Source organism: Mobula hypostoma, chromosome 4 (assembly GCF_963921235.1).
Source record: "Mobula hypostoma chromosome 4, sMobHyp1.1, whole genome shotgun sequence".
In the NCBI taxonomy this organism is placed as follows: Eukaryota; Metazoa; Chordata; class Chondrichthyes; order Myliobatiformes; family Myliobatidae; genus Mobula; species Mobula hypostoma.
The window spans coordinates 195046421-195161672 of NC_086100.1; the positions used below are offsets into that span (position 1 = coordinate 195046421).

Sequence of the window (115252 nt, forward strand, 5' to 3'; positions counted from 1 at the left end):
ATGCAACGATATCCGACTGGCTTGCATTTAAACCCAAATCATCATCTGCCACACCAAATACAGCTATAAGCGGGCAAGGTCTCTGTGTCACCCCCAAAACCTCACTGATAATTTTAAAAACCAGTGCCCAATAGTCATCAAGCCGAGGGCATGACCAAAATGCATGTATTAAACCAGCCAGAGAGAAGGAACACCTGTCACAGCCAGCGTCTGTCCCAGGGTATATGTCTGCCAGTCTGGCTTTACTTAAATGTACCCTGTGTAAAACTTTGAATTGTATGAGCCCCAGTCTAGCACATGATGATGAGAAATGAACCCTATTCAATACTTTTGCCCAATATTCTTCCGCAAGGTCCATACCGAGGTCGTCCTCCCACCTACTCTTAGTTTTGTTTAGATCTTGAACTCCCAAAGACATCAGCTGAGAGTATAGTTCAGAAATCAGCCCCTTATTGTTAAAGCTAAGAGTGAATTTTTCCCATAACATAGCAGGTGGTAGAACAGGAAAAGGGGGAAATTTTTCCTTGACAAAGTGGCGAATCTGCAGGTATTTAAAAAAATGATTATGCGGAAGGCCATACTTACCGCGCAGGTTATCAAAACTATCAAATATGTTATCAGTATACAAATCCTTAATGCGCATAAGACCATTCAAACCCCATTGTCTAAAAGCTGAATCGAATGTGGAGGGAGGAAATAAATGGTTTTTATGAATGGGGCCCAAAACTGAAGCTGATATGAACTTATAGTGGCAGCGAAATTGATTAAAAATTTTGAGGGTAGAGAGCACGACCGGGTTAGATGTGAATTGAGAGGATTTCAATGGTAAGGAAGAATACACCAAAGCTGGGAGAGACGAGGAGTGGCAAGACCGTGACTCAAGCAGGCACCAGATTATATCTGGCCGGTGAAGCCAAAATAATACTTTTTGAATGTTCGATGCCCAGTAATAATGAATAAAGCTGGGAAGACCCATTCCACCTATGTCACGACCTCTTTGAAGAATGCGCTTATTAACCCTTGGGACCTTATTTTCCCAAATAAAGGAGGTTACAGCTTGATCAACTGATTTAAAAAATAACTTAGATAAGAAAACTGGCAAACACTGAAACAAATAGAGAAATCTAGGAAGTATAGTCATTTTCACTGACTGAATTCTCCCAGCTATAGTAAGGGGTAAACTGCGCCATCTCTCGAAATCAGCCTTCATTTGGCTAACCTGAGGCCTGTAGTTAGCTTCAAACAGAGATGTAAAAGAGCGAGTAATATGTATTCCTAGGTATACAAAACCATCTTGAGATAAAGGAAAGGGCAAGGATTCCTGTCGGATCTGTAGGGCCAAGTTATTAATGGGAAAGCATTTGCTTTTTTGAAAGTTCAGTTTATAGCCAGAGAAGGCTCCAAATTGACCTAATAATGACACAATAGCAGGACTACTACCTATAGGGTCGCTAACATAAAGTAAGAGGTCATCAGCATATAGGGAAACACGGTGTTCCATGTCCCCTCTTCTAACACCTTGAAATAATGTAGTTGACTTAATTGCAATAGAAAGAGGCTCAATTGCAATTGCAAAAAGAAGAGGGGACAGTGGGCAGCCTTGGCGAGTGCCACATTTTAATGGGAAATAGCCAGATCGAAAATAATTTGTCTGTATACACGCTGAAGGCGAGTGGTATAATAGCTTAACCCAAGCTATAAATATTCTGCCAAATCCAAATTTCTCCAAAACACTAAATAAGTATACCCATTCCACTCTACAGAGATTTTTAAAGCTGCAACATTTCAGTTCAATGCTTTGACTAAGCCTGCCATATACCTCCTTTATCACCTTATCAGCCTGTACAACAACTTTCAGGAACTGTGGACTTGGATCCCAAAATCACTTGGTATATCAATACTGTTAATGCTTTTGCCACTTTACATTTGATATCCCAAACTGTACCACCCTATACTTGACAAACTCCATCTACCCATGTCTGCAACTGATCTATATCCCACTGTATTCTTCGGCAATATTCTACACTGTCCACAACACTGGCAATTTTTGTATCATCTACAAACTTACTGACTGACCCCTCCTTGGATGGTGGTTTTCATCCAAGTCATTTATATCACAAACAGCTGAGGTTCCAGTATGGATCCCTGCAGAACATCATACATCATGGACCTCCAGCCAGAAAAAGTCCTGTCAACCACTACCCTCTATGGGCAAGCCAATTCTGGACCCAAAAGAAGTATAACAGAAGCAAGAACGTTAGAGGTATAACAGTGGGTATCTCTAAGGGGGAACTCTGACAAGTTGAGCAATGTAGATTTTGGGCTGCTAACAGGGTCAATGTCCATTTGATAAAGTAATGCACTCAGCTGCATCTCTCCCTACTAAACAGGAGAAAATATACAGATGCTGGAGATCCGAGCAACACACATAAAATGCTGGAGGAACTCAGCAGGCCAGGCAGCATCTATGGGAAAAAGTACAGTCAGCATTTTGTGTGTTGCCCTAACAAAGTTTACTTATCAGTTTTAAAGTAATAGTTTAATCAGATCCCCATTATATATTGTATATGTCCTGCTCAGCATTATTGTTATGTATATAAAATACAGTGAAGATCTTTGAAGAATAGGTGTTGTTGAACTGTTAATTGTTGGTCATTTCTATTGCTCCCTTGGAATGACTACCATATCTCTCTGTTTTATTAACTTTTAACCATAAAACCATTATCGGAATCAGAATCAGGTTTATTATCACCGGCATGTGACATGAAATTTGTTAACTTAGCAGTAGCAGTTCAATGCAATACATAATCTAGCAGAGAGAGAAAAAAAAAATAAAACATAATAATAAATAAGAAAATCGATTACATATATTGAATAGATTTTTAAAAATGTGCAAAAACAGAAATACTCTATATTAAATAAGATGAGGTAGTGTCCAAAGCTTCAATGTCCATTTAGGAATCGGATGGCAGAGGGGAAGAAGCTGTTCCTGAATCGCTGAGTGTGTGCCTTCAGGCTTCTGTATCTCACCATATTCCAGAACATCATTGACATATCGACCTACAATGCCTCTGACGTATGGAGTGAGCTGAATCCTACCTGGATGGCAAGCAAGAGGAACTGGAGGAGGTTCTTTTTGGAGGAGCTTGGAAAGGTCCTTGTGACTCCTTTTATGCAAAGGCGACATCACCTTCCCCGCACTGCAGCCTCAGCAGCACTGGTAAGGGCAGTGCAGCGACCTGAACCTGGCCCTGATCAACAAGTCCCACGAGAAGCCAACACAAGGGGACAGAAGAGAAGGAGATGCAACTTCTGCTCTGCAAAAAAGGACTGCAAAACAGGGACAACTTGCTGCAAGTGTGGGAAACACATATGCAAGGGCCACACACACAAGGTTTCCTACCACTGCTTTGAATGCGAAGACTAGTTTGCAAATAGCAATTTTTTTTTGTTTTGTTTGTTAGTTAAATGTCAGTTAGATTATGAGAACACTCAGTCCTCATTTATTGTCATTTAGAAATGTATACATGCATTAAGAAATGATACAATGTTCCTCCAGAGTGATATCACAGAAAACAGGACAAACCAAAGACCGACACTGACAGAACCACATAATTATAACATATATTTACAGCAGTGCAAAGCAATACCATAATTTGATAAAGAACAGATCATGGGCACAGTAAAAAAAAAGTCTCAAGTCCCGATCGACTCCCGAGTCCCCGATAGCAGGCTGCAAAAGGGAGAAACTTTCCCTGCCATAAACCTCCAGGCACCAACAACTTGCCGATGCAATGGAAGCACCCGACAACAGCCAACACTGAGTCCGTCCATCCGAAAACTTCGAGCCTCCGACCAGCCCCCCTGATACAGCCTCCCGAGCGCCATCCTCTGCCGAGTGCCTTTGACCTCGCCCTGGCCGCTGAAACAAGCAAAGCCGAGGAGTCGGGGCCTTCTGCTCCGGAGATTCCGGTTACCACACAGTAGCAGCGGCAGCGAAGCGGGCATTTCAGAAGTTTCTCCAGATGTTCCTCCGTACTCTCACGTCCTCTCCATCAAATCAGAATTGTGCATGGTACCCTACTTGACAGATTACAGATATCATTCACTGGAGAGGCCGCACACACTGCATCGCGCTGCCATCTTCTCCTCCTTTTTTTAATGTTAATGTTGAATTATTAATTAATAGTTATAATTAGATAGTAATTATGAGGATTTTCTTCATGATATCGCAGTGAGGACAGTGTTTGATGGTTGTAATGGTTATAAATGGTTATATAATAAACCCCACAGTTCCAGAATGTTCTTACCATTTTCAGTTTCAATAAAATATATTTAAATCATTATGGCTGTTATGTTTTCATGTCTTAGGTAAAATAGGGCATGATATTGTGTGATAGTAGTTGTTTTTTCTCCATAAACGAGTGGAGTAAAACCTAAAAAATACACTCTCCCTGCTCTCTGAAATATTAATTAAGGATTAATCACCCATTTATTAATGTCAGATAGGCTATTTATACATTCTAAATTGATCTGTCGTTCAAAAGTTGGTATAGACACTTGTTATGAGGGGATTCTTGGGCCGGGTCAAAATAGAATATGAACAGCATGTAAGGGTTAAGTGAGGGGAAGAATCTAAAGGTAGTTGATGACAATGTGAGGGGAACAAAAGGCTTGTTTGGTGGTTGGAACACCCTCGAAGGGCTGAAGGGCCTATTTATGTGATTTATCTATCTGATTGTTCTGTGGCTTTGTCTGTCAAATAGTTACTCATCTCTCTCTTGAACTTAACTTACAACTTTTCTTGGCATTGATTGCCGTTTAGATATTTCACATGTACTGTAACCGTTATTCAAATAACTTTGAAAACAGATTCCCTTAACTAAACCATGAATTACAATCTATCTTCTGGAGCACAAAACTCAGTATACCAGAAGTCAAAGCAAATGTAAAATACCCTCAAGCACTCAAAAGGTGCTTGACATGAAACAATGAGTTTCAATTCTGGTACTGCTTAACATAGCTCCATTTTATTCTGATTTTCTTTTTCAGTTTATGTTTATTTACTTCTTCAGTACAATTAGGAATAAGCAGCAACTCTTACCTTATCGATCGTCCTGTACCTAATAAAGTAGTCACAAGTATACATTTGTGGTCTTCTTGTACTGTAGCACATCCACTTCAAAGTTTGACGTGTTGTGTATTCAGTGATGGTTTTCTGCACATCACTGTAGAAATATAAGACCATAAGACATAGGAATGGAATTAGGCCATCTAGCCCATTGGGTCTGCTCCACCATTCAATCATGGCTGATCTTTTTTTCTATCTCCTCCTCAACCCCAGTTCCCGGTTTTCTCCCCATAACCTTTGATACCATGGCCAATCAAGAACCTATCAATCTCTGCTTTAAATACGCCCAACGACCGAGCCTTCACAGCTGCATGTGGCAACAAATATCACAAATTCACCACTCTCTGGCTAAAGAAATTTCTCCGCATCTCTGACTCGAAAGGGCGCCCCTCTATCCTAAAGCTATGCCCTCTTGTCCTAGACTCTCCCACTATGGGAAACATCTTTTCCACATCTACTCTGTCCAGGCCTTTCAACATTCAAAAGGTTTCAATGAGATCCCCCCCTCATCCTTCTGTATTCCAGTGAGTACAGACCCAGAGCCATCAAGCGTCAAATGTGATAATCCTGGAATCATCCTTGTGAACCTCCTCTAGACCCTCCAAATAATATGTTATTATTTGGTTGCGTGTCACCTTCCTGTCAGCTTGAACCAGTTTGGCCATTCTCCTCTGACCTCTCTGATTAACAAGGTATTTTCACCCACGGAACTACCGCTCACTGGATGTTTTTTTGTTTCTCGCACCATTCTCTATAAACTCTGGAGACTGTTGTGCGTGAAAATCCCAGGAGATCAGCAGTTTCTGAGATACTCAAACCACCCTGTCTGGCACCAACGATCGTTCCATGGTCAAAGTCATTTGGATCACATTTCTTCCCCATTCTGATGTTTGGTCTGAACAACAACTGAACCTCTTGACCATGTCTGCATGCTTTTATTCATTGAGTTGCTGCCACATGATTGGCTAATTAGATAGTACAGTATGAGCAGGTGTACAGGTGTACCTAATAAAGTGGCCACTGAGTGTAATTTCCATTCTGGTACAACAGCACCATTGGTATCCTTTTATTTGTTCAGAGGTTGAGGATTACCACCAGCATTTATTGAGAAGCCCTAATTGTCCCTGGTAGCAAAATGGGACAAACAATAAATGAACAACATATTGACAGGTCACGTAAAAATGATAAGTACCCTGAAGACGTTAGCTGTCAAAGTTTAAATGAAAAGTTATCAGTTGAAATGTTCCTTTCTATGCAAATAGTGAGCATCTCTATCCATTTCTGATATATAGTTATAAAAGCCTAAATGAACAAGATGAATTTTAATGGTTGTCTGGTAGTTCCATGGTTACTGTTACTGAGAATTTTTTTTCCTTTTAATTCCAGTTTTACTTAATTCCTTGAATTCAACTTCCCCAGTTGTCTTGGTGTGATTCAAACTCATGGCTCTGGCTCAAGCTCCATTAACAACCATTAATTTGATATTAATGTTGATCTGTGGCATTGTATCCATCTGGGATTTACTGCTGCTTTGTAAGAACTTGTTTTTGTTTGATGGAAATAATTCAGATTGTACATTTTAGCAATATTATTTTAAATGACTTTTCACTTTAATTTTCCCTTTCCTAAGTTTCATAATTTAATGCAGAAGTGTAACACAAGAATCTAGCTCAGTAAATAAAGGAGAAATTATTGTTGTGTGGAACATTTAGCTCATTATCACTAGATCATCTTGTTTTGTTTGTAATAGCCTTTAGCCTGAAAGATCTTGGTTTTTAGCCAGATTTTCCTCAAAGAGCTGTCAAATAAAATATTCAAAATCATTGTTATGCATTTGGTGTGTTGGAAAGCAATCCAATTAGTTAAAATTGGTGAGATACAGTTCCTCAGTTGCCTCATGAGTTTTGCTGTCTTTGTTATGTAAAATGATTGTTCTTGATAATTTGTTCTTCAACTCAATAACCATAAGGCCATAAGACATAGGAGCAGAATTAGGCCATTCAGCAAATCAAGACTGCTCTACCTTTCAAAGTTGGAAGTATATTTATTATTAATGTATATATATGTCACCATATTAAATCCTGAGATTTATTTTCTTGCGAGCAATCACAGTAAATTTAAGAAACACAATAGAATCAATGAAAGACTGCACCCAACAGGACAGACAACCAATGTGCAAAAGACAACGAACTGAGTGTCTCCAGCATTTTGTGTGTGTTGCTTGGATTTCCAGCATTGCAGATTTTTGTACAAATACAAAAAGAAAGAAAATAAAAAAGAAATAATAAATAAATAAATACACCCATACATACATACATACGCAAGCGATAAATATCAAAAACATGAGATGGAGTCCTTGAAAGTGTGTCCATAGGTTGTGGGAATAGTTCAGTGATGCAGCAAGTGAATTTGAGTGAAGTTACTCGCTCTGGTTCAATAGCCTGATGGTTAAGGGGTAGTAGCTGTTTCTGAATTTGGTGGTGTGGGTCCCAAGGCTCCTTCACCTTCTTCCAGCTGGCAGCAGTGAGAAGAAAGCATGGTCTGGATGGTGGGGATCCTTAATGATAGATTCTGTTTTCCTGTGACCGCTCCTTGCAGATGTGCTCAATGGTGGGGGATGGGCTTTACCCATGTTGGCCTGGGTTATATCCACTACTTTTTGTTGGCTTTTCCGTACAAAGGAATTGGTGTTTCCATACGAGGCCATGATGCAACCAACTGCACTGCACATCTATAGAAGTTTGTCAAAGTTTTAGATGCTAAGTTTTCACAAACTTCAAAGAAAAATAGAGGCGCTGCCATGCTTACATCATAACGGTGCTTATATGCTGCATCCAGAACAGATCCTCTAAAATGATAACGCCGAGGAACTGACCCTGTTTACCTCTGATCCCCTGATGAGGGCTGGCTCATGAACTTCCAGATTTCTCCTTCTGAAGTCAATAATCCCTTTCAACCTCATTCTCCTGTTGTCTCCCTGTAACCTTTGACACCCTGACTGATCAAGAACTTATCAACCTTCACTTTAAGTATAACCAATGACTTGGCCTCCATAGACATCTGTGGCAGTGAATTCCACAAATTCACCACCCTTTCAGCAATTGGTGTTTATTTAAGAGGTAAGAGACCAATTGGCATTCAGGTCAAATCAGTACACCAATCACTAATGTGTGGATACTGTGAGAAATAAGGAAGGTTTATTTGTCTTTCTCTTTTTCTTTTTCTCTTTTTTCTTTTAGAAGTTTTAAAAATTTTATTTCCATTTACTATTTTATTCATACCGAAAAAGAATAGAGCCTAATGATTGGGTTCAGTTGATTTCCGATCTTGGCAATCCATTTGCAAACGTTTCTTCACCATACAAGGAGACATCATCAGTGTGCTGTTAATTTGTGGTGTGTCCTCCGAATGCTTGGCCTTTATATCAATAGGATTGATCCTATTTATAAGCCGATGCGAGCAAAATTCCAGACCACAAATTAACAGTGAACTGATGATGTCTCCTCATATGGTGACGAAATGTTTGCAACTGGGTTGCCAGGATCAGAGAACAACTCAACCCTATCATTAACCACCCAAGCTACACATTTTCCGAGTTATTTTCGATTGAGCCTGACTTTACAGACTTGTTCCTGATGTCTGGCCGATACCTATCACTGGACCACCATCTATTTACACAAGAGATTCTGCAGATCCTGAAAATCTGAAAATGCTGGAAAAATTGAGCAAGTCGGACAGCATTTATGATAATGCATCATATATTAGGGTTAGGCATATATTGCAGTAGAGCCACATGGATTGAAAAATTCCTGTTTAGCTTACTACATTAAGAATTACTCTTTAAAAATAATTCATTGACATAAAGATGCTAATGAAAGCTGGTACAAATAGGTTCCACAACATATGAAGCAACACACACAAAATGCTGGAGGACTCACTTTCAAGGACACTACGACTTATAACATAGAACATAGAAATCTATAGTCTATTACAGGCCCTTCAGCCCACAATGTGGTGCCAACCATGTAACCTACTCTAGAAACTGCCTCGAGTTTCCCTACCGCAGAGCCCTCTAGTTTCTTAAGCTCCATGTATCTACCTAAGAATCTCTTAAAAGACTCTATTGTATCCGCCTCTACTACCATCACTGGCAGTGCATTCCATGCACACACCACTCTCTGTGAAAAACTTAACTTTGATATCCCCCTTGTACCTACTTCCAAGCACCTTAGAACTATGCCCTCTCATGTTAGCTATTTCAGTCATGGGAAAATGTGACTTTATAGCCTTGTTCCTGATGTCTGGCCAATACCTATCACTGGAGCACCATCTACTTACACAAGAGATTCTGCCGATTCTGGAAATCTGGAGCAGCACACACAAAATGCTGGAGAAACTGAGCAAGTCAGACAGCACTTATGATTAATGTGTCATATATTAGAGTTACACATATATTGCAGTAATGTAAAGTTGCAGCAAGTAAATTCACTTGGTCCATTTCTGACACTCCTCTCCCCTTTCTCGATCGTTGTCTCCACCCCGAAGACAAAATGCCTACTGACATCTTTTATAAACCTATTGATTCCCACGGGTATCTTGACTCTGCCTCTTCCTACTCTGTCTCCTGTACAACAGGTTATTAAGAAAGCAAACAGAATGTTGGCCTTCATTGCTAGAGGGATTGAATTCAAGAGCAGGGAGGTCATGCTGCAACTGTACAGGGTACTGGTGAGGCCGCACCTGGAGTACTGTGTGCAGTTCTGGTCTCCATACTTGAGGAAGGATATACTGACTTTGGAGGCAGTGCAGAGGAGGTTCACCAGGTTGATTCCAGGGATGAAGGAGTTAACCTATGAGGAGAGATTGAGTCGCCTGGGACTATACTCTCTGGAGTTCAGAAGAGTAAGAGGGGATCTTATAGAAACATACAAAATTTTGAAAGGGATAGATAAGGTAGAAGTAGGAAAGTTGTTTCCATTGGTAGGTGAGACTAGAGCTAGGAGACGTTGCCTCAAAATTCAGGTGAGAAGATTTAGGATGGAGATGAGGAGAAACTGTTTTTCCCAGAGAGTGGTGAATCTGTGGAATTCTCTGCCCAGGGAAGCTGTTGAGGCTTCTTCACTAAATATATTTAAGAAACAGATAGGTTTTTACATAGTAAGGGAATTAAGGGCTATGGGGAAAAGGCAGATAGATGGAGCTGAGTTTACAGACAGATCAGCTATGATCTTATTGAATGGCGGGGCAGGGTCAATGGGCAGGATGGCCTACTCCTGCTCCTATTTCTTATGTTCTTATGTAAAATGCTGTTCCCTTTTCTCAATTCCTTTGTTTCCACTGCATCTGTTCACAGAATGTCGCTTTCCATTCTAGGACATCAGAGATGTTCTCTTTCTTCAAAGAACAGAGTTTCCCTTCCTTTAGCATTGATACTGCCCTCACCTGCATTTCCTCCGTTTCCCAGCCATCTGCGCTCACCCCATCTTCCTGTCGCCTAAACGGGGATTGAGCTCCTCTTGTCCTCACCTACCAACCCATGAGTCTCTGTATCCAACACATCATTCTCCGCAACTTCCACCATCTTCAACGGGATCAAACACATCTTTATCTCCCACCACCCCTCGCCACTCTTCACTTCCAGCAGGGATTGCCTCCTTTGCGATTCCCTTGTCTATTCATCCCTCCCCACTAATCTCCCTCCTGGCACATATCTCAGCAATTACAGAAATGTTACACCTGCTCATTCAATTCCTCCCTTCTCTCCATTCAGGGCTCCAGGCAGTCCTTCCATGTGAGGTAATACTTCACCTGCGAATCTTTTGGGGTTTATTGGATCCAATGGTCCCAATGTGGCCTCCAGTACGTGGGTAAGATACAACGTAAATTGGGGACTGAATTATCGAGCGCCTCTGCTCCATCCACCAAAAGCAGAATTTCCTGTTGGCCAACCATCTTAATTCCTCTTTCTATTCCCATTCCAACATGTTAATCCATGCCCTCCTCTTTTGCCACGATGAAGCCACTCTCAGGGTTGAGGAGCAACACCTCATATTCTGTCTAGGTAGCCTCCAACCTGATGGCATAAACATGGATTTCTCCATCAGAATTTTTCCCTCCCCTTCCCTCTTTTTCTATTAATCACTCTGGCCTCTTACCTCATTTCCTCACCTGCCTATCACTTCCTCCAGGTTCCCTCCTTCTGCCCTTTCTCCCGTGGTCCACTCCCCTCTCCTGTCAGATTCCTTTTTCTCCAGCCCTTTTCCTTTCCCACCCACCTGGCATCACCTATCATAGCTAGCCCTCTTTTCCCTCCCCTACTTTTTTGTTTTGGTGTCTTTCCTGTAACTTTCCAGTCCTGAAGGAGGGTCTCAGCCTGAAACGCTGGCTGTTTATTCACGTCCATAGATGCTGCCTGTGTCACAAAGAGGGGTGGACCCAAATGCAAGACACATCTTGTGAGATTAACTTAATTGAGTTTATTGCTCAATACAAGGAGAGCAAAGCAGAAGCAGGAATAGCGTACTGGACAAGGACTCAGGCCTTGGACTAGGTTGGGACTAAGGGTCTGGGCTAGGACTCGAAATCACGGACCGCCAGGGCCAGGACTTGAGACTTGGAGCCGCCAGGGCCAGGACTTGAGACTTGGAGCCGCCAGGGCCAGGACTTGAGACTTGGAGCCGCCAGGGCCAGGACTTGAGACTTGGAGCCGCCAGGACCAGGACTTGAGACTTGGAGCCGCCAGGACCAGGACTTGAGACTTGGAGCCGCCAGGGCCAGGACTTGAGACTTGGAGCCACCAGGGCCAGGACTTGAGATTTGGAGCCGCCAGGACCAGGACTTGAGACTTGGAGCCGCCAGGACCAGGACTTGAGACTTGGAGCCGCCAGGGCCAGGACTTGAGACTTGGAGCCACCAGGGCCAGGACTTGAGATTTGGAGCCGCCAGGACCAGGACTTGAGACTTGGAGCCGCCAGGACCAGGACTTGAGACTTGGAGCCGCCAGGGCCAGGACTTGAGACTTGGAGCCACCAGGGCCAGGACTTGAGATTTGGAGCCGCCAGGACCAGGACTTGAGACTTGGAGCCACCAGGGCCAGGCTGCAGTGGATGTCGTATATTTGGATTTTCAGAAGGCCTTTGACAAGGTGCCACACATGAGGCTACTTAACAAAATAAGAGCCCATGGAATTACAGGAAAGTTACATACGTGGATAGAGCGTTGGCTGATTGGCAGGAAACAGAGAGTGGGAATAAAGGGATCCTACTCTGGTTGGCTGCCGGTTACCAGTGGTGTTCCACAGGGATCAGTGTTGGGGCCGCTCCTTTTTACATTGTACATCAACGATTTGGATTATGAAATAGATGGCTTTGTGGCTAAGTTTGCTGACGATACGAAGATAGGTGGAGGGGCCGGTAGTGCTGAGGAAACGGAGAGTCTGCAGAGAGACTTGGATAGATTGGAAGAATGGGCAGAGAAGTGGCAAATGAAGTACAATGTTGGAAAGTGTATGGTTATGCACTTTGGCAGAAAAAATAAACGGGCAGACTATTATTTAAATGGGGAAAGAATTCAAAGTTCTGAGATGCAACGGGACTTGGGAGTCCTCGTACAGGATTCCCTTAAAGTTAACCTCCAGGTTGAGTCAGTAGTGAAGAAGGCGAATGCAATGTTGGCATTCATTTCTAGAGGAATAGAGTATAGGAGCAGGGATGTGATGTTGAGGCTCTATAAGGCGCTGGTAAGACCTCACTTGGAGTACTGTGGGCAGTTTTGGTTTCCTTATTTAAGAAAGGATGTGCTGATGTTGGAGAGGGTACAGAGAAGATTTACTAGTATGATTCCGGGAATGAAAGCGTTAACATATGAGGAACGTTTGTCCGCTCTTGGACTGTATTCCTTGGAGTGTAGAAGAGTGAGGGGAGACCTCATAGAAACATTTCGAATGTTAAAAGGCATAGACAGAGTGGATGTGGCAAAATTGTTTCCCATGATGGGGGAGTCTGGTACGAGAGGGCATGACTTCAGGATTGAAGGGCGCCCTTTCAGAACAGAAATGCGAAGAAATTTTTTTAGTCAGAGGGTGGTGAATCTATGGAATTTGTTGCCACGGGCAGCAGTGGAGGCCAAGTCATTGGGTGTATTTAAGGCAGAGATTGATAGGTATCTGAGTAGCCAGGGCATCAAAGGTTATGGTGAGAAGGCGGGGCAGTGGGACTAAATAGGATAAAATGGATCAGCTCATGATAAAATGGCGGAGCAGACTCGATGGGCCGAATGGCCTACTTCTGCTCCTTTGTCTTATGGTCTTATGGACTTGAGACTTGGAGCCGCCAAGGCCAGGGCTTGAGACTTGGAGCCGCCGGAGTCAGGACTTGATACTTGAAGCCTCTGGAGCCAGGAACTCTTTTTATTCACGGGACAGACTCAGACACAGGACATAAAACATAGAGCCGGGAATCCTCCTTAGACACAGGATGAGTCGGGACTCTTCTTGACACGGGGTCAGGACCTTCAAGGGTACAGGGCCAGGACCCCTCTTAGACACATGACATGGATACGGAGACCACACAACAATGGACAGAACTATAACTGGGCTCAAGTACGCTCCAAGCAGCGGCGAGCACTTGACTCACCCCAGCAGGTTAACTTTGACTGTCCCATACTGACAAGGGAAGGTGGCTTGCTGACACTTGCTTCGGGAGGAGACTAAGCTTGCTCCAGCCAGATGACATTGGCTCGCAGTATCTACATTGACTTTGTTAATGCTCTCGCACCGAATGGCTGAAAGCCAGAGACTTATAAACTGCTGGTTCAGCCGAGAGTAAATTGCCTCCAATCACCAAGCCCGAGGGACACGGGAAAACAGGGAACCAAAGAGAAACAGGGAGTCAACGGTCTGGATCATAACGCAAACAAAGTCAATTTAAAGGGAACCCGACCAAGACAGCCTGATCCGCTGAATTCCTTCAGCATTTTGTACGTGTTGCTCCATATATCATGTTCTCAATATTATTTATTAATTATTATTATTATTATTTTTTTTTCTCAGCTTGAGCTGGTAAAACCTGAGGTACAAGCATAGCCAAGCACGCTTATTTGTCAATTACTAGGAAATTCTGGACTATTCTACTGACGTTCAGTATTGTGGCTTTCTGAAGATTTACATAGATATGTATGTTTAGCCTAAATTGTTTATTGCTATTGTGTAGTGCCTTTGGGATGACACCAGTTGTAGATATTACTATCAGGAATTTGTTATTATTTGTTCATGTTCCAAAATCTTTCAATTTTCTCTTTTAATTCACCATATTTCTGGTGTTTTTCACTTATTAATTTCTGTAAGTTATGTGTGTTTGGAATGGCTATATCTATTAAATAAGTTGTTCTTGCTTGTTTATCCTGTATTATTATATCAGGACGGTTATTATGGATTGAACTATCTTTTGAGGAATGATGTTTGCCACTTGATTGTGCGTGTGTAAGTAATCAGATTGTGTTAGACTGCTGCAGGATCCTGTAACAAGTTGGATTGCTTCTGGTTTTTCTCAGCATTTTCTACATTTATCATCTTGAATAGGGGAAGAAGTTGTTCCTGAATCGCCGAGTGTGTGCCTTCAGGCTCTGTACCTCCTACCTGATGGTAACAGTGAGAAAAGAGCATGCCCTGGCTGCTGGAGGTCCTTAATAATGGACGCTGCCTTTTAGAGACACCGCTCCTTGAAGATGTCCTCGGTACATTGTAGGCTAGTACCCAAGATGGATCTGACTAAATTTACAACACTCTGCAGCTTCTTTCGGTCCTGTGCAGTAGCCACCCACCACCCCCCGCCCCCATACCAGACAGTGATACAGCCTGTCAGAATGCTTTCTGTGGTACATATATAGAGGTTTTTGAGTATATTTATTGATATACCAAATCTCTTCAAACTCCTAATGAAGTATAGTTGCTGTCTTGCCTTCTTTATAACTGCACTGATATGTTGGGACCAGGTTAGGTCCTCAGAGATCTTGACACCCAGGAACTTGAAACTGCTCACTCTCTCCAGTTCTGATCCCTCTGAGGATTGGTATGTGTTCCTTCGTCTTACCCTTCATGAAGTCCACAATCAGCTCTTTTGTCTTATTGATGTTGAGTGCAAAGTTGTTGCTGTGACACCACTCCAGTAGTTGGCATATCTCACTCCTGTGTGCCCTCTCTTCTCCATCTGAGATTCTACCAACAATGGTTGTATCATCAGCAAATTTATAGATGGTATTTGAGCTATGTCTAGCCTCACAGTCATGGGTATAACGAGAGTAGAGCGGTGGGCTAAGCACATACCCCTGAGATGCACCAGTGTTGATCATCGGTGAGGAGGAGATATTATCACCAATCCGCACAGATTGTAGTCTTCCAGTTGGGAAGTCGAGGATCCAATTGCAGTGGGAGGTACAGAGGCTCAGGTACTGTAACTTCTCAATCAGGATTGTGGGAATGATGGTATTAAATGCTGAGCTATAGTCGATGAACAGCATCCTGACATAGGTGTTTGTATTGTCCAGGTGGTCTAAGGCCTTATGAAGAGCCATCGAGATTGCATCTGATGTTGACCTATTGTGGCGATAGGCAAATTGCAATTGCCCTTGCTGAGGTAGGAGTTCAGTCTAGCCATGACCAACTTCTCAAAGTATTTCATCACTGTCGATGTGAGTGCTACCGGGCGATAGTCATTAAGGCAGCCCACATTATTCTTCTTAGGCACTGATACAATTGCTGCCTTTTTGAAGCAAGTGGGAACTTCCTCCCGTAGCTGTGAAAGGTTGAAAATGTCCTTGAATACTCCCGCCAGTTGGTTTTCACAGATTTTCAGAGCCTTGCCAGGTACTCCATCGGGACCTTCCTTCTTGCGAGGGTTCACTCTCTTTAAAAACTGCCTAACATCGGTCTCTGAGACAGAGAATACAGGCTCATCGGGTACAGCAGGGATCTTTACAGCTGTAGTTATATTCTCTCTTTCAAAGCGGGTTTAGAAGGCGTTGAGTTCATCTGGTAGTGAAGCATCACTGCCATTCATGCTATTGAGTTTCGCTTTGTAGGAAGTAATGTCTTGCAAACCCTGCCAGAGTTGTACATCTGATGTCACCTCCAAGCTCATTTGAAATTGTCTCTTCACCTTGAAATAGCCCTCCACAAATCATACCTGGTTTTCTGGTATAGACCTGGGTCGCCAGACTTAAATGTCACAGATCTGGCCTTCAGCAGATGATACACCTCCTGGTTTATCCACGGCTTTTGGTTTGGGAATGTTCAGTAAGTCTTTGTAGGCACACACTCATCCACACAGATTTTAATGAAGCCAGTAACAACTGCAGCATGCTCATCCAGATTCAAAGACGAATTCCCAAATACAGTCCAGCCCACCGATTGAAAGCAGTCCTGTAATCGCTCCTGTGCTTCTCTTGTCCATATCTTCCTGGTCCTCAGTACTGGTGCTGCAGTCTTCAATCACTGCCTATACTCAGGGAATAGAAGTACAGCCAGGTGATCAGACTTCCTGAAATGAGGGCATGGAATAGCACAGTAGGTATTCTTGATGGTGGTGTAACAATGGTCCAGTGTGTTGTTTCCTCTGGTATTGCAAGTGATCTGTTGATGCTTAGTGATATTTTCAGGCTGGCCTGGTTAAAATCCCCCAAAATGATGGTGAAGGAGTTAGGGTGCACTGTTTCATGCATGTTGATCCCATTGCTTAGATCATCTAAAGCCTGATTGACGTTGGCCTGAGGTGGAATGTATACCACTACCAAAATGATCCCGGAAATCTCCTGTGGTAGGTAAAATGGATGGCACTTAACTGCTAGGTATTCCAGGGCTGGTGAGCAGAATTGAGACAGCACTGATAAATTTGTGCACCAAGACGAGTTGATCATGAGGCATATTCCTCCACCTCTGATTTTGAGAGACTCTATAGATCTATCCTGACGGTGTATAGTAAACCCGTCGATCTGAATTGCCGCATCCGACGAAGGAAAAAGAAATAAAGGGCACATGTGGTCCTGATGTCTCTCTGATTCAGCACCCTAGCTCTGAGATCATCGTTTTTATTCACCAGAGACTGCACCTTTGCAAGCAAGATAGTCGGTATTGGGAGTTTAAAACCCCATTGCCTTAAATGCACATGTATCCCTGACCTGCAGCCACGATTCCTGTATGGAATCCTACGAGGAACCTGTCCCCAGTCGGCATTGTTTCTGTCAGTTCTAAGCAGCAATAGGTTATTTAAATGCATTAAGACATCGTTGTTGACTGTACTGACCTTGGAAGCAGTTGAGCTTGTTAACTGTATCAGGCTGAAACGAGAATATTTTATCATATCCATTGAGAGTTCTGCTGCCACACGAGTCGCCTCGAGGCACCCCTCTACCATCTGTTTCCTAAACGGACATTGAACCTGTGAACACTACCTCACTTTTTAAATATACAATTATTTCTGTAATTATTTTTGCATGATTTTAATCTATTCACTATACGTATACTGTAAATGTATCAATCTATTTATTTATTTTCTTCTTCTATATTATGTATTGTATTGAACCGCTGCTGCTAAGTTAACAAATTTCACAACACATGCCAGTGATAATAAACCTGATTTTGTTTCTGATTCTGATTGAATTTGTTGGTCTTTTATTATGTATTTTTGATAATTTTTTGTGTTATTATTATTATTTGCTTTTCTTTTTTTGTATTTGCACAGCTTGATGTCTTTTGCACATTGGTTGTTTGTGTATCTTTGTCTGTAGTTGTTCATTGATTCTATTGTGTTTCTTTGTATCTTCTGTGAACACCTGCAAGAAAATGAATATCAGAGTAGTATATGGAAATGTATGCACTTTGATGATAAGTTTTCTTTGAACTTTGAACCTGACGGCATGAACTTTGATATCTCTGATTTCTCCTTACCTCCTTCTCTCTTTTTCAATTCCCCATTCTGACTCCACCCTCCTCTCCTATCAGATTCCTTCTTCTTCAGCCCTTTATCTTTTCTGCCTACCACCTCCCAGCTTCAAACTTCTTAACCCCCTACTCCATCCACTCGCCTTCCCCCTTACCTGGTCTCATTTATCACCTGCCAGCTATCACTCCTCTCCTTTCTCGACCTTCTTATTCTGGCTTCTTCCCCCTATTTTACCTGTCCTGATGAAGGGTCTCAGCCCAAAACATTGATTGTTTATTCCCCTCCACAGATGCTGCCTGACCTGCTAACTTTGTGTTTGTTACTGTTTTACGCTTTTTTTTTAGAATTTGGTCCAGAAGGAGCCTATTTGGCCTATTATGTCCATACCAAACAAAAAAAAAGGTTGAGCTAGTTAGGTTATTCCCATTTCCCAGCTCTCAATCCATAACTGTAGGCTACAGCTTTCTAAATGTTCACTTAGATGCATATTAAATATGATGAGTTTTTCTGCTTGCACTGCTTTTTCAAAAATGAGCTCCAGACCTCATTACCAGTTAGATTTTTATACACAATTTCCTATTATTCCACTACAAATTAAATTAATTTATGTTCCCTAAATATCATTCCATAAGACCATAAGATGTAAGAGCAGAATTAAACCATTCAGCCCATCAGGTCTGCTCAGCCATTCCATTATGGCTGATTTATTATCCCCCTCAACCCCATTCTCCTGCTTTTTCCCAATAACTTGATGCCCTGATTAACTCAGAACCTATCAACCTCTGCTTTAGATATACCCAATGATTTGATCTCCACAGCCATCTGTGGCAATTAATACTACAGATTCACCACCCTTTGGATGAAGAATTCCCTCTAGTAAGCAAAAAAAAAAAATTCTATTCACTCATCTGGTTTTCTTATAATCCTCAGTTAAATGTTATTTTAGTATTGCTGCCTCAGTAAGACAGCCAATTAATCAAGGATCTCACCCATTCTGAATATTCACTCTTCTCCACCCGCCAACTACTCTTCAGGCAGAAGATACAAAAGCTTGAAAACACCTACCATCAAGCTCAAGGACAGCTTCTATCCTGCTGTTAAAAGACTATTGAATGGACTTTTTCATGATAAGAAAGACTTTTGACCTCACAATCTCCATATCATGGCCTTGCAGCTTACTGTCTGCCTGCACTGCACTTGCTCTGTAACCAAAACATTTTATTCTGCATTCTGGTTTTGCTTTTCCCTTGTGCTACCTCAATGCCCTGATGTAATGAAGTGATCCATATGGGTGGCATGCAAAACAAAGTTTCTTACTCGATGCATAGGACAATAACAAACAAATTTATCAATTTCATTTTGTTGCTAAAAGCATATATCCTAGTCAGCCTTATTCTGTGAGAAATCCTAGTAATCAAAGAACCTAGTTATAATTAGATATTTTACAATAAGATAAATAGACCAAAATTCAGAGAGTAACAAAAATATTATCTTTCCATTCTTTGATTTAGGTTTTCAGCTTTTGGATTGTTGAAACTATAAATTTTCATTCCAATGAATTCAGAAAGGCTGATGTCAGAGAACAGGAATAATAAAGCCAACCCTGCCATCATGACAAGGCAACCATCTCGAATCCTTGTGGTGGACGTTACGCCTCCTTTCTGGTCAGACATTTGCTCCAATCTCTGTGAAGCCCTGGAAAATTTCTTTGCTTTGGCCTGCAGTTTGGGAGGGTTATGTCGCCTGCCTCTCTTCAGTCTTTACGTGGTTCACAATCAGCAGGAATGTCTTCTTCCTTTTGTGGTAGGTAAAAACAGCAAAACATAGACCGGGTCTCCATCTTTTCATTATAAGAAGTCACTTATCAAAATAAATAACTGTTTGAATTCAAGGTTCACAAGCCAACTCAATAGCAATAATGATTCTGCGAACACCTTGTGTCAGTTTATAAGCCAGATGATACTCAATTTTATTCAGTAGCTGCACAGGTTGATAGGGTGGTTAAGAAGGCATATGATAGGCTTGCCTTTATTAGTTAAGACAATGAATTCAAAAGTCAGGAAGTTATGTTGCAGCTTTATAAAACTCTAGTTAGACCATACCTGGAGTATTATATACAGTCTGGTCACCCCATTAAAGGAAGGATGTTGAGGCTTTACCAGCATGCTGCCTGCATTAGAGTGTCTGTGCTACAGTATAATGACAGCTTGGAAACATGGGTGGTTTTCTCTGGAGCAGCAGAGGCTAAGGGGAGATCTGATAGGGGTTTACAAGATTATGAGGGCCCTAGATAAAGTAGACAGAGACAGTATCTTTTTCCCAGGGTTGAAATGTCTAATACAGAGGGCATGCATTTAAGGTGAGAAGGGGATATTTCAAAGGAGATGCAAGAGACGAGCTTTTTCAGACAGAGAGCGATAGTTGCCTGGAATGTGCTGCCTGGGGTAGTGGTAGAGGTAGAAACACTAGAGACTTTTAAGAGTTGTTTAGATAGACATATGAATGTGAGGGAAATGGAAAGATATAGACATTGTGTAGACAGAAGAGATGAGTTTAGTTAGCCATATGATTACTAATTTAATTGGTCCAGCAGAACATTGTGGGGTGAAGGGGCTATTCTTGTGCTGTACTGTTCTGTGTTCTGCGGTATGTACTGCATGAAGCCCAAATTGTTCTGCAGCCAGAGTAAACCACACAAATTTGGCTGTTCTCCAATAAGAAAACAGGATTAAAATGTTGGGGTTTCAAAGACTGTTCAAGTTGGAATTTACTAAGGAATTTAACTGTTTTCTTTAGCTTTGAAAATTATCTTCTTTCAAGACTGAGAAATTTCTTGCATTGCAGATGAATGTGAAAGGTTACTTAGAGAAAATGCATTGTCATAGCTGTTCTGTAAGATTCAAAATAGCAAGAGTTATACATTACCAAAGTGGGCCCCTTGGCTCAACTCGGCCTTACTGATCAAGGTGTCTACATATAAGATCCATTTACTTATGTTGTTCTTATCAATTGTATATCATATCAGAATCAGGTTTATTATCACTGGCATGTGTCGTGAAATTTGTTAACTTAGCTGCAGTTCAATGCAATACATAATAGAGAAGGGAAAAAAGGATAATTTTACAGTATATGTATATTGGAGATTAAAAATAGTGCGAAAACAGAAATAATATATATTGAAAAAGTGAGGTAGTGTTCACAGGTTCAATGTCCATTTAGAATTGGATGGCAGAGGGATAGGAGCTGTTCCTGAACCACTGAGTGGGTGCCTTCAGGCTTCTGTACCTCCTACCTGATGGTAACAATGAGAAAAGGGCATGCCCTGGGTGCTGTGTGTCCTTAATAATGGACACTGCCTTTCTGAGACACTGCTCCTTGACGATGTCCTCGGTACTTTGTAGTCTAGTACCCAAGATGGAGCTGACTAAATTTTTGATCCTCTGCAGCTTCTTTCAGTCCTGTGCAGTAGCCCGCGCCCCCCCCATACCAGACAGTGATACAACCTGTCAGAGTGCTCTCCATGATACATCTATAGAAGTTTTGAGTGTCCATATCTCTCTAAATTTTTCCTATCCATGGACTAAAACCCAGTACCAACAGGCTCAGACAGCTTCTTTCACCAGGCCATCAGACTGATTAATTCACGCTGATACAATTGTATTTCTATGTTATATTGACTATCCTGTTGTGGGGAGGGGAGGGAGGGAACATTGACTCAGACCATGAGAGGCCTGCGTCGGGCATTTTCATGCCTTACAAGGTTCAGATTGGAAGTCTGTGTGGGGCGCCACTCCTGGCACAGACACTAGAGCAATGTGTGTTTAAGTGCCTTGCTCAAGGACACAAACACCCTGCCACAGCTGAGGCTTGAACTAGTGACCTTCAGATCACTAGACGAACTCCTTAACCACTTGGCTATGTGCCCAACACGTGTATCCTGTTGTACGTACTATTTATTATAAATTATTATAAATGACACATTGCACATTTATATGGAGATGTAACATAAAGATTTTTACTCCTCATGTATATGAAGAATGTAAGTAATAAAGTCAATTCAATTCAATTCAATTGTCCAAATGTCTTTGAACATAGCAATTGTACTTGTTTCTACCATTTCCTTTGGTATCTCACTTCAAATACCCACCACCCTCCTTATGAAAAACATGCTCTCTGATGCCATGTAAATCTTTCCCCCCTCACTTGTTCTGCACCCCCTCTGAAGCCTCCACATCCTTCCTTGAGTGTGGCAACCAGAACTGCAAACTGTACTCCAAATATGGCCAGAACAAAGTTCTATACAACTGTAACATGATTTCCCAATTTTTATATTCAATAACCAATTGACAAAGACAAGCATGCAATCTGAACTTTTTACCGTCCTATCTACCAGTGTTGCCACTTCCAGGGCTTACTCTCACCATCTCAGCAATAGCATTACCAGTACTCTGCCTGGTTTCTCATCTTGGTAAGTTCGGTCAAGTTCTTAGGAGTCATAAAAAATATAAAGAAATGAATAAGGACAATGGAGACATGTCCTGGTCAGTGACTTTGTATAACTTAGGGAACCAAGGTAGTGTAGTGGATAGCGCAATGCTATTATAGCTCTAGGCATTCCAGAGTTCGGAGTTCAATTCCAGCAGCGTATGTAAGGAGATTTTACATTCTCCCCGTGACCGTGTGGATTTCCTCAGGGTGGTCTGGTTTCTTCCCACATTCCAAAGATGAACTCCATGGATTATCACCTTGTCACGGTGGAGAGGCTTGTGTGGTCCTGAGATCCCGAGAGCGATGCCGTCTGGAGCAATGCCCCTGGTAGGGTCACCCATGGCGGTAAGGTCGAGGGTGAGGTCCCTGACAAAGAACAATTCAACCAAGACCTCAACAGTGGAACAGGCGGACGAAGTTACTTCGAACTCAACGGCTGTGAAGGCGGATGAAGGCTGCAACAAATCCATCAGCTCCAATCATCATGGAATCATTGCCATTGGAATCAGTTGGTTGATTTGTGAAGTATCATGTGCTTCTTGGAGTGCAACATCAAGTACACGTTAAACAAATACACGCACAGGCATCTTTGCTCTGTGGGCCACTTCTTCAAGTCTTTCTGCGATCGGGGAGGGCGACGGGAGCAGGCAATGTGATGGCTAGAAGTTCCTAGTCAAGAACCGGCACGAAAGCGGTGAATACTTGATTCAGTCGCTCAACTTTTGGACAGAAGCAGGAAAGTTGTTCAGCAGCAGTATTTACATCTGAGCAGCCCTATTTAGGATCCACTCTGCTCACCCTGAACTGGGAAGGGGCTAGAAAAGGTGCCCTAAAAATAGTCTGCTTCACCCCATCCTGTCTGGAAAGCCGCGTCCAGAGGGATCACCATCATGTGGTCGAAAAACATTGAGAAGTGAAACTATGAAATTTGGAACCTGGAATATGGATAACCCAAACTCAGGCCGACCAGAGAGGAGAACTGCCTTTGTTGCCCGGGAACTCCAAAAATTCAACTTTGACATTGTTGCTCTGAGTGAGACCTGCAGAGATGGAGAAGGGCAACTAAAGGAAGAGCAAGGTCAATACACCTTTTTCTGGAAAGGACTTGATCCTGAACAACCGAGGATCCATGGAGTAGGTTTTGCCATCCGAAACAGCCTACTTCAGAAGCTGACAGAGCAACCACTGGGAATCAACGAACGTCTCATGACTCTGCGAATCCAACTTGTCAAGAACCAGCAGACTACCATCATCAGCGCCTATGCTCCAACTTTGGATGCTGAAGATGAAGTAAAGATGAACTTCTACGCCCAACTTGACCACATCCTTTCCTCTGTTCCCAACAACGACAAGATCATTCTCTTGGGAGACCTCAATGCCAGAGTCGGGAAAGATCATAGACTCTGGACTGGAATAATAAGCAAGGAAGGAGTTGGCAAGGTCAACGCCAATGGAACACTCCTCCTCACCAAATGTGCTGAACACAACCTGGTGATTACAAACACCCTATTTTGCCAGAAAAACAGGCACAAAGTCTCCTGGCAGCATCCACGCTCCAAACACTGGCACCTCATCGACTCCATCATCGTATGATCTCGGGACCAACAAGATGTACTGATAAGAAGAGCTGTTACTGGTGCTGACGAGTGCTGGACAGACCATCGACTCATCTCGTCCACCATGAGAATGAAGACTCGGCCCAAAAGGAAACACCAAAATCAGAACACTATTAAGAAATTTAATGTTGACATCCTTCAAGACATCAGCCATGTACAGAAGTTCCAAAAAAATCTTCAAGAACAACTGCCTCAACAAATCCCACCATCTGTAGAAGAACACTGGAATCAATTGAAGAACGCTATCATCACATCCTGCAAAGAAACAATTGGGTTCAAGACGAAATAACATCAGGATTGGTTCGATGATAACGACAAACTACTCCAACAACTCATCGACGAAAAGAGAAAAGCTTTCATTACCTGACAGAATGACCAACAAACGGCTACCAAAAGGAAATGCTATCAGGAATGCAAGGCTGCAGTCCAAAAGAGCACCCAAAACCTGAAAAACCAATGGTGGAGGAAGAAAGCTCAGGAAATCCAACAACTAGCAGACGCCAACAACACTCGAGGCTTTTTCAATGCAATTAAAGCTATTTTTGGCCCAACCGCACACGGTCAAGCCCCTCTCTAAAGCAAAGGTGGTTCAACCATCCTGAAGAGCAATGCTGGCATCAATTCTAGATGGAGGGAGCACTTTGAAGATATTCTAAATCAAACTGTCTCATTTGACAGGAATGTGATTAACAACATTCTAAAACAGCCCGTTGACGACTTCCTAAGCAAAATACCGACACTTGAAGAAGTCAAGGAAGCCATCAAAACCTTGAAAAACAACAAGGCCGCTGGACTCGATGGAATACCAGCCAAGGACTACAAAATTGGAGGTAACCCGCTTCATCATCAACTGCATCAACTTCTCATCAAGATCTGGATAAATAAAGACGTACCAGCAGACTTTAGAGACTCAGCAATCGTTACCATCTACAAAAGGAAAGGCGATCAATCCGAATGCGGAAACTATCGTGGAATTTCCCTGTTAGCAACAGCAGGAAAGATCCACACCCGTATCATGAACAACTGGCTCAAGCCTTTAGCTGAGAAGATCCTTCCGGAGCCGGTTTTAGACCATCACATGGAGCAATCGACATGATCTTCACAATGCGAAAACCATGAGAAAAATGTCGTGAACAACTTCAACCTTTGTACACGGCATTCATCGACCTCACCAAAGCCTTTGACTCGGCATCAATGGAAATCCTATGGGATGTCCTATCCACTTATGGATGCCCTGAAAAGTACATTCGAATCCTGAGACTCCTCCACGATGGCATACTTGCCACAGTCATGGTCAGCAACAGTAACTGTGAGTCTTTTCAAGTTAGATGAGGAGTAAAACAGGGATGTGTGACTGCCCCAACTTTGTTCACCATCTTCATTGCGACAATCATCCACATTATCAAGGACAACCTACCCCCAGGAATTGAAACTGTCTACAGAACAGATGGCAGACTTTTCAATCTTGCCTGTCTCAAATCCAAAACGAAGACATCCATGAGTTCCCTCATTGAGTTCCAATATGCAGATGACACAGTGTTGCAGCTCTTTCAGAAAACCACCTGCAACAGATTCTGACTGCCTTCAACCGTGCATACATGAAACTTGGACTTACCATCAATTCCAAGAAGACTCAGATCATCTATCAACCGTCACCAATTGAGACAAATCAGATAGAACCATCAATTCAACTTGGCAAAACAACTCCGGAAAACGTGGACCACTTTCCGTATCTTGGAAGTCACCTCTCCTTCAATGTCGACCTTAATGACGAGATCCAACATCATCTTAAGTGCGCTGGAACAGCTTTTGGACGTCTCCGAACAAGAGTCTTTCATAATCGTGACATCTGAACAGACACCAAAATGTTAGTGTACAAAGCAGTGGTAATCCCAACACTCCTGTATGCATCAGAAACCTGGACAACATACCAACGACATCTGAAGGCACTTGAAAAGTTCCATCAACGCTGTCTTCAAAACATCCTAAATATCAGCTGGGAAGATAGAAGAACCAGCGTCAGTATGCTAAATGAAGCAAAAACAACAGGCATTGAAGCCTATGTCATCAAGAACCAACTAAGATGGAGCGGTCATGTGGTTCGGATGAAGGGCGAACATCTGCCAAGACAAATCTTCTACTCCTAGCTTAAAGAAGGCAAACGTCAAAGAGGCAGACAACAGAAGAGATTCAAAAACGTCTTAAAAACCAACATGAAGAAATGTAACATCGACATCAACAAGTGGGAAACCAATGCCAAGGACAGGAAACTCTGGCAAGCCATCATCCGAGAAGGAACAGCATCTTCTGAAGCCAACAGATGTGCAGAATTAGAAGAAAAGAGAAGAAAATGGAAAGAGAGGCAGCAACAACCAGAGCCCAATCTGCCATCTGGAACTACCTGTCCTGAATGCGGAAGAACTTTCAAAGCCAAGATTGGACTTATAAGCCACTTGAGAGCCCATAAGTAGATCAACAGAACGAAGACAATCATCCTCAACCTCGAGGGATAGCCACGACGATTAGGTTCATTGGTCATTGTAAATTGTCCTGTGATTAGGTTAGGGTTAAAAAGTTAGACTGGAAGGACATGTTCCATTCTGTATCTCTAAATAGACAAAAAAAGATCTTTAGAAACAAGATTGAATAATATTTGAAATTATGTTTTTCCTTCTCTGTAGCCAGTGAAAGGAAACTTTCCCAAGCTCCATTCATCTATCTCAGAACTGAGATCAATGCCAAAAGAGGGATGTTTGCGTGAAAAGCCAGGTTCATTAAAACAAGCTGTAGAAGATAGCCTTTTACAGTTTAAACAGTACATGAGGCATGTGACAACGGGAGGATCACTGAATAGCTGCTCTGTAGAGGTAAGAAAAATTCATTAAAATTATTTTGTAGCCTTCTCAACAGAATTAAAAATGTATATTTTTTATATATTTAAAAATGTCTCACATTTCTTAACAAAATATTATTTTTGGTGAAAAGAATTATAATTTTTTATAAATAGGAATTTAATTGCCATAAGTCCATAAGACATAGAAGAAGAATTATGCCAATTGGCCCATTGAATTTGCTCCACATTCCACCATGGGCGATTTATTATCTCTCTCAATCTCATTCTCCTGCCTTCTCCCTGTGACCTTTGACACCCTGATTAACCAAGAACCTATCAACCTCTGCTTTAAATATTCTCAATGACTTGGCCTCCACAGCCACCTGTGGCAATAAATTCCACAGATTTACCACTTTCTATCTATAGAAATTCCTTCACACCTCTGTTCTAAATGGGCTTCCCTCTATTCCAAGGCTATGCCATCTGGTCCTAGATTCCTGCACTATAGAAAACATCCTCTCCACATCCACTCTATCTAGCGCTTTCAACATTCAATGAGAATCCCCCCCATTCTTCTAAATTCCAGCAAGTACAGACGGAGAGCCGTCAAATGCTCCTTATACATTAAACCTTTCATTCCTGGAATCATTCTCGTGAACCTCAATACAATTCTCTCCAATGTCAGCACATCCTTTCTTAAAAGGGGCCCAAAAATGCTCACAATACTCCCAGGTGAGGCCTCACCAGTGCCTTATGACATCCTAGTGTTACATCCTTGCTTTTGTATTATAGTCCTCTCAAAAAGAATGTTTACACTACATTTGCCTTCCTCACCACTGACTCAACCTGCAAGTTAACCTTTAGGGAATCCTGTATGAGGATTACAAAGTCTCTTTGCACTTTGGATTTGTACTCTGGGACTGCGAGTGGATGGAGTAGATGTGGAGAGGATGTTTCCTATTTTGTGGGAATCTAGGGCCAGAGGGCACAACCTCAGAATAGAGGGATATCCATTTAGAATGGAGATGACTAGGAATTTCTTTAGCCAGAGTGTGGTATAAATCGTTAACATAGGCAGCTGTGGAGGCAAGTCATTGGGTATATTTAAGGCAGGAATTGATAGGGCATTGATTAGTCAGGCATGAAAAAGTTACAGGGAGAAGACAGGAGAATGGTGTTGAAAAGGAAGATGGATCAGTCATGATGAAATGAGCAGAATAGTGAAAACTTTGAAAAGAAAATTACAATACCAATAATTAGATAAAATGATTACTGAAAACCATCTGAAATACATAAGCTGTTAGAACTTGCTTAAGCCAAAAAAATTGTAAATGTCGACTAATTAATAATTCATTTTAATAATTCTAGTTTTTTTTTCCTTCACAGATTACAGTACTTACCAGCCAGCCTGGGAAGCAAGTGGTGAAGCAACTCGAGTCAGGTCTCAGTGAGACTGATTTAGTCAGTGTTAGGCGTTTACAGGTACTGCATATATCCAGGTGTGACACAATGGAATTGATGGACATGCCTTGCAGCACACAGTCAATCCTATCCGGTGAAGAAAACAACTCTGGTTTGTATTTGGAGTAAATGGAATTCATTTATTTAAGTTATGAACTGCTTTATTCATTGTTACTTGTATCCCTGAGTGATTGTTTAAAGAAATTCAGCAAACATTTGCAACCAAAATGGAAAACTTGCTGATCTGCATGGCTTAGTATTACACACATACCATCTGACAAGCTCAAAAATGTTCATGCTTTTTGAACCCACATTTCTGAGGGTAGATTTTAAATGTACAGCAGTAGAAAATAGGTGATTTGTAGCCATTTTTATTTCCTTCGTAGACTATTGTTACTGGTTGCTAGTTATTGCCCACTAGCTTTCAATATTACCCTAGAATGTTTTTGGTTTGTAAATCTGACTCCTTTTTTTAAACTTTCATAAAATAGTAACCTTTTATTTGATGGGCCTACTTTTGTCTCTTTCAGATTCTGGGAATGAATCTACTCACCCATTCCACTGATCTTTTTAAATGGAATTTTAAATAAATATGCCTTTTTCTTTTTTTTCAATATTTTTGTTTAATTTTTTTGGCATCCATGTGAACACGTTAGACTAGAAATTCATTTTTATCCAAGAGCATGCTGAGACCTCGTTGAAATTACTTGTTATTTCCATTGCTGTTTTGCATTTACTGAATTTCTGTTTGGGGTAGGAAGTGGATGTGGACAGTAATGTATCTGTGTAATGCTAGCCAACCAATTCCTCATAAAAGGAAACTAAGTTCTGGGTCCAACCATACAGTGCCTTTGAAAAGATGAATGTCTGAAAGTGTTACAGGCAGGGCGGCTACATTATCTGACCCTTTATTTCTGGTTTCCTTCCTAGTCCTGATGAAGGGTCTCAGCCCGAAACACCAACTGTTTATTTCTCTCCGTAGGTGCTCCCTGACCTGTTGAGTTCCTCCAACACTTTGTGAGTGTTGATCAAAATTTCCAGCATCAGCTGAATCTCTTGAGTTTACTTTTTTGTTGTTTCTCATGTTTTCTAATGACATAGAGTGAGGCAATTTGGCTCACTGGTCTATGCCAATTTCAGAGCAACGTAATCAGTCCTGTTTTCCATTTATTTCCCTATCATCTATTCTCTATCAACTACCTGTCATTTTCTCACCAAGGTGAAATCTGTAGTAACTATTTAACCTATGTGGGAGCGAACTAGAATAATCTGGGGAATACCAGATGGTTACAGGGAGAACATGCCAGTTCCATGCAAACAGGAGTTCAGTACTGAACTTGGATCTTTAGAGTTGTGAAGCACTATCACCAACTGTTGTGCCAGTGCTGAGAAAAAAAACTCTTACAAGCAGCAAAATGATCAAGATCAAATAATCTGTTTTCATGATTTTAGTTGAAGGATAAAAATTGATCAGTACACAGAGCATTGGACATTTTCCTCATATCACTTTAATGGGAACAATTCTCCTCGCTTACTGTGTCTAGACCGTTCATAATTTTAAACCACTGTCAAAATTCCTTGTGGTCTCCTCTGTTCCATGGAGAATCCCAGCTTCTGCAGTCAGATCTTGGATGTGAAATCACCCACCTAGATCCTCACTGCACTTTCTCTGCCTGCTGACTGTGTACTGACAGGAGCTAGATCTAGAGCTTCACAGATTTATTGTGACTTCCTTCTTTTCTTCAGCTATTTGGACAATGCCCAGGATTATAGATGTGTTTTTAACTGTTTTACATTCAAATATACAAACTAGGAGGAAGTAGGCCACTTGCACTCCAGAGCTTGCTCTGTCATTTAATAATTTTGTAACTCATCTGATTGCGACATCAAATCTGCATTCTGACCACGATCGCTTTTCACCATTTTCTCTATCAAGAACCTGACTACATCTCCCTTTAAAGTATTCAAAGACTCTGCTTCAACCACCCTTGACGATTTGGTTCTTTTGGACTTTGGTCTGCTAATCTATAGTCAGAGAGTACTAGCAAAACTTCTAATTAAACCTGCAAAGATGTCAAACCTTGAAGTGGATGGGCTACAGCAGCTGAAGACCATGAACATACACATAGTGACCACTTTATTAGGTAACTAATAAAGAACCACTGAGTGTATATAACAGCTTTTAGAGGTCAACGTTGAATTCAATAGTTTGGTTTATTATTACCACATGTACAAAGATACAGTGAAAAGCTTGTCTTACATACTGTTCCTACAGATCAAATGATTACACAGTGCATTGAGGTAGAGTAAAGTGTAAAAGTGACCAAAAAAGTGCAGTGCAGGTAAACGATAAAGTGCATAATCATAATAAGGTAGATTATGAGTTCAAGAGTCCATCTTATTGTACAGGACATTTGCTCAAGAGTCTAATAAGAGTGAGATAGGTAATTAGTCATTCCTGGTTGCTAGAAGCATTGAATAATAAAAAAGAATTATTATACAGAAGAAGGCCACTCAGCTCATCCTGCCCTCATTGGTCATGAACCTGACCTTTCTGCTCTTGATCCATAGCCCTGTAGGCCTTCAAGTATACATGGACTTTTTAGATATGATAACGTTTTCAGTCTTGTTCTAAAGAAAATAGGTCCTTCATGTTTATGCCTCCTATGGCACTCATAATTTAAGTTAAGTTTTCCCTCACCATCCTCTCTTCTATAGAACACAACCTCAGTCCATCAATGTTCACTTATGGCAATTTTTTCCTAGTCTTGGCAACACGCTGATAAATCTGCTCTACATGTTAGTGATCAAAGACACTCCTTTCCTATAAGTGATTGACCAGAATTTTGAACAAGATTCAATCTGTGGCCTAACAAGCACTGTACAAAATTTTACTATTACTTCCTTGCCCTATATGCTTTGACTAATAAAGAAAGCATGTCATGTATCTTTTCAACTGTCTTATCCATGTCTTGTTCTGTTATTTTTATGCATCTGTGGTTTACATAGGTTATATAGAACGTTACTGCACAGGAAGAGGCCCTTTGGTAAATGATGTCTGTGCCAAACATGATGCCGAATTAAACTGAATCTCTTCTGCCTGCACGGGGTCCATATCCTTCCATTCCCTGCATCACACTAACTACTCTGCACAGATCTACTTCCACCACAACTCCCAACAAACTGTTGCAGGCATCAACCACTGTGTAAAAAAATTTTCTTTACACGCCTTCAAACTTTCCCTCTCCCATCTTTAATGCACGTCTTTAGTATTTGACGTTTCTACCCTGGGGAAGATTCCAACTCTCAAGCGTATGGTGCCCATAATTTTATAAATTCTTATCAAGTCTCTCCTCAGCCTACCCTGTTCCAAAAAACACATCCTAAGTTTATTCAACTTTTCCTCATAGCTCATTTCCCTTAATCTAGACAGATTCCTGGGAAACTATTCTGCACCTTTCCAATCCTCCATATCTTTCCTGTAATGGACGACCAGAATTCCTTTATACCTGTCACTTATTGTTCTGTAGGACTGGTGAGAAAGGGGGAAGAAGCCTGAATAAGAATGTGGGGGGGGGGGTGGAAGAGGAAGAAATACAAGCTAGAAAGTGATAGGTGAAGCCATGTGAGTGGGGAGGTAGGTGAGTGAGAGAGGAGGTAAAGTGAGAAGCTGGGAGGTGATAGGTGGAAAAGGTAAAAGGCTGAAAAAGAAAGAATCTGATGAAGACAAAAGTAGACCATAGGAGAAAGGGTAGGAGGAGGGACATTAGACGAAGGTGATAGGCAGGTGAAGAGAAGAGAAGATGTGAGAGGGGTACCAGAATGGGGAATGGAAAAAGAGAGAAGGGGGAGGAGAGAGAAATTACTGAAAGTAAGAGGAATTATTGTTCATGCCATCAGGTTAAAGACTACAGTCTCTTTGACTTCACCCAATTTGAGTTGATTGGACCAACCCAACCCATGTTTCCCGTTGAATGATACTCTAGACACTTAATGAATTGTGATCATCACTGTTTTTTATATATTTCCCTTACTAATCGACGCCTTTGTTTCTGTGCAGAGTGCTCCATCCTGGGGACAGATATCGACCTGAGGACAATTGAGAATGATGCAGTCAGCTTGGATAGTTTCTTCAAGAGTTGGTTGCACAATCATGAAACAGACAAGGAACATCTCCATTTGTTGCTGACAAATACACGTCTTCCCAGTTCTACAGGAAAAAGTAATCATTATCACTTGGAAAAGAGCTAGTTTGTGGTATCTTGAGCACATTAAGATTAAAAGGGAGGAGGTTAAGATGTTTGAGCAGCATAGTCATAGTCATACTTTATTGATCCCGAGGGAAATTGGTTTTCGTTACAGTTGCACCAACCAAGAATAGAGTATAAATAAAGCAATATAAAACCATAAATAATGAAATAGTAATATATAAATACCAGGAAATAAGTCCAGGACCAGCCTATTGGCTCAGGGTGTCTGACCCTCCAAGGGAGGAGTTGTAAATTTTGATGGCCACAGGCAGGAATGACTTCCTATGATGCTCAGTGTTGCATCTCCGTGGAATGAGCCTCTGGCTGAATGTACTCCTGTGCCCAACCAGTACATTATGTAGTGGATGGGAGACATTGTCCAAGATGGCATGCAACTTGGACAGCATCCTCTTTTCAGACACCACCGTCAGAGAGTCCAGTTCCATCCCGACAACATCACTGGCCTTACGCATAAAGCTGCATAAAACCTCAGGGCTTAATGAGATATATCTCAGGCTGCAAACAGAGGCTAGAAATGAAATTGATGGGACCCTGTCAGACATACTTAAATCTTTGTTGGCATCAGGTGAGGTGCCAGATGATTCTTTATTTAAGAAGGGCAGCAGGGACACGCCAGCTAATTACGCCAATGGGCCTCATGTCAATGGGAAAATTATTAGAAAAATCCTTGAGGGTCAGGATTATTCTACACTTGGAAAAGCAGGGACTGATGAAGGATAGTCAGCAAGGACTTATTACTGGGAGATATCTGGCTTATTTGTTTGAGATTTTTGAACAGGTACCCGAATGATATGAACAGTGTAATTCATGTTGTTTACATCGATTTTAATAAAGCCTTCCATAAAGCCTACATGGAAGGCAAGTCCAATTAGCTAGTGCTCTTGGGATCCAGTGCAAGTTGATAAATTGGATCCAAAATTGTCTTGATTATATGAAAACAGAGCGATGGTGGAAGGTTGCTATTATGTTTGAAGTCTGTGAACAGCAGCGTACTTCAAGAAGCACTGTTGGGACCCTTGGTGTTTGTTATAAACATTAATGATTTCGATGTGAATTGAGCAAGTATGATTACTAAGTCTACAGATGACATGAAAACTGGTAGTGTTGATAGTGAGGTATCGGAATAGTAATAATCAACTAATGAATTGGCAATGGCAGATGGAATTTAATCCTGATAAGTGTGAGATGTGCACTGTATTTCAGAGTGAGTTGTGTATTTTGGAAGTGATCTAATAAGGATAGGACAGTTACCGTGAACATTGTGCCTTTAGGAATTATTGAGATATTGGTGTCCAATATCTCTGAAATTGACTGCATAGGTGGATGGAGTTGTGAGGAAAGCACATGGGATACTTGCCTTTAGCAGTCACCACAGAGAACATCAGCGTAGAGAGGTCTTGGGAGAACTTTATAAAGTATTTGGTCGGGTATAGCTGGAATATTGTGTGTCGTTCTAGTCAGCACATTGTAGGAAGGTGTTAATTATAATAGTGAAAGTGCAGAAGAGATTCACCAAGATCTTGCCTGTGATGAAATGTTTGAGGTATGTGGTAGACATAGGGTGGGTTTGTTTTCCTTGGAGCAAAGGAGGGAGACTGAGGGGTGACAAATTTATGAGAGGTATAGATCGTGAGAACTTTTTCCCTGTGAAGAGGTTTACAATGAGGAGTAAGAGGTTTAGGGTGGGCTGAGGAAGAATATTTTCACCAGGGTCTGGTTGTAGTCTGGAATGCCTTCAAAGGTAGTGGGAGGCAGATTCTCAGAGCATTTCAGGAGCATCTGGATGAACGCTTGAATCACCAAACCAAATCAAACAATGGACCAATTCTCACTCAGCACACAGAAGTTGCAGAAGAATTTTTCTAGAATTTACCTCAGCATCTCTAGGCAAGGGAGAGGAGATGTTGACAGGAATTGTTATTACTCCTAAACATTATCAGAGAAACCATAATTATGTAGTTGTCTTTAGAGGTGTTTTGTGTTAGATAGCATGTTGAACACACCCAAAATTGATGGTAACTATTTGGGTTTGGTTCATGAATTTCATTTAGTTGAGAAGATCATGGATCTGTATTCAGACATAAGTCAAGGACATAAAAGGATGAAATGAAGATGAAAACAAATAGCATTCATTGAATCTTAGTTATGTTATTTTTAAAGTGAAGAGCAATCTCGTTTCAGTATGCAGTGACTTTACATAATTTAAACTTTGTTCAGCAGACAATTTTAGAAATTGTGTACGGTTCAAAATATACTAGCTATAAAATTTCCACCTTTCACACTGAATGCATATCTAACAAGAAAAGAATTAATGCCTATTGTAACTGTCTTCAGTACAAGAAACTCCTTATTAACTGTGGAGCTCCACAGAAAGATCTCAACAGGTGACTATTAATCTAATAAACTGTAGCTGTATTCAAAGCCAGAGAGTACAACAGCACATTATCTAGTGACTATTAATCTAATAAACTGCTGTTGTATTCAAAGCTAGAGGGTACAATAGCACATTACCTAATTTGTTGTAAGCACAGGGGTACACAACATGTCTAAACCATCTAACTAGCTCAAAGCAAACTTCCAGGTGTTGCTTTCATAGGTTTGCAATCATTAAAATAAAATCATTGTAAAGGGAAACTTGCTTACACCATGACTTCATATGAATAGGATGGTGCTGATTACCCTGATATCCCTAACCTTTAAAGCTAATTGTCCAACCAGGCAGAACCAATTAGTACAAAAATATTAATGCTATTCTTAACACCTGTGGTGAAAGACTGGGATGCTGTAGCTATATGTGGGATTAGAATAATAAATATAATTGATGTCAATTAAGTTTTATTTTAATCTTATACCTTTTCAATAGCTATTAAAAATAAATAGGACCCTGTCACAAACATGAGAAAATCTGCAAATGCTGGAAATCAAAAGCAACACATATAAAATGGTAAAGGAACTCAGCAGGTCAGGTAGCATCTATGGAAAAGAGCAAACATTTGATGTTTCAGGCCAAGACCCTTCATCAGGACCTACTGAAAGAAGGGTCACAGCCTGAAATGTCGACTGTTTACTCTTTTCCATAGATGCTGCCTGGCCTGCTGGGTTCCTCCAGCATTTTGTGTGCAGGAGTAGGCCATTCGGCCCTTCGAGCCTGCACCGCCATTCAGTATGATCATGGCTGATCATCCAACTCAGAACCCTGTACCAGCCTTCCCTCCATGCCCCCTGATCCCTATAGTCAATGAACTGGCCTCAACTGTTTCCTGTGGCAGAGAATTCCACAGATTCACCCCTCTCCGTGTGAAGAAGTTTTTCCTAATCTCGGTCCTAAAAGGCTTCCCTTTTATCCTCACTCTGTGACCACTCGTTCTGGACTTCCCCAACATCAGGAACAATCTTCCTGCATCTAGCCTGTCCAATCCCTTTAGGATTTTATACATTTCAATAAGCTCCCCCCTCAATCCTCTAAATTCCAACGAATATCAGCCTAGTCGATCCAGTCTTTCATCATATGAAAGTCCTGCCATCCCAGGAATAATTTGGTGAACCTTCTTTGTACTTCCTCTATGGCAAGGATGTCTTTCCTCAGATTAGGGGACCAAAACTGCACACAATACTCCAGCTGTGGTCTCACCAAGGCCTTGTACAACTGCAGTAGTACCTCCCTGCTCCTGTACTCGAATCCTGTTGCTATGAATGCCAGCATACCATTCGCCTTTTTCACCGCTTGCTGTACCTGCATGCCCACTTTCAATGACTGGTGTATAATGACACCCAGGTCTCGTTGCACCTCCCCTTTTCCCAATTGGCCACCATTCAGATAATAATCTGTTTTCCTGTTTTTGCCACCAAAGTGGATAACCTCACATTTATCCACATTAAATTGCATCTGCCATGAATTTGCCCACTCAGCTAACCTATCCAAGTCACCCTGCATCCTCTTAGCAACCTCCTCACAGCTAACACTGCCGCCCAGCTTCGTGTCATCTGCAAACTTGGAGATGCTGCATTTAATTCCCTTGTCTAAATCATTAATATATATTGTAAACAACTGGGGTCCCAGCACTGAGCCTTGCGGTACCCCACTAGTCACTGCCTGCCATTCTGAAAAGGTCCCGTTTATTCCCACTCTTTGCTTCCTGTCTGCCAACCAATTCTCTATCCACGTCAATACCTTACCCCCAATACCATGTGCTTTAAGTTTGCACACTAATCTCCCGTGTGGGACCTTGTCAAAAGCCTTTTGAAAATCCAAATATACCCCATCCACTGGTTCTCCCCTATCCACTCTACTAGTTACATCCTCAAAAATTCTATGAGATTCGTCAGACATGATTTTCCTTTCACAAATCCATGCTGACTTTGTCCAATGATTTCACCGCTTTCCAAATGTGCTGTTATCACATCTTTGATAACTGACTCTAGCATTTTCCCCACCACCGACGTTAGGCTAACCAGTCTATAATTCCCTGGTTTCTCTCTCCCTTTTTTAAAAAGTGGGGTTACATTAGCCACCCTCCAATCCTCAGGAACTAGCCCAGAATCTAAAGAGTTTTGAAAAATTATCACTAATGCATCCACTATTTCTTAGGCTACTTCCTTAAGCACTCTGGGATGCAGACCATCTGGCCCTGGGGATTTATCTGCCTTTAATCCCTTCAATTTACCTAACACCACTTCCCTACTAACATGCATTTCCCTCAGTTCCTCCATCTCACTGGACCCTCTGTCCCCTACTATTTCCAGAAGATTATTTATGTCCTCCTTAGTGAAGACAGAACCAAAGTAATTATTCAACTGGTCTGCCATGTCCTTGCTCCCCATAATCAATTCACCTGTTTCTGTCCGTAGGGAACCTACATTTGTCTTAACCAATCTTTTCCTTTTCACATATCTATAAAAGCTTTCACAGTCAGTTTTTATGTTCCCTGCCAGTTTTCTCTCATAATCTTTTTTCCTTTTCCTAATTAAGCCCTTTGTCCTCCTCCACTGGACTCTGAATTTCTCCCACTCCTCAGGTGAGCCACTTTCTCTGGCTAATTTGTATGCTTCTTCTTTGGAATTGATACTATCCCTAATCTCCCTTGTCAGCCACGGGTGCACTACCTTCCCTGATTTATTCTTTTCCCAAACTGGGATGAACAATTGTTGTAGTTCATCCATGCAACCTTTAAATGCTTGCCATTGCATATCCACCGTCAACCCTTTAAGTATCATTTGCCAGTCTATCTTAGCTAATTCACGTCTCATACCTTCAAAGTTACCCTTCTTTAAGTTCTGAACCTTTGTTTCTGAATTAACTATGTCACTCTCCATCTTAATGAAGAATTCCACCATATTATGGTCACTCTTACCCAAGGGGCCTCTCACGACAAGATTGCTAATTAACCCTTCCTCATTGCTCAATACCCAGTCTAGAATAGCCTGCTCTCTCGTTGGTTCCTCGACATGTTGGTTCAAAAAACCATCCCGCATACATTCCAAGAAATCCTCTTCCTCAGCACCCTTACCAATTTGGTTCACCCAATCTATATGTAGATAGAAGTCACCCATTATAACTGCTGTTCCTTTATTGCACGCATTTCTAATTTCCTGTTTAATACCATCCCCAACCTCACTACTACTGTTAGGTGGCCTGTACACAACTCCCACCAACGTTTTCTGCCCCTTAGTGTTATGCAGCTCTACCCATATCAATTCCACATCCTCCTGGCTAATGTCCTTCCTTTCTATTGCATTAATCTCCTCTCTAACCAGCAATGCTACCCCACCTCCTTTTCTTTCAAGTCTATCCCTCCTTAATATTGAATATCCCTGAATGTTGAGCTCCCATCCTTGGTCACCCTGCAGCCATGTCTCTGTGATCCCAACTATATCATATTCCTTAATAACAAGCTGCACTTTTAATTCATCCACCTTGTTACGAATGCTCCTTGCATTGACACACAAAGCCTTCAGGCTCGCTTTTACAACACTCTTAGCCCTTATACAATTATGTTGAAAAGTGGCCCTTTTTGATTTTTGCCCTGGATTTGCCAGCCTGCCACTTTTACTTTTCATCTTACTACTTTTTGCTTCTACCCTCATTTTACACCCCTCTGTCTCTCTGCACTTGTTCCCATCCCCCTGTTGTGAACTAACCTCGTTTCTCCTAGTTTTTTTAATTTGATTCCCACCCCCCAACCATTCTATTCACCTCAGTAGCCCTCACAAATCTCCCTGCCAGGATATTGGTCCCCCTAGGATTCAAGTGTAACCCGTCCTTTTTGTACAGGTCACACCTGCGCCAAAAGAGGTCCCAATGATCCAAAAACTTGAACCCCTGCATTAAATAGGACCCTGTAGCTCTTTATTATTTTGCTATTTGTCTGATCCTCTGCATATGCAGCTAGTTTTAGTGCAGAGGTATCCAACAATTTACCGCAACTAGTTCTTAGAAGCTCTTGAAAATTGGAAGAACTTTTGGGGTCAGAATTAAACTGTTCCATTCACACTGTTCATTTAAGGAATAAGCACACTGCAACACAATACAGTCTTACTGCCACCCAGTGGACAATTAATGATAGGTCACTAGTTAACGACTGTATATGAAAATGAAAGCATTTCCAGATTAGGAGACATAGAGGTAAATTGCGATATTAGTCTTACAACAGTATCATATCTTTCCAAGGTGCTCATTATATTCAAGAAACACCAGCATACTGATAATCTAATGGTTGATATAGGAAGTGAAAGAAAGGGTATTTTTACTGGACTGCTATACTTGAGGAAAACATGGAGATAAATATAAAATTAAGCCAAGGAGGCACCTGGAAGTCAATGGAGCTCAGCATGAACGGAGCTACTACCATTAGGTAGAAGGTACAAGAGCCGCAAGACTCACACCACTAGGTTCAAGAACAGTTGCTATCCCTCAACCGTCAGGCTCTTTAACAAAAGGGGATAACTGCACTCACTAGCCCATCAATTCAGATATTCCCTCAACCAATGATCTCACTTTAAAGACGCTTTACCTCATTATATCATGTTCTCATTATTTATTGATATTTGTTTATATTTGCATTTGCGCAGTTTGTCCTCTTCTGCACTCTGGTTGGCCTTTCATTGATCCTGTTATGGTTACTATTCCATAGATTTGCTGAATACATCCACAGGAAAATGAATCTCAAGGTTGTATATGGTGACATTTATGTACTTTGATAATAAATTTACTTTGAAGTTTGATGAACTTGAGATGAGGGTCTTAGTACACACAGGAAGAACCACTCTTCAGAGCTTTCGCTGAAGTTGTAATAGAGATGAATGGACTGTCATGGGCATGAGGATCCCAGGTAACTGCATTTGGCATTTTATATGTTGCTCTGGATTTGTAGAACCCGCAGAATCGCTTGTGTTCATGGCAGTTAATTTTTTTATGCACCAAAGTACATGAGGCCAAACTGGGAGAAATCTGAAGATATCTACAATGGTGCTAGAAAGTTTGTGAATGCTGTAAAATTTTTTCTATTTCTTCATAATTATGACCTAAAATATGATCAGATCTTCACATAAATCCTAAAGCTAGATAAAGAGACCCAAATTAAATAAATAACACAAAAAACATGATACTTGCTCATTTATTTATTGAGAAAAATGGTCCAATATTACATGTATGTAAAGTCAATTCAATGTATTTGTTGGAAAACGTATGTGAACCTTTGCTTTCGGTAACTGGTATGACCCCCCATATACAGCAATAAGTTCAACCAAATGTTTCCAGTGACTATTGATCAGTCCTACACATCGGCTTGGAGGAATTTTAGGCCATTCCTCCATAGAAAACTGCTTCAACTCTGAGATGTTGGCTTCCTTGCATGAACTGCTTGCTTCAGGTCCTTCCACAACATTTCTATGGCATTTAGGATTAAGGTCAGGACTTTGACTCAGCCATTCCAAAACACAAATTTTCTTCTTTTGAAGCCATTCTGTTGTTGATTTACTCTTGTCTTTTGGATCATTGTCTTTTTGCATTATCCAACTTCTACTAAGCTACCCTGACATTTTCCTGTAAAATGTCTTGATACCATTTTGAATTCATTGTGCCCTCAATGATTGCAAGCTGTCCAGGCTCTGAGGCAGCAAAGTAGCCCCATATCATGATGCTCCATCCACCATACTTCACAGTTGGGTTTGAGGTTTTGGTGCTGGTATGCAGTGCCCTTTTTCCTCCAAACATAGCAATGTGCATTTCTGCCAAAGAGTTCAACTTTTGTCTTATCTATCCACAGAACATTGTCCCAGAAGTGTTGTAGAACATCCAAGTGGTCTTTTGCAAACTTGAAGTGTGCAGCAATGTTCTTTTTAAGAGAGCAGTGGTTTCCTCCATGGTACCCGTCCATGAACGCCATTCTTGTTCCTTGCTTTTCTTACGGTGGATACATGAACAGAGACTTTATCAAGTTAAAGAGATTTCTGCAGGTCTTTTGCTGTTACCCTTGGATTATTTCTCACCTCTTCAGCATTGCACCTTGTGCTGTTGTTGTGATCTTTGCAGGATGCTGACTCCTAGGGAGAGGAGCAACAGTACTGAGTTTCCTCCATTTGTAGACAATTTCTCTTACTGTGGATTGATGAACACTCAGTTCTTTAAAACTGCTTTTGTAGCCTTTTCCAGCTTTATGTACCTCAACAGTTCTTTTTCTAAGATCCTTTGAAAGTTGTTTTGATCGAGGCATAGTGTACATAAACAGATTTTTCTTAAGAAGAGCAGGCAGTAACCTGACTTTTTTATAGGGCAACCCACACCCCCAATCTCATCTCATTGACTGGAACACCTGACTCCAAATAGCTTTTGTAGAAGGTGTTACCCCAGCAGTTCACATGCTTTTTCCAAATACATGTAATATTGCATCATTTTTCTCAATAAATAAGTGAACAAATATAAAGTTTTCTGTGGTATTTAATTGGGTTCTCTTTATCTAGTTTTAAGACGTGTGAAGATCTGTTCACATTTTAGGTCATATTTATACAGAAGTTGAGCAAATTTTACAGGGTTCACAAATTTTCTAGCACCACTTTAGTTATTTATGAGAGTTGAATCAGATGGCTTTGATGTTGTTGATCTGTTCATATTAAGTTGGTGGACATCTAGGCTCAGTCAGGTGTTAATTTTAGGGTGAGAGTTGGGCAGTGTGTGCATCAGTAATAGAGAAAAAACTCCCTCGAGGGACACCAGTGGTTACAGTGCAAAAGTGGAATGAAATGCCATTTATGATTGGAACCAGAATATAGCCCCATCCAGCTGGACAGGACAGATATCAGAGGAAAATTTCTTGACGAAGGATACTAAAAATGAAGGATAGATTATACCTTTGTAAGATTTAATTTGTGATATTGGTACTCTTTTACTGTACCCAACAGGGTATATATGTGACAGGAAGAATTCAAAAACTTATAGCTAAATTTACTTGAGTCCCCAATATTACACTGAGTATCCACTGAGTATACTGAGGTTCAGTATATCCTTCCGAAAACTGTGCTGCCCAAAGTACAAAATTCAATTCAAAGTTCAAGGTATATTTATTATCAAAGTACATATATGTAAACATACATAACCCTGAGATTCATTTTCTTGTGGGCAATCACAGTAAGTATAAGAAACACAATAGAATCACCTTTACACAACTATAGCATGAATTCAGCATTGTGGATGAGAAACCCATCAATGTTTTCGGTCAGTGACCCTTCCTTGGAATTGGGGAGAGAGTGAAGAGTGTAAAGTTTTCAAATAAAAACTGGTGGAGGAGTAAGCTGTAAGACAAAAGCCTATATGAAGATGGTTTGGTTTGGTTTCGTTTGGTTTATTATTATTGTCACATAGAATACGAAGCTTTCTGTTTGCGTGCCATCCATAGAAATCATTTCATGCTTAAGTACATTGAGCTAGTAAAAAGAAAAACAGAATGCATAATATACTTTTACAGTTACAGAGAAAGTGCAATGCAAGTATACAAAGTGCAAGGGCCACAACAAGGCCAAGAAGGGAAATGTCAGAAATGGGTGATGGGAATGCGAGGCAAGATCGAAACTGGCAGCAAAAGCGATGGACTTTGCAAGTTCTGTATCCCTGCAGAATGCAGCACCTTAACTGTTGTCCCACTCCTAATCTGATCTTTCTGCTTGCAGCCTCCTCCACTGCTTCTTCTGACGAGCTCTTCCAGGCATTTAGCAACCCTCTGGAAGGAACATTGAATTCTCCAGTTTCACATAGGTTGTTCTTTCACCATTTCTCATCTTGTTTATGCTCCTTTTTCATCCCATTTCTTTAAGATGTCTTGCTATCAGTCACTGCATATGCTCTCTATCACCTGATCTGTCTTAACCTCTCTCCAGTGCAGGCTTTTGTCTTTAGTCCCATATTCCCCCTTCTCATTTCTCAGCTCTGCTTTGAAAACTAAACTCTTCACTACAAACCCTCACTTGCGCTCCTCTCCCCTGTTCACAGGAAGGGTTATTGACCAGAACATTGACAAGTTTCTCTTTCTACAGATGCTGCTTGACTACTTGAGTTCTTCCAGCAGAGCTCAAAAATAGTGAGGTAGTGTACATGGGTTTGTTGACTATTCAGAAATCTGATGGTGGAGGGGATGAAGCTGTTTCTAAAACATTGAGTGTGTGTCTTCAGGCTCCTGTACCTCCTGTATGGAACTGGAGGAGGTGGCAGAGGTACTTAATGAATACTTTGCTTCAGTATTCACTACGGAAAAGGACCTTGGCAATTGTAGGGATGACTTACAGTGGACTGAAAAGCTTGAGCATATATACATTAAGAAAGAGGATGTCCTGGAGCTTTTGGAAAGCATCAAGTTGGATAAGTCACTGGGACCGGACCAGATATACCCCAGGCTACTGTGGGAGGCGAGGGAGGAGATTGCTGAGCCTCTGGCAATGATCTTTGCATCATTAATGGGGACGGGAATGGTTCCGGAGGATTGGAAGGTTGCAGATGTTGTTCCCTTATTCAAGAAAGGGAGTAGAGATAGCCCAGCAAATTATAGACTAGTGAGTCTTATTTCAGGGGTTGGTATGTTAAACCATAAGACAAAGGAGCAGAAGCTGGCCATTCGGCCCATTGAGTCTGCTCTGCCGTTTATCATGAGCTGATCCATTCTCCCATTTAGTCCCACTCCCCTGCCTTCTCACCATAACCTTTGATGCCCTGGCTACTCAGATACCTATCAATCTCTGCCTTAAATACACGCAATGACTTGGCCTCCACTGCCGTCCGTGGCAACAAATTCCACAGATTCATCACCCTCTGGCTAAAAAAGTTTCTTCGCATCTCTGTTCTGAATGGGCGCCCTTCAATCGTTAAGTCATGCCCTCTCGTACTAGACTCCCCCACCATAGGAAACAATTTTGCCACATCCACTCTGTCCATGCCTTTCAATATTCAAAATGTTTCTATGAGGTCCTCCCTCATTCTTCTAAACTCCAAGGAACACAGTTTAAGAGTGGACAAACGTTCCTCATATGTTAACCCTCTCATTCCCAGAATCATTCTAGTAAATCTTCTCTGTATCCTCTCCAACGTCAGCACATCCTTTCTTAAATAAGGAGACCAAAACTGCCCACAGTACTCCAAGTGAGGTCTCACCAGCACCTTATAGAGCCTCAACATCACATCCCTGCTCCTATACTCTAATCCTCTAGAAATGAATGCCAACATTGCGTTCGCCTTCTTCACCACCGACACAACCTGGAGGTTAACTTTAAGTGTATCCTGCACGAGGGCTCCCAAGTCCCATTGCATCTCAGAACTTTGAATTCTCTCCCCATTTAAATAATAGTCTGCCCATTTATTTCTTCTGCCAAAGTGCATAACCATACACTTTCCAACATTATATTTCATTTGCCACTTCTTTGCCCATTCTTCTAATCTAACCAAGTCTCTCTGCAGACTCTCTGTTTCCTCAGCACTACCGGCCCCTCCACCTATCTTCGTATCATCAGCAAACTAAGCCACAAAGCCATCTATTCCATAATCCAAATCATTGATATACAATGTAAAAAGAAGCGGCCCCAACACGGACCCCTGTGGAACACCACTGGTAACCACAGCCAACTAGAATAGGATCCCTTTATTCCCACTCTCTGTTTCCTGCCATGTTGATGGAGAAGATCCTGAGAGGCAGGATTTATGAACATTTGGAGAGGCAGTTGTAGAATACACCTTCTGGTGCTACTTGGACACATCTTCAGTGATGAACCCGGGGTCATAGGGTGTTTCGGGTCTTTAATCATCAGACAACCTCAACTGGGCGACCCAGCCGGGGGTGATCAGCCCCCGACTTGTGTCCAAGTGGCGCACTAACCCACGCCACCATGAGGCCTTTTCAGCAGCCTCCAGAATGTTCTTGCATTGCAGTCCTTTAACTCCAAGGAGTTTTAGAGTCCGCTGTAATGAATGACCAGCAAAGCCCCGGCACCCAACTTCGACTGGCTCACAGCGAGCTCTCCAGCCATCGCTCCAGCATTCTGCAACAAGATCTATGTATCTAGCCCTCTTGCGCTCGTTGGTCTCTTCAATCTGGTCTTCCCAGGGGACAGTAAGTTCCAGCGGGACCACTTGCTTAGTAGACTCTGATATTAACACCATGTCCGGGCGGAGTGGAGTGGCTGCGATATTCTCTGGAAACTTGAGCTGCCTCCCCAGGTCGACTTGGAGCTGCCAGTCTCGTGCAGCGGCAAGAAGCCCTCCCGAGGAGCTAGGCCGATGTTGAGCCTTCTCCCCGCTCTAATAAGGGTGAGGGACTGTTTAGGAGTGTGCTGATTTTTGCTGTCTTGAATCGCTGTGCTGAGTGCGTCCGCCATAGACCTTAGGACTTGGTCATGGCGCCAGCGGTATCGCCCTTCCCTCAACGCCTTCAGGCAGCAACTTAGGATATGCTCCAATAAGAGCATGACTGTGGCATTATGGGTCAGAACCAACATGGAAGCAGGGAAAGACACATGGCCCTAAAATAACCTCATTCTGCATGTGATCCAAGAGGCGCAGATGGTAATTGTTTTTATTTGTTTTATATTGTATATAATGTCATTGATGTGCCTTTACATGGACAGTGTGATACGTTTTTAGTGATTTTATTTGATTTCAGCACACTTCTGTTGTGCCGATGTGTTTTGGGCCTGTTTATCGGCGGACACTAGCTTGAGAGACTTTAAAAGACTGGGAGATGTATGTTTCAAACCTTTTATGTCTTTTATTTTCTTGTAGTTTTCACGGTGTCTGCTGAAGAAAGAGAGAGAGAGATAAAAATAAATCTTCAAGGACATCTGTATGATGCGTGGCCATTATTTCATTGGACCAGTGTAGTTAAAGGATGGGTTAGTAAATTTGCTGATGACACAAAAGTTGGGGGTGTTGTGGATAGTGTGGAGGGCTGTCAGAGGTTACAGTGGGACACTGATAGGATGCAAAACTGGGCTGAGAAGTGGAAGATGGAGTTCAACCCAGATAATGGTGAGGTGGTTCATTTTGGTAGGTCAAATATGATGGCAGAATATAGTATTAATGGTAAGACTCTTGGCAGGTGTGAAGGATCAGAGGGATCTTGGGGTCTGAGTCCATAGGACACTTAAAGCTGCTGCGCAGGTTGACTGTGTGGTTAAGAAGGCATACGGTGTATTGACCTTCATCAACCGTGGGATTGAGTTCAAGAGCCGAGAGGTAATGTTACAGTTATATAGGACCCTGGTCAGACCCCACTTGGAGTACTGTGCTCAGTTCTGGTCGCCTCACTACAGGAAAGATGTGGAAACTATAGAAAAGGAGCAGAGGAGATTTACAAGAATGTTGAGTGAACTCGGCCTTTTCACTTTGGAGCGACGGAGGATGAGAGGTGACCTGATAGAAGTGTACAAGATCATGAGAGGCATTGATCGTGTGTATAGTCAGAGGCTTTTCCCAGGGCCGAAATGGCTAACACAAGAGGACACAGTTTTAAGGTGCTTGGGAGTAGGTACAGAGGAGATGTCAGAGGTAAGTTTTTTACGCAGAGAGTGGTGAGTGCGTGGGATGGGCTGCTGGTGACGGTGGTGGAGGTAGATACAATAGGGTCTTTTAAGAGACTCTTGGATAAGTACATGGAGCTTAGAAAAATAGAGGGCATGAGTAACCCTAGGTAATTTTGGCACAGCATTGTGTGTCGAAGGGCCTGTATTGTGCTGTAGGTTTTCTATGTTTCCTTCTGATGGTAGTAATGAGAAGAAGGCATGTCCTGGGTGTCCTTAATGATTGATTCTGCCTTTTTGAGACATTGCTTTTTGAAGCTGTCCTCGATGGCGGGGGTAGGGGGAGGTGTTGAAAATGGTGGTCTAAGTCTACAACCCTCTGCAGCTTTTTCCAATCCTGTGCAGTGGTGCTTCCATAGTTAGTGATGCAATCCATTAGAATGCCCTCCATGGTACATTTGTAGAAATTTGCTAGTCTGTGGTGACGTACCAAATTTCCTCAAACTCCGAATAAAATATAGCCACTGGCGTGCCTTCTTTGTAATTGCATCAATATGTTGGGTCCAGGATAGATCTCAGAGATGCTGACACCCAAGAACTTGAAACTGCTCACCCTTTCTGCTTCTGAACCTTCAATAAGGACTGGTGTGGGCTCCCTCAACTTCCCCTTCCTGTCCACGATCAACACCTTGGTCTTACTGATGTTAAGTTTCAGGTTATTTCAGATTTAATCATCTGCAGTTTAAGTATTTTCCATTATAGATTGATCTCCTTTGTGATAAGTTTGCCTTGAAAAGCTAGCATTCGATGTTTTTGAATCCATTGTATTAACTTAAAATATATGAATAGAGGAGCCGAGTTGACGACATTACTGAACCTGTTCGATTTAAGATATTGGTCTAGCCTTGTTTTGTTCTGTTTGCTTTTTTTTTGGGTTTAGTATTTAGTTCTTTTTTTTGTTTTTTGGGAGGGTGGTTTCTTTGTATTTTTTTTCTTTTTGTTTCTTTTTTTCTATGGTTAATTATATCGTGAGTTTGGAAGTCTACTATACCTCTGTTATCTGAAATTTTTTCTGTATGTGTTCATCAACAATAAGATTATTCCATTCTCTTTGTATCAACATTGTTATTTTGTTTATAATCCTGGAAAAATTAATAAAAAGATTTAAAAAGAAAGAAAGAAAAGCTAGCATTCTAAAAACATTTAAATCCAAGATACTTGGACTTCATTTTCAAAGTGGGTATGATGGAATAGCAGAGCAGTTGCATTAGAGACACTTAAGGGACTCTCAGGTAGGCACATGGATGAAAGAAAAATGGAGGGCTATGTGGGAGGGAAGTACAGTATAGATCGATCGTAGAGTAGATCGAAAGGTTAGCACAACATCGAGGCCTGTACTGTGCTGCAGTGTTCTATATCTTGCTTTCTATATGTTTGCTTTGCATTTTGACTGTGAGCATATCAGAATTATTCAGATTAAGCATAATAAGACCATAGGATATAGGAGCAGAATTAGGCTATTTGACCCATTGAGTTTGCTCCGCCATTCAATCATGGCTGATCTTTTTTTCTATCTCCTCCTCAACCCCATTTTCCGGTCTTCTCCCCATAACCTCTGATGCTGTGTCCAATCAAGAACCTATCAATCTCTGCCTTAAATACACCCAACAACCTGGCCTCCACAGCTGCACGTGGCAACAAATTCCTCAAATTCTCTTAACTGTTGCGAGGCTGCTGGCCCCGTGTTTTTAGAAAGTATCATAAATTGATCTAATATAAAAATAACATGGTCTAATGTGATTTATCCTTTTCCCTCAAATACAGCTTGCCTGAAATGTGATGTTCAGGAGCGACTCATCAGTCCTGCCCTTCTTCCTGGACCAATTGACTTCACTGAGAAAACTGAGAGTTTCAAAGACTTCCAAAAGATTAACAGAGTAACAAATTCAGGAGCCTTGCAGTACAAACTCCAAGTTATAAAGTACGCAGTTGTTTGAACTTAGCACTAACTTGTTAGCTGTTAAGTTTAGTCTATGGCCTTGGCCCTTCTTTTCTCGAGGTAAAACGCTTTGAAGGATTTACCAGGACGGTGGATGAGGAGAGTGCATCTGAAATATTCAACATGATTTTCAGGAAGGTCTTTGACTAAATCCCAAAAGCCAGCTAGACAAAACAGAAGATCAACAAGAGCCCGTGGTATCCAAGAGAGAGTGATAAAATGGCTACAGAGTTGGGTCAGCGACACAAAGTAAAGGATAATGGTTGATGATGCTTTTGTGATTGGAAGGATGTCACCAATCCCCTGCTCTTGGTAGTATATGTCGTATATATAAATTTAAATTTAGGACTGTGATAAAGAAGATTACAGATGATTCCCCCAGTAGGAGGAGACTGAACAAAAACACAGACAATGTGAACAGTTGACAGAAAAAAGCCAGTTGGAATTTCACCCAGAGAGGTGTGAGGTAATACATTTTGGGAGGCACAGCATCCGAATGGAAGGATGTCCCTTTAGAACAGAAATAAGGAGGAATTTCTTTATCCAGAGTGTGGTGAATCTGTGGAATTAATTGCCGCAGACAGCTGTGGAAGTCAAGTCACTGGGTATATTTAAATTGGAGGTTGATAGGTTCTTATTTAATAAGGGCATCAAAGGGAGAAGGCAGGAGAATGGGGTTGAGAGGGATAATAATAGCCAAGATGGAATGGTACAGCAGACTTGATGTGCCAAAAATTCTCTTAGATTTTATGGTCTTAGGGGAAAAAAACCAAAGAAATATACAATAAATGCAAGAATATTGAATAGTGTGGAAAAAGTTTGGAGATTATATCCACAGGCCCTTAAACACAGTGGAGTAGGTAAGTAAGGTATTTAGAATGCAAACAAGATGGTTTCCTTTTTTACCAGAAGAAAAGAATATAAGAACAGGGAGGTTGTGCTGGAATAGTGTTCAATACTATTAAGCTTTGGTTTGACTATTTTATTTCAGCATATTACACAAAAGATGTGATTGTTTTGGAGAGGGTGGAAAGGAGATTTACAAAGATATTCACATGATTAGAAAATTGTGGCTGTGAGGAAGTTTGGATAAGCTAAGGCAGATTCCTTTCGAACATAAGAAGCAGAGGGAATCCTAGTCAAGTTGCAAAAAATTGTTAGAGTCCTGGGATGAGGAAATTTATAAAAATATTTCTTTTAATAGAACAGTCTAAAACTAAGGGGTATGGATTTAAAGTAATTGATATAAGGATCAGAAAGGAAATTAGGAAAATACTTTTACTCAGAGGGGAGTCTGGAACTCAGTGCCTGAAGGTATGATAAAGGCAGAAAATCTTACCACATTTAAGCAGTCCTTCAATATGTTCTTCAAAAGATGTGATCTGCAAGGCAACTAACAGAGAGCTGAAAAGTGCCGTAAGTTGGCTAACTTTATTTTGATTGGCAAAGACAATGATCTCTTGTGTTGTAAATAGTCGTATGAGCGGCTGGTGCACAACACGTCTTAGTTGTGCGACCACTGACGCCGGGTAGACAACCTCTGAAGAGTATTGATAAGGGATGGGGTAACCCTTCTTGTAAAGGCACTGCCCAGAAGAAGGCAATGGCAGCTGTGTACATACATCTATTGATGCTTCTGGACACATCTTCAGTGATGTTCCTGGAATCATCGGGTGTTTCGGGTCTTTCAACATCATACAACCTCCTCCAGGTGACCCAGCCGGGATCAGACCCCAGCTTGTGTCCAGATGGCTAGCTACTTATGACTCCATGGCTCCTCTCTTTTGAGCCACAGCCATCTTGAGGCCCTGTCTGCCGCATCGGTGGTACTGCGGATGGCTCTCCTCTTCCTCTCTCCCTCGATGCCCAAAATGCTGAAGGCTCTAACTAAAGAACGGGCTACGAATCCCCTACAACCAACCTCCACTGGGAGACACCTCGATCTCCATCCAGCCTGCTGACAGTTGCTGACCAGTCCTGCGTACTTGGAGTGCTTCCTTTCAAAGGCCTCCTCCAAGCTATCTTCCCATGGGATTGTCAGCTCCAGCAGCACCACTTGCTTATTAGACTCAGACACTAGGACAATGTCTGGTCGCAGGGTGGTGGCTGCAATATGGTTGGGGAACTTCAGCTGCCCTCGAGGTCCACCAACAGCTGCCAGTCCCTACTTCAAACTACTGCTGCAGAAAAATTTGACAAGAACAATCATAGTCATGAAAGACCATGATCATTCTTGTCATACGACATGGCACGTAACATTCCTCTCTCCGCACTAGCTTCATCTGCCTATTTTTTTATCTGCTTCCACAAATTACCAATAAGCTTCAGTTTCATATCTCCCCCTGACCCACCTGGATCCATCTGCCCATAACCCCACCTCACCTGGTTCTGCTTATCATCCACCAGTCTTTTTTATCTTTCCCTCCATAAAAAAAAAGGGCCCAAAGGATCATTGGGGACCCGAGTCACCCCAACCGCAATCTATTCCAGCTGCTACCATCCGGGAAACGGTACCGCAGCATAAAAGCCAGGACCAATAGACTCCGGGACAGCTTCTTCCACCAGGCCATCAGACTGATTAGCTCATGCTAATTTGAGTGTATTTCTATGTTATATTGACTGTTCTGTTTATTATAAATTACTATGATTGCACATTGCACATTTAGACAGCGAAGTAATGTAAAAATTTTTACTCCTCATGTATGTGAAGGATGTAAGAAATAAAGTCAATTTAATTCAACACTGGCTACCATCCCTGACACACATTTAGCTCTGATGCAGTCATGACATGAAATGCCAACAACCTCTGCATCCACAGATGCTGCTTAACCCGTGAGTTTCTCCAAATTCTAGCACCTGCTGTCTCTTGTGCCACCGTGTTTCTAGTGTTGTCCCTTTTTGAGAAATAGGACATAGAGACCAATGCTGATTTAGAAAAAGAAAACTCTTAACAATATTCTGAACACTCACACATAAAGTCATCCATAATGTTAAGCACATGGCCAGCAAGGTGTACACTGATATTCAGGGTACATTTCCACTTCAGAAATATGCACCACTCGTTCCATTATCAGGAAAGGAAAATGCATTTATTCTCTTTTCACAATTCTTTCAAGGTACTTATGAGTCTATGAACAACTCTCATTGCAAGTTTTCAAAGACAGTGTTATGATAATGAATGCAAAAATTCTTTTAGATTAATTTTGCTCGATTCCTAGATCTTTCATAAATTCATTCCCTTCCAGAGCTCTGAAATCAGATGGTGTCTGTGAATCTATACTCTACGGACTCCCACTTATCATCAGACCCACAAACTGCTGGAAGCTAGACTGGGATGAGTTGGAAACAAACCACCAAAACTTCCATGCGCTCTGTCACACCTTGAAGGTAGGAATAAGGATCAGAAAACATTGTCACTTGTTATCAATGGAGAATAAGCTCAATTAGCAACAGAAATATCATCATCATCATCATCAGGTGCCATGCCCAGTTTGAGCTTTGACTGCCATGGCCCACAGACTCCTGTTTCCGGTCAAGTGGATTAATTCATTGGTATTCATTTCCAATTCTCTGGCTGCTGTCTCCATCATCATTTGTCTTTGCCTTCCTCTTGCTTTCTTCCCTTCAATCTTTCCCATCGTTACCGTGCATTCTAACCCTTCTTTCCTAATCACATGTCCAATGAAGTTATATTTCCTTTTCATGATCTCATACATTATTTCTCTTTTTGTGTTTGCTCTGTTCATGACATCCTCGTTAGGTATTCGTTTTGTCCATGATATTCTTTGCATCCTCCTCAAAAACCACATTTCTGCTGCTATAATTCATTTTCTCATGTTACTAGATATTGTCCAACATTCTGAGCCATATAACATAACTGGATAAACATAACATTTCAGTACTCTGAGGCGGGTTGTCATGCTTAGTTTAGTATTGGTCAGTATACTCTTCATTCTCGTAGAGGTGTCTTTTGCCACTCCTATTCTTCTTTTGATGTCCAAGTCGCACCTGCCATCTGATGTCAACCAGCTTCCTAACTAGCAGAAGTTCTTTACTTGTCTTCTCCATTTATTCTCAGATAGGATTCTCTTTCTTTTGGGATATCACCATACATTCTGTCTTTTTGCAATTGATAGATAGACCCATTTTTGCACTTTCTTCAACAATTATATCAATTAAGTTTTGTAGTTCTTCCTCTATACTTGCAATTAACACAGTGTCATCTGCATATCTGAAATTATTGACGTTTTCACCGCCAACTTTGATTCCCAAGATGTCTCTTATTTTTTTTAATATTGTTTCACTGTACACATTAAATCAGGGGAGAAAACACACCCTTGTCTGGCGCCTCTCTTAATCTAGATCTACAGCAGAAATATATCTGCCTCTTAAGGATTAATTCTGTATTGATTATAAAAGTTCAAAGTAAATTTATTATCAAAGTATGTATACCATATGTCACCATATATAATCCTGAGATTCGTTTTCTTGTGCATACTCAATAAATCTATAGAATAATAACCATAATAGGATCAATGATAGACCACCCAACTAGGGTGTTCAACCGGAGTGCAGAACACAACAAACTGTGCAAATACAAAAAGAAGAAATAATAATAATAAATATATAAGCAATAAATATCGAGAACCATGAGATGAAGAGTCCTTAAAAGTGAGTCCATAGGTTGTGGGAACATTTCAATGATGGGGTGAGTGAAGTTGAGTGAAGTTATCCCCTCTGGTTCAAGCGCGTGATGGTTGAGGCGTAGTAACCGTTTCTGTAGCTGGTGGTGTGAGTCCTGAGGCTCGTATACCATCTTCCTGATGGCAGCAATGAGAAGAGATGGCTACACAAGGAATACAGAAGATGATACAAGAAGTAACACATTTAAAATGCTAGAGGAACTCAGCAGGTCAGGCAGCATATATGGGAAGGAATAAAGGGTTGATGTTTCAGACTAAGCCCCTTCATCAGGAAATGCACTGAAGTGCCTGCTTATTCGTAGTGAATATTATAACATGCATCAGGAAATATATCAGTGTAATACCTACGTACGTATTTTGTAGAATTTTAAACTTTGATTCCTTTCAGCAGCAACCGTTCTATATGTTAAAGATAGAGAAAAAATATCTATTTGTCACATGTACATTGAAAACATTGGAACATACAGTAAAATGCATTGTTTGCATCAGGGATGTGTTCAGGGCAGCCTGCAAGTGTTGCCATGCTTCCGGAGCCAACATAGAAAGCCCACAACTCACTAACCCTAACTTTTTTTAAATTGAGGTACAGCACAGAGTAGGCCCTTCCAGTCCTTTGAGCCGCACCACCCAGCAATCCCCCAGTTTAATCCTAGCCTAATCATAGGACACTTTACAATGACTAACTAACCTACCAACCAGTACATCTTTGGACTGTGGAAGGAAACGGGAGCACCCAGAATAATCCCACATGGTCATGGAGAGAACATATAAACTCCTTACAGGCAGTGGCAGGAAATGAACCTTAGTCACTGGTACTGTGAAGCACTGTGCTAACCACACAACTGTGGGTGGAAACCAGAGTGCCCAGAGGAAACCCACCTGGTCATGGAGAGAAGGTAGAAATTCCTTACGGACAACGGCAGGAATTGAACCTTGATCTTAAAACTGGCATTGTAAAGTGTAATGCTAATCGCTATGTTACCATGTTGCCACTGGGGATAATAGATACCATCATTATCCATGACATAAAAAGACTGTCCACAACCTCAAAGTGCATTAATTAGTGGTAGTTTCTACTAAACATGCACATGCATAGGCCTCCGAGGAGACCCTGAAAGCAGTTTATTCTTTTGGGAGGCGCAGGAGCCTAAATTTTTAAAATCTTTTGAATATAATTTAATTACTTGGAAACTGACTACTGATGATCCATCTAACTTGTGATTCTATATATATTTTAAAAAATTATTTCCAGCAGTTTAAATCTCAATTACTCATAGATCAAGTGGTGACATTAAAAAGTAGTTACTTATGATGAATCCATTTTCAGCTGCTTTAGTTACCATTTCTTCTAAAGGCATATTTAGAGGATAATTAATTTTGAACTGATCAGTTGCATTGGTTAATGACAAATTATGCATGTGCAAATAACTGAATATATTTGAGCAGAAACTAGAAAAACATTTTTAGAATAAGTGCAATGTACTGTGTGTCCCATGGATCAAATGTATTGAAATATATTATAGGGGCTTCTTCCCCCTTCCTCTCCAGTCCTGATGAAGAGCCACTGCCTGAAATATTGACTGTTTATTGACTCCATGCTGCCTGACTTACCAAATTCCTTTGTGTGTGTTGCTTAAGATTTTCAGCATCTGCAGAATCACTTGTGTTTAAAGTGAAACTGTTTTCTACTATTAAAATACTTGATACTGTAACTCCCTTCTTGCACTGGCTCTCTCCCTGCTTTCTTACCAGTTCTGATGATGGGTCTCAACCCAAAATATCAATTGTCCATTTCGCTCCGTAGATGTTGTCTGACCCCCACCCCCCAGTTCTTCTAGCTTTTTGTGCATTGCCCTAACTTTGTTTGCGATAATATGATTTGAAACAGTCTGGAGCTATGAAAGGTGATTCTTTTTTCCAAATTTGCAAATTTAGTGAACCATGAGGACAATAGGAATAGACTTCAATAATATACAAATGGTAGAATGGGCAAATAGGTGGCAAAAGAAATTTAGTGTTGAAAAATATGAAGTATTATATTTTGAGAAGAACCAGAGTTTTTAAAAAAGCACAATTTTAATATGTGTGCAAGGACAGAGACACTTGGTGATGTGTAAAGTTTATTGGAGGTGGCAGGGCAGATTGAGAAAGTGGTAAAAAAAACAAGTTGGATCCTGGGTTTTAACATCAATTACAAGAGCAAGGAAGTCATGATGAACCTTTATAAAACACTGGTTCAGGACACCTGGAGAATTGTCTACCACATTTTCAAAAAGTTATAAAGCTGTCTAGAAGAGATTGATCAAAATGATTCCAGTGATATAGCACCCATGAATAGACCGGAGAAACTGGAGTCATCATCCTTAATGCAGTGGAGGCTGTAAGGCAACCTTGTCAAGGTTTTTAATGATTTTTAGATAATAAATTTAATTATGGACAATGTCAGAGGAGATAGAGAGAGACGGTTTCATTTGGCAGAAAGATCTAAAATTAGGGAACATAATATAAAGCTGATTGGTAAAAGAACCAAAAGTGACATGTTGAATAATTTTAAGTAGTGAATAAGTGTCCAGAACATCAGCAAGGAGCTCTCTTGGTCCGTCAACACAACCTCGATAGTAGGGAAGGCACAACAGTGACTATACTACCTGAGGTGCTTAAGCAGAGCTCATCTGCCCCAAACATTTCTTGAAGTGCAATAGAGAGTGTATTGACATACAGAATTACAGTGTGTTACTCTAACTACAGCAAGGCCAGATCACAAAGCACTCCAATGGGTGATTAGAATGGCTCAGCACATCTTTGGGACTCAACGACCAGACCTGGAGACAATCTACAACTACCGATACCTATGGTGCGCTCGTAACATTATTAAATAACCATCCCATCCCGGACACTGTCTGTTCAACCTCCTGCCATCTGGTAGGAGATACAGAAACACCGTAGCCAAGACAGTAAGACTGAGAAACAGCTTCTTTCTGAGGACTCTTGTGCAGCTGAATAATGCTACACCCCTGCTTGCCAATGGCCTTTGAGTGTTATGGACAACCAAAGTCACTTGTTGCATGTAAATATGTTATTTTTTCAAATTAAACTGTACTGCATGCATTGTAAATATCTGTTTTGCATGGATTGGAATTGCATTGCAATCTCATTGTCTTGAGCAATAACAATAAAATTATTTTCTATTCTATTCTATTCTGTTTATTACCATGAGTAGTTGTTGAGGCAGATCAAATTCTAATGTTCAAAAGGAAGCTGGATAAATATCTGAAGGGATTTTTTTAGGACTCTGGGTAGAAGATGAGATAGTGGGATTACCTGTACTATCAAGTCAGTGTTACACAGAATTCCGACCGGCAGCATATTACCGTGTCAACCTTTCAAATGCAACAGATTTTCCAAGGTTTAAATTACAAGGAGAGATTACAAAACCTAAATTCTGTTCACTGAAATTTAAAAGGCTGCAGAAGATTAAAAACTAATAGCAGTGATAACAATAAAATATTTGCAGAAAAGCAGGCTCCATATCACATACTAACACAGTCACTGTTCTACTCTGTTTTCGGTTGCCCTACTACTACCTAGAAGAGTTCCTCATGCCAAGAGTCACTTTGTTACTTTATCATTTCGTGTCAGTCACCTTATGTTCAGATACTCCTACAATCAGCGTCACTCTATGTACATAAAATAGGACTGTTTTTATATTTATATTTATTGTTTTTAATTGTGCTTTTTATGCTTATTGTGTTTATTATACTGCATTAGATCCAGAGTAACAATTATCTGTTCTCCTTTATACTCATGTATGGACGCATGACAAGAAACAATCTGGAACCTTGAATCTTAAATCTAAAACAAAGTCTAAAATTTAGAACCAGGCCTTTACAGGAATACCTACTGGTGCAGAGATTAATATTGATTCATAACTCATCTTCAAATGGAAGTTTATTGCTTGGGTAATGATCATTTTAAATATGAAAAAGCAATTGTATGGATGGAGATGGCTCATGAATTCATATGCCTGCTTCTTTGTTCGTGGATTCAATTTATTATTCATCATGGAAACAGGGCCATCAGGAGTAGCCTATCATGGCAAAGGTCTTGCTAACGTACACTTTGACAATGTTCACCACCCTGCCCTCATCAATCCTCTTGGTCACCTCCTCAACAAAATCAATCAAATTTGTGATGCATGATCTCTCATGAAAAGAAAGCTATGCAGGCTATCCGCAATCAGCCCTTGCCATTCCAAAAGCAAATACAACTCCTCTGAGTACCTTTCTGTAACTTTCCCACCACTGATATTTCACCATCCAAGCCATGCTCTCTTCTCTCTGCTGCCATTGGGAAGGAGGTCCAGGAAGCTTAGGTCCTACACCAACAGGTTCAGGAACAGGTATTAACTTACAACCAGCAGCACACATAAAAGTTGCCGGTGAATGCAGCAGGCCAGGCAGCATCTCTAGGAAGAGGTACAGTCGATGTTTTGGGCTGAGACCCTTCGTCAGGTGATGCCTTAACTTACAACCTTCAGGCTCCTGAATCATTATAGATAACATCACACCCCATAACTCTGAACTGATTCTACAACCTAATGACTCACTTTCAAGGATTCTACAAGCCATGTTCACAGTATTATTTACTGTATTAACATATTTCATTTTTATTTGCATAGTTTGTCTTCTTTTGCATGTTGGTTGTTTGTCAACCATTGTGTGTAGTTTTTTTTACTGATTCTATTGTATTTCTTTGTCTTACTGTGAACTCTTGCAGGAAAATGAATTTCAAGGCAGTACAGTATATGGTGTTACATACATACTTTGATAATAAATTTAATTTGATCTTTGAACTTTGTGTTGATATAAGGCTTGCTGGCTTGCTGGCTTGCTTGTCCTTTCAGCCCTTCTTAAATAAAAGCATAACATTAACCATCCTCCAGTCTTCCAGTACCTTACCTGTAGTGAATGAAGAAATAAAACTCTCTGCTATAGTCCCTGCAATCTCCTCCCTTGCTTCCCACAACACCCAATGATACACTTGGCCAGCCGCCAGAGATTTAGCCACCTTTATTTACCTCAAGATCATCAATACCTCCTTTCTCCTCACATTAGTTTATTTCAGTATAACGCGTTTCCTTCCCTGAGCTTACCGGCTTTGGTCTCGTGCTCCAGGGTAAACATAGATGAGAAGTATTCATTTAAGAGCCCATCTTTCTTGGCTACACATGTAGATTACCACTCTGATCCTAATGGGACTTACCCTCTCCATAGTTGCCTTTTCTGCTCCAGGTGTTCAAGATTCAAGATTGTTTATTGTCATTGTTCATTTGTTATGTGCTGTGTCATATGACGAGGTCTTTTCCTGACCATAATTGTTTGGCAAATTTTTCTACAGAAATGATTTGCCATTGCTTTCTTCTGGATAGTGAATTTATAAGATGGGTGACACCGCCCCGCCGCCCCCCCCCCAGCCATTATCAATACTCTTCAAAGATTTTCTGCCTGGCAACAGTGGTCGTATAACCAGGACTTACGATCCGCATCAGTTGCCGTTATGACCATCCACCACCTGTTCCTATGGCTTCATGTGACCCTGATCGGGGCTAAGCAGGTGCTACACCTTGGCCAAGGGTGACCTGCAGGCTAGCGGAAAGAAGGAGCGCCTCACATCTCCTTTGGTGGAGATGTATCTCCACCCTGCCACCCACATTCTTCAGTACATAAGTATAAAGGAGAACAAATTAATTGTTTATTCCTGATCTGATGCTACATAAAATATACAATAAGCACAAAGAACACAATAAAAATGCAATAACTATGAATATAAATATAAAGGCAATCCTATAAAACTCAATGTACTAGTAACTGTTATATACATAGACTGATTGTATGTGCAGGTATGTAAAGTGATGCTAGGAAATGTGTATGAAGTTGTGGTGGGGTGGGGGTGCAGTGGGTTAATGGATAGATGTGTTGATCAGCCTGATGGCTTATGAGAAGTAACTTTTTTGGAGTGTATTGGTCCTGACGTGGATGCTGCATAACCTCTTCCCTGTTGGAGCGGGACAAACGGTCCATGAACGGGGTTGGTGATATCCTTCATGATATTGCTGACCTTCTTCCAGCAACTTCCTGTTTATTCTGTATGTCCTTGATGGCTATCCATGGCACTCCATCCCTGCCACTATCTGTAAGGAGTTTGTATGTTCTCCCCATGACCACTTGGGTTTCCTCTGGATGCTCTGGTTTCCTCCCATATTCCAAAGGCATAATATTAGGGTTAGTAAGTTGTGGGCATGCTTTGTTGGCACCAAAAGGCTGGTTGGTGACACTTGTTCAGCACAATCCTCTCTGCTTTGATTTGACATGTTTCATAGTATGCTACAAACTACAAGAAACAAATAAAGCTCATCTTTATCTTTATGTGGAGGGAGTAACTTTTCAACAAGAAAACCATGGATTTGAGTCTATCATTGGTAGTCCAAAAATAGCAGTAATTGGGTGAGGTTGTAAGTCTGTATTCAAAACCGTTGAAATAATATCAAAAATATCTTCCCAATATTTTTCCAACAAAGGACATGACCAAAACATGATAGTTAAAGAAGCTATCTCGGAACGACATCTATCACATATAGGATTAATATAAGAATAATAACGAGATAGTTTATCTTTGGACATGTGAGCCCTGTGCACTACTTTAAACTGTATCTACACATGTTTAGCACATGTAGAGGATGAATTAACTAAATCATTTAACCTTTTCAGCACGCCGGATGATTGCATTTCTTACTTTAATGGCTAGAAGATCCATTTTGCTGAATTGGAAAGAGATTAACCCTCCTACTGTATTTCACCGGTTTTCACAAACTATGTTGTGTTTGAATTTGGAAAAAATTAGAAGTGTGGTTTATGACCCTTCCATTAAATTTGAAAAAACTTGGAGGCCATTTATTTGGCATTTTCATATGATGTAATTTGACCATTTCCAAATTTATTTTATTTCTCTGTACTATTGGTTGAGAGGAATGGAGTCGTCGACACTAAGGTTTTCTTCTTTTCCATTTTTACGTTGTTAGAATTGCCCAGGTCTTCTTAGTTTAGTTGACTAATTCTGTTTAGTTTAGTTTTTTTTGGGGTGGGGTTTGTTTTTTTTTCTTTTCATGATTTTTCTCCGGTTTTTTTTTGTCCTGTATTATTCATTGTTATCCTACATGATTGGGAGTTTTGTCAATGTATACTATTTGGTTTTATAATTACTCATTTTAAGTATAACAATGTATTTCCAACAATTTTGTATTATTGCTATGTTATGTTTATATTTTATGAAACTAATAAAAAGATTGAAAAAGAAAGAAAACCATGGATTAATGAGAGGAAATAAAAAAAAGATATGCTGAGAGACAAAGATAAGGTCAATGGAATGAGTGGAGATAATGTGATTATATAAACACTGCAGGGAGTCAATGGACTGAAAGGTCCATTATCAGGCTATATGTACTACTCTACCTAATTCTACACAATGAAATAAAATGAAATGCAGCAGTCACTTTTTGCCACTAGTGGGAGCTGTATTAGATCGGCAGCTTACTGAGGACATCGTGTGACATAAGTTGTTTACTGCAGACAATTTGAAAAAGGGAAGAATGTGTATGTACATGAAACTACTGCGGTAAGAAATCCAGTCCAAAATCAGCAGATTTAGTACTTTCTGTGATAGAAACCTGCATATTTGTTAAGTCTTGGCTCAGCATCATCTAATCACCACTCCCTGCTTCCCTTCTTATCTCCTCTGCCCTCACACTTACTACCCCTGTTTTACCCACCACATGAAAGTAACTGCAAACGATGGTGGTGAATGATAGTGGGTATTCAGTGAACATATTAAATATCTCTATCATTGGTGCCATGGTAGTGTAGCAGCTAGCACGATGCTATTACAGCTCAGGCCTTTCTGGGGTTTGGAGTTCAATTCCAGCGCCATTCTGTAAGGTGCCTTGCTACATCCTCCCTGAGGAATGCGTATTTTTTCCATGGGTCTTCTGGTTTCCTCTCGCAGTCCAAAGACATAATGGGTAGGTTAATTGATCATTGTAGATTGGCCCGTGATTAGGTTAGGGTTAATCAGGTTTGTCAGGGTTGCTGGGGCAGCATGGCTCAAAGAGCCGCAAGGGCCTACCCTGCACTGTATTGCTAAATAAAAATAAATAAATAAAAAGAATCAAACGAAGAATATTTAAATATATAATTTTCTATTAAGACCAATGTACCTGGCTAAACCAACCTCTCACCAATGACTAATCAGCAATTTATATTGTACAACATTAGATTATTAGGAACAAGGTCAGTTGCCATTGAAGCATCTCTTCTTTGTGTTAGAACGTTGTAGCCTCAGCCCAGTCTAGCAATTTGAAGATATAATCTAAACTGGCTGGAGACTTTTAATTAAAACCCCTGTACTATGCAAGCTGCTGTAAAGGGCCCCTTTTCACTAGAAAAAGAAAGATGTGTTCCCACCTTATCCCAGACGTATTAACATTTAAAGCAGATTTTCTGGTTATTCATGGGACATTCCTGAGTATAACTGACAATCATAACAGCAGTAATTACCTTTCAAAAAGCCACTTGTTGATTATATAAATGCAAATCTATTTTCTTTCTTATTTCATGTTGTAGAAAAGAGATTGGATGCTTCTAGCTCGTTCTGAGCCTCATGTTGTGGGAACTGCATGGTTGGTTCATGTTGACTCCTATTACATAGTAATGCCTTCAACCACTTTGACCCTCCTGGTGAAGCCCGTGGCAGTACAAGAGCTTCTTTTACCCTGTGATCTTCCTTACAGATTTGATGATCCACCCGAAACAGCTTTGAGTAAAATGGAGGTGAGTCACCGCTTTGGCTGTTAGTATATTCCTGGAATTTGAGATGGTGATGTTATGAATGTGTTATTACTTACTTACAAATTGGATTTGTAATCTCCACAAATGACTCATCTGTTAGGTGGAAGGTAATTATTTGTATTATTATAATTTACTCATCAAAAGCTGAATAGGTTAGGACTTTATTGCCTGGAATGTAGGAGAATGAGGGGAGATTTGATAAAGGTAAATAAAATTTTTAGGGGTAATGATAAGGTTAATATAAGCAGGCTTTTTTCTACTGAGGTTGGGTGAGACTGGAGTTAAAGGTCGTAGATTAAAGGTGAAAGGTGAAATATTTAAGGGGACCCTGAAGGGGAGCTTCTTCATTGGGAGGGTAGTGAGAGTGTGATGGATGTGTGTTCCATTTCAACATTTAAGAGAAATTTGAATAGGTACAAGGATTATAGAGGGATAGAGTCTGGGTGCAGGTCAATGGGACTAGGCAAAATAACTATTCGGCTTGCTTCGGTCTGCTTCTATACTGTAGTGTTCTATGACTCTATAAGTCAATAGCATTCACAATACTGGATATCCTATACTACAAATGTATTAAACGACAGGGTTCATCAAATCAGAATTAAAAGCCAAAAGCTTTCCAACAGAGTACTCAGACTTTTATTGGTTACAGAGTCAGAATGAAACAAAACTGCCTTGTAATTGAATCATATGGCACTTTTTAATTCAGTACTATGCAATTGAAAATCAGGGTAACCCAGATTACACTTACAATCAGATCATTTGGGAACTTTGAATGGCATATCTTGCATCAGGGAAGCATGTGATGCCATCATTCCCCACACAGTATTTCTTTTGGTGAATTTCAGGGAAACTAGACTATATCATCCTATGTATGCCCTGTTACAAAGTCATAGATCCATAAGACCGTAAGACATAGGAGCAGAATTAGGCCATCTGGCCCATCAAGTCTGCTCCGCCATTCAATCATGGCTGATACTTTTTTTTTCTATCTCCTCCTCAACCCCAGTTCCCAGCCTTCTACCCGTAACCTTTGGTGCCATGTTCATTAATCTCTGTTTTATATATGCCCAATGACCTGGCCTCCACGGCTGCATGTGGCAAAAAATTCCACAAATTACCACCCTTTGGCTAAAGAAATTTCCCTGCATCTCTGTTTTGAAAAGGCGCCCCTCTTGTCCGAGACCCTCCCACCATGGGAAGCATCCTTTCCACATCTACTCTGTCTAGGCCTTTCAACATTCGAAAGATTTCAATGATATCCTCCCTCATCCTTCTGAATTCCAGCAAGTACAGACCCAGAGCCATCAAAAGTTCCTCATATGATAGCTCTTTCATTCCTGGAATCATCCTTGTGAACCTCCTCTGAACCCTCGCCAATGCCAGCACATCTTTTCTAAGATGAGGAGTCCAAAGCTGTTCACAATACTCAAGGTGAGGCATCACCAGTGCTTTATAAAGCCTCAGCATGACATCACATCCTTGCTCTTATATTCTAGACCACTTGAAATGAATGCTAACATGGCATTTGCATTCCTCACCACCGACTCAACCTGCAAGTTAACCTTCAGGGTGTTCTACACAAGGACTCCTAAGTCCCTCTGCATCTCAGATTCCTGGATTTTCTCCCCATTTAGAAAATAGTCCACACATTTATTTCTACTTCCAAAGTGCATGATCATGCATTTTCCAACATTGTATTTCATTTGCCACTTTCTTGCCCATTCTCCTAATCTATCTAAACCCTTCTGCATCCTACCTGTTTCCTCAACACTACCTGCCCTTCCACCAATCTTCGTATCATCTGCAAACTTGGTAACAAAGCTGTCTATTCCATCATCTAAATTATTTGTATACCGCATAAAAAGAAGTGGTCCCAACACCGACCCCTGTGGACCACCATTAGTCACTGCCAGCCAACCAGAGAAAGATCCTTTTATTCCCAGTTGCTAACTCCTACCAATCAGCCAATGCTCTAATCATGTTAATAACTTTCCTGTAATGCTATAACTTGGTAGGCAGCCTCATGTGTGGCACCTTGTCAAAAGCCTTCTGAAAGTCCAAAAATACAACATCGACTGCATTCCCTTTATCTATCCTATTTGGAATCTCCTCAAAGAATTCCAACAGGTTTGTCAGGCAGAATTTTCCCTGAAGAATACCATGCTGACTTTGTACTATCTTGTCCTGTGTCACCAAGTACTCCATCACCTCATCCTTAACAATTAACTCCAACATCATCCCAACCACTGAGGTCGGGTTAACTGGTCTATAATTTCCTTTCTGTTGCCTTCCTCCTTTCTTAAAGAGTGGAGTAACGTTTGCAATTTTCCAGTCCTCTGGCACCATGCCAGAGTCCAATGATTTTTGAAAGATCATATCTAATGCCACTACAATTTCTAACACCACCTCTTTCAGAACCCTAAGGTGTAGTTCCTCTGGTCCGGGTGACTTATGTACCTTTAGGTCTTTCAGCTTTTGAGGAAGTTCTCTTTTGTAACAGTAACTGCACCCACTTCTCTTCCTTCACACACTACAACATCAGGCATACTAATAGTGTCTTCCTCAGTGAAGACCGAAACAAAATATTCATTTAGTTCATCAGCCATCTAATTGTTCCCTGTTATTATTTCTCCTGCCTCATTTTCTAGTGGTTCTATATTCACTCTCATTTCTCTTTTACTTTTAACATACTTAAAAAAACTTTTACTGTCCACTTTGATATTATTTGCTAGCTTGCATTCATATTTCATCTTTTCCCTTCTAATGATTTTTTTAGTTGCTATCTGTAGGTTTTTAAAAATTTCCCAATCCTTCAGTTTTCCAATTTTCTCACTAATTTTTGCTTTGTTGTATGCCCTTTCTTTTTCTTTTACAACGGCTTTGACTTCCGATGTCAGCCATGGTTGTACTATTTTACCATTTGAGTGTTTCTTCATTTTTGGAATACTCATAGAAAAGTACAACCCTTCAGCCCATTTAATCCATGCCAAAACTATTTAAACTGCCTACTCCCAACAGCCTACACTGGCACCAGAGCCCTCCATACCCCTACTATCCATGTACCTATCCAAGCTTCGCTTAAACATGTGCTGGCAGTTCTCACAGCCCTCTGAAAGAAGTTTTCCCTTGCATTCCCTTTAATCTTTTCACCTTTTACCCCTAACCCATGACCTCTGGTTGCTATCTCACCCAGCCTCAATGGAAAAAGCCCGCATACATTCACCCCTCATCATTTTGTATACCTCTATCAAATCTCCTTTCAGTCTTCTCCATGCTAAGGAATAAAGTCCTAACCTGTTCAAATTCTCCTGATAACTCATGTCCTCCGGACAAGGTTACATCTTTGTCAATTTTCTCTGTACTCTTTCAATTGTATTGCTATAGGTAGGTGACCAAAACTGCACACAATACTCCAAATTAGGCCTCACCAATGTCCTATACAACTTCAACATAACATCCCATCTCCTGTATTCAATACTTTGATTTATGAAGGCCAATGTGCCAAAACTGTACTTCAGCACTGACCTGGGAGGTCTCCAGATAACTAAAATTCCAGTCATTAATTACCAAGCCTACAATTGCTGCACTTCCTCATCTCACAGCACAGCTCCCAATATCTCTTATTCACCAATGCCACAATTCCTCTCATAAAAAATAGAATCATGAACAAACAATGGGCTCTTCAACCAGTTTTGCCACTCAACAAAAATATTGCAGGTCTGATCTTAGCCCTAAATTCACATTCTTGAATTTGCCACATAACTCATCATAATACCACATAGTACAAAAAGTTGTGTCTCTCAACCTTGAATATGTTCAGTGATTCAACCCCAACAACAAACTGAAGTACTGAATTCAAAAGATTCAGGATTCTAGAGTCATTGAACCCTACAGCACTTAAACAGGTCCTTCGGCCCATCTAGTCTGTGCCAAACTATTAATTTACCTAGTATCAGCCTGCACCCGCACCATAACCATCAATACCCCTCCCATCCATGTACCTGTCCAAATTTCCCTTTAATGTTGAAATCAAACCTGTATCTACACTTCCTCTAGCAGCTTGTTCCACTCTCTCACTACCCTGAGTGAAAAAGTTTCCCCTTAAACATTTCACCTTTCGCCCTTAACCCATGGCCTCTAGTTCTATTCTCACCCAACCTCAGTGGAAAAAGCCTGCCTAGATTTACCTTTTTGAGACCCCTCCCCCCATAGTTTTGTATCTAATCAAATCCCCCCTCGTTCTCCTATACTTTAGGAAACAAAGTCCTACCCTGTTTAACCTAGCAACATCCTTATAAATTTTCTCTGTACTCTTTCAGTCTTATTGATATCTTTCCTGTAGGTAGGTGACTAGAGCTGCACACAATTGTCCAAATTATGCCTCACTGAAGTTAACATACCATACCAACTCCTGTACTCAGTACTTAGATATATGAAGGCCACTGTGCCGAAAGCTTTCTTTATGACCCTATTTACTTGTGATGCCACTTTCAAATATTTATGGATCTGTATTCCCAGCTCCCTCTGTTCTGCAGAAAAAGACCTCTTTTATTTAGGTACTCTGGTTCTAGGTTCTGCCATGAAGGGAAATGTCTTCCTAGCAGCTACACTATCAAACCCTCTCAAAGCTTATATATTTCAATGAGACCACCATCTTCTAAACTCCAATGATTACCAGCTTTTCATATAGAACGTAGAGCAGTACAATACCTGACAGGCTCTTCAGCCCATGATATTGTGCTAACCTTTTAACCTATTCCAAGATCAACCTAACACTTTTCTCCTACATGAGCCCGATTTTTCTATCATCCATGTGCCTATCTAAGTCTCTTAAATGTTCTTAATGTATTTGCCTCTACCACCACTCCTGACAGCGTGTTCCACACACCTATGACTCACTGTGTAAAAGACCTACCTCTGACACCTTCACACCCCCAGCCCCACCAATATTTTCCTCCAATCACCTTAAAATTAAGCCCTCTAGTGATAGCCATTTCCACCCTACAGAAAAGAAACTAGCTGCCACTCAAACTATGCCTCTTAGCATCATATATTCTCCTAATTTTCCCTTCCATCCTATCCCTGGTCAGCAGTTCCCTCCCAATTTTAAATGTCACACTGTCTGAGTGTCATGGCTGATAAAGAACGAGCAAATTATCTAAGTGATTGCCATTGTTGACTGATAATACAGTATAAGCCAAAGCCCAATGAGAAGGAATTCTTTCTTATAGATGAACAAAGGGAATATCTTGCCAGTTGTATCTATACAACTAACTAGACATGGACCACCACAGCCCAAGAATGGTGTTGAACTGAACCAGCTAAAAAGCAAATCAAAAACACTCAAACATTAATTTCTCCTACCTGCACCATGTCCATATCCCGCCATCGCATCCACATGCCTATCGAAACATCTCTTGAAAAGCCTCAAATGTATTTGCCTCTGCTACCATACCAGGCAGTGCATTCCAGGTACCTTCGACTCTTTGATTAAAAATCTTACCTCTCACATCCCCCTTGAACTTTCTCTCTCACACCTTCAATGCATGCCCTTTTGTATTACACATTTCAACCCTGGGAAACAGATACTCTTTGTCCACTCTATTTTAAGAAATAACAAATTATGAATAGTAAATAAGAGCTAACCTTATTACAATTTAAAACATAACATTATTAGGCCCAGGCCCCACTATCCCAACACATAGATGATCAGATGAATCTATCTTAACAAGCATATATCCTGTGCACTATACAATTGGAAGATCCCAGAAAAAAATATAAAATTAAACCATCGAAAACACCACAGATCTTCATCCAATTTCGACATGTTTATTTTCCAAAGAGATGGGACATCTTTACAAGAAGCCAAATAGTCTTGGCAGCTGGATCTCCATGAATTCAAAAAACAGAAACCAAAGTTTGTTTTGTATTTTTGAAGGAGGTATTGAATGGGCTCGATGTGGAAGCAACATATAACCCACTGAACCTGAAAAGTAATCTCTATAAGCATCTCAGAGGGACTTTAGTTAGATCTCCTTATCGTCAGCAACCAAAGCAAGTGCAGCGTAGAGAGCAACATCATCCTGAACAACCACACAGACAGGTATTTATCTTTGTATCAAATTACTCAGCTAATTTATCCACGGTTATGAATTGGTTAAAGAATATCTTCCCAAGTTAAAGGAGTAAAGAGATTGGGCAATACTTCCTCATCGAGAGATATTCTCAGATTCACCAGTTTAAAATGTCAGTAATTCTTGTTAGTGTCGAAAATTGATTATTAAAAGGAGGAGAAGATGGTACCGCAACGGCAGCATGCACGCGGCCTCTCCGGTGAATGAATAATACCTGTAATCTGTCAAGTAGGGGACCGTGCACAATTCTGATTTGATGGAGACGGACGTGAGAGTATGTAGGAACATCAGGAAAACTTCTGAAATGCCTGCTTCACTGCTGCTGCTGCTACTGTGTGGTAACCGGAATCTCCAGAGCAGAAGGCCCCAAAATCCTTGGCTTTGCTTGTTTCAGCGGCCGGGGCGTGGTCGAAGGCGCTCGGCAGAGGATGGCGCTCGGGAGGCTGTATCGGAGGGGCTGGTCGGAGGCTCGAAGTTTTCGGACGGACAGACTCAGTGTCGGCTGTGGTCGGCTGCTTCCAAGGCATTGGCAAGTTGACGGTGCCTGGAGGTTTATGGCAGGGAGTTTCTCCCTTTTGCTGCCTGCTATCAGGAACTCGGGAGTTGATCGACTCGGGGACTTTGAGACTATTTTTACCGTGCCCATGGTTTGTTCTTTATCAAATTATGGTATTGCTTTGCACTGCTGTAACTATATGTTATAATTATGTGGTTCTGTCAGTGTTAGTCTTTGGTTTGTCCTGTCTTCTGTGATATCACTCCAGAGAAACATTGTATCATTTCTTAATGCATGCATGCATTTCTAAATGACAATAAGAGGACTGAGTGTTCTCATAATCTAATTGTAATTTCCACCCTCACAAGGCTACTGCAGCAGCAGCACCATGGAGACTATGTGGGCTTCAAATGCAATGGCGGGCTTCTCAGGAGGGCAAAGGTGTGACCTTACCTAGTGCCTTGCTTCAGCTGAATTGCAGTTGAAGAGTTAGTCACTGCTCTGAGCTATGTACCTCTCCCCCACCCCTACTGATAATCCTAATGTTTTCAAAGAACTTCTTTCATTCTGGGGTGCTGTTCATTGCTCACTTTTGAGTAACCCACGACATCTAGTCTAGTACTGTAATGATGTACAGAGGTGGCTGACGAGTTCCTTTTGCAGAAGTGATAGAGGCATATCATTGGTTCTTGATTTTAGAGATTCTCTTTTCCTCTTTACTTCCTTTATTGTAGCTTCCTCATATGAGTAAGCACTGCTTTTTATGTTAGTAGACTAAGGCAAGATGATCCAGTGCTTGTTTTTCCTGCTGTGTCACAGCTGAAACTCTTCAGTAATGTTCTTAGAATCTCTTTTCTTGCCAACCATGTGATTGTTTGCTCTTAGTCAATTCTCCATAAAGCAGCTGCTTTGGTCTTGTCCTCAGATATTCTTCTGAAATGTCCTGCTTAACAGATCTTTGACTCTTTCAGAAGAAGAAGAAAGCCCTTAACTCCGAGTGGAGTCATCGGGACGCTGTCATGACGGCTTTTTTTTAGCAGGCTCTTTCACTAATGTGCAAATGCTGGGGTTGTTTGTTTGGGGCAGTATCTGCATGTCCGTATCTGATTCATTCATTCATTCATTCATTTATTTTCTTCTATATTATGTATTGCATTGAACTGCTGCTGCTAAGTTAACAAATTTCACGGCACATGCCGGTGCTAATAAACCTGATTCTGATTCTGATTCTGCAATGATCTGTCTGATGGTACACAAACCGAAGCTTTTCACTACATGTGATAATAACAAACTAACTCCAATTCCAACTGTATCCTAGGAGATTGAACCATGCCACCCAGGTGGTAATCAGGGCTCTGGCGCATGTCTCCGTGGCCGTGTCAGCAAGTGGGATAGCTTCCGGCCACCTTGTGAACCTGTCCACCATGGTGAACAGGTATCTCACTCCTCTTGAAACCAGCAGTGGGCCGACGATGTCCACGTGGACATGTTCAAACCTCCTATGTGTCGGCTGGAAGGGTTGCAGTGGGGCCCTCACGTGCCTCTGGATTTTGGAGGTTTGACAGCGCGTGCATGTCCTGGCCCAGTGCCCGACCTGCTTGCGTAGGCCGTGCTACACAAACCTGTCTGCGATCAGCCAGATGGTCGCCCGGATGGAAGCGTGGGCTAAACCGTGCAAGGCGTCGAAAACGCGGTGCCTCCAAGCGGTCGGGATAATGGGCGGAGGTTGCCTGGTGGACACATTGCAAAGGAGCTCATTACCTTGGGTATGTCTTCGAGACGGAGTCCTGAGACTGCGGTTCGGTACGCCGGCATCTCGCCGTCCAGTCGTTGCGCCTTAGCTAACGCCGCATAATCCACCCCCGGAGACAGAAAGTGCACTGATTGGACGGAGGTGCGTGACAGCGCGTTGGCCACCATGTTGTTCTTCCCGGAGATGTGCTTGATCGTGGTGGTAAACTCCGAGATGTATGACAGATGGCGTTGCTGGCGGCCCGACCACGGGTCCGACGCTTTGGCAAACGCGAAAGTGAGGGGCTTGTGGTCTGAGAAGACTGTGAACTCCCTCCCTTCCAGGAAATACCTGAAGTGCCGGATGGCAAGGTACAGGGCCAGCAGCTCCCTGTCGAAAGCGCTGTACTTAAGTTCCGGGGGTCGTAGGTGCCGGCTGAAAAAAGCGAGTGGCTTCCACTGGCCTTCAATGAGCTGCTCGAGCATGCCGCCAACTGCCGCATCGAAGGCATCCACAGTGAGGGCAGTGGGGACGTCGACCCGGGAGTGGACCAGGAGCGTGGCGTTGCTAGCATGTTCTTGGCTTGTTCAAAAACTGCCGTCGCCTCCTCTGTCCAGGTGACCTCTTTGACCTTGCCGGACATCAAGCTGAAAAGGGGCCGCATGATCTGGGCCGCTGAGGGCAGGAAACGTTGATAAAAGTTAACCATCCCAACAAATTCCTGCAGGCCTTTAACAGTGCTGGGTTTGGCTAATTGGCGGATGGCTTCAACTTTTGCGGCAGGGGCACAGCTCCATGGTGGTCGATCTGGTGTCCCAAGAAGTCGACGGCCGGTAGGCCGAACTGGCCACTTGGCGGGGTTGATAGCCAGGCCGCAGTCGCTTAGGCGACAGCAGAGCAGGCGTAAATGTGCTAGATGCTCCTGGCAGGAGCGGCTGGTGATAAGTATGTCATCCAGGTAGATGGTGCTGCTGTTGGCTGCCGTAAGTTCCGGTCCTGTTCTTCTAGTTCAGGTATCGTGGCTCGAGGTGGGTAGGACACTGATTTCCACCCCCGTGTCCACCAGGAATCCACGCCCGGAGTGCTTGTCCCAAACGTAGAGGAGGCTATCACGGTGACCAGCCACCGTAGCCATCAGCGACAGCTGGTCCTGGCGTTTCCCTGGAACAAGCATGGCGGTCGGCAGCGGCGGGCCCCGGAACCCCACCTTTGATGATAAAAACACAGAAGTGGTTCCATCCCTTGGTGTGGGTGTTACCTGCTCTGCTGCTGGGGTGTGGGAGGGCTGGACTTTGGGCCGTGCCGCAGCACTAATTTCGATGGTGGTTCCGCCATTTTGTTTGGCACGCCAAAGCACGTCCGTGCGGGCAGCCACCCTGCACGGGTCTCTGAAGTCTTCATCTGCTAGCAGGAGGCGGATGTCTTCTGGCATTTGCTCCAAGAAGACCTGTTCGAAAAGCAAGCAAGGCTTATGGCCGTCTGCCAGTACTAGCATGTTGCTCATCAGGGCTGATGGCGCGCAGATGCCCAGGCCGTCCATATGCAGTAACCGCGCGGCCCGTTCACAGCGGGAGAGTCCAAATGTGCGAATTAATTGGGCCTTGAGTGCCTCGTACCTGTCTGTTGCCGGGGGCTATTGCAGAAAGTCGATAACGCAACCCGCTGTCTCCTGGTCTAGGGCGCCCACCTGGTGGCATCTGAGACAATTTGCCTGACCTGGAACTGGGCCTCTGCTTGCTCGAACCAGACCAGGGGTTGAGTGGTCCAGAAGGTTGGCGGTTTAAGGGAAACTGCATTCTGCAGAGCCGAGTCGTTCATGCTGGGTCCAAATGCCATTGGACCGTCGGGGTTACCAACGTAGTCGTGCTGATACGCAATGAGTGAAAGCAACACACTGAGTCAAGCAAGGTCTGGTTGAACTGTTTACTGTTCAAATCCGCACGTGCTTAAGTCCCCGCTCCCAGCATTCCCCACTCTTTGCGGGGCGGAAGTGACATCAGCTTCCAGGCCGAGGTCTGCCCCTCTCTCAGTGCCCTCTCGGTTGCTGCTGGCTGCGGACTCACCTGCAACTGCTGGAGCCGGTTTGCTTGCCGCGTGGGCGAGCCGCCACACTTATTAATATTGCTGTTGGTATCAGATAAGCAGTTTCAGTATCTTTGAATAAGACACTGGCATGTCAGACTACAAAACAGAATTTCCAAGGCAAGTTGAGTAAACCCATGAACATCACAAGCTTCTACCAAACTAGCTCTTAGATTTAATTTCAAATATGTGTTAGAATAACAGATCTTAGTTGGTCTTGCTGATATGGGTACAGGCGATCCCCATGTTATGACAGGGTTGATTTCCTAGAAAAGGGCTGTAATGGTTAGCGTAACACTATTACAGTGCTGGTGACCAGGGTTCAATTTCACCACTGTCTGGAAGGAGCTTGTATGTTCTCCCTGTGTGTCCACTTGGGTGTCTTCCAGTTGTTCTGGTTTACTTTCACATTTCAAAGACATTTAGGTTAGTAGGTTAATTGGTCACACGGGTGTAATTGGGTGGCACAAGTTCGCTGGGCCAGAAGGGCCTGTTCAACAGACCAGATTGAATCTTTCAGTACTACCACATTTAGTTGTAAACGGTGGTGGGCAGCTAAATATATAATAGGAGAAAGATCCACTTAATGCATTTACAGTGCCACACTGCATGCTGGATGCTGTTTTTGGTATCTTAGGACATTGTCTCTATATCATAGCCTTGGTGGACAGATACCCTATTGTTGATAGATTGTTAAGGGAGAATCAAGTATGTTTATCCCTCAGTGTGTCATCTATGACAATCAGGATTGATCAGCTCAGACTGTGGTGCTGCTATCTGCATTTCCTAAATCTTGTTCAACATGGGCTAGCACTAATTTATTAGCTGGGAAGGACCAGAATTGGTCATCGGCCAATTCTGCCCTGATAACATGCAGTCTCAGATGATCTAAAGTCATTGATCAGGATCTGCCTCTGCCGCCAGCTCCAACAGGTCTGTTCCAGGGACAACTAACCTGGGAACCATAATGGAGATGTCAACACATTGCCTGTAATGTACGCTTTTGTGAAGCTACATTGCTTGACTAGTCTGTGGGACAGCTCCTTAATTGGAGTGTCCGTCCCCAAATGGCTATGAGCAGACTTTGCAAGGTCAGCTGGGCTGGCCAAGACTCTTGTATTGAAAATCAGTGCCTTACTCAGAGCCAAGCCTTCTGTCCAGTTTTATTCCTTCTCTGTTTGACACATCTGATTAGCATGCTAACACACTTCAGAGGGCATTTAAGAATCAACTATATGAATAGATCTAGAGCAGTGTGTAGGACAGCAGATTCATGCCCCTGAAGGATATTGATAAGCTAGATAGTTTTATAACAATCCAGTAGTTTTCATGGTCATCAGAAAGGAATAGTACAATAGGGTGGCATAGTAGGACAGAGGGTAACACAATCACTTTACAACACCAGCGATCACCAACCAGGGTTCGATTCCTGCTGCTGTCTGTAAGGAATTTGTACATTCTCCCTGTGAATGCATGGTTTCCTCTGGGTGCTTCCAGTTTTCTCCCACATTTCAAAGACATATGGTTAGGCTTAGTGAGTTGTGGGCAATGCATATCGGTGACACTAGTGGGCTGCTCAGCACAATCCTCACTGATTTGATTTGATGTAAAGGACACATTTCACTGTATGTTTCGATCTACATGTAACAAATAAAGCTAATCATTAATCTTTGAAGATTAGTTCTTTTTGTTATGTTGCAATGCTGGAAGACACCTATTTCTCTAGGCGCAGACAAGAATAATTTAAAATTTACCTTACTTTAATGAAGTATGTTCCTCAATTTGTGCTATCTTAAAGTAACATTAGGGTTTCTTGTCTGGTTCCCTAAAATTTCCATGTTGACATGAGCCAACAGTGAAACATGAAGGTGCTTCAGCTGACGGATTGTAAATCCCTGTTGAAATTCCCAGTGAGCTGCTTATTGCGGTTAACAGACCAGCGAGCTTTTCAGCAGGATTTTTGAGATCTTTATTATTTCAACAGTCCCATGTTAATATTCGCCCCAAATTTCTAATACTAGCAGAGGAAACTTCACAACTAATAGCTAGAAAGCATCAGCTTTAATAAGCCACAGAAACAATGTTTAATAGTATCTTTAATGCACCAATTAATGATTGTAGCAAAGAAAACATGCTATTAACAGCAAAATAAATATGAAGGCAGTGAAATTAATTATCCAGAAAGGCACTTGACATCTTAATTAAATATTATGCCATATGTGTGTGTGTGTGTGTGTGTGTGTGTGTGTGTGTGTCTGTGTGTGTGTGTGTGTGTGTGTGTGTGTGTGTGTGTGTGTGTGTGTGTGTGGAATGGCCCAACCCTCAAGATAAAGTAATGCCCTTCACAGTGAGATAAAAAGGTGCATTTTTAAAGAAATTTGACTGTCAGAACTAAATGTACATTGCACATTCTATTTTCTTTTAATTTAAATATCCTTGTAAAGACAAACTGTAAACTGCAGTTCTGCATTTGAAAATCGGCTCTCTGATCTGAACTTTTATAATCAGACTTTCTTGTCAGGACCTCATGGACTTAGGCCAATTAAGTAAGCTTTTGTGCTGCTACAATTACACCAAATATAAAAGGCATCAAATCAAAATTAAAACAACAGGCACAACACGCTGGAGGAACTCAGCAGGTTGGGCAACCTCTGTGGAAACAAACGGTCAACATTTCGGGCCGACCTGCTGAGTTCCTCCAGCGTGTTGTTCGTGTTGCTTTGACCCCAGCATCTGCAGAGTATTTTGTGTTTACAAAATTAAAACAAGCTTTTTAAAAATCACATTCTTTCTGATATAGGTGATATCTCTTACTTTTATAAAGAAAAGACCTCTGACATTTCCCCCTATACTTTCCTCAAACACCTTAAAACTATTCCCCTTTGTATTAGCCATTTCTGCCCTGGGAAAATGTCTCCGGCTGTCCATGCGATTTGTGCCTCTTATCATCTTGTACACCTCTATCATTTCACGTCTCATCTTCCTTCACTCCAAAGAGAAAAACCCTAGCTCACTCAACCTGTCCTCATCAAACATCTCTCGAACCCAGGCCGCATCCTGGTAAATCTCTGCACCCCCTCTAATGCTTACACACCCCTCCTATAATGAGGCAGCCAGAACTGAACACTATTTATTGTCCCTTGATGACAAATGCCATTACTTATCAGAAGTTTAACAATAGATAACAGTAGCTGATAATAATTACCCCCTTCTGATTCCTTTCTCTGCCACACCTCCCTGTTAAACCTGTTGATTTAAAAGCTAAGGGGTAGTGTTGCAATTAGTGTGGCACTATTACATCTTGGGCCATTCTGGAGTACGCTGTTCATAAGAAGTTTGTACGTCCTTCCCATGAGTGTGAGGATTTCCCCCAGATGCTCCGGTTTCCGCCTACAGTCCAAAGGTATACCAGTTAGTAGGTTAATTGGTTATTGTAAATTTTCCTGTGATTAGGCTGGTGTTAAATAGGTGAGTTGCTGGGCAGTGCTGCTCATTGGGCCAAAGGAGCATGTTGCACTCTGTATCTCTAAATCAGGGGTGGCCAACCTTTTACATTCCATGCCTCAATTTTAACACACACAAGTTCAGTTGCGATTTTTTCACGCACGAGTTCAGGTGCAATTTTTTCATGCACGAGTTCTGTATTAACATATATTTACAAGAATTGAATGGGGTACAAGAGTTCTATGGCGCATCTGAACTCGTGAGCGAAGAAATTGACTCATGGAATGTAAAAGGTAGGCCACCCCCGCTCTAAATGAAATAAAGTAAATGAAGGAATAATTTTAGCACTAAGATAATTAATACACCACAGATTATGAATTCAGCTATATTGAAGAGTCATTAGATAAATGTAAACAGAAATCATTCATATTTTTGTGATATGACTTTAATCAGAGGGTAGTGTGAGTGTGGAACAAACAGCCATTAGAAGTGGTGGATGTGGGTTAGGCTGCAATTTTTAAGAGAAGTTTGAATAGGTAAATGGATGGGAGGACTATGGAGAGCAATGATCTGGGTGTGGGTCGATGGTACAAAGCAGAATAACAGTCTGTCATGGACTAGATGAGCCAAAGGGATTATTTCTGTATGTAGTGCACTATGACTCTATGATTCTAATAATCGCCTTCTGTTTCCTCTCCAACAGTACAGGCCAAACCAAAATAAAATGAAGGCTACAGTGGCTCCCCTCCCATTAGTTCGTCAACCTACCAATCAGCCCAAGAATTTCAGGCCTACACAGTCTGTAAGCACTTGTTCCTATAGAACAGCCTCATTTTCAGATGAAGAAGAGTTTTTTTCAGGTTTATGATACAGGTTGTCTCCAAATTATGGCAGGATTCCATTCCTGTGAACTGCTTGTAACCCCAACAACTAACAAGCTGGAAATGCGGACACAAGCCAAGATCCCATGCAGCAAAGGATGCCTGCAGTCATACAGTAGGCCACAAATGCCCATTCCTATTTATGTATGGGCTGTATATACTGTTTGTAAACCGAGGAGGATCTGTATGTTGTTTGCTCTAGATGTTTGTAAACCAGTATTAGTTGGTAGTATGTCATTTATATTGAAACTGCAAATCTTCTAATTTATTGGTTGTAGTAGACAGAAAAATGTGGCAAATTTTCTGGACAGAGACTTATAATATTAATAACAGCATTATTAGATTAAATAGCCATTGGCAAATGTATCTGTTAACATTATCAGTCACTGCTGGTTACTCCTAGACTTAATTTTTTTCACCTAATCCTCTTGCAAGTAAGAACCTAACTTTTCCCTTCACACCTGCTGTTCTTCCACCGCAGGAAGTGAACCTAAGGTTCTGAAACAGGAGTGCACCATTTCTAACTATTCCCATTTGGATTGTCAATCTTTTGGCAGTCACAGTTAGACGATGTTTAAGGTGTGACGAGGGTTCAGTATAGAGTTTTTTATGGGGGGCTCTTTGGCAGATTACAATGTTAGAGGAGAAAAGAGGAAATTTTGTGGTTTATTAACGTTCTTCTATATTTGAGTGTCGCAGACAAAAAATGTTAATGTTTCAACGTCACTTCTTTTAGTAACTGAAAAAATGTATAGTAGTTTAGAACTTTGCATTAATTTATTTGTAATACAAACCACCTTGTGTTTTCCCATCCATTAAAGATGACATAAACATATCTAAATATAGTTTCATTTTGCTTGAATCGGAGCAGTATGTTTTCACACATACTGAGTAACACAAGAAATGTGAATTGGCAAAACAATAGTCTGATGCCATAGATTGTGAGATCAAACTTGGGGTTAAGTTTAATTTTCTCCTCAGTCCTCTCTTGATAGCGCCAATCACAAAGGGCAAGGTTAACACTGCAAGTACTGTATGCGGAGCACAGCAATCCAGGGTGAACAGAAATAAAATTGGTTGCAATTTTGAGTGGAAGGGAAGGAGAATTTAAAAGAAGCACTCTGTTCGGCACTAAAAATGAGAGCAAGGTGTCAGCTGTTTACCACCGACATTCAATAAACCAGAACCTAGCTATTACCATAATTTTCAGTACATTCTTAATTTTAACCAAGCAGATGGTTGCAGTTCCTGTTAAATGAGGAACCATTTACACCACTTATCAGAGTCATCCTCTCGTTTCTTACTGTGACATTTGAGGAAAAATATCTTCTGTTGTGTGATTTCATAAGTATTTATAATTGTCCATTTTCGTGAAACTTTAGTATTATATTTATTGTTGAAAAAATAATACAATATATTTCACATGACACTTGAAAAGATATTGAATAGCTATAATCTCTGTGACTTTAATAAAAGGAACATGGGCATAGATACAGTGAATGTACAGTCATTTTCCCTGGGTTGGAGAATCAAAAACTAGAGGGCATATGTTTAAACTGAGAGGGAAGATGTGTAATGGCAACCCAAGGAACAACTTTTTCCACACAGGTGATGCTCAGTATCTGGAATAAGCTGCCAGAGGAAGTGGTTGTGGCAAGTACATTCATAACATTTAAAAGGTATTTAGACAGCTGCATCATCATCATCATCATCATTATGTGCTGTGTCCTATGACATGGGTGATCATGGTCTTTCTGACCATGAGTGTTCTTGGCAAATTTTCTACAGAACTGGTTTGCCATTACATTCTTCTGGGCAATGTCTTTACAAGATGGGTAACCCCAGCCATTATCAATACTCTTCAGAGATTGTTTGCCTGGCTTCAGTGGTCGCATAACCAGGATTTTTGATATGTACCAGCTGCTCATATGACCATCCACCACCTGTTCCCATGGCTTCACGTGACCATGATCAGGGAGGGGTGCAGCTATGCAGCTGCTACACCTTTCCCAAGAGTGACTTGCAGGCTAGTGGAGGGAAGGAACACCTTATACCTCCTTTGGTAGAGACATAGCTCCACCCCACCACCCAGGACAGGTGTATAGGAGTGATTTAAAGGGATATAGACCAAATACAGCCAAAGGGAACTCACTTTGACAGAAACCTTGGTTGGCAAGGACTATTCGGCCTGAAGGCCTGTATCCGTGCTGTATTACTGTAAGGATTTTGTGTGTTCTTCCCATGACTGCATGGGTTTTCTCCAGGTGTTACAGTTTCCTTGCATAGACCAAAGATGTGCTGGTTGGTAAACTAAATGATCATTATAAATTGTCCCGTGATTAGGGGATCTTATTGAAACATATAAGATTATTAAGGAATTGGACAAGCTGGAGGCAGGAAGCATGTTCCCACTGATGGGTGAGTCCAGAACCAGAGGCCACAGTTTAAGAATAAGGGGTAGGCCATTTAGAACGGAGTTGAGAAAAACTTTTTCACCCAGAGAGTGGTGGATGTATGGAATGCTCTGCCCCAGAAGGCTGTGGAGGCCAAGTCTCTGGATGCTTTCAAGAAAGAGATGGATAGAGCTCTTAAGGATAGCGGAATCAAAGGTTATCGGGATAAAGCAGGAACTGGATACTGATTGTGGATGATCAGCCATGATCACAGTGAATGGTGGTACTGGCTCAAAGGGCTGAGTGGCCTACTCCTGCACCTATTGTCTATTGTCCATTGTCTATTAGGTTAGGGTTAAATCGAGGAATGCTGGACTGTGCAGCTTGAAGGGCAGGAAAGGTCTGTTCTGTGCTGTATCTCAATGTCAAAAGGCCTAAACGGATTAGATATGGCTAAGTTATTTCCCATGGTAGGGGAGTCTAGGACAAGAGGGCATGACTTCAGGATTGAAGGACGAATATTTAGAACAGAGATGCGGAGAAATTACTTTAGTCAGAGGGTGGTAAATCTGTGGAACTTGTTGCTACAAGCGGCTGTGGAGGCCAGGTCATTGGATGCATTTAAGGCAGAAATAGATAGGTTCTTGATTAGCCAGGACTCAAAGGGTATGGGGAGAAGGCAGGGGAGTTGAGATGACTGGAAGAATTGGATCAGCCATGATTGAAACATAGAAAACCTACAGAACAATATGGGCCCTTTGGCCCACAAAGTTCTGCGGAACATGTCCCTACCTTAGTAATTACCAGGCTTACCTATAGCCCTCTATTTTTCTGAGCTCCATGTACCTATCCAAAAGTCTCTTAAAAGACCCTATTGTATCCGCCTCCACCACCGTTGCCAGCAGCCCATTCCACGCACTCACCACTCTCTGCATAAAAAACTTACCCCTAACATCTCCTCAGTACCTACCCCCCAGCACCTTAAACCTGTGTCCTCTTGTGGCAACCATTTCAGCCCTGGGAAAAAGCCTCTGACTATCCACATGATCAATGCCTCTCATTATCTTATACACCTCTATATAACCATATAACAATTACAGCACGGAAACAGGCCATCTCGGCCCTTCTAGTCCATGCCGAACTCTTACTGTCACCTAGTCCCACCAACCTGCACTCAGCCCATAACCCTCCGTTCCTTTCCTGTCCCTATAGCTATCCAATTTAACTTTAAATGACAAAATCGAACCTGCCTCTACCAATTCTACTGGAAGCTCATTCCACACAGCTACCACTCTCTGAGTAAAGAAGTTCCCCCTCATGTTACCCCTAAACTTTTGCCCTTTAACTCTCAAATCATGTCCTCTTGTTTGAATCTCCTCCACTCTCAATGGAAAAAGCCTATCCACGACAACTCTATCTATCCCCCTCATCATTTTAAATACCTCTATCAAGTCCCCCCTCAACCTTCTACGCTCCAAAGAATAAAGATCTAACTTGTTCAACCTTTCTCTGTAACTTAGGAGATGAAACCCAGGTAACATTCTAGTAAATCTTCTCTGTACTCTCAATTTTGTTGACATCTTTCCTATAATTCGGTGACCAGAACTGTATACAATACTCCAAATTTGGCCTTACCAATGCCTTGTACAATTTCAACATTACATCCCAACTACTATACTCAATGCTCTGATTTATAAAGGCCAGCATACCAAAAACTTTCTTCACCACCCTGTCCACATGAGATTCCACCTTAGGGAACTATGCACCATTATCCCTAGATCCCTCTGTTCTACTGCATTCTTCAATGCCCTACCATTTACCATGTATGTCCTATTTTGATTAGTCCTACCAAAATGTAGCACCTCACATTTATCAGCATTAAACTCCATCTGCCATCTTTCAGCCCACTCTTCTAACTGGTCTAAATCTCTCTGCAAGCTTTGAAAACCTTCTTCATAATCCACAACTCCACCTATCTTAGTATCATCTGCATACTTACTAATCCAATTTACCACCCCATCATCCAGATCATTAATATATATGACAAACAACATTGGACCCAGTACAGATCCCTGAGGCACACCACTAGTCACCGGCCTCCAATCTGACAAACAGTTATCCACCACTACTCTCTGGCGTCTCCCATCCAGCCACTGCTTAATCCATTTTACTACTTCAATATTAATACCTAACGAGTGAACCTTCCATGTGGAACCTTGTCAAAGACCTTACTGAAGTCCATATAGACAACATCCACCGCTTTACCCTCATCAACTTTCCCAGTAACCTCTTCAAAAAATTCAATAAGATTTGTCAAACATGACCTTCTACGCACAAATCCATGTTGACTGTTCCTAATCAGACCCCGTCTATCCAGATAATTATATATACCATCTCTAAGAATACTTTCCATCAATTTACCCACCACTGACATCAAACTCACAGGCCGATAATTGCTAGGTTTACTCTTAGAACCCTTTTTAAACAATGGAACTCTATCAGGTGACCTCTCATCCTCCGTCGCTCCAAGGAGAAACGACTGAGTTCACTCAACCTATTCTCATAAGGCATGCTCCCCAATCCAGACAACATCCTTGTAAATCTCCCCTGCACCCTTTCTATGGCTTCCACATCCTTCCTGTAGTGAGGGGACCAGAACTGAGCACAGTACTCCAAGTGGGGTCTGACCAGGGTCCTATATAGCTGCAACATTACCTCTCAGCTCCTAAATTCAATTCCACGATTGATGAAGGCCAATACACTGTATGCCTACTTAACCACAGAGTCAACCTGCGCAGCTGCTTTGAGTGTCCTATGGACCCCAAGATCCCTCCGATCCTCCACACTGCCAAGAGTCTTACCATTAATACGATATTCTACCATCATATTTGACCTACCAAAATGAACCACTTCACACTTATCTGGGTTGAACTCCATCTGCCACTTCTCAGCCCAGTTTTGCATCCTATCAATGTCCCACTATAACCTCTGACAGCCCTCCACACTATCCACAACACTTCCAACCTTTGTGTCATCAGCAAACTTACTAACCCATCCCTCTACTTCCTCATCCAGGTCACTTATAAAAATCACGAAGAGTAAGGGTCCCAGAACAGATCCCTGAGGCACTCCACTGGTGACCGACCTCCATGCAGAATATTGAATGGTGGAGCAGCCTTGATGGGCCAAACAGCCTACTTCTGTTCCTATATCTTATGATCTTATGGTCTAATTAAATAAAAATAAAAACTTCAGAAAACAATGAGTTTTAATAGTACAGATAAGTACTTTATAATTGGCATAGACATGCTGTGCCAGAAGGCCTATTTATGTGCTATAAGGTGTGACTCTATTGCACCGCTAAAAAATGTAGTATGCATCAGCAAATATTCATTTGAAAACTGCAGTTTTTTGCAGCTCGCAATGGTGTGAAGCCGCACCTGGCATGAAATGCCATCAGAGCTCAATAGTGGAGGTTGGTAACACACATAGATCTCTGTGACTCCTACTTCCATGGAAGCCTATTATGCAGATAGTCTGTGCCTGCCACAAGAAGTTCCTTAAGATATGGAGAGCTGAGACTGTACCTGCTGGAATCTTGAGCAGCAGCAATCTGGTGAAACAACCCAGCTGGTCGAGCAGCATCTTTAGAGGAAGGAAACGGTTGATGATTTGGATCAAAGCTCTGATAATTTGATGAAGTGGACAGTGGATACACTTCAGTAAGGCATTTGACTTACTAAAATTAGTTGCAGAAACTTGTAAAATCAGTCAGCTCCATCATGGGTATCAGCCTCCATTATATTCAAAACATCTTCAAGGACCGATGCCTTCAGAAGGCAGCGTACATCATTAGGGATCCCCTCCACCCAGGACAGGCCCTCTTCACAGTGTTCACATCAGGAAGGAGGTACAGAAACCTGAAGGCTGATTCAGGGACAACTTCTTCCCCTCTGCCATCCGATTTCTAAATGAACATTGAACCCATGAACACTACCTCATTACTTTTTTTTGTACTGCTTGTTTTAACTTAACTATTTAATAGACATATACAAATACTTAATGTAATTGAGTTTTTTCCTCTATATTTATTTATCATGCATGTCATTGTACGGCTACCGTGAAGTTAACAAATTTCACAAGATATGCCGGTGATATTAAATCTGATTCTGATTCTGTCAAGGTCTTATTTGGTAGGCAGATCCAGAAGAATAAGGCAAATGGGATGAAGGCAGGGTGGCTAATTGGATTGGTTTGGTGATAGGAGCAGCAGGGTAGAGGTGAAAGTATATTTTTCACGTGGGAAGTCAGTGACTAAAAGTGTACTACAAGGAGCAGTACTAATATCTTTGCTCTGTGATATACAGTAAGTTAATGACTTAGATATAAATATTGTTTGCCTGTTTTCTGCTGTGTCGTATGACAAGGGCGATCGTGGTCTTTCCATGAACATCATTGTTCTTGGAAAGTTTTTCTACGAAGAGGTTTACCATTGGCTTCTTCTGGTCATTGTCTTTACAAGGCAGATGACCCCAGTCATTATCACTCTCCTTTAAAGATTGTGTGCCAGGCGTCAGTGCTCATATAACCAGTTGCTCATATGACTATCCACCACCTGCTCCCATGGCTTCACATGACCCTGATTGGGGGCTAAGCAGGTGCTACACCTTGCCCAAGTGTGACCTGCAGGCTGGCAAAGACCTTACACCTCCTCCTTTGAAAGGATGTATCTCCAACCCATCAACCAAGATGTAAATATAGGAGATATAAATAGATGACAGAAAAATGCTGGTGTTGCAAGGAAGATTGTCTAAGGTTAATACAGAATATGGGTCAGATGGAAAGCTGTATGAAATACTGGAAGATGGAGGATGCTGACAGGTGTGAAGTCATGCATTTTGGGAAGTCAGCTGGAGATAGGACATATGCAGTAAATGACACAGCAACAAGGAATACTGATGAACAGAGAGTCCCAAGGGTCACACTCCATGGTTCCTGAGAGTGGCCATACAAGTCAATATTGTGGTAAATATCATGCTTCATATGTCAGAGTATAGAATATAAGAGTAGTTAGACATATGGTGCAACTTTACACTGTCTAGTATGGGGGGCACTGCACAGGATCAAAATAAGCTGCAGGAAGTTGTAAACTCTGTCAGCTCCATCATGGGCAGTAGCCTCCCCAACATCCAGGACATCTTCAGGGAATAATGCCTCAAAAAGGATATCATAAAGGACCCCCATCCCCAAGGCATGCCCTTTTCTCATTGCTGCCATCAGGAGGAGGTACAGGAGTACAGGAGCCTGAAGGCATACACTCAAAGACTCAGGAACAGCTTCTTCCCCTCTGCCATCTGATTTCTGAGTGGACAATGAACCCACGAACACTAGCTCATGACTTTTTTTTCTCTTTTTGCATTACTTATTTAACTTTTAAAATTATATATACTTCTTACTATAATTTACAGTTTTTATTATAATGGATTACACTGTACTGCTGCCGCAAAAGAACAAATTTCACAACATATGCCAATGATATTAAACCTGAGTCTGATCCTGAATACAGGTTAGGCCACCCTCGAATTACTGTGTGCAGTTCTGCCCAGCATATTCAAAGGATATGATTGTGCTGGAGAGAGTGTTGATGAGATTCACCAGGAGGTGGCCTGGATTTGAGGGCTTTAGTTATGGAGAGGAATTCGATGGGTTGAGTTTATTTTCCTTGGACAAAAGAGGCTGAGCGATGACCTGATGGGAGTATATAATAATACAAGAAGCATTGATAGGTTAGATGAGGGCTGGGCAGTGAATGTTGTCGATATGGACATTAGCAAAGTTTTTGACAACATTACTCATGGCAGTCTAGTTTGGAAAGTTAAATCTTATGGGATCCAAATGCATATAAAGGGTTAGATTCACAATTGATTGAGTGATAGGAAGCAGATCAACCGTTGTTTCTCAGACTGGAAGCCTGCATCTAGTGACGTGCCACAGGGGTTGTTGCTGGGACTTTGTAATTTACATAACTGATTTGGATGTGAATGTACAAGGCACAGTTAGTAAACTTGCAGATAGTACTAAAATAGGTGGTATTGCAGATAACACACATCAAAGTTGCTGGTGAACACAGCAGGCCAAGCAGCATCTCTAGGAAGAGGTACAGTCGACGTTTCAGGCCGAGTCCCTTCGTCAGTACTAACTGAAAGAAGAGCTAGTAAGAGATTTGAAAGTGGGAGGGGGAGGGGGAGATCCAATATGATAGGAGAAGACAGGAGGGGGAAGGATGGAGCCAAGAGCTGGACGGGTGATTGGCAAAAGGGATATGAGAGGATCATGGGATAGGAGGCCTAGGGGAACCTAGAGAATGGGCAAGGGGTATAGTGAGAGGGACAGAGGGAGAAAAAGGAGAGAGAGAAAAAGAATGTGTGTATATAAATAAATAAATAACGGATGGAGTATGAGGGGGAGGTGGGGCATTAGCGGCAGCTTGAGAAGTCAATGTTCATGTCATCAGGTTGGAGGCTACCCAGACGGAATATAAGGTGTTGTCCCTCCAACCTGAGTGTGGCTTCATCTTTACAGTAGAGGAGGTCATGGATAGACATATCAGAATGGGAATGGGACGTGGAATTAAAATGTAGGATGTTATGAAACATACAGGGGGATCTTGATCAGCTCAGTATGTGGGCTGAGGAATGGTGAATGGTTTTCAATCCAGATAAATATGAGGTATTTCATTGCAGGAGACAAAACCAGGGTAGGACTTATACAGTTATAAGGCCCCGAAGAGTGTTATAAACTAGATGTATCTAGGAGTAAAAATTGCATAGTTCACCGAGAGCAACATCACTGGTAGAGAGATGGTGAAGGATATCTTGGCCTTCATCAGTCAGAGCGTTGAGTGTAAGAGCTGAGTTGTTATGTTGTATTTGTATAGGTCATTGGTAAAGCTCTCCTGGAGTATTCTATACAATTTTAGTCACCGTGTTATAGGAAAGACGTGGTTAAACTAGAAAGTATGCAGAAAAGATTCACCAGGATGTTACCTGGGCTTGGAGACTAGGACTTCATTCCCTGAAATGTAGGAGATTGAGGGGTGACCTGATAAATCATGAGAGGGCATAGAGAGGGTGAAAGCACATGGTCTGTTTCCCGGGGAGAGGGTGCTCAAAACAAGAGGGCATAGGCTTAAGATCAGAGGCAAAAGATCAAAAAGAACATCAGGAGCAGTTTCTTCATGCAAAGGGTGGAGCAACTACTAAAAAATGAGGGCACATTTGCAACATTCAAAGGCCATCTAGATAAGTACTATACATGGGCAGGTGGGGTAATGGGATATGGGCTTAATGCTGGTGGATGGGACTAGCTCAGTGGGCAACATAGACAAGTTTGGGCTGTAGGGTCTGACTTCATGTTGTATGACTCCATAACTTATGCTCCCATTCTTTGAGGTCCCAGTGTGAAACTTACCTCAGGGAACAAAGTTGTAAAATTGTTGTAGACTTAAGAAAACAACTCGTAGGTCATATTGAAGAGAATGTTGATCAGACAGCTAATGTCTACATCTGAAAGGAAAGAGGAACTTACTTTGAGAAAGTGGAAGGAAGGTAAAATGAAAGTCTTCTCTGCAGGTTTTCCACTAACTTGGTGTCAGGCGTGCCTCAATTGGTTGTAAAGTTTACACTAATTCAGAAGGATGTGCGATGTCACAAAGAGGCTTCAACAAAATATCTATGCTGCACTACCTATCTGAGAAGGAAAAGACAAATTTTCCCTTAGTTTTAATCCCTCAATGTAGCTTTTGTTGTTGGTGTGACCCTACCGTGTGAAAATTCTCTGGTGTGCTTTCTGGGACACAATAAAGGCAGGGTAAAGAATTAAAAATTAATCAGTTAAACTGCATTTACTTATTTATTTTTACCTATTGAGATACAGCACAAAATAGGCCCTTCCTGCGCTCCGAGCCACACCGCTTAACAATCCCTTGATTTAACCCTAGCCTAATCCTTTGGACTGTGGGAGGAAACTAAAACACCTGGAGAAAACCACACAATCCATGGGCAGGATGTACAGGCTCCTTACAGATGATGTCGGAATTGAACTCCAAACTCCAAAGCCCTGAGCTGTAATAGCATCATGCTAACCACTACACAATCGCCACTTAACTCTGTGCACAAAGTTTAGTGGGTAAGCCAGAGGAACTCAGAGCATGGATTGGCTCTGAGGACTGGGATGTCGTAGCTATAACAGAAACATGTCTGAGAGAAGGGAAAGTCTGTCAGCTCAGTATTCTAGAATACAAATGCTGCAGGTTTAACAAAGTACAAGGAAGCAAGGAGTGAGTACGGCCTTTTTGATATGGAAAGGCATAACAACAGTACTTGAATGACATTTTCGGAGAAATCATCCAGTAAATCCATATGGAAGAACTGATTGAGGACTTCAGAAAGGGTAAGATGAGGGAACAGACACCAGTCTTCATAGAGGGATCTGAAGTGGAGAGAGTGAGCAGCTTCGGTTCCTGGGTATCAAGATCTCTGATGATCTAACCTGGAGCCAAGATATTGAAAACAAGAGAAAATCTGGAAACCTAAGCCACACGTGTATTGATGCAGTTACAAAGAAGGCACAACAGCGGCTATATTTCGTTAGGATTTTGAGGAGATTTGATATGTTTCCAAAAACACTCGAAAAGTTCTACAGATGTACCGTGGAGAGCATTCCAATGGCTGCATCACCATCTGGTATGGTGGGGGGTTGGGGAGCTACTGCACAGGATCGAAGTAAGCTGCAGTGTTGTAAACTTAGTCATCTCCAACATGAGCATTAGCCTCCGTAGTATGCAGGACATTTTTGAGGAGCGACGCTTCAAAAAGGCGGCGTCCATCATTAAGGACCCCTACCACCCAGAACATGTCCTCTTCTTATTGCTGCCATCAGGGAGAGGGTACAGAAGCCTGAAGGCACACACTCAATGTTCAGAAACAGATTCTCCTCTGTGTTCGATTTCTGAAAGGACATTGAGCCCACAAGTGCTACCTCACTACTTTTTTATTTTCATTTTTGCACTGTTTATTTAATTTAACTATTATATATCTACTTATCGCGCTTCCCAGGTTTTTTTCTCTATTATTATGTATTACAATGTACTGCTGCGGCAAGGTCAACAAATTTCACAACATTAATTAAAGGCATCCGTTAGTCTTGCGAGACCATGGATCTGCGCCTGGAAAGTCTTCACTCTCCAGGGCGCAGGCCTGGGCAAGGTTGTATGGAAGACCAGCAGTTGCCCATGCTGCAAGTCTCCCCTCTCCATGACACCAATGTTGTCCAAGGGAAGGGAATTAGGACCCATACAGCTTGGCACCAGTGTCATGGCAGAGCACTGTGTGATTAAGTGCCTTGCTCAAGGACACAACACGTTCCCTTGGCTGGGGCTCGAACTCATGACCTTCAGGTCGCTAGTCCAATGCCTTAACCACTTGGCCACGTGCCCACGAAATTTCACGGCATATGCTGGTGATATTAAACCTAATTCTGGTTCTTAGAAGGGGAGAGGGTCACTCTAGTGGGGCTGTATTATACAAACCGCACCCCACCCCCACCCCAATGCGGGAAATCAGAAGGGCATGAAATGGATCTGACAGGTAAGGTTAGAGACAATCATCAGAGGTTCTATAGATATATAGAGTAAAAGGATGGTTTGGGAGGGAGTCAGCAGGTCTGCCTATGTTTTGATTTACAGAAGATGGGTGGCATTCTGGATTGGGTGTTGTGCAATGAACCGGAATCGATTAGAATCCTTAAGGTAAAGGACCCATTAGAGGCAAGTAATATGATCGAATTCTCCCTGAAATATGAGAAGGAGAAGCCTAAGTCAGATGTATCAGTATTACAGTGCAGAAAAGGTAATTACAGAGGAATGAGAGAGGAGTTAGCCAGAATAGATTGGAAAAGAACACTGGCAAAGCAGCAATGGCTGGAAATTCTGGAAACAACCTGGAAGGCGCAGGATAAATATATCCCAAAGAGGAAGAAGTATTCTCTAAGAAAGATGACACAATCATGTTGTCAATGCCAAAATAAAATCCGAAGAGAGGGCATATAATGGATGCTGCTTTTCAAGAGGATATAATGTTGAGACCTTATAAAGCACTGGTGAAGCCTCACTTGGAGTATTGTGAGCAGTTTTGGGCCCCCTATCTTAGCGTCGTCGTCGCAAGGATGTGCTGAAACTGGAGAGGGTTCAAGGGAGTTTGCAGAAATGATTCCAGGATTAAATGGCTTGTCATATGAAGAGCTTTGGGCCTGTATTCACTAGTATTCACTAGAACTCAGAAGAAAGAGGGATGATCTCATTGAAACCTATTGAATGATGAAAGGCCTTGATAGAGTGAATGTGGAGAGGATTTTTCCTATGATGGGAGAGTCTAAGAACAGAGAACACAGCCTCAGAATAGAGGGGGTGTCCTTTTAGAACTGAGATGAGGAGGAATTTCTTTAGCCAGAGAGTAGCGAATCTGTGGAATTCTTTGCCACAGCAGCTGTGGGGGCCAAGCCTCTTTGTATCTTTAAGGCAGAGGTTGATAGATTCTTGATTGGTCATGGGGAGAAAGCAGGAGACTGGGGCTGAGAGGAAATTGGATCAGCCATGATGAACTGGTGGAGCACGCTCAATGGGCCTAATGGCCTAATTCTGCTCTTATATCTTATGGTCTTAAAACAGGGAAACCCAATAGAACTTATTAAAAAAAAAGAAGACTGTCAAATGCCCAATGTGCGGAGAGAAAAAAAACGAATTATGTAGACAATAGAAGTAGGCCAAAAGTATTCGGAAATGAAGTTCCCTACCTTGAGATTGATTTTCTTGAAGGCAGTTACAGGAAAAATTAAATACAGTGAGATTTTACAAAATGCTATACATAAACAGGCAGACTGACATAAACTAATCTGCAAAGAGAGACTGTGCAAATAAAAGTGATACTGAGAACATGAGTTGCTAAGAGTGCTTGAAAATGAATCTGTATGTCTTAAAATAAGTTCAAAGAAGTGGTGAATGAAGTTATATCTGCCGCTTTAGAAGCCTGATAGTTGTGAGGTTCTAAATGTTCCTGAAGCTGGTGGTGTTGAATGTGAGGCATCTGTACCTCCTACCCAATGGCAGTGAAGGGAAGAAGGCATAGCCTGGATTGTTAGAGTCTTTGATAATGGATGCTAATTTCTTGTGGCTGTGCTCCATGTAAATGTACTCAGTGGTGGGGAGGACTTTGCCTTTTGAATTTTTATTCAGCCATCATTGAGAGGGTTGTGACCACGTCTATCACCATGCGGTTTCCAGCTGCCTCCTCGCTCTCCAAGTCCAGGTTGCAGTGAGAGGTCCACTCAGCAGAGAAGATCATTGGCCGTCAGCTACTGACGTTAAAAGACCCGTCCGTCGGCAGAGTGAAGAAAAGACCTGAAAAAAATTACCCACCAAATTGCTGTCAGGGAGAGGCTACAGGTCCATCATCACCAGGACTCCATATCATCTTCAAAGTTTCTTTCATGTATCTTTCCAGCTTCTCAACAAAACTCACGCAGGCGTAATACCCTAGCCGTCCCTGCAAGACATCTGTTAAATGGTCTTTCCTGCTCTCCTTGGGCTGTTGATAATTGTTGATTCTGTTCATATGTTTTCACTTATTTCAGTTTGATTATTGTCATTTGTGCGTGACCATTCTGTTAATTGTTAATTGTTCGTGGCTGTTTGCACTATCGTCTTGTAATTTTTCGGTTGCTATTGTGTTGTCTTTTATTGTATGGTCCTGTGTTTATTGCTTGGGACTAAATCACAGTCAATCCTGGTATGTTTCACATACTGATAATGAAGCGATTCTGATTCTGATTGAGGCAGTTTCAACAGTATCATTTAAGAAGCACATTCATGGGTACCTGAGGTGTGCAGCTTCGACGGATATGGGCCAAAAGCAGGAAATTGGGACTAGCTAGGTGGGCGCTGTGGTCGATGTGGACTAGTATTGTACCTGTGGTTCACTGAGCTATGACGCCATGAGTGAGTACAATAAAGAACTTCTTTTTGACTGTGAAATGACCTACAAATATTCCAGTAATAGAAAAGACAATAGGATTTTTTATTGAGAAATAGGTTTCAGGACTATGTGAAAATAGTATATGGAGTGGAACCATAGAACCATAGAAACTACAGCACAGAAACAGGCCCTTTGGCCCTTCTTGGCTGTGCCGAACCATTTTCTGCCTAGTCCCACTGACCTGCACACGGACCGTATCCCTCCATACACCTCCCATCCATGTATCTGTCCAATTTATTCTTAAATGTTAAAAAGAACCCGCATTTATCACCTCATCTGGCAGCTCATTCCATACTCCCACCACCCTCTGTGTGAAGAAGCCCCCCTAATGTTCCCTTTAAACTTTTCCCCCCTCACCCTTAACCCATGTCCTCTGGTTTTTTTCTCCCCTTGCCTCAGTGGAAAAAGCCTGCTTGCATTCACTCTATCTATACCCATCATAATTTTATATACCTCTATCAAATCTCCCCTCATTCTTCTATGCTCCAGGGAATAAAGTCCTAACCTATTCAACCTTTCTCTGTAACTCAGTTTCTCAAGTCCCGGCAACATCCTTGTAAACCTTCTCTGCACTCTTTCAAACTTATTTATATCCTTCCTGTAATTTGGTGACCAAAACTGAACACAATACTCCAGATTCGGCCTCACCAATGCCTTATACCACCTCATCATAACATTCCAGCTCTTATACTCAATACTTTGATTAATAAAGGCCAATGTACCAAAAGCTCTCTTTACGACCCTATCTACCTGTGACAACACTTTTAGGGAATTTTGTATTTGTATTCCCAGATCCCTCTGTTCCACTGCACTCCTCAGTGCCTTACCATTAACCCTGTATGTTCTACATTGGTTTGTCCTTCCAACGTGCAATACCTCACACTTGTCAGTATTAAACTCCATCTGCCATTTTTCAGCCCATTTTTTCCAGCTGGTCCAAGTCCCTCTGCAGGCTCTGAAAACCTTCCTCACTGTCTACTACACCTCCAGTCTTTGTATCATCAGCAAACTTGCTGATCCAATTTACCACATTATCATCCAGATCATTGATATAGATGACAAATAGCAATGGACCCAGCACTGATCCCTGTGGCACACCACTAGTCACAGGCCTCCACTCAGAGAAGCAATTCTCTACCACCACTCTCTGGCTTCTTCCATCGAGCCAATGTCTAATCCAATTTACCACCTCTCCATGTATACCTAGCGACTGAATTTTCCTAACTAACCTCCCATGCGGGACCTTGTCAAAGGCCTTACTGAAGTCCATGTAGACAATATCCACTGCCTTCCCTTCATCCACTTTCCTGGTAACCTCCTCGAAAAACTCCAACAGATTGGTCAAACATGACCTACCACACACAAAGCCATGTTGACTCCCCCTAATAAGCCCCTGTCTATCCAAATGCTTGTAGATTCTGTCTCTTAGTACTCCCTCCAATAACTTACCTACTACTGACGTTAAACTCACCGGCCTATAATTTCCCGGATTACTTTTCGATCCTTTTTTAAACAACGGAACAACATGAGCCACTCTCCAATCCTCCGGCACTTCACCCGTAGACAGCGACATTTTAAATATTTCTGCCAGGGCCCCTGCAATTTCAACACTAGTCTCCTTCAAGGTCCGAGGCAACACTCTGTCAGGTCCCGGGGATTTATCCACTTTAATTTGCCTCAAGACAGCAAGCACCTCCTCCTTTTCAATCTGTACAGTTTCCATGGTCTCACTACTTGATTCCCTCAATTCCATAGATTTCATGACAGTTTCCTTAGTAAATACAGACGCAAAAAACCTATTTAAGATCTCCCCCATTTCCTTTGGTTCCGCACAAAGCTGACCACTCTGATCTTCAAGAGGACCAATTTTATCCCTTACAATCCTTTTGCTCTTAATATACTTGTAAAAGCTCTTTGGATTATCCTTCACTTTGACTGCCAAGGCAACCTCATGTCTTCTTTTAGCCCTCCTGATTTCTTTCTTAAGTATTTTCTTGCACTTCTTATACTCCTCAAGCACCTGATTTACCCCCTGTTTCCCATACATTTCATACAACTCCCTCTTCTTCCTTATCAGAGTTGCAATATCCCTTGAGAACCAAGGTTCCTTATTCCTATTCAATTCGCCTTTAATCCTGACAGGAACATACAAACTCTGCACTCTCAAAATTTCCCCTTTGAAGGCTTCCCACCTACCAATCACATCTTTGCCAGAGAACAACCTGTCCCAATCCACGCTTTTTAGATCCTTTCTCAACTGGAGTTAGTTAAGATGTCCATAAAGATTTTTCTGTTGCAGAATACATTTCTTTGACTTGGAATTTTAACCATTTTAGGTTGGAGAACAAACATGACCAACCAGCACCACCCAAGTAAGCCCTTGAATCATTTGTAATTCTGAATGTACTTCCTCTTTACAATTGCAGATTTTTTTAAAAAAAAGACTCCTTGCCAATGAAGTGACTGGAAATACGGTTGATTTGTTATTCTCGTCACATTAGTGTGATCTAATTTTTAACTTCACTTTTACCTGTGGGAAGAAAAAAGAAGTCTGCTTCTCTAACCAAAGTAAAAATAGAAACTCAGGTATATTTAAGTCGAGGCTGGGAAATCAACTATTGTAAGGTTTTCCTCCAGAGACTTAAACTGAACTGACTGATAATAAGTGAATCAGCTGACTATTAAATAGAGAAGTAAAGACACAGAAAAATTATAACAAAAATTAACACAGAACTGAAGTCTGACTTTTCACAAAAAAAGGAAGTTTGAAAAGAGAGAACTGAAATACACAACACTTGATAAATGGGCGATACAGTTTATTTATAGAACTGCTGGAACGTTGTGTTTCCATGAAAAGCAGTTTTTTATAAAACACGCCTCTCGCTTATTGATTGGGTGCATGTTCAGGAACAAGATGCAAAAGTCAATTCAGGAGAAAACTTTCCCCAAAGTGAATGCAGAACTTACTACTGCAGAGTACTGCAGTCCTTAACAGATACATCTAAATATAGGTTAGAAGAACAAGAATATATGGTACACATATATTACCTCTTTATATCAAGTCAAGTCAAGCCAAGTCGCTTTTTATTGTCATTTCGACCACAAACTGCTGGTACAGTACACAGTAAAAACAAAACAACGTTCCTCCACGACCTTATATCATAAGATCATAAGATCATAAGATGCAGGAGTAGATGTAGGCCATTCAGCTCATCGTGTCTGCTCCACCATTCAATCATGGGCTGATCCAATTCTTCCAGTCATCCCAACTCCCCTGCTTTCACCCCATACCCTTTGATGCCCTGGCTAATCAAGAACCTATAATCTCTGCCTTAAACACACCCAATGACTTGGCCTCCACAGCCACTCGTGGCAACAAATTCCACAGATTTACCACCCTCTAACTAAAGTAATTTCTCCGCAACATACATCAAAGTTGCTGGTGAACGCAGCAGGCCAAGCAGCATCTATAGGAAGAGGCGCAGTCGACGTTTCAGGCCGAGACGTCCTCCAATACTGAAGTCATGCCCTCTTGTCCTGGACTCCCCTACCATGGGAAATAACTTTGCCATATCTAATCTGTTCAGGCCTTTTAACATTTGGAATTTTTCTATGAGATCCCCCCTCATTCTCCTGAACTCCAGTGAATACAGCCCGAGAGCTGCCAGACGTTCCTCATATGGTAACTCTTTCATTCCTGGAATCACTCTTGTGAATCTTCTCTGAACCCTCTCCAATGTCAGTATATCCTTTCTAAGATAAGGAGCCCAAAAACTGCGCACAATACTCCAAGTGTGGTCTCACAAGTGACCTATAGAGCCTCAACATCACATCCCTGCTCTTATATTCTATACCTCTAGAAATGAATGTCAACATTGCATTTGCCTTCTTCACAACCAACTCAACCTGGAGGTTAACCTTTTGGGTATCTTGCACAAGGACTCCCAAGTCTCTTTGCATCTCTGCATTTTGAATTCTCTCACCATCTAAATAACAGTCTGCCCATTTATTTCTTCCACTGAAGTGCATGACCATACACTTTCCAACATTGTATTTCATTTTCCACATCTTTGCCCATTCCCCTAAACTATCTAAGTCTCTTTGCAGGCTCTCTGTTTTCTCAACACCACCCGCTTCTCCACCTACCTTTGTATCATTGGCAAATTTAGCCACAAATCCATTAATAACGTAGTCCAAATCATTGACAGACATCGTAAAAAGCAGCAGTCCCAACACCGACCCCTGTGGAAATCCACTGGTAACCAGCAGTCAGCCAGAATAGGATCCCTTTATTCCTACTCTCTGTTTTCAACCGACCAACCAATGCTCCACCCACGCTAGTAACTTCCCTATAATTCTATGGGCTCTTATCTTGCTAAGCAGTCTCATGTGCGGCACCTTGTCAAAGGCCTTCTGAAAATCCAAGTACACCACATCTACTGCATTTCCTTTGTCTACCCTGCTTGTAATTTCCTCAAAGGATTGCAGTAGGTTTGTCAGGCTGGATTTTCCTTTCAGGAAACCATGCTGGCTTTGGCCTATCTTGTCATGTGCCTCCAAGTACAGTACTCCGTAATCTCATCCCTAACAATCGACTCCAACAACTACCCAACCACTGATGTCAGGCTAACAGGTCTATAGTTCCCTTTCTGCTGCCTCCCACCCTGCTTAAACAGCGGAGTAACATTTGCAATTTTCCAGTCATCCAGTACAATGTCAGAATTTATCGATTCTTGAAAGATCATCATTAATGCCTCCACAATCTCTCCAGCTACTTCCTTCAGAACCCGAGGGTGCATTCCGTTAGGTCTAGGAGATTTATCCATCCTCAGACCATTAAGCTTCCTGAGCACCTTCTCAGTTGTAATTTTCACTGCACAAACTTCACTTCCCTGACACTCTTGAATGTCCGGTTTACTGCAGATATCTTCCACTGTGAAGACTGATACAAAATACGCATTCAGTTCCTCTGCCATCTCTGCATCTCTCATTACAATATCTCCAGTGTCATTTTGTATTGGTCTTATATCTACCCTCGACTCTCTTTCACCCTTTAAATACTTAAAAAAGCTTTTTGTATATCTCTGTAAGGGTGTCAGGTCATTGGGTATATTTAAAGCAGAGGTTGATAGATCCTTAATTAGTAAGGGTATCAAAGGTTATGGGGAGAAAGCAGAAGAATGGGGTTGATAGAGAAAATAAATCAGCCATAATAGAATGGCAGAGCACATTCAATGGGTTGAATGCTCCAATTCTACTCTTATATCTTCTGGTCTCAAAGTATTACACAGCCAATTAATTACTTGTGAAGTGTTACTTATACAGTTGAAATTCAGAAGGTAATTTGTGTAGTATAATTAGATTATGAAGACACGTAGTCCTCTTTTATTGTCATTTAGTAATGCATGCATTAAGAAATGATACATTATTTCCTCTGGTGTGATATCACAAAACACAGGACAGACCAAGACTGAAAAAACTGACAAAACCACATAATCATAACATATAGTTACAACAGTGCAACAATACCATAACTTGATGAAGTTCATGAGCACAGTAAAGTTCAAAGTTTGTCAAATGTCCCACATCTCACGCAGACGGGAGAAGGAAGAAAAGCTCTCCCTGTCATGCGGACCACTGTCCGACTCTGAGTCATCCGAAAACTTCAAGCTCTGATCAGCTCTCCAACACCGAGTACTGAGCGCCATCTCTGTCCGAACGATTCGACCTCCTTCTTGGTCGCAGAAAGAAGGCAAGGCCGAGGATTTTGAGGCCTACCCTCCCACAAACAACGTGATAGCAACTCTTTAAACATCAGTAATAGGACCAAGGGTAGGCTGCAGGTCCTCTCAAAAACTCAGGTGATTCTGTAGATGCTGGAAATCCAGAGCAACACCTACAAAATGCTGGAGGGACTCAGCGTGTCAGGCAGTCCCGATGAAGGGTCTTGGCCTGAAACATCGACCGTTTCTGTAGAAGCCGCCTGACTTTCTGAGTTACTCCTAGCATTTTGTTTGGGTTGCTGGAAATCTCCTGGCTGCTTCATCACTCATAAAGTCAGGTTCAATGAAATCTCGGCCTCAGTTGTGGCTCACTGCCTGTTTCCCAAAACCCTTGCCTCCCCTATAGAACAGAAATATGTGCATCGCCTTAAAGGTATCCAAGCAACCACTCCCGTTGCTACTCTCATCTGCTCTTCCATACTCCCTCACCTATGCCATTGCAGAAGATGCATCACCCGCTCCTTAACCTAAATCCATCCCTCAGTGCTCACAATGTTTTTTTCCCTCCAAACTGGAGAAATCACACACAGATTGGGTACTCACTTTGTGAAGATCAGGGCACGGACGGCCGTATCAGTGGACTGGACTGTACTCAGGGAGTCATCTTCGAGCCCGGATGAGTACGCCACAGTTGTCACTGACTTCATTAAAACCTGTGTGGATGAGTGTGTGCCCACAGAAATTTATTATACATTCTCAAACCAAAAGCCATGGATGAAGCAGGAGGTGTGTCATCTGCTGAAGTCTGGCTCTGTGGTATCTCAGTCTGGTGATCCAGGTCTGCATTAGAAAACCAGGTATGACTTGTGGAGGGCTATTTCAACAGCCAAGAAACAATTCCAAGAGCGGTCAGAGGCAACATCAGATGCACATCAATTCTGACAGGTTTTGCAGGACATTACTTCCTACAAATCAAACCCCAACATCATGAATGTCAGCGATGCTTCTCTACCAGATGAGCTGAACGCTTTTTATGCTCGTTTTAATGGTAGTGTTAAACCAGAGCTATGAGGATCTCTGCAGCATCCGATGACCCTGTGATCTCTGTCTCGGAGGCTGACGTCAGGCTGTCTTTAAAGATGGTGAACCCTTACAAGGCAGCAGGGCCTGGTGGAGTACCTGGTAAAGTTCTGAAAGTCTGTGCCAACCAACTGGCGGGAGTATTCAAAGATATTTTCAATCTCTCACTGCTACAGTCAGAAGTTCCCACTTGCCTCAAAAAGACAACAATTATACCAGTGCCCAAGCAGAGCAGTGTGAGCTGCCTAAATGATTATCATCCAGTAGCAGTCACATCTACAGTGATGAAATGTTTTGAGAGACCGAATCAACACCTGTCTCAGAAAGGACCTGGACCCACTGCAATTTGCCTATCACCACTATAGTTCTACAGCAGACACCATCTCAATGGCTCTCCACACAGCCTTGGATCACCAAGACAACACAAATATGTCAGGATGCTGTTTATTGACTATAGCTCAGCATTTAACACCATCATTCCCACAGTCCTGATCAAAAAGCTTCAGAACTTGGGCCTCTATATCTCTCTCTGCAACTGGATCCTCAACTTCCTAACCACAAGACCACAATCTGGGTGGATTGGAACTAACATCTCCACCTCACTGACTATTAACACTGGCACTCCACACAGATGTGTGCTTAACCCACTGCTTTACTCTCTCTATACCCATGACTGTGTGGCTAGGCATGGCTCAAACAGCATTTATAAATTTCCTGATGATACAATCATTGTTGGCAGAATATCAGAAGGTGACGAAAGGGGGGTACAGGAGTGCAATCTACCAGTTAGTTGAGTGGAGTTGCCACAACAACCTTACACTCAACATCAGCAAGACCAACAAGCTGACTGTGGACTTCAGGAAGGGAAAGGCGAAGGAACACAAACCAATCATCATAGAGCGATCAGAAGTGGAGAGAGTGAGCCATTTCAAGTTCATGGGTGTCAATATCGGTGAGGACCTAACCTAGATGCAACACATTGATGCAGCAATAAAGAAGGGAAGACAGCAGCTATATTTTATTAGGAGTTTGAAGAGATTTGGTTTGTCACCCAAAACACTCGAAATTTTCTACAAATGTTATCGTAGGGAGCATTCTAACTGATTGCATTACTGTCAGATAGGGGGTTGGGGGGTGGGTTTCTACTGCACAAGATGAAATAAGTCGCAGAAACTTGCAAAATTAGTCAGCTCCATCAAGGGTGCCAGCCTCTGTAGTATCCAAGGCATCTTCACCTGTGAGTCGGCTGGGGTGATATACTGCGTCCGGTGCTCCCCATGTGGCCTTCTATATACTGGCGAGACCCGACGCAGACTGGGAGACCGCTTTGCTGAACACCTACGCTCTCTCCGCCAGAGAAAGCAGGATCTCCCAGTGGCCACACATTTTAATTCCACATCCCATTCCCATTCTGACATGTCTATCCATGGCCTCCTCTACTGTAAAGATGAAGCCACACTCAGGTTGGAGGAACAACACCTTATATTCCGTCTGGGTAGCCTCCAACCTGATGGCATGAGCATTGACTTCTCTAACTTCTGCTAATACTCCACCTCCCCCTCGTACCCCATCCATTATTTATTTTTATACACACATTCTTTCTCTCACTCTCCTTTTTCTCCCTTTGTCCCTCTGACTATACCCCTTGCCCATCTTCTGGGCTCCCTCCCCCCGTCTTTCTCCCCGGACCTCCTGTCCAATGATCCTCTCATATCCCTTTTGCCTATCACCTGTCCAGCTCTTGGCTCCATCCCTCCCTCTCCTGTCTTCTCCTATCATTTTCGATCTCCCCCTCCCCCTCCCACTCCCACTTTCAAATCTCTGACTCACTCTTCCTCCAGTTAGTCCTGACGAAGGGTCTCGGCCTGAAACGTCGACTGTACCTCTTCCTAGAGATGCTGCCTGGCCTGCTGCGTTCACCAGCAACTTTGATGTGTGTTGCATCTTCAAGGAGTGGTGCTTTGGAAGGCAGCATCCATCATTAAGGATCCCCACCACCCTGACGGGCCCTCCTCACACTGTCACCATCTGGAAGGAGATACCGAGGTCTGAAGGCACACACTCAGTGATTCAGGAACCCTTCTTTCCTTCTGTCATCCAATTGCTAATGGACAGTGAACCCATGAACATTACCTCACTATTTTCTTATTTCTTTTATATTACACAACTTATTTTAACTGAACTATTTAACAGACATAAATATATATATACTTAATGTAACTCAGAGTTTTCCTCTATGCTTATTTATCATGTATTTCATTGTACAGCTGCTGTAAAGTTAACAAATTTCATGACATATGCAGGTGAGATAAAACCTGATTCTGATTTTATGCTCCGAGGTCTTATGGTCTTATGGCCTTGACATCCTTCCTATAATGTAGCGGTCAGAAATGAGTGCAATACTCATTATAATGATTATTGAATGTAGAAATGAGGCATTGGTCAGACTACACGTGCAGTATTATTAATGTGGATAAATGTGAGGTTACCCACTTTGGTGGTAAGAACAGGAAGGCAGATTATTATCTAAATGGAATCAAGTTAAGAAAAGGGGAAGTACAACGAGATCTAGGTGTCCTTGTACATCAGTCACTGAAAGTAAGCATGCAGGTAAAGCTAATGGCATGTTGGCCTTCATAACAGGGGGAGTTGAGTATAGGAGCAAAGAGGTCCTTCTGCAGTTGTACAGGGCCCTGGTGAGACCACACCTGGAGTATTGTGTACAGTTTTGGTCTCCAAATTTGAGGAAGGACATTCTTGCTATTGAGGGAGTGCAGCGTAGGTTCACGAGGTTAATTCCCGGGATGGAGGGACTGTCATATGTTGAAAGATTGGAGCGACTGGGCTTGTATACACTGGAATTTAGAAGGATGAGAGGGGATCTGATTGAAACATATAAGATTATTAAGGGATTGGACATGCTAGAGGCAGGAAACATGTTCCCAGTGTTGGGGGAGTCCAGAGCCAAAGGCCACAGTTTAAGAATAAGAGGTAGGCCATTTAGAACGGAGAGGAGGAAAAACTTTTTCACACAGAGGGTTGTGGTTCTGTGGAATGCTCTGTCTCAGAAGGCAGTGGAGACCAATTCTCTGGATTCTTTCGAGAGAGTTAGATAGAGCTCTTAAAGATAGCAGAGTCAAGGGATATGGGGATAAGGCAGGAACTGGATACTGATTGTGGATGATCAGCCATGATCACAGTGATTGGCGGTGCTGGCTCGAAGGGCTGAATGGCCTACTCCTGCATCTATTGTCTATTGTCTATTGTCTATTATCGGCAGTTTTGGGCCCTTTATCTAAGAAAGGATATGCTGGCATTAGAGAGGGTCCAGAGGAGGTCTGCGAGATTCATCGTGGGAATGAAAGATGAATGTATAAGCAGCACTTAATTTACTAGTTTAGAAGAATGGGGTGGGGGGGGGTGAAAATCTCATTGAAACCTATTGAATATTGAAAGGCCTATATTGAATGGATGTGGAGAGGAATTTAGCCAATCGTGGAAGAGTCTAAGATCAGAAGGCACAGCCTCAGAAAGGAACATCCCTTTAGAGCAGAGGTGAGGAATTTCTTTAGCCGAAGGTTGGCGAATCTGTAGAATTCATTGCCACAGATGGCTGTGGAGGCCAAGTCACTGGGAATATTTAAAGTGGAGGTTGATAGGTTCTTGATTAGTAAGGGCCTCAAAGTTTATGGGGAGAAGGCAGGAGAATGGGATTGAGAGGAATAATAAATCAGCTGTAATGGAATGGCGGAGCAGACTCAATCAGCCAAATGTCCTAATTCTACTCCTATATCTGAGGATTTTATACTCAAGACGCGGCCTAATCAATTTTATAAAGCTGCGACATAACTTCCTGTCTCTTGAACTGAATTCCTTCCCTAATAAAGACAAGCACGCCACGTCTTCTTTACCATCCTATCAACCTAAAGCTATGAACTCGGACTCCAAGGTCCCTCAACACTCTCTAGGGATGTTGGATTAGCATCTAAATTATCATTTTTTTTCTTGTAGTTTAACTTTCTTCGTGCTTGCTTCTGTGTTTGTGTAATCACCTGTTGTCTGTAAATGTTCAGTGGATTTTCAGTAATCTGTAGAATAGCTGGTTCTGTATTTTTTATAGTTCCTTTGTCTGTAAACCTATGTAGTGCCAGCATAATTAAACTGTCCTCACTGTCTCATAGGCCTTTCTTATCAAAAAGAATTTTCCTATTGATCCAGTTTCAGCTAGTTTCAGTATAAAGATTGACCACAATGCAAGGTTCTTTGTTCTTTCTTTGTTCTCTTTCCACTTTACTTTCAGTAGAGTGAGTTGGTTACAGTTACAGTTAGTTGCTGCTGTGTTTTACAGTTATTTGTTGATAGGAACATCTGATAAAACAGTTGTGACCACAAGATTCAAAAGATTTGTGACTCATTCTTGACTTCCAAAGAACCTTTTGGACAATATCATCTCCAGATCAAAGAGGGTCTTGCCAGGTACTGTCTCTTTATATTTAATCTCCCCAAGGGCAATACTTTAGATATGGCCAGGTTAAAATCTATTTGGAATTTCTGTGCCCATATTTGCAAATGATCTATATCCCACTACCCATTCCACATCCACATCCCATTCCCATTCTGACAAGTCTATCCACGGCCTCCTCTACTGTAAAGATGAAGCCACACTCAGGTTGGAGGAACAACACCTTATATTCCGTCTGGGTAGCCTCCAACCTGATGGCATGAACATCGACTTCTCTAACTTCCGCTAATGCCCCACCTCCCCCTTGTACCCCATCCGTTATTTATTTTTATACACACATTCTTTCTCTCACTCTCCTATTTCTCTCTCTGTCCCTCTGACTATACCCCTTGCCCATCCTCTGGTTCCCCCCCCCACTTGTCTTTCTCCCTGGGCCTCCTGTCCCATGATCCTCTCCTATACCTTTTGCCTATCACCTGTCCAGCTCTTGGCTCCATCCCTCCCCCTCCTGTCTTCTCCTATCATTTTGGATCTCCCCCTCCCCCTCCAGCTTTCAAATCTCTTACTAACTCTTCCTTCAGTTAGTCCTGACGAAGGGTCTCGGCCTGAAACGTCGACTGTACCTCTTCCTAGAGATGCTGCCTGGCCTGCTGCGTTCACCAGCAACCTTGATGTGTGTTGCTTGAATTTCCAGCATCTGCAGAATTCCTGTTGTTGCATTTTTATATCCCACTACATCCTTTGTCAGTCTTCTATATCATCCACACCATCACCAATCTTCATATTATCTGTAGATTTACTAACCCACCCATCTACATTTTCATCCAGGTCATTTATATACATCACAAGCTGCAGATGTCCTAGCACAGATCCCTGTGGAACACCACTAGTCACAGGCCTCCAGCCAGAATAAGTTCCACAGACCTCTACCCACTGTCTGCTATGGGCAAGCCAATTCTAAATCCAAACGGCCAATTCAGCATAGAACCCATGCATCTTTCTTTCTTTTCAAATCTTTTTATTGTATATATAGGAAAAATAACATGAGTACATTGAAGTAACAACACTTACAATGCCTCAAAAAAAACCCATCATCTTAAAGATTGAAAACAAAATTTTGTGATAACAAAAAAAACCTACTGAGCGAAAAAGTGAGAGAAAAAAAAGAACCCATTAGGTGTACAACCTCGGAGCCGTGCATCATACAAAAAGCTTCTAAAAATAAACATCAAACCGCCAGCAAGAAAAGAAAATAAACTAAAAAAAATTTACAATTAGATCGTGGAAAAATTATATCAATTAACTCAAATGATAATAACGAGCAAATGAGCCCCATCTTTTCTCAAAATCAAATAAAGGTTCAAAGGTTTTTTTCCTATATATACAATAAAGATTTGAAAAGAAAGAACCCATGCGCCTTAATCATCTGGATGAGCTTCCCATGATGGACCTCATCAAATGCCAAATAGACAACATCCATTGCTCTTCCTTCATCAATCACTTTATCACCTCCTCAAAAAATCAATCAAGACATGACTTGCCCCACTCAAAGCAATGCTGACTGTCCCTAATTAGGCCATCGTTTTCCAAATACTCTTAAATCCTATCCCTAAGAATCCTCTCCAGTAACCTCCCTACCTTTGACGTGGGTCTCAGTATCTATAGTTTCCAGGATTACCCCCATTTCCTTTCTTGAAAAAAGAATAACATTAATTTCTCATTAATCATTCATGACCTCGCCTATGGCTAGCGAAGACTTAAAGATCTTGGTCAAGGCCCCAGCAATCTCATCTCTTGCCTCCCTCAACAACATGGGGTATATCCCATCCGGGCCTGGGGACTTAACGATCTTGATGTTCTTTAGGCAGCCCAACATACCTCCTTCTTTATCTTGAAATGCCCTAGCAAACTAGCATGTCTGCACACTGATCTCATTATTCCCCATGTCCTTCTCCTTGGTAAATACTGATGCTAAATACTAATTTAAGACCTCACCCAGATCCTCCACCTCCCAGCATATTTCCCCTTTTATCCTTGAGTGGTTCAACTCTAATCCTATACTTTTGATATTGATGTACAGGTATGTATAGAATGTCTATGTATATGTAAGATTCCTTCTTACAGATGCAGCCTGACCTGTTCAGAGTTTCCAGCTTCCTTTGTGTTTATGTTAGATTTCCAGCATCAATGATTTTCAGCTTGAAAGTTTCCTCTTTCAATTACCATAGACTGAACTGACGGCATGTCCTACAGCCTCAAGGTCCCAATGAGGGGGTCTCAGCCTGAAACATCAGCTATTTATTTCTCTCCATAGAGGCTGCCTGACTTGCTGACTTCCTCCAGCATTTTGTGTACGTTGCTCTGGATTTCCAGCATCTGCACAATCTCTCGTGTTGTACAGCCCGCATTTCATAAATTTCACATTGACTTGTTTGTGCTTCACCTTCTAATACACCTCATTTCACAGCTTTACAATCTCTTTGCTTTCTCTTTAAATGTACTCATTAATATATTCACCATTCAATTCTGTGAACTGGGCCTCACTTTAGACTCTAAAGTTTGGAGCTTCTTCAACCAGGTGGCAGTGATCCCTACCTTTCTGCATGTTTCTGAGATCTGTTCTGCCTACTACAGATACTTCAGTGGACCTTTTATATGGTAAAGATAAGCACTTGATTTTTTAAATCTATTTTGTTATGTTCCTTGCACTTCATTGCCTACCTGCACTGCACTTTCTTTGTAACAGTAACACTATATTCTGCATTCTGTTATTGTTCTTCCTTGGTTTTTTTTTGCTGTTTGTGTGATTGGTTCCTTTTTTTGCGCACTGGGTGTTTGGCATTTTCTTTGAACATGTTCTATAGTGTTTCTTTGTTTCGTGGCTGTCTGCAGGAAGACTAATCTCAGGGTTGCATATTATATACATACTTTGATAATAAATGTACTTTGATGTTGAATCTTTTTACTATCATTATGTCCTTACAGTTGGAATGATCTGGGTGGCATGCAAACAGAAGTCTTTCATTGTATATCAGTACAAGTGACAATAGCAAACTCATAATAGAACACTAAGAGCAGGAAAAGACCGTCCTTCCCCAGTACCAACACTCCTGAGGCTTTACAAGGCATTATTCATACTGCACTGGAGTATCATGAGCAATTTTAGGTGCTCATCAAAGAAATGACATACTGGCATTGGAGAGAGTCTTGAGAATGATCCCAGGAATTAAAGGCTTAATGTATTAGGAGATTTTGATAGCTCTGGGCCTGTGCTCACTGGAGTTCAGAAGAATGAAAGAAAGTCTCATTGAAACCTATTGAATATTGGAAGATCTAGATGGAGTGAATGTGAAGAAGACAGTTTCAATAGTGGAAGAGTATAGGATCTGAGGGATCAGCCTCACAATAGAAGGTCATCACTTTAGAACAGAGATGAGGCGGAATTTCATCAGCCAGAAAATGGTGAGTTTGTGGAATTCATTGCCGCAGACGTCTCTGGCAGCCAAATCATTGGAAATATTGTAACTGGAGGTTGATAGGTTCTTGATTAGTCAGGGCATCAAAGGCTATGGGGAGAAGGCAGGAGAATGGGTTGAGAGAGATAATAAATCAACTATGATGGAATGGTGGAGTAGACTTGATCCCCAAACAGCCTAATTTTGCTCCCATGTCTTATGGTCTTATGACTGATTTTATTTTTAATTTTAGCATTATCCTTCTGCACTAACTTTATTTTCAATGATCATACCTAGTCTTTAACAATTAATTTAAATCCATGCCTTGATGTTACTCCTAGCCAAGGAAAATAGATTTGTTCAGCCCTCAGCAACACACACAAAATGCTGGAGGAACTCAGCAGGTGAGGCAGCATCTATGGAAACGAATAAACAGGCAATCTTTCAGGCCAAGACCCTTCAGCAGGATTGGAAGGGAAAGGGTAAGACACCAGAATAAAAAGGTGGGGAGAGGGGAAGGAAGTGAGCTAGAAGGTGATAGGTGAAGCCAGGTGGGAGGGAAAGGTCAAGGGCTGAAGAAGGAATTTGATCAGAGAGGAGAATGGAGCATAGGAGAAAGGGAAGCTTTTTTCCCATGTTTTATGTGGCACTTCAATTAAGTATCCTTTCAATCTCATTTCCAAATTGTGGCTGGAATGTCCTGCCAGTGGTGGTAGTGGAAAATATGATAGAAGTGTTCAAGAAGTTCTTAGATGGGCACATGAATGTGTAGGAAATGGAAGGATAGGAATGTTGTGTAGAAGAAGGATTTTTTAAATTCAGAGATACAGGACAGTAACAGGTTCTTCTAGCCCACCTAGCCCATGTCATCCAATTACACCCATGTGACCAACTAACCTTCTGACCTGTACATCCTTGGAAACCGACGTAGTCACGGGGAGAATGTAGAAACTCCACAGACAGTGGTGGAATTGAACCTGGATCGCTGTGGTGTAATAGCATTACGTTTGTCACTATGCGACCAAATCTTCTCAAACTCTGCACGAAATGGAACAGCTAGTGTGTCTTCTTTGTGATCCCATCAGTGTGTTGGGCCAAGGATAGATCATCTGAGATGCTGACATCCAGGAACTTGAAGCCACTCAGCCTTTCCCCTGCTCAATCCACAATGAGTCCTCTTCCTGAAGTCCACAGTCAATTCACTGATCTTGCTGATGTTTAGTGTGAGGATGTCACTGCAACACCACTTCCAACCCATTGGCAGAATAATGTCAGTGTCCTCTCCCTGGACATTGCTCATCAAGGCTCCAGTTAGATTCCACAACCCATTGGCAGAATAATGTCAGTGTCCTCTCCCTGGACATTGCTCATCAAGGCTCCAGTTAGATTCCACAAGTCTGAGTGAGCTGCCCACATCAAACAGATGTCTGACACCAAACTCCCAAAATAGACACCCTCATCTCCATCGTAGTCATAATCATAGTCATAGTCATACTTTATTGATCCCGAGGGAAATTGGTTTTCGTTACAGTTGCACCATAAATAATTAAATAGTAATAAAACCATAAATAGTTAAATAGTAATAGAAACATAGAAACATAGAAAATAGGTGCAGGAGTAGGCCATTCGGCCCTTCGAGCCTGCACCGCCATTTATTATGATCATGGCTGATCATCCAACTCAGAACCCAGCCTTCCCTCCATACCCCCTGACCCCTGTAGCCACAAGGGCCATATCTAACTTCCTTTTAAACATAGCTAATGAACTGGCCTCAACAGTTTGCTGTGGCAGAGAATTCCACAGATTCACCACTCTCTGTGTGAAGAAGTTTTTCCTAATCTCGGTCCTAAAAGGCTTCCCCTCTATCCTCAAACTGTGACCCCTCGTTCTGGACCTCCCCAACATCGGGAACAATCTTCCCGCATCTAGCCTGTCCAATCCCTTTAGGATCTTATACGTTTCAATCAGATCCCCCCTCAATCTTCTAAATTCCAACGAGTACAAGCCCAGTTCATCCAGTCTTTCTTCATATGAAAGATCTGCCATCCCAGGAATCAATCTGGTGAACCTTCTTTGTACTCCCTCTATGGCAAAGATGTCTTTCCTCAGATTAGGGGACCAAAACTGCACACAATACTCCAGGTGTGGTCTCACCAAGGCCTTGTACAACTGCAGTAGTACCTCCCTGCTCCTGTACTCGAATCCTCTCGCTATAAATGCCAGCATACCGTTCGTCTTTTTTACCGCCTGCTGTACCTGCATGCCCACTTTCAATGACTGGTGTATAATGACACCCAGGTCTCGTTGCACCTCCCCTTTTCCTAATCGGCCACCATTCAGATAATAATCTGTTTTCCTATTTTTGCCACCAAAGTGGATAACTTCACATTTATCCACATTAAATTGCATCTGCCATGAGTTTGCCCACTCACCCAACCTATCCAAGTCACCCTGCATCCTCTTAGCATCCTCCTCACTGCTAACACTGCCACCCAGCTTCGTGTCATCCGCAAACTTGGAGATGCTGCATTTAATTCCCTCATCCAAGTCATTAATATATATTGTAAACAACTGGGGTCCCAGCACTGAGCCTTGCGGTACCCCACTAGTCACCGCCTGCCATTCTGAAAAGGTCCCGTTTATTCCCACTCTTTGCTTCCTGTCTGCTAACCAATTCTCCACCCACACCAATACCTTACCCCCAATACCGTTTAATATGTAAATTATGCCAGGAAATAAGTCCAGGACCAGCCTATTGGCTCAGTGTGTCTGACCCTCCAAGGGAGGAGTTGTAAACTTTGATGGCCACAGGCAGGAATGACTTCCTATGACGCTCTGTGTTGCATCTCGGTGGAATGGGTCTCTGGCTGAATGTACTCCTGTGCCCAACCAGTACATTATGTAGTGGATGGGAGACATTGTCCAAGATGGCATGCAACTTGGAGAGCATCCTCTTTTCAGACACCACCGTCAGAGAGTCCAGTTCCCTCCCCACAACATCACTGGCCTTACGAATGAGTTTGTTGATTCTGTTGGTGTCTGCTACCCTCACACAACAGCAAACATGATCGCACTGGCCACCACAGACTCGTAGAACATCCTCAGCATCGTCCGGCAGATGTTAAAGGACCTCAGTCTCCTCAGGAAATAGAGACGGCTCTGACCCTTCTTGTAGACAGCCTCAGTGTTCTTTGACCAGTCCAGTTTATTGTCAATTCGTATCCCCAGGTATTTGTAATCCTCCACCATGTCCACACTGACCCCTTGGATGGAAACAGGGGTCACCGGTACCTTAGCTCTCCTCAGGTCTACCACCAGCTCCTTAGTCTTTTTCACATTAAGCTGCAGATAATTCTGCTCACACCATGTGACAAAGTTTCCTACTGTAGCCCTGTACTCAGCCTCATCTCCCTTGCTGATGCATCCAACTATGGCAGAGTCATCAGAAAACTTCTGAAGATGACAAGACTCTGTGCAGTAGTTGAAGTCCGAGGTGTAAATGGTGAAGAGAAAGGGAGACAAGACAGTCCCCTGTGGAGCCCCAGTGCTGCTGATCACTCTGTCGGACATACAGTGTTGCAAGCACACGTACTGTGGTCTGCCAGTCGGGTAATCAAGAATCCATGACACCAGGGAAGCATCCACCTGCATCGCTGTCAGCTTCTCCCCCAGCAGAGCAGGGCGGATGGTGTTGAACGCACTGGAGAAGTCAAAAAACATGACTCTCACAGTGCTCGCTTTACCCGCATTAGGGTAATTCCCAACAACTCTCTTTGAGAAATATAGAAGTTTCTATAGTCGAGGAGTCTAGTGCCAGAGGACACATCCTCAGAATAAAAGGAGATCAGGAGGAATTTCTTCAGTCAAATGGTGGTGAATCTGTGGAATTCATTGACACTGACAGCTATGGAGGCCAACTCATCGAGTATATTTAAAATAAAGGTTATTAGGTTCCTGAAAAATCCAGCCTACAAGGAGAAGGCAAGAAAATGGTGTTGAGAGGGATAATAAATTAGCCATGATTAAACGGTGGAGCAGACTCAGTGGGCTAAATGATTTAATTCTGTCCCTATGTCTTATGGCCTCTCAAAGCCTCCTGAAAAAAGTCATACAACGGGTTTTATGGAATCATTGGCCGGTGACAACTGAAGATGAAGGATCATCCACAAAGGCTCTGAGCGCCTCAAGCCACTTTGGTAGAAACAGGGAGGCCAAAGAAATGTCTGAAAAAGCACAGATCTTCTCAAATAGTCTTCAAAATCCATCCCAACAGTTCCCTCCTGACCTACACTCAGATCCCATAGCACTGAGTTGAAGTAATGTAAATCACCTTAGAGCAGGGGTTCCAATCCTGGGATCTATGGACCCCTTGCTTAATAGTATTGATTCATGGCCTAAAAAGGTTGGGAACCCCTTCCTTAGAGTATCTGCAGAAGAGAATTCCAATACCATGGCCAATAAAAGCAGATCCCCTGTATGCCTTCTAAACCATCATATCTACCCATTGTTGTTTTCGGTAATTCATGAAAACGCTCTCCTTGACCTCTTCTCTCCACATCTCAGTACCCAATCATTCCTATCCGTGCTCATGCCCTCTTTGCCTTCCCTGAATCCATTACTTCCCATTTCACCAGACTGAATTCCATTCACCCCTTATATGGCCCTCTAACCAAACAACTGATACCTTCTAGAGCTTCTTTCCTCACTGTTACTCAAACCACCAATGCGTGGTGTTTGCTACATAGGGCAGTATGGTAATGTAGTAATTAGTACAATTGCTTTACAACGTCAGTAACCACTGATCAGGGTTTAATTCCCATCACTGTCTGTAAGGAGTTTATACATTCTCTCATTGATTGAGTGGGTTTTCTCCGGGTGTTTCAGCCTCCTCCCACGTTCCAAGGATACACAGGTTAGTAAGTTGTGGGCATGTTATGTTGGCACTGGAGCATGGCAGCACTTGCAGGCTGCTCCCAGCACAATCCTCACTAATAGTACACCCATGATTGTGTAGCCAAGTTTCCATCGAACTGAATATATGTTTGCTGATGACACCACAATTGTAGGCCACTATCTTGGGTAATGATGAGTTTGAGTACAGAGAGGAAATTAAGAACCTGGTGGCATGGTGCGAAGACAATAACCAATCCCTCAATGTCAGCAAGAGGAAGTAATTTGTTGTTGACTTCAGAAGGAGTAGCGGACCGCACGACCCCATTTACATCGGTGGTGCGCAAGTGGAACAGGTCAAAAGCTTTAAGTTCCTTGGGGTCAATATCACAAATGAGCTGACTTGGTCCAACTAAGCAGAGTCCACTGCCAAGAAGGCCCACCAGCGCCTTTACTTCCTGAGAAAGCTGAAGAAATTTGGCCTGTCCCCTAAAACCCTCTCTAATTTTTATAGATGCACCGTAGAAAGCATTCTTCTAGGGTGCATCACAATCTGGTATGGAAGCTGTCCTGTCCAAGACCGGAAGAAGCTGCAGAAGATCGTGAACACAGCGCAGCACATCACACAAACCAATCTTCCGTCTGTGGACTCACTTTACACCGCACGCTGTCGGAGCAGTGCTGCCAGGATAATCAAGGACACGACCCACCTATCAAACACACTTTTCGTCCCTCTTCCCTCCAGGAGAAGGCTCAGGAGCTTGAAGATTCATACGGCCAGATTTTGGAACAGCTTCTTTCCAACGGTAATAAGACTGCTGAACGGATCCTGACCCGGATCTGGGCCGTACCCTCCAAATATCCGGACCTGACTCTCGGTTTTTTTTGCACTACCTTACTTTCCATTTTTCTATTTTCTATTTATGATTTATAATTTAAATTTTTAATATTTACTATCAATTTGTACTCCAGGGAGCGTGAAGCGCATAATCAAATATCACTGTGATGATTGTACGTTCTAGTATCAATTGTTTGGCGACAATAAAGTATAAAGTATAGTATTTGTTGCAAATGACAGATTTCACTGTATGTTTCATTGTGCACGTGTCAAATATAGCTAATATTTATCTTTTTTCAAACATTTTAATGATGTGTCAGCACACACAAAACATTGAAGGAACTCAGCAAGTCAGGCAGTGTCTATGGAGGGGAATAGCTAGTCAATATTTGTGGCCGAGACCTCTCATCAGGACTGGATAGGAAGGGGAGAAACCAAAATTAGGAGGTGGGTGGGCGGGGGTGGAAGGAGTACAAGTTGGCAGGGGATAGGTGAGACCAGATGAGGGGCAAGGTGGGTGGAAGGGGAAGGGAAAATGAAGTGAGAAGCTGGGAGGTGATAGGTAGAAAAGGTCATGGGTTGAAGAAGGAATCTGATAGGAGAGGACAATGGACCATGGGAGAAAGAGGAGGAGGGGGAGAACCAAAGGGAGGTGAGGAGAAGGGGTGAGAGAGTAACCAGAATGGGAAATGGAAAAAGAGAGAAGGGGGTTTGTAGGGGAGAAATTACCATAAGTTGGAGAAATTGATGTTCATACCATCATGTTGGAGGCCATCCAGGCAAAATAGGTGTTGCTCTTCCTGTGTTTGGCCTCATCATAACAGTAGAGGAGGCCACGGACAGAATAGGAATGGGGAGATACTGGATCAACATAACTAATAATCGGATTAATCTATTCATACAAATGATTCTGCTGATTCTGGAAATATTAAGCAGCACGCACAAAATGCTGGAGAAACTCAGCAAGTCAGGCAGCATCTATGGACGGGAATAAACAGTCAGTGTTTTAGGCTAATACCTGTCCTGATGGAGAGCTTCGGCCTGAAACGTCAACTGTTCGTTCCCTTCATAGTTGCTGCCTGATTTGCTAGCTCTTCCGGCATTTTGTGTGTCTTCCTTTGGGTCTCCATCATCCTGTGTTAATGATGGGCCTCCATATATAACTCTGTATGGGAGAGGAAGCAGAAATAATACAGTCAGTATGTATTAGAATAAAAAGGTAAGGGAGAGCCCCACCACCTCCCAACCCCCCTCCCCCATGAGAAGACTCAAGAAGAACTGTTCCACATATCCCACAGAGAGACAATCGCTTGGGAGTTTTCACAGCTATGCCTTTTGATTTGGAGGAAGTGAGTGCTGTCAACTGAGAAACTGTTCAACTTGGAACTCCATTGCACACAGTCTACCAGTAAACTCCCAGTCACTAGACCGACCTTTCCCCTACTGAGCCAGTTTAAATCCACCCACTTCTCCTTTGATCCGGTTACTCAGTCTGCCTTGTGACAATCTCATACTAATGTCCATGTGTACTCCTGACTCACCTTGACACCAACTCCAAAACTTGAATCAAACTTACAAGAAATAATGATTCTTTAACAAGCCAAAATCACAATTATCCTTGATAAAACACCACGAGTGACTGCTGATTCATTTATCCTTAAGAACTTTTACTAATAACCATATAACAATTACAGCACGGAAACAGGCCATCTCGGCCGTTCTTGTCCGTGCCAAACACTTACTCTCACCTAGTCCCACCGACCTGCACTCAGCCCATAACCCTGCATTCTTTCCTGTCCATATAGCTATCCAATTTAACTTTAAATGACAACATCGAACCTGCCACAACCACTTCTGCTGGAAGCTCGTTCCACACAGCTACCACTCTCGGAGTAAAGAAGTTCCCCCTCATGTTATCCCTAAACTTTTGTCCTTTAACTCTCAACTCATGTCCTCTTGTTTGAATCTCCCCCACTCTCAATGGAAAAAGCCTATCAACGTCAACTCTATCTATCCCCCTCATAATTTTAAATACCTCTATCAAGTCCCCTTCTACGCTCCAAAGAATAAAGACCCAACTTATTCAACCTTTCTCTGTAACTTGGGAGATGAAACCCATGTAACGTTCTAGTAAATCTTCTCTGTACTCTCTCAATGATAATGAACCACCGATCACTTGAAATTGCATAGTCCATTACATTTTTGCTTTTTAAATCAGGGTACAGGTTGAAAACCTCCAATCTGGCACCACTAGTGCCAGACCATAGAAAATCCCCCCACCCATCACAGCCTGCTACAGAAACACCAATGCCCTGGGTGGAAAATCCTACAAAAAAGTAGTGGATATGGCCCAGTCCATCATGGGTAAGGTGCTCCCCAACATTGAGCACATCTACACGGAGTGCTGTCACAGGAAAGCAGCATCCATCATCGAGCACCCCACCGCCCAGGCCATACTCTCTTCGCACTTACTGCCATTAGGAAGAAGTTACAGGAGCCTCAGGACTCACACCACGAGGATCAGGAACAATTATTAACTCCCAACCATCAGGGTCTTGAACCAGAGGGGATAACTTCACTCGCCCCATCACTGAACTGTTCCCACAACCTATGGACTCACATTCAGGGTCTCTTCATCTCATGTTCTCAATATTTATTGATTATATATTTATTTTGTATTTGTATAGTTTATTGTCTTTCGCTCATTGGTTGCTTGTCGTTCCTATTGAGTGCATCGTTCAATGATTCTATTACGTTTCTTTGTATTTACTCTGTACACCAGCAAGAAAACAAATCTCAGGGTTGCATATGGTGACATATATATACTTCCATAATAAATTTACTTTGGACTTTGATCATCATGCTCCATGAGAAAGTGGTACAAGATATTCTTGAGGCCGCATTTGCAATATTGTGTTCAGTTTTGGTCAGCCTACTATAGGAAAAATTCCATTAAGCTGGAAAGGGTGCAGAAAAGATTCATGAGATAACTTAAGGAACAAGTTATGGAGAGCGGTGAGCAGGCTGGGAATTTATTCGCTGGAGCATGGAAGACTGAGGGGTGCCCTTTACAGAGGTGTGTGAAATCATGAGGGGCATTGGAGAACATGGGCACAGTCTTTTTGCCAGGCTTGTGGAATCAAGAATGTGAGATTTAAGATGAGAGGGGAAAGATTTAGTCATAGAGTACTACAAAACCGAAACAGGCCCTACTGTCCATCTAGTCC

At 42.0% G+C, this 115252-nt stretch overlaps 1 protein-coding gene across 1 annotated transcript; it reads left to right on the forward strand.

Annotated features, from left to right (window-relative positions):
* The first annotated feature begins 19677 nt into the window (after nt 1–19677).
* m1ap (meiosis 1 associated protein) lies at nt 19678–70518 on the forward strand. Its single transcript, XM_063047343.1, has 10 exons — nt 19678–19869; nt 26852–27037; nt 28390–28576; nt 32525–32686; nt 48549–48705; nt 51969–52110; nt 62102–62308; nt 68265–68391; nt 69325–69397; nt 70275–70518. The coding sequence occupies exons 1-10, from the start codon at nt 19678–19680 to the stop codon at nt 70516–70518; spliced, it is 1677 nt and encodes a 558-aa protein (XP_062903413.1).
* Nucleotides 70519–115252: the final 44734 nt, after the last annotated feature.

Coding starts and splice junctions, on each gene's coding strand:
- m1ap (XM_063047343.1), top strand. CDS start 19,678: ATGACAAGGCAACCATCTCGAATCCTTGTGGTGGACGTTACGCCTCCT. Junction 62,309..68,264: donor CAGCTTTGAGTAAAATGGAG/GTGAGTCACCGC, acceptor GTATTTTTGAAG/GAGGTATTGAATGGGCTCGA. Junction 68,392..69,324: donor GCAACCAAAGCAAGTGCAGC/GTAGAGAGCAAC, acceptor CACCCTCACAAG/GCTACTGCAGCAGCAGCACC.